General features: G+C 32.1%; 3 protein-coding genes and 1 long non-coding RNA gene across 6 annotated transcripts; 3 read left to right on the top strand and 1 right to left on the bottom strand.

The window, feature by feature from the left end:
• The first annotated feature begins 37,133 nt into the window (after positions 1–37,133).
• Positions 37,134–39,986, top strand: LOC148279108 (uncharacterized). Its single transcript, XR_015822982.1, has 2 exons — positions 37,134–38,413; positions 38,859–39,986. It is a non-coding gene; the product is annotated as an uncharacterized LOC148279108 (long non-coding RNA).
• A 21,672-nt stretch (positions 39,987–61,658) lies between these two features.
• Fkbp14 (peptidyl-prolyl cis-trans isomerase Fkb14) lies at positions 61,659–66,864 on the top strand. Its single transcript, XM_088230439.1, has 3 exons — positions 61,659–61,773; positions 64,286–64,473; positions 65,146–66,864. Exons 1-3 carry the CDS (start codon positions 61,659–61,661, stop codon positions 65,329–65,331), a joined length of 489 nt encoding a protein of 162 aa, XP_088086565.1. The 3' UTR covers positions 65,332–66,864.
• Positions 66,865–69,980: 3,116 nt separating this feature from the next.
• LOC148279106 (ribose-phosphate pyrophosphokinase 2-like) lies at positions 69,981–113,271 on the bottom strand. Of its 3 annotated transcripts, none has more exons than XM_088230436.1 (6): positions 112,966–113,271; positions 96,977–97,160; positions 95,569–95,649; positions 80,584–81,006; positions 75,697–75,831; positions 69,981–70,461 (listed from the first exon to the last, which is right to left on the bottom strand). In XM_088230436.1, exons 1-6 carry the CDS (start codon positions 113,172–113,174, stop codon positions 70,369–70,371), a joined length of 1,125 nt encoding a protein of 374 aa, XP_088086562.1. In that variant the 5' UTR covers positions 113,175–113,271; the 3' UTR covers positions 69,981–70,368. The 3 variants fall into 3 exon arrangements, with proteins under 3 accessions (XP_088086562.1, XP_088086563.1, XP_088086564.1); XM_088230437.1 differs by having other exon boundaries at positions 95,569–95,637; positions 112,966–113,269; XM_088230438.1 differs by lacking the exon at positions 95,569–95,649.
• Positions 113,272–123,263: 9,992 nt separating this feature from the next.
• On the top strand, positions 123,264–141,865 carry LOC148279105 (metallophosphoesterase domain-containing protein 1). The gene is made up of 5 exons (XM_088230440.1): positions 123,264–123,689; positions 125,410–125,656; positions 128,180–128,406; positions 138,941–139,085; positions 141,012–141,865. Exons 1-4 carry the CDS (start codon positions 123,422–123,424, stop codon positions 139,066–139,068), a joined length of 870 nt encoding a protein of 289 aa, XP_088086566.1. The 5' UTR covers positions 123,264–123,421; the 3' UTR covers positions 139,069–139,085; positions 141,012–141,865.
• Positions 141,866–144,179: the final 2,314 nt, after the last annotated feature.

Raw genomic sequence — 144,179 nt, 5'->3', positions numbered from 1 at the left:
TATTTGCCCTCCTAACTTTTTTCCACTAAATAAATTCATGATTTTAAGAGCTATAAATGTATTTATAGCAAAGCTCTGCATTTTGCTGAAAACTGCACGTAAATCGGTCCAGTAATTATTCAATCTATCGAGGACACACATACAAACATTGCCTTAATATACAACATATACGATGTTCATCTAATTTGAAATTAATAAGGAAAATCACTTTTTACCTTCTGCTCAACATCTCTCAGTCCTTTGAAATATGAGATTATTTTAAGATGCGTATAAAATAATAAAAGGCTAAATTAAATATTAGAATTTTGGTTAATTATACAGGTAGATAGGCATATAAATCGAATTGTAAATTTTTATCTTATGTTAACATTTTATATTTTATAATACATAATTATTATCTACCATTTTTTAAATACAGTTGATACGAATTTGTGACCTTGTGTTATTTTTGTATGTAGATTTGCCTCATTTTTGCGATTATTTGCGTTATTTTACTATCGATGCGTTTTTGTTTATGTTGCGTTTCAGGTTCTTGCGTCATAGTATTATTTTTAAATTATTGTTATTCATTTTTTAAACCCTTAGCATATGTTTACTTGAGTCTACCGGTTTCTGGACAACTAACATAATTCATTCAATTGTACAATATTAATAAAATTTGTTGCAACAGAGAGGGAAAGCATTTGTGAGAAGGGAATATGGGAGTCTAGGCATTTACAGGGCTTATGTCCTGCCATTGGCTGGTTTAAGAGGCCACTTTACACACTGTGTAACATTCACCATTCTGCCTATGTTTGAACATCCTGACGATGGAAGAGTTGAGGAGATGTGGATATTCAAACATAGGCAGAATGGTGAATGTTACACAGTGTGTAAAGTGGCCACTAAAACCAGCCAATGACGGGTCATAAGCGCTGTAAATGCCTAGACTTCCATATTCCTTCTGAAAAAAATATTTTTCCTCTCTGTTGCAACAAATTTAAATATGAACAACTCCCTAAGGAGAAAACCCAGCCAGTCTGCAAGCATTTGGACATATTCAAAACATTGTTGTAAAATATTATACCCGTTACCACAAAAAAAAAACAAAAGGGGAAACTGTTCAACTCGGCACCCCCGAATTTACCCGAATGAACATTTCACCACAAAGCGTGACGGTTCAGACTCGTTTATTGTCCAGCAAAAAAAAATTACGCGGTGCTGCGATAGAAGATTTTACTATATTAAGATTTTGGTCCATAGTAGTAATGACTTAAATACAAAAAAAAACGTGTTTCACAATCATAACATAAAAAATAAAACAGAATATTATTCGATCTTGCGTAGTTACGGATCGCAAATTCATCGATGTAATATCTGAAAAAAGATTGCTAAAAATAAACTAATGTGATATTATTATCTCTAATTTGAGAAGCAAACTTGCACTTTAAGAAATATAAATGATTGTTTTCAATTAAAGATAACAATGCTTGGGAAAATTTAACGACTAACGTCATTACATTTCTTTTCTTTAATTAAGTTAGATCTCTCTATTTTAATTACGTGTGCGAATTGCTTGTAATTTATTTAAGTACATACATTGTTTGTTATCTAGATTTATATTATTACCTCTTAAATTGCTTTATGAGAGTTTATTTTTATTATCTCTTGATTTCAGAAATTTTAGGATCTCATAGTTTCTCCGTTGACCGCATTGAGGCAAGTGTAGACGATTTGTTTCTTTTATTTTTTCTTTATGAGTTAATCATAACTATAATAAATTTATTAAATACGTGTGATGAGTAAAATATTTTTTTAATAACGCTGTTATTATTATTTACTTTTAAAGAAATATTCACGTTCCTATAAATTACCGATATAACTAAAAAAACAATGTTAATAATAATAATGTTTGGATAATTTATATAGCGCCATTTTTGTGAAAATCACCTCAAGTGTTGTTACGTAGTAGATAGTAAATCGATTAAAATCTGATAACTGAATCTGTAGTCTATGACACTACCACGGAATTTAAACCCGATTCAATGGTAAAACGTATCGATAGTAACAGCTAAAATATATCAACTAACACTTTTGGATACACCTTTGAAAATATATCGATAGCTACAAAATTGAAAAAAAAGGATAACGTCATGAAATGAATATTTTTAAAAACGATTTATTATTATTATTAAAATAAAAAAGACATGTGTTTTTTTGTCTGCTGTAAAATTTCCTAAATGTTGGTTAGTATAAGTAAGTTGCTAACTCTTTTAAAACTCGAGTAAACACTTTGATACCTTTATTTTTTTTTGTATAATTATATATACTTTTACGGTCATGCGTGTAGGCTCTTAGGGTAGGTAAACTTAAAATTGTATTGGCAAAAACATTCTTGTGATGAGAAAGTGTTTCCTTTTCCTGTTTATATTCATAATATAAAATATTTACAATTAGACAAAGTTGTATCAACCCGTCAATATTAATATATTACATTTAATAAGTATTAGCCTACATGTTGCCAGGTAATCACCATTAACAAATTTCTAAACATATCTTTTTAAAGTATAAAAGTATCCTGGACGTTTTAAGAGGTACACAAAAAAAAAACATATTTTATATAATCCAAATATTTTGTGTTACACCTCAATAAGCCAGAAGAATGTTTCACCTTTAAATTGAGCGTCGCAAGCGTATGTTACAAACTTTAAAATTATATTAATATTGAAAGTAAAAATAATATTTTTTTAAGTCTGTGGATTGTTGCGAGCGAGCGACCTTTAGATACGAGTTGCAAAACTAGTATCGGTCAGCGAAAAACCACTTGTGTTTGAAATGCGTTTATGTCGACTTTTATACCGGTCGATTGGCTTTTTTAGTTTCTGGTCCTAAGCGCATATACTGATAGTGGTTTTTCAAATGGTTTTCCTTAGATGGACGCTCGCAGCAAGCACAGATTGGCCGGAGATAGTTATGGCAAGAAAGTGCATAAGGCAAGCGCGAGATTGAGCCGGGCCTGACAATTCGAGGATAAGAGGTAAATAGAATTCACTATAACGCGTTTTCACTACGTAATGCGTTGTTATTTATCCACATAAATACGTTATTATGTACTGGCATAAAGACGTCTGTCAATTGCAGCGCGCATGAGAAGATGGTGAGCCGGTGGATACAACGTGGACCTTTTAATATCCAGTGAATTGTTTCTTTGACATGACGTTTTGCCTGAGTTAATTAAATTTATATCTCGTTAATTTTGAATAATTTTTTGTTTTTATTTTTATCCTTATTAGTATTCGTTTTGATTGTTCAAGCATCATGCGATGAATAAACACACGTAACAAAAATGGTCCTGCCTGAACGCCCTGAACACAGGAAATTCCTGGTTATTCGGGACTCGGGACGGGAAACAAAGCACCTTCAAAACAATTGAATAAATAAGTATAAATAAGATAAATATCCCAAAATATACTTAAAAAACGTTTGAGATAAGAATAAAATGTAACTCCAGGGATTTTGACCAGTATTTGGCTGATTCAAGTGATGGCTTCTCAACTGTATAATATTCAGCACATTGACTATTTTAGAACTTCCTTAGCTATTCCAATCCAATCGGAAATCTACCGGAATTCACAATAGTCATCTGTTGGTTTTGTGAAGTAGTAGAGCCTTTATGAGTGTATATCCATATATCTTATTTATGTTCTGACAGAACCACATGTTATGTTGAATGCTTGCATCGCTCTTTGACTTCGGCAGAATCTAGTCGTGACCTTTCTGATCGTAATTGATCCGTAAACCACAAGCATTTCACTCTCACCCCGCTTTACGTTATGTACACATATAAAGAGAAAGCATTCTCTAGCCAAAATTTCTACAAACTTCTTAGAAATGCATATATTTATTTTAAATTATTCTCTTAGCAATTCTATCGATTCGATATCATCAATCTGAATATTTAAAGGAAATCTTGTAATATAGAAACATAATTAGTACAGTTATGTATTAATTCGTTTGATTTGTACCTAGTAATAAGTTTTTCAAAAGAAAACTGGACGTTCCTAAAGATTTATCAAAACTTGTTAATATTTTTAGGCATTACCAGTTGTAAACAACCATGCTCGAAAATGTAAATCATGATGCAGAAGAGCCAATTTCCAACCTGAATCTTTTATTTGTTATCAGCGGCACTTCCACGGAACCATAAACGAAGTTAACAATAATTAAAAGACAATAGGAAATGTATACAAATAGTTTTTTTACGCGGCTTTGCATAGTATACGAGTAGATGCCAAATTCCAATATACAATTATACGTCAAATTCAAATTCGTGGCTATTAAGTGAAAATTTAAGTTATAAATTTAGTATCACCATAAAATATATTTTAGAGCTCATTTTTATAATTTTACATTTAAAGACAGGCGCCGTAACGCTGTGAGTTAGACGGACAACTGTAAAACTGGCGTCGTGAGTTCGATTCTAAATATCAAAAAAAGTTTTTTTCTCGATTAGTCAGGGTGTTGTACTTGATGACTAGCCTCTAAAATAGAGGCTCAGTGGGTTACTCCTTTTTTAAAAATGTGTCAATTAAAAATATGTTTATTCATATTGATGAATAGAAACTTTTAAAAAACATAATTTTCATAGAAATAAAAAAACGAGTAATACTCAAATCCACTTTTATTTATTTCTAAAATAAATTATAGTGAACTTCCACCAATTATTTTCACTAATAAACACAATGTATTGTGACTTTACAATTTAAAATTGTTTTTGCGCTATGTGTAGTAAATACGACAAATTGTTCGTATAAAATATTTATGATTTAGAACTTGAGTTCACCCGACAGCATATTACAAACAGCTTTGATCGGTACCTAACTCGGTGAAAGTTGCACGAGAGAAATATTGACATATAATACTCGAATACATAACACATTTGAATTCTAAGAGTTGTTCATGAACAAACATGTAAATGAAATATGTAATTGTACTTAAATAATAGTTATAAAATATTTTATACGAATTAAAAGTACATATAAGCATAGACTATGTACAATATAATGACTTTCAAAACTTTCCTTCTTTTAAAACACACGCACTATCCTGTATTCAAACTAAATATATTAACTCTTTTTTTCTATTATATATTTTGTTGCCCTTTAATAATAAGGAATATTTTTATGTTTTATTATATATTTTATTTCCTTTTTTAATTACTATAAAATAAAAAAGTACCCGATAATCATTTACAGAATATTTTCTTTTCTCTTTCTTATATTACACAAAAATATCATACTTGTCTTTTTATTATAGGAGCAAAAATTCATAAATATTTTTTGTATACCCACGAACAGGCCATGCCTTTGTGGGATTTTCTTGTTTACTATTTTTACTGTTAATATGTATTTCATTGCTACGTAATTATTCATTATTTTTTAATACCCTGTTTTACCTCTTATGTACCTACATAGTAAAAAAAATATTAAAAAAATAAAAAAATGTCTATAATATGATTAATTTAAAAAAAACATTTATGAAGAAAAAATATATTAGCATTCAAACTGAGGGTTAAAAAATATGTATTAAACTATTTATAAATTAATTATATGTACATTGTTATTATTAGAGCACACATAAGAATATGTTTCAAGATTCAAAATAAAATATAAAACATAAATATAAAAATCTTAATACTTATTTTCAATCAAACTTATTGGTTCAGTTTTATTTATTGGTTTACAGATCAATGAACGCTTTCGCCTAAATAGGCATCATTAAGACTTCGCGCAGAACATGACACCGGGACAATACAAAAATTCGGCCGTAGCAAGCACGTGAACGCCGCGCCGTGAAAATGAATACGCGACAACGGGCATTACGAGCCAGTTTGCGAAAAATATTGTTTCTTTTATACTAAGATGTATTAATAATAATAATAAATCTTTAGTAACCAAAATATACAATGTCATACAGACAAAAATAATAATAAAGGTATACATAGTTGAATGGCGGACTTATTGCCTCTAGCAATTTCTAACACTCTAACAAAAACTAAATAAAAAATACAACAATAAAAAAAAAGCGAATTTTAAATTTTAAAAACAAACAATAATCAAAACATTATACAAGATATTCATTTTATTTTACATATTTTAATCTCTCTAATAAACATTTATTAATTAACATATTACATTGAGATGAAGAACATTTAAGAGAAGGTAATATTTTACATTTTACACATTACATTTTTTTTACATTTTTTTTGCACCACAACAGCCCAGGAGGCCTAATTACAGTGGTGAATTACATTACAGAGCACCCAGGCTTGAGAAAAATCACATTTTAATGTTTGTGTTCTCACCGGGAATCGAACCCGGAACCTTCCGTGCGTGAATCAAGCGTCTTAACCACTACACCACGGAGGTCGCCGTAATATAGAAGTCCAGGCATCTACAGGGCTTATGACCTGTCAATGGCTGGTTTAAGTGGCCACTTTACACACTGTGTAACATTCACTCTATATTAGGCGGCCTCCGTGGTGTAGTGGTCAAGACGCTTGACTCACGCACGGAAGGTTCCGGGTTCGATTCCCGGTGAGAACACAAAAATTAAAAATGTGATTTTTCTCAAGCCTGGGTGCTCTGTGATGTAATTCACCACTGTAATTAGGCCTCCTGGCCTGTTGTGGTGCAAAAAAAAAATTTAAAAAAATGTAAAAAAAAAAAAAAAAAAATTACCTTCTCTTAAATGTTCTTCATCTCTGTTGTAATATGTTCATACAAACAGCTCCCCAGGGAGTTGAATCCAGTCATTGTCTACAAAAATTTGGACAAACTCAAAATATTGTTGATTTATTAATTAGAAACACTTTTAACACCCCTGCAATTATTTTAATACAGTTTATTTCCTTATTTTTTCGGGAAGCGCACTATGCATTTTTACTGCCATGCATACGTGCCCTCTTTGTATAAATGATGGTTTCGTCAATGGAGTTTTTAATTTACTTTATTTCTGGTGTTATGAAAGTGGCCTTTTTCCGGTGTACTAAAATATTGGCATTGTTAAAGGGTGAACTAAATAATAAAAATTGCCGGTAGCAACAGCACGGGCTGATCAAGTGAATATAGTATTACTGTCCTGTCCGTGCGCGTCTACAAGAGGACAATACGGGCTCGTGCGGATGTCTGGGTAATTCATTGTCCTGCGGAGATGTCTAGGTACATTAACCTTACTTTCAAATTGTTGTTCACAGATGGACAATAGGTCTGATGCTGGAGCAGGACAATATTGTATACTCCTCGAGTGAAGGTTACATAACGGTCGAGAAGCTTGAGTAAACGTCGCTATCAACTCTTTAATTATTATTTTTTGCTTGCGTATTCATGTTTAAGAATAATTCAAGATAAAATATTGTAATTAACCGCGATAGTTATAGTAAATCATTAAATTATGTTTTAATGAATAAATAATTACAAGATTACTCGCGTACATATTTTATTATTCATTACAAAGCAAATTCAAATAACAACGGTTAGAATTAATAGAAAAATTATTATGTGAATGTTACGCAGTGTGTAAAGTGACCACTTAAACTAGCCAATGACAGGCCATAAGCCCTGTAAATTGCCTAATATTCTAAATTTCCTTCTTTAAAATGTTCTCCATTTTTATATTAATTTGTTCAATAATTATTTATTCTATGGAAATTTAACGTCGGGGGTTTATCGACTACAAAGTAAGGGGTATTCATTTGATCATGTTTTTAAATGAAAATAAACGGAAAAAGGATTCGTTTAGATTTCATTTTTCCCTTCTCCAACAATTATCAACACTATATGTCTCATGGAGGATTTCAAATTTCCGCCGAAGATATATTCAGGAAAATTAAACACATAAGCATGATTTATTGATTGATTGTTCTATGAGTTTACATCATTGGTGTTTTTTTAATTTATTATTGATATAGAAAATGGAAGCATAAATATATTTGGGGCTTATGACAAACCATTACGATTTACAGGTATTTAAGTTTGAATTCATAATACAATATGTCCCCGGGGCAAGTGATCGGCCATTGTCATAAGAAAATATGTTTAAAAAATATCGACAAAAAACTTTAGTAGTGTTGTCTATCTTTTATAAATAAAAGTTTTTAATAAAAATAAAAAATAAATAATTTAATACACAGTCTTTATACTTTAGAGAATCGTGTTAATGAAAAAAATCACGTTAAATTGTAATTGCATTGATCTCAATAAAAAAACATAACAATCAAAAATAACACAGGATTTTGGAAAAAAAATGGAATAGAAAATTTAACGAATTTTTTTTAATGAATATTACGTAAATACACATTTATTTGGAAAAACGTCCGTTTAAATACATGTAAATTGTATTGATAATGATGATTGATTGATGCTAGAGACATTCTACAATACACTAGAATAATGTTTTTACTTGTTTTTCATAGATTCCAAGAAATTGGACCCAAAACATGAGTCGGTGTATTTGTTAATAAATTAAGTAAAATTATTGCTTCCATTCTTTTTTTCAAAACCCACGTTATTTTTTATTGTTTATGCTTATTAAAACAATGAAAAATAAATAAACTTATTTTTCTAAATAACCACGATTTTCTAAAATCTAAAAAATTCACTCAAATGTCAAAAGTCACTAAAATGATTTATTTTTATTAAGAAATTTTTACTTAAAAGATATAGGCCTCCACTTTTTAAGATATTTCGATGATTTTTTGTATATTTCCATATGACAACGGCCGGTTACTGGCCCCCTGGACATTGTATTGAAACGGGTGGCTAAAAAGACGTCCAATCTATATATATACATATATAAATAATTAGTTTCCGTTTGTTTGTCCTTTTTATTCGGAAGTTCTAACGGAAACGGAAAATCTATGCGTTTTAAATTGACTTATAATTTGTCAAGTTAACAAAAGTTACAATTTTATTTTCTTACATTCTACAGCATAGTCCCAGCAACGCAAATTAAGATGTCAAATAAAGCAATGTGTTTTCTCGGTAAATATATAGTTGCTAGACTATTCTTATTTACTCACCTAATAATATATATCAGACAAAGCCACAGCGAAGCGTGGCCGGGTTTAGCTAGTAAAAATAAAACATGTTGATCGTTTCATCTTTCATGATTTACAGGTATGTAAAATAGTGCTCTACTTTGGCCATCCCTGCTCGCTTTTGAATGGGGTCATTAATCCTAACGTTCCCGAACATTGAACGTATACCCTATAATAGGATAATAATTATTGTTGTCATGATAGCGTAAAGATATTCACACTAATACAGAACACACAAATACTAAACCTTTTATTGCATTTTAATGTTTTATAGTTAAATTTTAAGACTGTTATCGCGATAGAGACGAAGAAATTTTCATCGATAGATATTTCAACCGAGATGAAGGAATTTTTAGGGATGTGAAAATTTAGGCACATACAGGATATCGTTATTTTAGATAAAATCCCAATATTGAATTCCAGTACTAATCTACAGAATATGATGTTTATAAATAAAAATAAATAAAAAATCAGAGGCGTTTGATTAGTCATATGCTGCACACGAAATACGAACATACCTTCATACACATACACACGCAATCGTTAATAATACTTTTCTCATGGTAATTTTTTGTCTGTGTCCAGGTGGATGAAAAATACATTTCTGTTTGTGAAATGAAACTAGAATCTTGGACAGTATTTTTGAGTCAAGGCTACTCTTAAGTAAAATTCCTGAAAAAGGTAATTAAGTGAAGAACAGTCCGCCTCGTAGTGTAGTGGTTAGCGTGTTTGCCTACCATGGTCCTGTGTACTATTTCTGGAAGGGTCAAGATGCAATATTAGTTTATAAGGTGGTTTTACACTGCTATATTTTACAGTCCCTGGGTCGGCACCTGAAGCGTAAGATTGATCACCTTACCTTCCTGTAACACGCGATTGAGATAAACTGCATGTATTTTTCTAATGTAGTGCCCTATCCAACACAAGGCTTGGATTAGAATTTGATGATAATGATGAATAGTGAATACAATTTTAATTGGGTTTTTGTTATGCCATTTATAATATTTGTACCTTAAAATGATAATCCACGGGAGTCACATAGAACGAAATGTTCATAAAACAATCTTTTATAATTGTGCAATTTCCAAAACACGATAAATTTTGAACAAAATGGTTTTAATTTCAATCTATAAAGAACTTAAAAATAGGAAAACTCTTAAGTACTCTTCTACTACTACTCTAGCTACTCTTAGGTAAAATAAGGTTTAATTTAGATAAAATTATTAATAAAACTTCTTGGTTAAGCTAAATTTTAATTAAATTTAATCAACGAGCACTTTCGCCTAAGAAGGCATCTTAAGGACTGATAATGCCTTCTTAGGCGAAAACGCTCGTTGGTCACATTAAATAAAAGTGAAACTAAACCATGAGGTTTTATTGATAATTTTATTTATAATTTTATCTAAATCATTAAGAATGGAGTTTGATCAAGAAATATCCATAAAAAAGTCAATATAAGTAATTTTTTTTTTTTTAAATAATAAAAGTACATATTAAAATAGCGTATCTGAGATTGCTGATGTTTTTTACACTAAAGTAAAATTAAGTTAATTTTTAATTCCAACTTAAAAAAACACTTTTCAAAGTGGACTTTGGTGTTTTAGTTAGATACAAAATAATTATAATAATAAAAACATGTATTTAGTTCTTTTCCACTTTTATTTATAATTTTTAACAGTTTCGTCGCGACCGACATCGTCCGACTGGTGGGAGACTAAACAAATTTCTCGGTGGAACTTGTGTATAACATAGACAATGGTAAAAATTATAAATAAAAGTGGAATAAACTTTTGTATATTTTAATTATTATAATTAAAATGCAGTTCTACCAAGAAATGTAAGTAGAAAAACTCAATATCCAAAATAGTTTATTGCAACAATTTTTAACTTCAAAATGGGGAAGACAAGAACTCTCTTGTTTTATCCTCTAAGGCGCAAATATTTATGTATATTGATTATAATATGCTGACTGTTTCTCTAATAAATTAAATAAATAATGTTCACGGTCGAATGTGATTTGTGAAATCGGCGCGATTGTCGCGTTGCGCCGCGTCGGTGTCGGAGGAAAAGAAGACATAAAATTATCACAAGCACGTCGCTATGTGGAGCACTTTAAAACGAACGCAGTATGCAGGCTGTGGTATTAAGCAGAAGTGGAGAAAGTTGAGGGGTCGAAGTTTTGGTGAGTTGAGTCACGAACGGAACGTCACCCGATAAGCTTTCATTTCTCTACTTTCCAAATATGTACGCAATCTTTGCGCTCCATTACCGAGAAACATAGCAGTGCAGCGTAAGTGATTTTGGCATTAGTCGCTTGTCTACGAGGATAGATATACGTATGTGTAGTATAGGTGTCTTCTATCTACTAGGCTCGCGGGTACAATGCGATGATAAGGGATTTACCGTTGTTTGTCGGTATAATCGACTAGAATTTTCCATCTAAAATTTCCAATATTATTGACAAATTTAGTTGTCTTATTCATTTAAAAAAGGCGTATACATTTTTAAACATAACATTACCTTAACATATTACAACAGAGATTTTGAATTATTTCACCTACATACCTACTAGGCAACGCCTAAAATTTTTATTTTTTTCAATTTCTTAACTTCTTAATGGATCAGGAGGATCTATCAACAATATTTTGTGTTATCAGGCGTTGCCTAGTATGTAGGTGAAATAATTCAATTAGATGAATCTCTCCGGCAAAAATAAAGGTTTCAGCTCCTTAACTTCGCAAACATCAACAAATGAAAGAATTGAAGGAATATGGATGTTCAAATATGGGCTGAATGGTGAATGTTACACAGTGTGTAAAGTGGCCTCTTAAACCAGCCAATGTCAGGTCACGAGCCCTGTGGATACCTGGACTTTTATATTACCTTCTCTAAAATGTTCTTCATCTCTTTTGTAAGATGTTAATAATAACAGCTCCCCAGGGAGTTGAATCCAGTCTTTGTCTACAAAAATTTGGACAAACTCAAAATATTGTTGATAATATTACCTTTTTGATAAATTGAAAAGTACATTTATAAATTATGTTTTTTTTTAAATATTAAAATATTTTCCGTCCTCAGTTATACTCGTACAATACCGATCGTGTAAGCGACAAGATTTCACGCCTAAATGAGGAAGTTCAGAGTTAAGAGAAATTAAATGTAAATAATGTTTTCTTACACGTGGTATAAATTAGAGCATTTAATTTAAAAGTGAACTTTCTCTAAAATGTATGAAAAAAAAATAAAAAATTAGCTACTTTAAATGACGTCACAGGTTCTTCGAAATAATCCAATAAGTAATGTGATAGATTTGATCATTGTCATTTTTGTGTCGAAAATACGAGTGACATTATCGACAAACATTGTTTAATTGTTTTTATGTTGTAATTTCACAAAAAGTAAAATCAAATTATCTGTACAGAAAAGTGGGTGCCTTTTTAATTTGTGTGTAATGTATGTATCTTTGTCGGTAACCTGTAAATAAACATGTATAAAAAATATGATAGGTCAACAATTTATCAGTCTTACGCTTAAGAGATCAAGAAAGATTACCTTTTTTAATTCTTGTTTTATGAAAAGATTAGCGGGAATTGAACTAGATATGTTATACATACATAGTACGTTATTTAAAAAAAAAATGTATCTTTATCTAAATAAGCTTTAATAAAAATTATCTTTAGAGTCCCAATTAGAACTAGCTCCCTCGGTATATTTGAAAATCTCAATGTCAAATCTATAAAACAACTTTATGTAAAAACTCTGTTACTATACGCACGTAAACATTATTCTCTACCTTCCGTAACAAATACAAGAGTTACAAGATACTCCACCTTGATGCTGCAAAAAAATAAATACAACCTTCGGTCAAAGAGGATTGACCTACTACTCGGTTAAAGTGTACAATCTACTTCCATTATACATAAGGACAACTAGTAAGTTCTCAAAATACAAAATTGCTATTAAGAAATGGATAGTGGAGGGGGGTTGCGCACGGATTGATGAGTGGATCAAGCCAAATATGTAAAATGTATGCACTGTTTATGATTTTTTTTCAATTAGTCCATCTAAATTGGTTATGTTTTTATGAATATTTTTGTTTTTTATTGCTTATTATTTTAATTATAATTAGGTTAATTGGTTTAATAACGTTTTTTTTATTGTTATCATTTTGTTAATTTTGTTAAATAGCTAATCTTAGGCATGTTTCACATTTTGTAAAATGTTTTCCTCGGCACGGGACACCCCCAGTGAGGGAACATTATTCTGCATAAAAAAAGAATACAAACAATGTAAAAGTATAAATAAATAAATATAATTAAAAAAAAGAATAAAAAAATAGTAGGCAAACGCGTTATCTACTAGACCACAATGTAAACAATGAAATATTTTTTTACTAATATTTTGATTTTAAGATTAAATATTAGATGTGATTTTATCTAACAACGTCGGTAAATATATCTTATCATCTCATTATAATAAAATTAAGGGCCAGGATGGATACGAATATGTGTATTGGTCGTTATCTCATGTCTGCTATCTAACAGGATAGATATATACGTTATATATTATGTCTAGATAGGGAAGGGTGTTTGACAAGGTAATGTAAAATGTAGATGTCGATATATTTTAAGTCCATTTAAGGGCTTGCGGCGTATTGTTGACTGGTTTGAGAAATTTTTTTTTGTTCACAAGGTATTATATTTGTATTTGTATTAAATAAAAAATATGCGGCATAAAATTTCAAAGCCATCGTACTATTCATTTAATGTTTGTTTACATTACTAAATTACATATTTACTATTATGTAAAACACTGTTTTCACAAGATACGCAACCGACACTGTATCTTCAAGTTTTGAGGAAGTACATCGATATGTAACGAAGGCCCAAGAACTCCGCGGTACGCATTCAAAATTCTACATCACAAAAATATGGTTCCATCTAGCACTTTTTGCTTTAATTCCTTTTTTATTTTAATATTAAATCGGTTTACAGTGGCTACTTTTTATCTTAGGAGCCTTTTCAAAATACGAAAAAAGAATGCTTTCATATAATTTAGCATTGAATGCGGAGTAAAGTTTTAACGCCATCTATTCGTTGGATTTGAAAACTCGACGAAGTAACGACGCATGTGTCCGATCAAATGGCATTTGAGATGATGTGGCAATGGCAACATTTTGGAAGAAATATTGCCATTGTGAAAAATAAACATTTTTTCATCGATAGTCTCTTCTTGAAAACACGGATCGACATGTCGGTAGATCAAAGTTCGTCATACCGAGATAGATGGAGATAGTACAGGTTAAGTATACCGTCTCGATATGTACCGATGAAGATAGCATTGATTTGTAATCGCGGCCCAGATGAGAAAACAATTCAGCAATGATTCGTATGCGTGTAAGCTTAATATGTTCTAATGTAACTTTACCATTTTTTCTTCTCTTGTTAGATTTTGTTGTGGATTAATTTGAGTTCAATATCCTTGTATTGAAAGCGGGTACTGGGTCGTTCATGATTTCCGTAACATTCTATGAACTTGAGTAACGTTATTTTCGCGTCTAAACTTTATTTTCAACATACACATACATGGCGGATTAGGAACAGTAGTAGTTGTACATATATATTATTTATGTGGTTGTAGGTACACATGTTGTAGGTAGCGTAGTTTAGTGTAGTCGGACACCGCAATAGAAACCATCCCATGAATATAAAAACAGAATACTTGAAGTGGTTGGGGAAACGAAGGGGTGCACTTCACCGTTTTCGCAAGAAATGGCGTCTATTTCCCCCCCGATGACTTCTTTTACTACCCCTTTATAATTTTTTAATTCGCTTTACAGCCGTAGGGGGTTGCACTTGCGATTAACCCCTCAATAAGCAGCAAAGTTTTAAAAACTTAGTCATCTTCCACATAACGCACTTAAAACATTCGGGCCCTTGATTACAAAGAAAACGTAAAAGATTTACACAAGTTGATGTGATTTGTTGATGTGATGTGTTGATGGAGCTTGATTTTTTTATAGAATCAAATATGAAAGTTCTTATGTTTTTGCTTTACTATAGCAAAATAAGAAAAACGTTTAAATTTATGTGTTATAGAATCAAACATAACCAATTAAAAAATATTTATTACTATGAAATGCCACGGTTAAATTAGGGTGGATGTATTCCATTCCTAATTATATAATTAAAATTTATTTAGCGGTACTCACATATAAACATCATGCATAAGGTAATTGAGTGAAGATTAGTTGGCCTCGTGGTGTACTGGTTATTGCGTTTTCCTGGCATTAAGTTGATAAATATAATAACAACAAAAAAACCGCAAAAATCAATTAATCCAATGTTATATTGACGAGCCATGCGGCTTTTTGGGCATGAAATGGGCCTATGGGTGGTAAAGGTGCAACGGAATGAAATAAGCCAACTACCGACATACCTGTATTTTAATTACTGTGATATTCGTTCCGAAAATAGCTATTTCGTTTTTATTGTTGTAAGAGTCCACAGTTCGATTTAAGGTAGTATTTTTGGAGTAGATTGTTTTACATTTAAGTGCATAAATAAGCTAAAAAGAACGCGTTCGTCTCTGAGGTACCCTTAAATGAATGCGGGTAACCAGTTCAGGGGAGTCTATTTTGTTTAAAAGAATATCGGCAAACAACGTCACGACTTACGACTGGCATGGTTTATCTATCTACAATAATTTGTAAATTATAAAAAGTATTCATAAAAATTAAGAGGTAGTCTAAGATTAAAAAAAAAAGATTTTGATTCAATTTTATTATAATTAATTAAATAAAGAACATTCTAGTAGTAGTTTAAACATATTAACGAGTATGTTATAAAAAGGCTTATAGTTATGGTATGAATCTTGCTATTGTGAATGATGTTTTATAAATGAATATGCGGTAAAGTATAATAACGAGAAAATGTTTGAAAAGACCATAAAAAATTGTTGGTGGGGCTAGGTAGAAGTAAAATGGATTGTCTCATTCGCCCAAACCAATATCGAATCAACTGCTCCACAAGTGTATAGCTTATGTTAGGTTTTTGTTATTTTCATTGTGCGTTTTGTAATATAAATAATATAGATGTTAAATACCTAGTTTTTAAAACGGTGAATATTTTGTTAATTATTTTTGTTATTAAGTTAGTCTTCTTTGTTTATTCTCAAATGTAAAAACATTTCAAAAAAGTATATTGTTAAGTGTCCTCGGCACGGGTAACCCCAGTGAGGTCACATTATTTTTATTATTGTTTATAGTTTGTAAGAGTAAAACATGAGTAAATAAATACATAAATAAATAAATAAATACATTACAAACAGCATGTATATACTATAACTCTAATCTTTTTCTTCTGCCTCCTGGCTGCATGTCCCATTTACTTTGGGTCAGCCCTCCTAGTCCTCAGTCTGCAGTCTACACGTCGGGCTAGGACATTTGTTATTTGCTTTGTTTTTTACGGCCGGTCGCCACCTGTCATGTGTCCTGACGCCAAGACAGTATACCCTTTTGCTAACTGGGACATAGGATTCCACCGTTGACTATTGTTCCTCCGTGGCCATCCTCAACACAACATCCTGCTTTATAATATCTCTATTGTTTTTTAAAATAAACACACCATTTTAATTTTTATTATTTTCCTTTTATATATTTAATACTAATTAACTTTTCTGCTTACTGATTTCTTTATATGATTAATAAAAAAAGATAAAACTTCTGTGCCCTATACAGCCTTGTTATTAATAATTATTTCAAGTTTCTTTTTAAAAAAAAAATAACTTTTAAACTTTTCTTTAAAATTATTTTTTCTTTCTCTTTTTCATAACTGCTGTTTCGTTTAATTTACCTATTTTTGATATAGGTATATTTTTATTTTTCATACATGCTATTTGTTTTTTATTAATACTGTTTACTAATGTATATTTTTATGGTAGTTTAAACAAAAAATATGTTGTTAAAAAAGTTTATAGATTCCTTAATAAATAAAAAAAAATATTGAACGGCATATACTGGCTTTAACAAAAATATTGAAGGCAAAAAATGCTTTTAAAAAATGAATTAAATTCAGTTACTATAACAATAATAAACAAGAAATACACATAAGGAATAAAAATATTTAAGAAATACATACATATACGAGTAAAATAATATATACAATAAAAAAGCAAAACAAACATAGTGTAACGAGTAAACAAATTAAGTAACCTAAAGAAAGATGCCCAGTCAGCAAAAAATATTTCTTTCGTTCCGTTATTGTAGTACATTCGCGCATACACATGTATTTAAATATAATCATAATTGTATCTTATATAATCAGATTAATTCCTATAACGCGAAACTGCATTTCGTCCCCGGTTTTCAAATAATATCCTTGAAAGTTAGTTTAACAACGGCAACGCATGCATTATCAAACCTCGAATACGATCTCTTGTCTCAAGATTAGGCATTAAACTATGATTTAGTTTGTGCAACGTGAAAGCTTAGTGCTGGTTTCCAAAATTAGTTTTTTTTTCTTAGACATAGTAACTGTGGAATTATAAAATTTAAACATAGATAAAATTTAAAAGCTTGGAAGATTCATTGTCTTGGCTTTTTTTTCGACAAATATTCAATTACAGTGGTGAATTACAGTACAGAACACAAAGGCTTCAGAAAAATCACATATTTTTTAAGTGTTCTCGCGGGAATCGAAACCGGAACTTTCCGTTTGTGAGTCTAGCGACTTGACCACTACACCACGGAGGCCGCCACATATATATATATATATATATTATAGATATATCCAAATGTTAGTAGACAAGTTCTGGATATTAAGTACTTACGAGGGAGTTTATCAATCTTTGATGGTGAAAATTGTTGATATAAAAAAAAATTATAGACATTGAAAGGGATTATCACTAGTCATTTATTCACTTAAAAGTAGTTGACCATACATTTTTGAAGACATAAGTCCCAACTCCATGGGACTAAAAGTTCTGTGTTGAAATGGGACGAGCAATTAGTTGACACAGAAATACCACGTGGATGGCGTAAGTATTTTATTTACACCCAGTATAACATACACGATTCTTTCTAAGTTTAAAATTTATATCTTTGATTCTTGTATTGTGAAATCAAATGAGATGAGGTACCGATCAAGATATGATAAATGTTAAATGTCATTCTTCAAACAACACCAAGTGGACAACAAATTGAGTGGACATATTTATGCCAGTATTTAGAGACAGAACTCCAGGATAGTACATTCTATTATCATATTCAGATAACTTGAAGGTGAGGAAAATATAATGTTCTTTCCTCACATTGAGTTTTGTGTTTGAATACGGGTATTAAAACATGATATGCCATAAAACAGGTAAAATGTTAGAAAAAGCTAGTGGGCCAAATCAGTTATGCCCTTACCGGTACCGATACGAAGAAAATAAAAACGTAAATAAAATATTTTTAAAAATTAAATATTACAGCCAAAATTATCTTCTTAAAAAAAGAAGGAGAATACAACTCTATAAAAAAAGGTTTCAACTAAAATATTTCAAAAACTACTTTTTTAAAGTATTACCGAAGGCATAATTTTACCTGGAAATAAAGGAAAAGGTTACAACATTTATGTGATTTAAAATTGTGGTTTTCTTTTTAAAAACAAAAAAAATTAAGATTTTGCTTCGGCTACTTTAATGTTTAATTTATTATCTTCAACTCGTAAGAAAAAAAAAATTGTTTGATAATTAGTCTTTATATGAGAATCGACATATCAAAGTTTAGTCTGATATTGAAATGGCGTAACCTGCCGGTCGAAAAGTAATTATATTTTAAATATATTAAATTTAAAAGTATATTTTTTATTAAAAATACCTTTAAAAAATATTGATTTTATCTAACTTATGTCTTTTTTTTCATTGTGGGTTTTTAAAAAAACGTTCGTTTTAAAATGGCAAAATCGTTCGATTTTCTTATTTTTCATGCATTTTACCCGACTACAGCCTTAATATAACACATGCAATAAAAGTCATTATATATTTCATATTATATCTAGTGATTTATCATGGAGTAATTGCTACAACTAGGTAACTCCAATATCAGCATTTTTGAATGACCCACCAAAAACATATTCATAAATGCTTCAAATAGGAAAGTCGAGATTTAAGAAAATCATATTACGATGATTTGGATGGATGACTTGCCTTTTTGTATCATTCTGAAGAAGAATAAAAAATACGTTTTAAGTGGGTAACTCACATATGCTTATTTTGAAGTTACCTGGGCCCCGATTTCAATAAGAAGTAAACATTTATCTTGAATTTTATCGGCAATGTAAAATTAAGTTTTTTGTATGAAAAGCAGAATACGCATACAATTTTTTCTTATAAACATGTATAATTATAGGTAACCGACGAAGATACTTTAAATGCTCATGCAAATATCTTCATTTTCGTGTACAAATATCGGTTTTTCTTTATAGACAGTCGAAGATAACTCTGTTAACTTCCGATTGTAATCGGGGCCCTGGTTGTAGTAATTACCCCACGATTTATCGAGATATGTACAGTGATTTATATCGTGATATAAGTGAAGAGTAAAAACGGAAATTTCAAAATATTGCAGTGTTATAAATGTATATTATTGCGTGATTTTTTAAAAACATTCGTTTTAAAATGGCAAAACCGTATGATTTCATCATTTTTCGTGCGTTTTACTCGACTACAGCCTTAATATTATATATGCAATCAAAGTCATGATATATTTCATGTTACATATCGTGATTTATCATAGAGTAATTACTACAACTGGGTAACATTTTTGAATTACCCACCAAAAGCAAAAAAAAAAAAAAAAAATGAACATGAAAAAATATAAATTATTTTTTTAACGTTTATAACAATTGTTTGATTTGGTGTTTATTTTATAGAACTCCATATTTAAACTTATAATTAGAAATCAAACACTGATTTGAGTCTACTGAACACTTTATTTTATTTTTACAATTATAAAGTGTTCAGTAGACTCAAATCAGTGTTTGATTTCTAATTATAAGTTTATAACAATCACCACATGCTGTTTTTGCAGATTCGTGATTTTGTCATTTCCCTGACGATATATGCAACTATCGGAGTTCTAATCGAAGAACTCAGGTGGGATAATTTGTCAAATTGATTTAATTCCGTATTTAGTGAAGTTGAGACACGTATTCGCTACACTGGCCGTCTCACACGGGGCCTTGCAATCAGTGCTAATACGAGTACTAGATGACTAATTTCATTTAGTGCTTATTTAAATATTTTTAATCTGTGCAATTAGGTGTTTATTGCCGGCAATCTTACAACGGCTTAATTAATTTTATTTATTATTAATTAAAAAAAAAAAACAGTTTTTAGCTTCTAGAATTCCATTCGTCCGTGTATTTTGTTGTTGCAAGACGTTTGGTAATATTAGCTTTTATGTAATGTTAATTCAATTTACTCATAATCATATCCCTGTCCGCACTCGATGGTGCATAGAGTACCGCATTTGTATTCTTAATGCAGCGTATGCAAGGGCCATAACATGTGTTAAATATGAAGTAACGTTCTACAAGAAATTTCAAACCATTTCATATCAAGCAAACAGCAATAAAAAAATATTTTAGTACGATAAAATATTTTATGTTTATATAGAATAACACAGTATCTAGAGATTCATAAACAAAAACGCTGTAGATATGACACACACTGGTTTTATACTTAGAAATAATTGACATAATTGGTTTTAATTTATGATTACTTACAGTTTCCTAAAGTTTTGTAAATACTAAAAAGCGCTTTATCTCAAAACACGACTTTTTAAATAGCTGCCGTTATGCTTATGACGGCAGTATATTGATTGTTTGTTATATGAAGGTAAAGTGATCAACCTTGCGCTTTTGGTGCCAGTTCAAGAACATGAAATATTACAGTAAAGAACCACATTTTTAATCGATATTTCATGTCCACCATTCCAGGAATCGAACCTGGAATCTCAATCATGATGAACATACCAACCACGAGGCGGTTTTGTCTTCACTAGATTTATTTTTTCGGGATTTTTACTCGACATCCATCGAGTCGAAAGCACTCCAGCATAGTTCTATTTCATAAACAGAATTGTATTATTCATCTGCCCGGACACGCATTAAAAGAAGGGAAATCATTTGTAGGATTTAAAAAAAAATAGTCTGTGTATTGGCTGGCGTGTTATGCTACTATATAAGAAAACTCCAGGTTAATATTCGTTATTTATTTATTTATTATATATACGGCCTAAGCCAATTACAACAATTACATGAAGAAACATAAATGCAAGAAACTGAACAAAAAGAACATAAAACTATTTAGCAAAAACAAACAAGGGCAAAACAATAATTTTATACAATATATTCAAAAAAACGAAAGACCTAAAACTTTGAGCTAAACCATACCAATCCAACTTCATTCCACACTGTTTAGTCGCGAAGAGATCTACGAAAAGCCGGAAGATCTATCCCAAAAAATTCCAAGTCGTGTGATGAATTGACTAATCTACACATTCTGGACATTGAGGCATAAAAACCAAAGTTGCTCTTAGAAGATTTTATAAATAGCAGATTTTGACTTCTGGTGACACGGTTGGGAACATGAAAAGAAATTTATTGCAACAGAGATAGGATATCATATCAAATCACCCTTTTTATGCAATGCGGTGATCTCCCCGTTACCCAGTCTTTTGGGCACCTCTCTTGTTCCCACACTTTGATCATTAGTTGGTGTAAAGGGCCAATAACGCCTGTGATGCTGATTTTGAGAAATTCTGGGTCACGGCCATTTTTATTTCAGCCAGTGTCGGCCACACTCAGGATCTCGACGTCCTGGACGACTACTGCTGACTGTTCGTCGGCAGTTTATGTCAGAACTTCAAGACGAGAACCTGACTCGGGAGGACACAGAGGAGTTGGCAGCCGATAGAGATGCATGGAGGCTCTTTGTAAATACCATATGCTCCAAGTAGGGAGCGGACATGAAATGATGATGATGTATTATATAATGAATTAAAAGAAATTAAAAGGAGATTTAAAGCCCAACTGGAAAAATTAGAATCTTTTCTAATGTCCAAAATATATAAAATTATTATTTTGCAAAGAGGATTATAAAATAAATTAAAATATTATTAATAGTATAATATACTCGTAGGTATTCAACACACGGGCATTTTACTCCATCGGAGAGTTACTAATTTTTAAGCGATTCATTATATTATTTTTTATTTTACGTGTACAATCTTTAAAGTGTGTAATTTTTTCAAAACTAAATACATAAAACATGTACAATACTATTTTTTGAGTAATACTGTTGTGAATGTATAGGCTATGCAAGCGGGAAAGAAAGGAACACAGTTGAAACATGGGAAAACTTTTCAGGTTTGCACATAAAAATTCGTTTCAGTAAAAACCATCCTCTCGCGTTGTATGACAACCCAACGTTTCCTTTAGGACCATTTGAAGAGTAAATACTTGCTTAAAATTTACAGTGTTTGCCGTTTGAAAGTTTTTATGAGAAAGTTTCCCGTAGATCTTAACGCTTCGCATTTGAGTGCGTGTAAATTTAGTCTCGATGGAATAAACAGTTCTGTTTGTCAGAAGATTATTCAATTTAAAATTTATCCTGCCAAACGAATCAACGTCGGAGAATATTGCGAGTATTTTCCAAGTATAAATGTGCAATTTCAACCCGGAGAAAAGTTTAACAAGGTATTAAGAATCAACACATATTTTTAATTAGATTAAGAATTATCTTTTCTTATTATAACAAATACGAGCGATAGTTAAATCCTCAAATTTGGAACAACCAGAGTTCAGTTTCATTGCTTTCATGACATCTTCGAGACTGGTATCTTTATTGTAAAATTCAATGTATTTTGTTATTTTGGTTGAGTTGAATTATTTTTGCCTAAAGGACCTTTTGGCAAAGTGTTACTGAGTAAATACAAGCGTTACCTATTTCGAAGATATTGCGAAACCGGTCCTTGGTTGTCCCAAATTTGTGAATTTGTGGGGTTCATAGTCCATGATCGATGACACACACGTGCTAAGTAATTTCATCTGAAATATAGAGTCATGACTCCAAGAAACTTAGCGTTTTCTATCGAATTTGATTCATTGCATTCTGTGAAACACGAGATCAACGTCCCGCAGTACATTAACATCGTCTCTAGCATAGAGATATGAAGAACTAAGAAACGTGGCCTATAGAGAGACCACAGGGCGCAGGCAACGCCCAGTCCAGTAAATTTCAGCCAGTTCAGACAGTCAGCATCAGTCACTCAGTTCCAACATGGAGTTCAAGTGCAGTCTCTTCAACTCCTCATCGCCATAATACTCGTGCAACACAATTCACTATTTATTCAGTTTCTATTACGTAAGTGGTTAGTAGATAAAACGTTCCTTTATTGATTTATTATTTATGTAATACATTTCTTATATCTTTTATTTATTATTATTTTTTTACATTTATATATTGTTTTTGAAATTTTTTTATTTTTTTATCCCTCATTGAATACATTTTTGTTATTTTCTTGGGTAAACCTTTTCTTTTCTTTTATTACTTTCTTACTTTCATATTTCATTTACATTTTTTAGATCTTAATTTTAATATGTACTTTTAATTTTCTTACTATTTTTTTTTTTTTTTTTTCTGTAGATGTGAATTGAAATTCTCGATTTACTTTACTTTGTTTAATTTATTTTTTTATCTTGTTTTGATTACATTTATGAGCACACACTATTTATATATGTGTCTATTATTATTTTTTTCTTATATTTAAAATATATTTAAGTAAATTACTATTCTTTAATTTTAATTGTATTATTTTACTCTATTTTCTTACTTAAAAAAAAAAAAAATGTCTTTAAACTATTTTTATGTTTATTATTTTATACGTATACAGTATTATGTCTGTACTCTTCTTATTTGATTATTAATTAAAACTAATGTCTGAGCACCCGATGACAAACTATTATTGAATAGTTTATCGGGACAAAATATATCTTAATACTTTGTTTTCTTTATAATGTATTAATATTGTAATAATATGTATATTTTATTGAATAAAGACTCTATATATATATATATATATATTCGCCTTGTAATAAATACGCATCAAACGGCACCCTGGTGTCTTCTGTTAATGTCTAACTGGGGTATGAGCTCCAACCCTTGACCGCATAATCCTACAAATTTAAGTATCACGTGTCTTTTATTTTTGATAAACCAATGAAACGAATTACTACGAAACCTCACCAATAATTTTTCAAAAACTTTAACATTTTTAATAATAATAAAAAATACGCGTCTTAGATTTTCGTGAATAATATCATCCAGGGACAGTTCAGTTACATACCATTTGAAGGCTTATTTTAGTTCATCTTTGTTTCATTACAGGTACACACCATTTAATGCAATTAAAGAACATTTTCTCATAAACAGATGATTACGTCATGATGTTAGTTGCTAGGAAGTTCATTCGAGATTCACTAGCCGTGAAACTAATAGTGACGCATATTTTACGTATTTAAAATAATTGAAAAAAATGTTTCAACGTGCTCTTTAGTACATTATTTTCAAAGCATAATACAAATTAATTACATTCCCAGAAGTAACTATAACTCAATTCGGGATAACGTTATCATTTTTTTAAAATCATATATTCAGAATAACAAAAAAACAAAGCTAGTTCAACATATTTTAACCTAAATGTATCACAATAATATATAAACCAAAAAACTTTTTTTAGACAAAATAAATAAATAAACGCGCTTTCGAGAATTGAGGAAGTGGTAAATCAAGGACTAATATTATTATTTCGTATTTCCTTGACAATTGAGAATACTTGGAGGCATTGTACCATAATATAACACTAATGTCGTACTCAAATTTTCTACCGTTTTTCATTTTATTATGAAAATTGAGAAAAACCAAAAAATGCGCGTTTCATTATTTGCAGAATGCCATAAAAACACTTAGTATTTTTTTTATTTGAAAGAAGTTGAGTTATAAAATGTTAAAGAACTGTTAAAACGTTTACATCAGTTATAGGTTTTAGTGTAAAGGTGAAATCAAGTTAGTACTAGTGCATTAGTATATACAAATTCAACGATAATAAAAAATATCTCTTGCTCAACTAATAAATGCGTATTTTTACCAGATTTTTTTCTTAATAATATATATTTTTTTCATATTAAATATAAATAATTAACCCAGGACAAATACATATGCTTTCGCTGTAGTGATCGCCAACTTCGGGGGGACCCGGCAAGGCACTAGAAGAAGAAGAAGGATTTGTTTCTGCATTTGTCTACCTGCCTGTCATTAATTTCTTAGACTACATTTGTCTTTGCTCGATTGAGATGAATAAATTTTGAGTTTATATCTTTATAGAGAAATAATACGAAAAACAAGAAAAAACGTTTAAAAGACAAGCTTGAACTGCTGTTACGGTTTTTGTTTTTTTTATTGACTAATGAGAAGTTAAACCACAGTCTAGATTTATTTATAGCGTCTTTACTTTTAGTTTGTCGACCCCGGGTTAATCTAAAAATTCATTTTGAGTATGGTTCCTGTCCGCCTTACGTCACTTCGACGCAGTTTCTGAACGGTGTTATAAAATCCAACTGCAATTGACCCGTTTTGTCTATAAATAGGGAAGCCAATTAATGGAATATTTAAAAATTAATTATCAGGTTTTAAGTAAACCATCATTTTGTCTGTATACACATCTGTCATCATCATCCTCTTTCCGCACCTAATGGTGCATAGGGCACTGCAGCGTATCTTGATTATTTATGTTACGGTGCCAGTCCAGGGACTATGAAATATTTCAATGTAAAAACACATTTTTAATTAAATATTTCACGTCAACTATGTCAGGAATTGAACCTTAAACCGCTTGCATGCTAGACTAACACACTGACCACTGTCAACGAGGTGGAATAAAACTAAACTTAAGTCTTTCAGCTAACTAAAAATTCACAGAAAAAATGATATTAATACCCACAATTCGCAGGTTACAGATTCACAGATCTTATTAATAAAGGGAAATAACCATTGCACCTTGAACGCAAATGTACATAAATATGGGTTTGTTTTATCATCCATATAATTTTTTTTTGTGAAATAACGCAATATTTTTTTTTTCAAAAAACGAGTAAGTCACAACAAGTATTAAGCATAATTATTAGGCGCAATAAAATAATAATAAAAAAGCATTTTCGAATATTAATGTGTTTTCACTTAGCATAAATATATCTACTAAATAAACTATAATACTTTTTTGTTTTTTTATTTTTATATTGAATACCGTATTAATTCCACAAAAAACGTTTATAAATACATATTATTTCAAAACATTGACATATAATTTAATTAACAATATTTTAAGTATGCCCGTATGTTTATAGACATTAGCACTGCATTCCATCCCTAAGGGAATCTTTGAAAATTATAAATTGATATTCTGATATAAACCTATAATTTTAGTACTATTTTGAGCGTTGTTATTTTTATTGTACAATAAGTTCAAAAACGAATGAATAAACCTTATCTTTAAAAATTCAACAGAACAAACTTAATCATCTCACTTTGTTTATCTATAATATATAGATAAAAAAAACATTTACGGTTTCCGACTAGACATTTTTTTATTATTTACAAATGAAACACTCAGATACGCATTGATAGCTAGTTTGTTATCTAGTAGCATTTTTATTTAAACAAACAATAAAATTATGCTGTGTTTTATGGAACCGTTGAAAATATTAAATATTCATAATTTTAAGGATGCAAAATGCAGTAATGTAAATAAAATATGTATTGGTATCTACAATTGTACACCGGAAAATAGTTTTCTAACTGGACTTATGCCAATGAAGAAAAAAAAATCTTATATTGCCTATTGAGACTGGGTAGTTGCTTCATATTTTAATTAGAATTATTAAATCTGGCGAACATTTCATCTTGCAAATAATTATTGCCTTACCATCAAGGTATATTAATGTACATTACAGAATGAATTAGTCTAGAAATAATTGGTGTTAGGTTTATTCCAATTTAATTGCTGTTCTCTATAATTTGGCAGGTTATGCTTATTGATTGACCCGTTTGTATTGTTAAATAATACACGGTTAGTCTACATATATATTACTCAGATTAGAAGCACAAACATAATTTATTCAGCCGTAAAAAGTAATAAGCAAACAATTTATTTCACTCGATTGACAATACTTAAAATAAAACAAATTTTAAAAAAAGTAAATCGATCTGTACAAGTTAAATAGAATCAAACCTTGCAAATCAAAACCAAAATATATGATATTGGACAATACCCACTGGACCGCAATAATAAATAGTATTACATTAGAAAGATATAAATACACACGTTTTATTATATATTATAAAGTAGTAAAATGTTTTATGAATAATATTCAAATCAGACCTTATTTCTTGTGCTGTAAAAACTTTACTTTGTTAAAAAACTGATATCGATAAATTTCATAACAAAAAAACAGCAATAAACGAGATGTATGTTCAAATAATAATAGAGTTTCTAGTGAAATATTTACCGCAGAAAATCAAAATGTTTGCTATCAAACAATTTATTCAACACGCTCATTCTTTATATATGCTTATACCTACATATTATGTTTGTTGGACAAAGGTAAATAAAATAAATCGTTTATATTCCCAGATGGATACTGTTTAACTTTTGTACCCACTACACCTCCATAGTACGAGTAATGTATATTAAATCATGATTAAAAATATTGACACGCAAATTATCAATAAGATTATTTATCAATAATTTGCGTGGGCGTCGATTATACGTATGTTCTATAATTTATTTAGAAAACATTGAATATTCAGTTAGATGGAACGCAACTTTTGTCTTTAAAAGATTTATAAACATGAAATAACTATTGTTAAAATGTACATGGAAATTCAAGATTGAGATTATTTTATGAGTTTTCCACCTCTGTTCATCTCTGTAAGACTGTACAGAAACAATTAAACACGAAGTCATAAACTATCCTCTGTCTATTTCCTTATAAGTTACTGGAGAAACAATCTTTTTCTGATTCTGTTAGGGGCCCAATGTAAAAAGAATCTAAATGTACCAAATTACCATTAAATTACAACTTACTTAAAATATATTTTTTGCATTATCGTTATCACAAAAACCCTTACGGATTATAATAAATAATTTGCCAGTGAGTGTTCTTCCATGTCCAGCGTCTTACTCGTGGCTATTTCGTGCTTGAATTATTTTTGTTATTCTCATATCCTTTTACAAACCGCGATATAAATGTAATTCGAAACTAAGACTTTTAAAATTGTTCTAGTCACTTTGAGCAATTTTTCATTCATGTGTAGACTATCCAAATATAGCTAAATAATTGTTTCTCACATCACACAAACCGTTTTTATAACTTTTTTAATGTTAATACCGACAACCATTCATTTCAGTAGTGAAAAATTCATTCGCTGCATCTATAAATGAAAAAACAAATATTTTGCCTAGAATTAAACGCATGATCAGATCTTATCTAAAAAAACAAGTATTACATATTTCTTAGGTAATCTAGTCTGCTATTTAAAACTAAATCTCTAATCTACATGGTCAAGAATACATGAGCTATTCTTAGCTCTGCGAGTTAAATTCTGTATTTCAATGTACTGACTTTTAATAATTAGTATTTCTACATGGTCTGTAAAACAAGTCACATGTTTTGGTATGATAATATAATTTGTTTTAAGAACCCTGGCGTTTCTAGTCTTTTTTAAAAATATGCATGTCGAATAATAATATATGTATGATAAGTGTGTCTCTTTTCTACCGCTTTCACATACCGCGCTTAGGAAATGAAGCAGTGAAAGCAGTTAAGATAATGGTGTCTCCCGCGGGTTGTGTATAGATGGATAAAGGGGGAAAAGTTCTGGCGCGATATACCGCGAATATAATAATTATAATCTCTCTTCCAATGGCCTTGCTGGAAGGTAGCCGAGAAGTCGACAGGAGTCGAGAGTTGACTCCTAGCAGTAATGGGAAATATGGCCACACCGTGCAGATTGTTAAACCGACTAACTCGCTAATGTTTCAACACTTTTAACTGCTGTTGTTTCAAACTCCGAAACGTTTCATTAGAGCATACTTTTAAAAATTACTCCCGTCTTGTGAACTGTAGAACTTTCAGCTTTAGTACATTAATAATGAAGTCAAGTGGTTTCATACCCCGATCTGTGTTTAAAATCCGGAGTGCATCCGACTTCCAATCTTACAGTAAATGCAGTGTGTTCTAAAAGCTTTGAATTGCAATTTTTATAAAAAAAACCGTCTATTAAGAAAGCTAATGAAAAAAAAAACCAACAATTTACTATTTTTTAGTCTACCTTGTAGTGCTAGACTAGTAAGCCCATATGACTAACATGCACGAGGTCTTGGATTTGTTTCTCAATAAGGTCATCAATAAGTCAAAATTAAGTAATGTTAAGAGCTACACTAAAAAACGCGAAAAAGTAGGATCATCTAGGATGGCATACAAGTAGACTGCCGCATACATCGAGCAAAATTAAAGATATTCGAGTCAAACAACATAGACCTAAAGTTCCGCAAGTAACTTGCTAAGACATGTATGGAGCATATTGATGATCGGCTGTGAGACATGGTTCCTTACCGAAATAGATAAAAAAAACTAGAGGCCTTTGAGATGCGGTGCTACAGGAGAATATTAGAAATATCCCAGAGAGACCACATCACTAATGATGAGGTTCTCAGTAGAACAGAAGAAGGGAGGCACCTAATCAAAACCATCTTACAGAGGCAAGCCTGATGGATTGGCCACATGGGCAATGAGGGTCTCCTGCGTGACATAATAGAGGTAATGCCCGAGGGCACAAATCGTAGAAATCGCTCCTGACACGAGTATTTAGAACAAGAGAACAAGGAATTGAACTGCGCCTCATATGCTGAGCTGAAGGTGGCTGCAGAGAATACAGCGCAGTGGAGGACGTGATACGCGACTTTGCTGCAAACCAATCCCCAGGATTGAGACTGCCAAGAAGATAAAGAACCTTGCCGCCATGTGTTGTAATGCAACAGTTTATCTTTTTACAAATTCTTATTACTGGAACATCCCGCCGAAATACGTTTTAACGTCTTAATTATCCTAGGAAATGTTCTCGTTCTTTTAGAAAAAAGAAGAGTTTAAAACTAGTAATCCTAGCGTGGTAAAGATCCACCTCTCTCGGTGGGCTGTTGAACAGTCCGATCATCCTTCGCGCAAGTATCGTTAACAGTGAATTGGTCCTGCAAACAGTTTGTGTTGCTAGTTGATTAATGCTTGAAATATTTATATTTTATTTCAAATAAACTTTTATTATGATTCGTTACGAAAAAAGCAAAAAAAAATTAAAAAATACGCATTTACATTGTGAAAAATCACTAAATAAATCTGCCCACCGGTTTCAGAACATAACTGTTCTTTTGTCAAGGCATAAAATTAGACACACAAACAAACAATCACGCCGTTTCCCCGTAAGCCGAACGCCACATCGCTCTATCTTTGCATACAGACTTCTTCTACATTCATACATCTTCTACACGCTCGCCGATTATTCCGACTTCCGTCTAAATTTAGGATTATAATTTCGCATAAACGAAATAAAGATCCAACGGGAGGTATTAATAATAGGCACTGCATTTTTTTTGTGTTTTTTGATTCTCGTCAAATCGCGTGAACAATAATTATTGTTAAAAAAATTACACCTAGAACTTAGCCTGAAGGTAATCTAATTTATAAGTTATAGATAGTTTATTTTAATTAAACGATTAGACTTCGATATTTTTTTAAGCCGGTTTTTAGCCAGTTTTGGTGACTTTTTAGAAGTTATTGATACAACTCGGTAGTAGATTTAAATTTATTAAAAACAACCTATCGCCATATCGGTCAAATAATGTGTTTAAAAAAACTATCCTTTATTATTAAAATGTATTTTTTAATGATTTTACACAATCATCACAATTTATAATAATTAACTTGGTAATTCACAAAGTTAGTGCTTTCAATATTTTTTTTTCTTATCAATAAATACAATTTTATTTTTTGCTTTAAAGTAAAGATGGTTAAAATAGTTTGGAATTCTCTGAAATTCTCGCTTTAATAGTGTTATTAGCTGTATGGTATCCTTGTTAGCAGATTGAGAAAAACGGGTAGCATTTATCTATCCCAACATGCACAAACTTTACACAATCTTCTCGAAGGAAATTTATTCAGATTAATTTTCCAACATCCGTCGCTAGAAACTTTCGTACTGTTGTTATAATTACAAAGTAATTGAACACGAGGTTCTTGTTTTATTATTCATTTTAATTTATAAAGTAAACTACAGTCTTATGGAAGTTTTGTTACGAAGAAATCGTTCAATTTTACAGGAAATAAATAAAAGCCACATAACCGTGAAAGCGCAAAAGTCCCAGTGAATCATAAATATATATTTGAATGAATTAGATACGAGTAGACGACGCAGCCTCAACAGAGAATAAGGAAAACGTAGGGAACGTTGAAGTCTAGGCATTTACAGAACTTCTAGTCATTGTCTGGTATGAGTGATCACATAACTAACTGAACATTAAAACCTAATAATATATAAGTAAGTATTTGTATGTGTCCGAGCGGATGAATAATGCAGTTCTGTGTGAAATAGAACCAGAATCCCGGACGACTGTTTTCGACTCGATGGCTGCTCTTAAGAAAAATCCTTAAAACGTAAATCGAGTGGAGAAACGTCCGCCTCGAAGTATGTTCGCTTACCACGCTTGAGATCCCTGGTTCGATTCTCGGAAGGTTGAGATTCTAAAGTTGGTTTTTCACTGAAGTATTTTATCGGGCCTAGATTGGAAGCTGAAGCGTAAGACTAATCACCTTATCTTCCTGCAACGTATGCGAGATGCGGTGTATTTGATTTTAAAATGCAGTGCCCTATACACCATGGGTTGCACCTAACGATTTGATGATAATGATATTTTTATGAAATTATTTTTTCCCTAACAATATCTTCGGCTTCGTTTCAACTATCTAAATTATATAACATTCATATATTACAAAAGAGATGAAGAACATTTTATAGAAGAGAATATATAAGTCTCTTGACCTGTTATTGGTTGATTTGAATATATTAATATTGATACCTTCCAAGGGGGTTGAATCCAGTTCTTGTCAACAAAAATTTAGACAAACTCAAAACATTGTAGAAAAATTATTTGTAACCGAGAAAGTTTAAAATTCAGTTTTTTTATTGAAATATTTGAACTTACTTATAATATTGTATTGAGTTTGACAGGATAATGTAAAAACGCCTTCATTCATCTGTTTTGTTATGAATTCATCAAACTTGTCACTATTGAATATTCCTATAAAATTATTTCTGTATACTAGAGGTAGACTACGGTTACTCCAAATATGATGAAATTAAGTTGTTGTTATCATTTCTAAATAAAAATTATCGTCCTCTATTACATGGTAAATAGCATTAACTTATAATTTTTTTAATAACAAAGATATTTTTTTAGGTTGAGGTTAAGGACAGTAAGAAAACATACAGTACTCGAGATTTTTGAAATGTTAATTTTTGGAATTTTTATCGATATGTCTTGGAAAACAAAGTTTTAAACATGTCATTGAAAAATACAAAATGTTTAAAGTATGAAAAATCACTAATTTGTCTTTTTTTAAAAGTTGGGTTTTTGGAGATAGAGTAATTTACCTACCTCTCGCATACAGATTTTAACTATGTGGTTATCAAAAATACTAATTATTATTATTATTTTGTTTCAGGTAAGATACACTTATTTAGAATAAAGGTGGTCTTCTAGAGATATATGTAAGTCATCCATTCTTACTGTGTTTTTCAATAGTCAGAAATATATTTTTTTTAAATGTATCTATACTATCAACTATATTTTGTAAAATATTTTCGTAAATGTAGAAATAAAAGCATGTGCTGCTCCAGTAACCATGGCCGATTTAACACTGGTCGTACAATACCACACGACAAGGTAAAATTAGAGTGGATTGATTTATATTTCAAAAATAATATTTAGTGGCTAATCTCAGGTAAAAATCCTGCAAAAGGAATTCTATTTGACATGAGTTGGCTTCATGGAGTACTTTACTGGCGTTTACCTGACATTTTATAAATAAAAATACAAAAAAAATAGAGAAAGAAGAGAAGTAGAGAGAAAAGAAGAAGAGAAGTCTAGGCATTTACAAGGCTCACGACCTGTTTATTGGCTAGTTTGAGCGGCCACTTCAATCAAATGCAGCGTATCTCGATCATCTGTTACATGAAGGTAAGGTGATCAGTCGTACGCTTTAGTTGCCAGTCTAGGAATAATGAATATTTATTCGCCATGTAATAAATACGCATCAAACATCAACCTCGTGTCTTCTGTCAATCTCCAACTGGGGCGGGGCTCCAACCCTCAACCAGCAAAATCCTACACACATAACTATTTTCCCCATTCACCTGGACACAGATAAATAATTAAACAAACAAACCATCACGCCGTTTCCCCGTAGGGGTAGGCAGAGAGGATAGAACACCATAACACTCTATCTTGGCATACAGACCTCGCTTCCTCTACATTCATACATCTTCTCATGCACGCACGCCGATTATTCCTACTTTTGACATGTCCATCTTCAAGTATTTGATGGACTTGATCGTGCCATGTCTTTCTCGGTCTTCCCCGTTTTCTGCATCCATCAACACTTGCATCGTAGATCCTTTTAGCCGTTATTTCGCTGTCCGTTCGCTCTACCTGTCCAAACCAACGCAGCACCCCTTTCTTGATTCTGTCGATAATGCATGTCTCAGCCTTACACACTTCACGGATCTCGACATTTGTGCACCTATCACACATCGTTTTACCACACATTCGCCTGAGGGATCGCATTTCGACAGCATTCAACCTACTTTCATAATCATTTTTCCAATTCCATACTTCGCTCCCATACATTAGAGTTGGCACTAGAACTCCTTTGTGAACTGCTAGTTTAGCCTCCTGGGATAAACATTTGTTAGCCAAAGTAGATTTTAGTGCACCGTGCACCCTGTTCCCGGCACTCACCCTCCTTTCAATATCTTTCTCAGCTTTTCCGTCCCTAGTAAACATACTTCCCAGGTACACAAATTCTTCTACCTGATTCAGAATACCGTTCACGCTGATCTCACATTTAGTTATATTTTCAAACCATCACTTTCGATTTATCAACATTCATAAGCAAATCGCTTTTCTTGCATACATCGTAGACTTTTGTTACCAAGAATTGAAGGTCTTCTTTGCTGCTTTATACTAATGAATATCAGACTCCCATTTATAATTTTATCGTTTTGACGATCGGACTGTACCAAACGGGTCCAAGTGTGTAAAACACGTCGTTAAAATGTAATGTAAAATATTTTGTTAAATATCACGTCCTTCCCGGGTTTTGTAAAGACGACCGCGAACGTTGAATCATCCCTATGTGTATGTTTGTTTGAATGTAACTTGATCAAATGTTACTGTTCTACTTAGAGCAAGCGCCATGGAACGACGAAATATTACACTCTACCTAACTAGAAATGAGATCCAAATAATTCGTTTTAGAAGTAAATCCCGAAAAGAAAGTCATATTTATTTCTCTCTTACTAATTCATTGGCTTTTTAAAAAAACACGTAAATTACGTTTTGAATTAAAATCAAAGTAGGTAATACTTTTTTTTATATCTGCGAAAGTTATTTGTGCAAAATCACTAAAATGATCAACAATATTTGGAGTCTATCCAATTTTATGGTTCTTCAACCAGAATATTTCATAGTCCCTGGACTTATCTTACCATGACACAAAAAATATCAAGATACGCTGCTATTGGTGTACCCATGCAGTGCACCATTAGGTGTGGAAAGGGAATGATGATGATGGTGATCCAAGTTTTTGTAGATAATAGCTGGATTTAACCCCTTTGGGAGTTGTTTATATTAATATTTTGAATTAAACAGAGTTATAAAACATTTTAAAGAAAATAATATATAAGTCCTGGATTTACAGGCGTTATGACCTGTTATTGGTTGCCTTAAGTGGCCACTTAATACATTGTGTAACATTCACCATACTGCCTATATTCCAACATTTATATTCATTCAATTCTTAATTAAATTAATATTTATAACTCCCAAGGGGGTTGCTGAAACACGTTATTGTCTAATAAAATTAGGATAGACTCAAAATATTGACCTTAAATTAAATGACCTGTTATTAGTTGGTTTAAGTAGCCACTTAACACATTGTGTAACATTCACCATTCTGCCTATATTCCAACATTTATATTCCTCCAATTCTTAATTAAATTAATATTTATAACTCCCAAGGGGGTTGCTGAAACACGTTATTGTCTAATAAAATTAGAATAGACTCAAAATATTGACCTTAAATTAAATGACCTGTTATTAGTTGCTTTAAGTAGCCACTTAACACATTGTGTAACATTCACCATTCTTCCTATATTCCAACATTTATATTGCTCCAATTCTTAATTAAATTAATATTTATAACTCCCAAGGGGGTTGCTGAAACACGTTATTGTCTAATAAAATTAGGATAGACTCAAAATATTGACCTTAAATTAAATGACCTGTTATTAGTTGCTTTAAGTAGCCACTTAACACATTGTGTAACATTCACCATTCTGCCTATATTCCAACATTTATATTCCTCCAATTCTTAATTAAATTAATATTTATAACTCCCAAGGGGGTTGCTGAAACACGTTATTGTCTAATAAAATTAGGATAGACTCAAAATATTGTTGATGAAACCAGCAAATCCAAGAAGAAGTATAAAAAATGACAAATATTTTCAGGCGTTCCGTATTTATGTAGGTGAAATAATTCGTTTTAAATGTCACCCGCATCAATAAAGGTTTCAATTCTTTAACTTCACAATGATCAAGAGGAAGAGTTAAAGAACTGTGGATATTTAATAGGCAGAATGGTGAATGTAACACAGTGTGTAAAGAGCTCTGGCTAGTTTAAGTTGCAACTTTACATACCGTGTAACATTCACCATTCTGTTTATGTTTAAACATCCACATTTCCTTAAGTCTTCCATCTGTTGATTTTTGAGAAGTAAAAGAGCTGAAACCTTTATCATGTGGGTGAGATTCATCCGGCAGAACCAATTCACCTACGAGGCAACGCCAATTTTCTATTTTTTACACTTCTTTTTTTTACTAGTAAGTTAATTCAACAACGCTTTGAGTATGTCCAAGTGTTTCTTGACTAGCTGGATTTCCTCACTAAGGAGTTATATAGATCTAAATTTGTGGAGGAAATTCAGCCAGTTTGCAAACAATTGGACATACTCAAAACATTGTTGAATGTACGAATAGTCGGCCTCGTGGCGTAATGGTCAGTGCGTTTGCCTACCATGCGAGAGGTCTCGGGTTCGATTCCCGACATGGTTGATATGAAATATTTACTTAAAAGGGTTTTTTTACACTACAATATTTCATAGTCCCTAGACTGGTACCTGAAGCATGAGACTGATCATCTTACATCATGTAACAAAAAAATGATCAAGTTGCGCTGCGATTGGTGTACCATGATGGGTGAATGATGATGATGGTGATGATGTATACTATCATAATTTATCTTAAAACGAAAATCAACCACAAATTACACTAATGTGGATTAACAATAAAAATAACTAAAATATTTATGTTATTTAATAAATAGGAAGAAAATACACGTACGTTTTTGTGTAGAAAAGTCAGACCGCCTTTCCTCTTAAGGTTTGTTGAAATGTCTATTGAGTTTTTATTTAACTTTATATATATATTGTATTTCTGTACGTGTGATGTCACTAAACTCCTACTAAAAGGCTTAACCGATTTACGTGCGGTTTTCAGAGAAATATAGATCTTTGGGCTGTTCGTGTTCGTAGAAATTAAAATCGTCAATCTTATATGTAAAAAAGAAGTAAGGAACATAAATGTTTTATTCATCGATCTACCAAGGTTGCATTTGTGGAGAATGCATTTACAAAAAAATGGAAAGATGTTGTTTTTGTTTACAAACTTCATTTGTTTTTTGTGGATCACAATTACATTATTTTCTTAAATTCTTTATAATTCATACCTATTTATTTCACTTTACTAGATTTTAGGTAATACCAAAGTAATATTAAATTCAATAATTAAAAAAAAATCGTATTCCTACATAAGTACACTCCTCTATTGGTGAGAGGACCGGAGTTTGACGTTTGCAAAAATATGCCATATTTGAAACAATATTTATTTTGTGTATCTATTGAATTCAATATTTGAATATTAACAATTTTTAGTTTTGGAATATAATCACAATCAAGTACCTAGGTGCTTATCGATAAAAGGTATTTTTCCAAGGAAAACCAACGTTCGGGCAGGACAACGTCTGTCGGGTCAGCTAGTTTTTTATATTTTCAGAGACAGAACAAAGAGAATCTTATTTATCGGTTGAATGCTGCTAACTCTATCGAACATATTTGTTTGCTTTTTGAATTTTCATCCAACGGCTATTTCAAATTCAAATTCTCCGCTGCATAAAATTTCCGAGCATTATTAACCAATACGAAGTTTCCTAAAATATGAATTTACCGCGCGTTAGCCTTAGTATGGAAGTTCGGTTTGTCCTTATGTTATATCTTTCATACCGTTATTTCTCAAACTATACTTAATCATCATCTAAAAATATCGACGCATGCTTTCAATAATAAAAAAAAACAGTTTTCCAGAATTTTTCTATACAATGACTGAGTTTCACCCCATAGGCCTTTATTCTCAAAATTAAATATTTAGCTGTTTTTGGGCCCCTGTGGGTCACGATTCGCATAAGTATTGGAAAATAGGTGCTATGCATGCATTTCATAAATAGGCGTTATTAAGTTTTTACTCAGAAACTATAAATATGTAGTTATTTTTATTGCTATACATATAATTCATTTATTCAAATGTGCAATACAGCACTACTACCAATTACAATGTACATATGTAGGTTAATTAATTAAGCATCTACAAAAACCAACTAAGATTGACATCTTACAACATGCATGGATAACATTTTAAATAAGGGAATATGGAAGTCAAGGCATTTACAGGGCTGTGACATGGCATATGGTGGTTTTATTTGCCGCTTTTCACTCTATGTATGATTAACTATTTTTTGTACGTTTAAACGTCCATATTCCATTAATTCTTCCATCTGTTAATATTCGATAAGTTTCAGAGCTGAAACCTTTATTGATGCGGGTGAGAATTATCTTATTGAATTATTTAATCTTCATCATCATTCCTTTCCGCACCTCATGGTGCATAGAGCACTGCATTTGTATCCCAATTATTTTGTAACATAAAGGTTTTACGCTTTAGGCGCCAGTCTAGGGACTATGGAATATTCTATTGAAAAAACACCCTTTGAAATAAATATTTCATATCAACCATGTCGGGAATCAAACCCATGACCTCTTGCATAGTAGGCAAACGCGCTGACCTGTACATCACGATGCCGACTAATTTTTTGTTTCTTCTACTAGGAAACAAACTTAAAAATCGTTGATTAAACCAACTAGTCTAAGGAGTATAAAAATTGAAAACAGTTTTCTGGCGTTGTCTATCATGTTTGTAAAATAAGTCAGCCAGATGAATCTCACTCGCGTTGATAAAGGTTTCAGCTTTTTAACTTCACAAAAATCAAGAGTTTGAAGAATTGAAAAAATATTGACGTTCAACATAGGGAGAATAGGGTGTAAAGTGGCCACTTAAACCTGTCAATAACAGGTCATTAGGCCTGCAAATACACATGCATAAATATTCCCTTCTCCAAAATGTTTTCCATCTCTGTTGTAATAATCAGATTTTCAAGAAAAAATCTATCTAGTAGTTGGAAAGAGCCATGCATCTTAAAAAAAATGCTAGTAAAAAGCTTGTGCTTGACTATTTTTATTTACACAAACATTCTTGCGTTACAATAATAAAAAAAATATAGTAGAACGTTACTTCGGTCCAACATCCTTTTATTTATTCATTTAATAGATTTACAAAATAGGTCTATATCCCCCAGGAACTATTAAAACAATAAAAAAACGAGGTGAGACTGAAAAGCTGGTAATAAAAGAAACAGATAAGGGTAAACGACTAACCGGGTCTGTACAAGATGCACCGACCAAATAAAGGAATTAAGAGGGCATGCGGTGTCAGAGCATTTTGATGAATAGGTATTTGAGCATAGTTTGTCTGTCACTCTCGCAGACGCCTCCTCGATACTGTGCGAAAAAGATAACTGAACGTCGGATTGATTATGCCTAACTAAAATCAACAAAATGTAGGCCTCGTATTCCAGATTTCCGCACCCGAAAACTGAACCGCCTTCCTTTTTTTTTTAAGAAAAAAAAATTTTTGTTTTTTTTTTGCGTTATTCAAAAATATTCATCATATTTGTATACCGTACGTCTGAAGGCGGCAGTTAAAACCGGTCATTTTTAGGGGTTTTGAGTAGTCCTAGCTCCCATAAAAATCAATTTATCATAAAAACTATGAGGACATGCTAATGGTACTCGTATTTAAATATTTATTGTGTGCAAAAAAACATTGCTCTTGTGCCATAATCATGGGTAGAAATACGGTATACGTTTGTATGAAAAAAAGGCAGACCGCGTTTCCTCTTAACGGGTCCTCAATGAAAAAAAAATACTGCTTTCAGCTTAACTTAGGACCGGGAGGAATGGAGGTGAGTCGAAAACACAGTCGTAATAGTGGCGTCACACTAATTCCTCATCTACCGAAAAATTAAAAACCACAAATTCGGGCAAAAAAATTATGGCCTCAGTGTTTTGGGACCGAAAGAACATCATTGTGGTCATATTTCTGCCTCAAGGACACACCATCAATGCACAACAATATTGTGAGAATCTAAAAAAAAAAAAAGGGCATTCAAAACAAAAGGAGGGGAAGCTGATGACAGAAGTGAGCTTGTTGCACGACAACGGCCGTCCTCACACAGCCTTAGCCACCAAAACGCACTTGGACTCATTTGGTTAGGATGTTTTGATAACCCCCGCATTCCCTTGTCTTGGCACCTTCAGATTATCATATTTTCATCTTCGTCAAGGAATTAAATTTTTAGGCAACGGTCAGGTGCAGAAAGCGGTTCTAAAGGTGGGGAAGGAGCTGGTGGGAGACCTTCGAGGAGGGCATAATAAAGCTTGTGCCATGACTCACCACATTTATAAACGAGATGGCGATAATGTGGAAAAATATTGAAAAAACACAGGATAAGTGTATCAACAATATCCTGTGTTTATTTTCACAAACATTTTTTCTAAAAAAAAATATAAAAATTTATTGCATAGTACTTTCTCTCTGAACATGTCTCGTATGTTTAAATGAACACTAACATTGCGGTTTTATTTTTCCCATAACAAATCAAATAATAAACTTAGGTTTTTGTTTTCTAATTGCTGGTAATCTCCTTTATGGCGTCTATTTTTTTCCGCTGGACTGCAATCCGTAATCCTGCTTGAAACAGCATTCGCCTTTTGACAGTTCGACTCTCAAATGAATCTCGAAGGTCAAATGCCAACTGGCTTGTGACGTAATACTATTACATTTGTGTATGTTATCATTAATATTGCTATTTTTTATTTAATACAATGCATTTTAAAACGTTTTTGCATCTGGTATTTATTTCCCATACTAATAAAATGAAAAGTCTTTGAAACCTAACGTATGTATGTTTAAAATATACATAGCAATGACTTCTAAACTATGAGAAGTAAAAAAAATAAACTTCAATTTTTAAATAATTGTCTTATTTTAAATAGTTTTTACAACTTTCAAATGTAATTCAGATTTTAGATTGTTAAGCTATATTGATTAATACATGGCTAAAGAATCTAGGTAGAAAGTACTAAAAATATTAAGGAAACTTGCAAGCGCTCAAGATTGGTATAAATAAAAATAGGACACAAATGCCGAACACTGTCAAAATGTAACGGAACGTCTGTTGATGTCTGTCAGTAGTCCGACTTCTCCCGAGTTAGTTTTCTGTGGTTTTCTTTTCAATAAGCTAATGCGGAGAAGCTCCTTAACGAGGCCACATCCGACTATTCCGCCAGATCCTCACACAATAGTTAGATCAGTTATAAAGAACAAACCTATTGCAGTAAATATAAGCCTCATCCCTTTTTTTAAAAAAAGTCTAGAACTATGTTTGAATAAAAAACATGTTTTTAAAAGAAACGGTAAAGAAAAGCATTCTATTATTTCTGTTCTGTTATCCCTTCGAAGAAACGAGGTGTAGTTAGTTAGTAATTTAGTCAAATATATGGACAGTTTGCTTGCATTCTGACGCACCATAGTTTAAGGGCCTTTTCAAAGGACTAAATACGGACAGTGTGCTATGTGTGCTACGGTAGCCATGTTTTTATATTACGGTACATAGTACATAGCACATTATTTTTATCCGTTTGTGGGATATTCGGAGGAAATAAGATTTAGCACATAGGTAAACTGAATTGACCTTCTTGTGAACTTCGTATGTTAAAACAAATTGTTCATCAATTTCGTTTTTGACGAAAATACTTAGGCGTATTTAAAACGTAAAAAAATAGTAGACCACGTTCAATAAACAAAGTAAGAATACGAGGATATCTTAATAGAGACGGACATTTTTTTGAGAATAAATTATAGAAAGCTACTGAAGCGTAAGGTTAGTTACACTTCTTTCATGTAACAAAAAGTGTTTGAGATCCCCTGTGATTAGAGCATCAATGCGCGATGCTTTGCACTATTTACACCTATGCATTTAGTGTGGATAAGGGTAAATAATAAAAAGAGCTAAAAGCTTTATTAAAATATTTTAATTCTGTTTTTTTGTATTATTATTTAATTCATGTTTTTTCATTGTTAAATCAGTCGAATGTGTGGTAAAAATATGTACGATAGATGCACAAATGTCGACATCCGTACATTATGCAATGCTGAGATAAGAATTATCGACTAAATCAAGAAAGGAGCTCTGCGTTGGTTTGGACATGTAGAGCGAATGGACAGCGAAAGAACGGCTAAAAATATTTGCGATGCGAATGTTGATGGGCGCAGAAATAGAAGAAGACCGAAAAAGACATGGCATGATCAAATCCTACAAATACTTGAAAAGGGACATGTTAAAAGTCAGAATAATCGGCGCGCGTGCATGAGAAGATGTGTGAATGTAGAGGAAGCGAGATCTGTATGCGTTCTATCCTCTATTCAGTACCTGTCAAAAAAAATCAAACAAGTGCAAAATATTGAATTAAAAGTATTTATGATTAATTATATTTTTATCGCGTATGAATACTTAAAATTCGGGCCGATTCGCGCGGAGGAGAATTTGAATGTGGACATTTGCAGTATAAAATATTCTTTGCGGAGTCCCGTATTCTGTTGTCTGTCGTCCTGTGAACGAGAGGGTTATTAAATATTTGTTAGGTCTCCTCCAGAAATCCTTACAAACACATCCCTACTTTCCTCTTCGTTCCACGCGCACTCACACGCGGCTGTTCTCTGTTCACCGCTCACTAAATACAATTTAAAAGTAGGTGGGTATATCGATGTTTAAATTTTAAACTGCAGTTTGAAGAAGTTAATTTAAACTTTTATTTTTAAAGATGTTTCGGGATAAAGGCCAACGGCTTACGGGAATTTTTAATTAATTTCATGTAATTTTTATTACAGGCCTGAATGAAAGGCAGCGGCGAGAAGATTACAAATTCATAAATAAGTAAATTTTGTTATTGATTGGTATTTTTTAACACTTTCATAGTAAAATATTTCATAGTCCCTGGACTGACGCCTGAAACGTAATACTGCTCATCTTAATTATAATAATATTTATGATTTATATAGCGCCATTTTGTGAAAAACTGCCTCAGGGGTTAACTAAGATAACATTGCATATTTATTTTCTGATTTTAAATCCAGAATTGAGGGTATAATAAACTTGAGATTATAGTTGAGATCTGAAGTGATTAGACTGTCGATGATTCGCTACTGTGGAGGGGATGAGGAAGTTCAGTGATTTTATTTGATAAAAGACTATTAAACTAAGTAAAAAAAAAAATTATGTATCGTATAACCTGCGCTATGATTTTTTAAAGTTTTGCATTTTTGAAATTACTCCACGCGTGACGTCCGCTTTTTCTCGGTCAGTTCTGCCGATTGGTCCGTTGACGATAAGTAAATCTAGTGACGTCGCTCAAAATAGTTTGTCTTTATAAAAATATGTATATTTTTTTGTACATTTTCAATTTTATTTTTTGCCGTATAATTTAATGCTCTAATTTTTACAGCGCGTTAGAAAATATTTATTGTATTAAATTTCTCGTAGGGCTAAGTTCCTCATTGGTTTCAGGCAGAGAGGCCGGCAATGGCAAAAGCATGATCTCCGAACGTAGTGTTTGGGCAGCGTCGGATTTCGACTTTTCGTCTGGCTGATACAAAAAATGATAAAATGTTTTTATTTTTCATTTTTTCCTTACGAGATATGTAAAATGTATATTTTAAAAATGTATCTTTTTACAAAATATTTTCAATAAATAAAAAAAATAAATTAACAAAACGTAATGTTATAAAAATATATCGTAACAAGACGGGGGGTGATTTGTTTCAATTATAATTTATTTCGGATAATTAAGTATACGGGAACATCAACATTTTTTCCAAGTAATTAGTTGCTATTGATTACAAATACAATTGGACATTTTTTTGGTTTTATTTTCTGAAGAATATATATATTTTTTTAGTTGAGTACGAAAAAAAAAATTTTTTAGTTACGTACGAAAAAAATATTTCGTCAGGTTCGTGCGAATGTTAGGATTTTGCAAAAGCTCGTAAATTACTTGTCACAGATAAAAACAATGATAATCAATTACATTATTTAATTGCTCATCTGCATTTTTATTAAAAATTTTATGTTCTTTTGTGTTTATGTTTCCAAATAATATTTTATAAATGTATAAAATATGTATACAACTTGAACGATTGCGTATGTACAATGTTCCGACTGAACACAGATTTATCTAGCGAGCTGGATCATAAAAATAATTATTAGCTATGTACTTGTGTCATAATGTGTTATTTTAATTAAAATTAGTTGGTGTTTATTAAATTATTAATTGAATTAATAAACAAGTGAATAAATTTTGAGATATTTTCTGCCATGGGTATTTGATTTATAGCTGCATTACCCTTCGTATTTAAATATTTTATACAAGTAATATTCCAAAGAGGTTTTGACAAAAAAATCATTTAGGTATAAGTAAACTATATGTTTGTAGATTTATGTACACATATCTTATTGTTCAGACTTAGAAAGGACAAAAACAAAATACGAGAAAATAATAATGTTTAAAACAACATGACAAATAAAAATACAACAAAAAAACATTATTTTGGTACTCATTTTTGCGACAATTTCAGATTTGTGGCTTTGCATGTGCCTGACGTGATTATGCAATTCTTCTTATTATATAATCACGTCATATTATTTCAAATTATATAACTTGGGATGTTTTGTCAGGAAAACCTTACATCCTTTGAGATTTTACGTAACTAAATATTGGGTAATAATTAACGACCGACCGAAACAAGATTTTCACCCGAAACCGAATTTCAGCTTCAGTTCTAGTTTCGGCCAGAACCGAAACTTACTTAAGTATGTTTTCAGGCGTTGCCTAGTATGTGAAATAATTCGAACATATGAATCTCTTTACAACAATAAAGGTTTCTGTTCTTTAACTTCAATAGAATCAACAGATGGAAGATTTGAAGAAATATGAATGTTCAAATATAGGCAAAATGGTGAATATAAGCGTTCTTATGATTGACCCAAATATTTCAATTCTGGTGGCCATTTTAAACGAATTATAAATAACTCACTATTAGAAAATGGAAATCAAGTTGAAGTCGAGTGGGGTTTAAACCTCGGACCTCTGATCCGTGAGTCCGCAACACTAGTCACGGGACCACAACTCGATACTTAAACCAGTCAATGACCGGTCATAAGCCCTGTAAATGCCGACACTTATATATTCCCTTCTCTAAAACGTTCTCCATTCCTGTTGTATTTTTAATATATTTTTTTAAAAGTTTAGTAAGTTAAAAGTCACATAAAAAAGGCGAAAAAATTAAGCGTTTTTATTGTTAAGCCTTACGAATTCATTTAAATAATTGTTAGTAAATTAAAGGCGTAAATTAATCAGTAAATTTGTTAATTTTTAGCATTTTTTGGTTCGTTATTATATTTTACATTTAACTAATATGTAACAGTTCTTCAATGTAAGCTATAGGAACTTTAACTATTTAACTATAAAGGAATTACAAAAATGTTAATATGGAAGATCTCAGAACTACTAATTGTAGTCGCCAAATCACAAAATCAGTATAGTTTTTATTTTTTATGTTAGACAATGTCAATAACTAATTATTTTACTGAACAACAATTCAATATCTCTAATTGTCCTATTTTTTATATTAATATGGACAGTAATGTAATTTATATTTGGGAGACTTCCATAAAAAATAACGCAATCCGACACATCCCGACTGCAGGTTTCGACTGAGGCGAAACCGAAACCGCGGCCGACACTAGTTTTATTGGACGACACTGGCGGAAACCGAAACTTTGATCGGTCACTAATAAAGACGTTCTACCTATATTGGCTTAGTTTTTTGTTTGAAAAACAAAGAAAATAGATTTGGAAGGAATCGCAAAAATTCAAAATATTCCCTTTAATGTGCTTGCACGTGAAATGTATCTTCAGAGAAATAATTCGCAAGAAAAGCCCTTTCGCTCTACTGCATAGAACAATAGCGTTTCAAATTTTTGGTTCGGCTTTAGGTTTGACAACAAACGTGTAGCGAACGGTTTCGGTTTGCGCTTGCAACACTCGAACTGAGTACCAAAGGTTTTGCTGTCGCTAACTTCGTGATTGATAATCATTGAATATTTTTGGGCGACTCTATAAGCGGGAGCGAATTTTCACATCGAGGTAAGCTGATCAGCCTTTCACGCCAGTCCAGGAGCAAAAAAAATTTGCAGTTAAAAAAACTTTTTTTTTTTAAGCCTCTATTTAGAGGCTTGTCAGCAGGCGGGATAAAGGGCATATGTAAGCAAGTAATGAAAAATACACCGCAACCACGACGCCAGTTTCACAGTTGGCCGTCCTACCAACTGCGCCAAGGCGCCTGTCAATTAAAAAAAATTCATCATTCACGTCCATGCTGCCAGGAATCGGTGTCAGAATCTCTCGAACGCGTCATACACTACACAAAGAGGCGAACTTATCCCCACTCGATTTCCCAATTCCAAATATTTTACCTGAGAGCAGTTATCGTGTAGAAAACACTCGTTCAAGGTTCTTGTTCTATTTCACATACATAACTGTATTTTTCACCCGCATGGACACAGAGACTCCGATTCAGTTGGGATATATTTCTAGGAATTTATGTTCAGAAAAGTAAATCCAACGAGAGTTTACTTTTTTTTGCTGGTAAGCCTTTGATACCTAGGTACACTAGCTCTGATCCTCAGATCTTCAATTATTCAGTTTTAAATTCATGCAAGACAACTTATTTTGATAGGAAGGTTTTACTGACTCAACTCTGAGGTCCATTACGGACGATCGTAAAAATCCACACGGCACGATAAAAATACGTAGGGTGGATTGATTTGAATTTAATATATATATATTTACATTCATTTTAAGGCAGGCAAACGCGCTAATCTGTAAACAATGAGGCCGAATAATCTTCATTTGATTTTATTTTACAGGATTTTTGCCTTTAGGTAGCGAATAAATAAATGACAAAAAAAAGATAAATATAAATCCGCCCTAATTTTACTGTGTAATGTAGATCTGAACGATATGTGTTTAATAGTCTTTATGATAAGAAAATTCGGGACAAAATACCTGATATAATAAATAAAATACATTGCGCCAAAAAAATATTAAAACACGAAATTACAATATGGTTAGTAATTTTTGGGGAAGGAGAGAAAGATAATGTTTTTGAGGAGAAATTATGGACGTCTAGGTATTTACGGGCTTAAGTTTTGTCTTTGACTGGTTTATGTCACTTTACAGACTATGTAACTGCCCTTCGTGAGGCGACCTTTATGGTTTAATTGCTAAGATACTTGACCTACGCACTGAAAGTTCAGAGTTCGATTCCGAATGAGAACATTAACATAAAATGTGATTTTTCATAAGCCTGGGTGTTTTATGCAATAATTCACCGCTGTAATTAGGCCTCCTGGCCTATTGTGGAGCAAAAATAGTGCTAATTTGGTTGAATATTTTGATTCACGTAAAGTTAAAGAGTTAGTGAATAGATCATTTTAAATTAATTTTTTTTATCAGTTACAGAAAATAAAACTTTAATATTTATTTCAGTAAACTTTATTTATTACTTAAAACAATGCACTTTTTACTTTCTAAGAACTTATTTGTAAACACATATGTGGCAGAAATGTAAATTATAATATGGAAGTTTTTCCGAGGAGATTTAAGCGATCACATTACATATAGTAATATTCATAATTCTGCTTATATTATGAGATTATATTATTTTATTTGTATATATATATATATATCTTGTTTATATTATTATGAAACAAACCTTTTTTTCAATTCATCTGTCTTAAGATTTTATAAAGTAAAAAAGCTGAAACCTTTATAAAAGGGGTTGATATTTATCGGAATTATTTTACATACTAGGCAAAACATAAAGATACTTTTGAAATTTTTGAAATAACTGTCTGCTTCTTTCTAATTTAAATGCCGAAATAAATGGCTTTTGTAATTTTTACTAAATTTGTATTTATTCTTTTTTCATTTTTTTATTTATTTATAATGGACAGGTTGTTAAATGACCCCTTTTGGATTGGTGCATAAAAAAATTCTTAAAGATATGCAAAATATTTTCAAAAGAACATTAAACTTAATTTAAACTACAAAATATTTAGACATAATAATTTCTCAGAGCGACAACACATTTCCTTTTCGGTAAGTTTTATCTATTGAAAAGTAAGCTAATTATTTAGTTTTTTTTATGACTGTCTTTACTGTAGAAATACATTAACCGAGGTGTTTTAGGACACTTAAGTGCGTGTGATAATAAAATACTGAAGAAAAATGACGCATTTTCATTTGAACAACTTTTAAAATTGTAAAATAAAAACTCGATGTTTACAATATTTTTTTCACCTTAAAAACTTGTAAAAAATTCATCAGAAAAGCTTTCAAAATAAAACAGTTTTTGGTTGAACATAAATAAAAAAATACTACTTTTATTTTTATTTTTCGTTTTGCATCCATGTGTTTTTTTACATGTTTTATTCTTCGACAAAAACAGAATGAGTTGAAATTTTAGAGCTACGTTTGTAAAAAATACAAAAAAAAATGTAAATCGAATAAATTCTGAAAATGGAAATTAATATATTTGCCAAACTAGAATGGATCTTTAACAAGTTTTTAATTTACATGACCTAAAGTAAATCTCAAATGCTTTCTATTTGTCAAACAAAAAATAGCTTTCAAGTCTTATTACATACCAATTCATAACAAATGGTTAGTATCAAATCTTAAAACTGGTTTTCAATATTTTTGTATTAATAAAAAATTAAAACAGGGATTTGCTTTTTGATTAAAATAGCAAAAAAACTTTATTAAGTAATTATTCAAATGTATTTTTATGGATCGATTTTGGCAGAGTATATTTCATCATTTTGTGGAAAATGAGGCACCTAATAAAAAAATATTAGATTTTGATTTTGAACCAGCAGTTTTATGCTGAGGCGCCATTATAACATAACATATTATAAAATGATTCATTTTATTTGATCTCATTTATGCAAAAATTAATTCGATTGTTGTCTTTTTTTTTCTTTCTTTGCTTACGAGTTGATTATTTATAAACATTTTTGTTTTGTATTTTATTAACATACTACAACAGAAATGGAGAACATTTTAGAGAAGGGATTTACAAGACTTATAACCTGTCATTGGCTGGTTTAAATGGCCATTTTATACATTGTGTAACATTCCCCATTCTGCGTATAAGGGGCCACCTAAACCAGCCAATGACAGGTCATAAGCCCTGTAGATGCCTAGACTTCTATATTACCTTCTCTGAAATGTTCTTAATCTCTGTTGTAATATGTTAATATTAACAGATCCTTGGAGGGTTGAATCAAGTTCTTGTCTACGAAAATTTGAAAATTTTAGTTTTAATTTTTCAGGAAGTTTTTATTTTTTTTAATGTTTATTATATATTTTACATATCATATCAGTTATCTTTACATTATTGTATGGAAATTAAATCTGTTTTTATTTTTATATAGTAGTATTGGCTCTGTACCATTTAGCCATTTTACTGAAATAAAAATAATTGTTATTTGTATCGTTATTATGAAAAAGCAACATATTCATACATAACCGGCGGGGTATCGGTCTTATATTTTGTAAAACATTTTTCAGTTTACAAAAGGACAATTATTCAAAAAAGACTCATTTATCATAACTGTGAGGGATAAAAAGCCCGTCTTCTGTCGGACATACATACGTAAGACGTAAGACCTACTCACCGCAACCCTTCCATTTACTCAGATACATAAACTAGCTACCTACTTCCGAATTCCGCGTATTTATACGTGTTCTTCCTCTCTCCTCTTGCTCCCACTATGTTATCTGACTCGCAGGAGTACGGCAAGAAATAAATACACCCCCAATAAATATTAAATCGGGTATTTGCATTCGGGTAGCATCTGGCGGATCGGGGAAGAATCAAAATCACAAGTTACGTTCGGTACCCGCAGGCTCGCGGTTGCGAATATTTTAATGCACGGGAAAATACCTCTTCCGTCTGCGGCGCGCCGAGCCGCCGACAGCTAAAATCGCCGAGCAGCTGTCGTAAAGCGAACTATAAAATTCGCCGTTGTGCAAAAACGTGGTAGCAAATTTACTCGCTAGATGGCTATAGTGAAGTTGATTGTGAATAAAATATGTGCTATGGCGGTTCGGTTTACAAAACAGTTTTCGATATAATATATCACAAATAGATGGGCGCAGTTTAGGCAAAACGAAAATAAATAAATAAGACATGTATCTCAACAGAGACAAAAAGTATTTTTTAAAGCTAATTCATACGTCTAGATATTCATAGATCTTTCGGTCCGTTCACAGGCTGGTATAAGGCTGTATCAGCTAGTTTGATAAAAGGTAAGGAAATCATTCAATTTTTACATTTTGTAACTCCGTTCTTTCAAAATCGCGCTTTAAAAAATCAACGTTAGGTAAAAACGATTTTTTTCCAAGGCAATATTTCTGATAAAAAATATTATTAATTGTCTCATGTAACCAAAATACTATTTATGTACTTTAATTTACGCTCTTTGGAATTTTTAGTAAATTTTGGTAGGTACAATAGGAATTATGAAAAAAACATGAAGGTATAATTTAACCAAGAACTTACAAAACATACCACAAAATTTTAGTGATTTAAAATGCTTGTTTTTTTAAATTTATTTCAACAGAGAGGGAAAAAGTTTTCGAGAAGAAATTTGGAAGTCTAGGCATTTACAGGGCTTATGACCTGTCATTGGCTGGTTTAAGTGGCCACTTTACACACTGTGTAACGTTCAGTTTCAGCTCTTTCACTTCACAAAAGTCAACAGATGGAAGAGTTGAGGAAATGTGGATGTTCAAACATGGGCAGAATGGTGAATGTTACACAGTGTGTAAAGTGGCCACTTAAACCAGCCAATGACAGGTCATAAGCCCTGTAAATGCCTAGACTTCCAAATTTCTTCTCGAAAACTTTTTCCCTCTCTGTTGAAATAAATTTAAATATGAACAACTCCCTAGGGAGGAAATCCAGCCAGTCTGCAAGCATTTGGACATAATCAAACATTGTTAAAATGCTTGTATTTCTTTTCAAAAACAATAATTTATGATTTTCTTACATCACTTTTTTATTCAATTGTTTTCATTTAATTTCAAATTCAAATTATGATATTTAATAAGCTCAAATATTTATCACAAATTTTAATTAAATACTTCGTCTTTGTGTATCCGCGTGGCCTAAATTTCAAGAGGCATAATCTGGCGGTCGAAAAATAACAATATTTTAGTTATATGAGCACATTTTTTTATCAGAAATACCTTAGAAAACAATTGTTTCTATCTACTTAATGTACATTTACTTAATTTTTAAACGGTTCTTCATTAATCGCAATTTTAAAATGGCAAAATCATATGATTTATTTACTTTTTAATTTTTTTTTAATTATGCTGGACCCCGACATAAAGGCGTCTGTCAGTTGCAATGCATATAAGGAGATAGTGGAGCAGGTGAATAAAATTTAGACCCTTTTATATCCTGAAAATTCTTTCTTCGACTATCGTCTGTTTCTAATATAATTTTAGTTATGATAGTTTTTTCAATTTTTAAAATTTTTTATCGCCATTAGTATTTACATTAATGCAAATGAAAATAGTAATACCAATATGTATGTTTTGTAATTAATATTTATGCTTCAATTTTTATTATTATTAAAAAGTTTTCTGTTTTATTATGTTTTTTTAATATTATTATTGTTTTAAATCGTTTAAGCAATATTTAATAAGGAAAAAAACACATGTAACAAAATAAGGTCCTGCCAAAACAGGAAATTCCTGGCTAGTCGAGACCTGGAACAATGAACCTATGTACATTATAAAACGGATAAATAAATCTTGCTGTCATGTACCTGATACATAATCGATACAAGCTGCAGTAAGTCGGTGTACCAGTGAACCACAGCAGCGCCCTACGCACTGGGTAACGATGATGAAGTACCTGTCCGGTGATCTCTCGCCTCTGCTAGTCCCTAGTGTAAAATGCAATCAGCTCGTATCAGCCAATAAATCGCCGAGATCAGATCGCACTACAGCATCGCGATGAATTCATTTTGGCGCCCGTGCTTCCTTTGTGTGGCCCTCAATGGCAGCCATGAACAACGGGTGCGCCGGCTCTGGACAATGACACTGGGCCCGTGCAATAACAGGGCCGGCCTTGGGCTATTATTTACGGGAGTGGCTGCCTTCATTCCAAAATATGGCGACAGGTAACCCGGGCAACTGCCGACACCATAAAAAGTTTATTTTGGGATACCGTTTTATGCATCAAACAGTAAATGTTTTGTAAAAATAATAGTATCAATGTTTAGGGCTGTGGTCCCGTGGCTAGTGTCGCGGTCTCACGGATCGGAGGTCCGAGGTTCGCACCCCGCTCTACCGCAACTTGGCTCCCATTTTGTAGTAATTAATTACAACTCGTTGAGAATAAATCCCAAAATTGAAATATTTAGGTAAGTAAATCATACGAACGCAAATTTGTCTTTAACCTTTTTTTTAAACACTTTTGCTCATTGTATTCGATTCATAATATGTAACTTTTTATTTAATTTTATTTCAAATCAATTTATAAACCCTTACGTAGTAGGTATTTCAGAGAAATTTAATACCCAATATTTTACAATTAAATAACTTTATTTTTTTAATTTAACAACCAACTAGTTTCGCCAAAATACTATGCCTTCTTAAGACAATTTTTTAGTATTACCTAAGTCCCCAATTAAGCTGTAGTAACTCCTGGGAATATAATTAATTTGTATTAGACTTTGTAATAGACTTTGTATTGTGTGATTAATTAATAAACAAAACATATAAAGAACAAGGATAAATACTTTATTTACATGAATTAACTGAGAACCGGTTTCAATCAATAATATTTAATCATGAAGTTTCCAACTCAAATCTCTTACAATCAAAAAATATTTTCTTTTTGAAATACGCCTACGGTCTTCCGAAATATTATCTAGGTGCAATAAAGTGAATATAATATTTTATTGCTTTAAATGGTTATAAAACTAGGATTATTATTAAACCATGAAATTATCAGAGGTTGGGAATCCAAAGAAAAAAACCTGAAAATATTTAATATTCACAAAGTAAAACATTATTTTAATAAAAGCCGTGTCGAAAATTTTATAATTTGCCAATAAAATCAAACATCATTATTTATAAAAAATAATATTTAAAAATGTTGACAAACTTAAATTGCACATAAAATAAAAAAAGGGTTTTTAATTGTGACCAAAATAACTGAGCGTTTTAGGATTTTTATTAATTTCATATTAAAAATGTAATCACCTTATGACGAGTTTCTTTTTTCAGCCTTTTCCAGGTGGAACTTTGGAACTCAACTGAAGAATGAATTTAAAATGACAAATGACTAATTATATCACACTGTAACACCTTATGTTATATTAATGCATTCAATGGCTTGTTTCTCTTTTCCCCCCGAAAGACAAGAAACTAACGGTGGATAATAAACGTGTACTGGTTGATTCTTTCCTGTTGCTAGCAACATACTAAGTCCGTTTGTACTACAATATTTACCATTGTAATACCCACTAACTACCTTTTACGTTATTCATAATGTGACCATAACATGCCCCGTTTTAAATGGAATCGTTTAGTTTTTAGATATCCTATTGGTAAATTATCATTTTGTCCCCAAAAAGAAATAAAAAAACCTATTTTTCAAATATTTAATGTTTAATCTGAATAACTTATTTTTTCATTTGTCTCTTGGTATTTTTTACAATATGAGAACAAATTAATAGGATGGCACACAAAATGTTTTTGAATAGTTCAAACACTTTTACATTGATGATTAGAAACATATTATGTAAATGGTTTTTTTTCATGTCTGCCCGGCACTAATTCTACTAAAAAAAGGGTAATTTTTTTTACTAATAAGTTGTAAAAAAAACGCAGCTCTTAAAAAAATTACATTTTAAAAAATCCTGCCGAAAATTCTTATCTGAAATTTTTTATCTAGAAAAAAATTAGAACAAACCTAACAAATCTAATAATAAATTATTATTAAATGTCCCGTTTTGAAGTGAGCAATAGTCACGTTAATTATACATCACGTACAATACATACAAATCGTTGTCAACAAATTCGCGTCTGCAAGGAAAACAGTGTTGGTCAAAAAATATAATATTGAAAAAAAAATCTTAAAATTCTGTTAAAATTAAAACCATCGTTTTATTTAGTGAAAATATAAAACGTACTTTGACTAGGAAAAAATGTAAATCCTGCTTTCAGCTTAGTCTGTAGCTTAGGCTGTAGTCTGGTAGAACGAACGCAAAATTAGGAAATCATACGATTTTGCCATTTTAAAACGAATGCTTTTTTTAATCGCGCAATAATAAAAAAAAACATAAATTAGATAAAAACATTTTCTAAAGGTGTTTCTGTTAAAAAATACACTTAAAAGTTTTATGTAACTAAAATATAATTACTTTAAGACCGAAAGATTACGCCATTTCAAATTTAGACTAAACTTAGGTATCTGGAATTTCAATAAAGACTATGTATTGAACTAAAATTTGTTGTAATAATTCAAAGATAATAAATTTAACTTAGTAATGAACAATTTTTTTTTTGTTTTTGCAAAGAAATATATGCATTTTAAGTAACATACATTTTTGTGAAATTTTCATTTATTCCTACTTAAAATTATGCCTTCGGTAATACTTAAAAAAAAAAATATTGAAATACTTTAATTAAAACCTTTTTTTATTGAATTGTATTTCTTTATGAACGAGATAAGAGATTGAGTTAAAGAAATAACATTGAGTTAAAAATAAGAAACTATTTTTTTTAAAGAAAAGAAATTAGAAAATAAGAACATAGAAGAAGTTATAAAAAAAAACTAAAATTATTTACGTACACTAAAATAAAGATAAGACATTTGATTTAAGGAACATAGTTATAATTTTTTTTTATAATCATTTGCTCTATTATGATAAATATCAATACGATTTTTTTTCTATTTTGTTATAGAGTCTTAACGTTCTTGCTAGAGGGTTAAAATGTGCCATTTTGTTTGTAAAAATTGAAAGGTAAAAGGTATCAGGTATTTTAGACGCCTACGGGTTAACGTGCAATGACAAATTTTCAACACAAAACACTGAATCAACATTATTGTGAATTATATATCATACAAGTACATCGTATCTGTAATTCGTCTCCTAGTTTCTAACTTTTCAATTTTACCATACTTCAAGCGCTCTTCATACTATTAAGTATTCTACCTATATTACACTTAAATGACAAACGACGGCATTTTTTCTTTGCCGTTTCAATTATATTTTTATAAATCACATAATGAGGTGACCCAACAATACATCCGAATTCCAAATTGCTACGGACAAGACACAAACAAATTATTGATGCTGCTTTTTAAAATGGTTTGGATATTTGTGCATGAAGCCCAACATTTTTAAAGATTTCTCTTTAACAATATCGAAATGATTGGAAAAAGTTAAACGTGAGTCAAAAATAATTTCAAGGTCTCGGATTGTGCTTACTAAGTTGAAATTAATATTATTAATGCTATAAGTAAAACAGCTTTGAGTTATTTTTCTCGTAAACGTTATTTTATAGCATTTTTGAACATTTAGGTGCATATCATTCAGTTCACACCATTCACGGAATCAAGATATTTTTGAAGCTTTGCATGGTCAACAGTTGATTCAATTTTACGAAATATTTTTAAGTCATCGGTATAGAAAAAAAAATAACACTCTAACAGGGAGCCAAGGGAGTTTATCGGCATTGAAAAGAAAATTACACTCCAACAGGGAGCCAAGATCCAGGAGCCAAGGGAGTTTTACAATATACTAAATTAAGTTTTGCCTAGCACGTGGGTCTGCATATGATTAAGGCTTGATATATCTCTTTCGTTTTTTTGGTAAATTATTAAGACGTACTTTTAGTAATAAAAAAACTATAATATGATTATTTTTATGAATTATGAAAAATTGATTGTTAAACAGCATATCTCTGTTTTTTTAAATAACTGTCTTTTAAAAATGTTATTAAAATGTATTCTCCAACAAACGCCTCTTAATGTTCCTTCACGTAGACTCAGAAATAATGAAATTCTGTTCCTCGGGCATCATTAGACTATGGTTTCCAGGCATCTCTACCTAGAATTATCAAATTTGTTAGCGAGTATCAGGATCTGAATAATTTTGGTTGTAAACCAATAAATTTAAAAAAAATATGTATAATATTCAATAAATCATTTATATCTATAATCAACCTGGGCTAGTATTTTGAACGGTATAGCGCGCAAAGCGATCGCTTCGTTTGCGTGTATTTAGTGCGCAATACGCGTTAAAAATGCGTTCTCTACGCGCCATTTTACGTTCAGAATACCCCTCCTGGATCCCATAATGTGTTTCGAATATACTTATTTGTGTTTGCTTTTTCTTTTTATTGTTGCGTTTCTAGTTTTATGTTACTGTATATTATTGTTTACGTTGTAATACATGTTTAAAATGGACTTTGTCCGTAAAACTATTAATATAAAATTAACATAAAAAATATCTCGTCTTTTCCTTGATGTAACATGACGTTACAGAATCGTTTGCAGAGGGATTTTTTTGGCATAGTATTTGAAGAGTTAAATTTAAAGTTGTCTGCCGTCGAATAATGGCAGTATTCTGGACTTTCGAAGATCAGTTTTTTTTTTTTTTTTTACCGTTCATGTGGATTTTTGTACATTTCTATTATAAATAATAATGAATCAAACAGCTAAAATTTGAAAATAATAATGGGTATTTATTTATATACAGTGAGTCCGCCGGCAGATTTGAAATATTAAATCTTTTTTTCTCTGGTTATAGTAGAGGCAGTGGAGAGATAGGGATATCATTCGACGCGGGAGTGCTGCAGATTTCTTTTTAATTATGAGTCCGTGGACAGGGGCCCATTGGGGCTTTCGCGGTCGAGGCGTATTTCGCGAACAAGAATTCGACCAATGTGGCAAGGCAACGTTTTTATTCTATGTTCGATATCTGAAGATTAATTGATGGCCGTTGAACCAGGTTATATAAACGTGGGTGCAGAAGTTTTAAAGAACAGGATCACTCAAAAATGAACCTCGACCCGGACCTTCAACTTATGTTTTGAGTCTGAAAACGTAAACCGTGTGAGAGACAAAATTTTTCTTAATCTTTGCGAGAGAGCTTTTAAAAAGATTTTCTACGCCGACACGTTTGATCAACAATTTTTTTGGTAAGGAGGCACATTTTTGCATTGCGAAATACGTCAATAAACATAATATCTACCAGAAACCGGAAAGATGTGGCTAATGTGTTTTCGGTTACCAGGCAGACCCCTCGGACATCGGTAGTCGCTTTCATTTTGCAAATAATAATATAATATGTGAAAACAGTGCTTTATACTCGTATATTAAGTTATTTATTGTTTACCTTTTATTATGAACACTTGACTAACTTACTACTCTGCTAACGTTTATTTTTTTATTCGAATCATTGTCATAAACTATCAAATTACTTCAAACTAAAAATTCATAAATAGGGTTTAATAATTCCAACCATCCAGCTCTTATTTGTAAACGATTTGGAAAACATAATCAGAAAAACCAAAATTAAATTTTTAAATCATGTAAAAGGGGGCTAGGTTTTATAACGTCTATGCGTTCTGTAGCTGCAAGACATGATGTAATCTTGCTCCTATCTGTTATCTGTTATTAAATTAAGTTATAATTGGAAACGAGGAATTTAAATCCCAACCGTCAATGCGCTATGTAGCTGCAAGACGTGTTGGGATATTGTACAGCGCCCTTGTGGTGATTTTCTCGAAATAGCGCTACATAAATTATTCACAGTAATAATAATAATAATAATATATACTACTCAAGCTAGAAAAACCCCCAAGAAGTCCATTAAATGTCTCTCAATAGCCCGAAGACCGCTGTTTGGTGCGCTTATGTTATTGGACCACGTTTTTGTAATTGTGAAGCATTGACTTTAGAAGAATATTGCGCAATATCGGATAACTTTTTCATATCGGAGCTATAGCAGCATGATAGTCTCAACGTAACCCATGCTCTGTCATACACCGCTATAGCATTAATGACTAAGATGAGGAGATTTTTTCTGGAAAATTAATAAGTCACTTTGGTGGCAAAAACTGACTCCTATAGTAGGGCCAATTTAATAGGTCACATTTGATAATTCATCAAAATTCAACAATATAACCTTGTAAGGACGGTAATAAAATATTATTTATTTTTTCGAATTAAGAACTGCACAATTGGTTAACTTTTTTCAGTTACGATTATTATTGTAATAATAAGAAGGTAATTTTGCGATTTACTTTCACCGATAAACCATTCTAAACATAATAAACTTTTTCTGTTCCTAACGTTGTTACAATATTGCATCAGTGAATCCTTTTTCTTTTAAAACACTAGGGATGTTACCCAGAAAAATCGAATGTTGATAGTTTTATTAAATTATGTACTTATCTTATTTTGTTCCTTAAATTTACGATAGAAAATAATAATGGGACAGGGATTTGACTTTTGATTTTTAAAATAAAATTACAGTACCTATAAGTACCTTTTCATAGTAACTGAATTCAATTCACATATATTATGTTTGAAGTCCGAATCGATTCATTAACTTTAATCGATGTTTTAAGCAGGTCACCTCACAATGAGGCTAAAACCGACGAATGTCAAATGTGACCTATTAAATTGGCCCTACTATAAGGTCACTTAATTTTACCCCGCGTAGTTTTTTCTTATAAAACTATCTTAAATCTAGCATGTAAAGCAATTTTCTTTTAATAATAAGTACCCTGCAGGAAAATATCTTACAGATTGCCGCTAGCAGAACAGATCTCTGCGAGAGGGATTTCGTTAATATGAGGTCCCGATTGCAAGAGTGTTTGCGACAGCACGGGCAGCATCTGGGTCATGTTATTTTTAAAACATAAATCCGCATTTTTTTTATTACAAAAAAATAAAGTACATTTAACATATAATTATTGGAATTTTTATTAATTTTTTAATGTTGAATCTGCTAGCGGACATCCTGTATCTATATATTTATTCTAAATGTACGAATTTTGACTAGATTTTTCTTTTGACCATACCAGATAATGATGCATACCAGAACGTTAGCTTTAGTTAAGAGAAAATTAATCTAAGCGCTAGCTGTAACTTGCGGTCATGAATGACATTAGACTGGTTAGACAATTTACAATTTAGACAATTAAAATTTATTGTAACAGAGAGGGAAAACATTTTTGAAAAGCGGATACGGAAGTCTAGGCATTTACAGAGCTTATTGTCTATCAATGGCTGGTTTATGTAGCCACTTTTTGCTCTGCAAAACATTCACCATTCCCCTTATGTTTAGGCAAATAAAAGACATTATAAAATAAATTCAACGAAATAATGTAAACACAATATTTTTTCAGTCTATTTTGATTTTCCAGTTGACATTTGTTAAGCAAAATAACAATTTGAGACCCCACGGCAAAGACATGTTAACTACCACTGAAGTGATTTTGAGATACATATTGTTTCAATGTGAAACAGATTGGATTTTGTAGAAGTGTAGTGTATTTATCATAAAGGATTTGACTTGTACTTAACATTTTTAAATTATGAATTTGGATAAATCAGTTAAGAATTCATGAATTCAGTTTCGTCAAAAATCTTATTTAATCTTGCCATGGGGTCTTCAATGAGGAACTTCAGCCCTACGGGAAATTGGATACAAAAAATATTTTCTTGGGCGGTAAAAATTAGAGCATTCAATTGTAATGCAAAGTTTCTTGAAAATGTACGAAAAAAATATTAAAAGTATTTTAATAAAAACGCACTAGTTTAAACGACGTCACTGGTTCATATGAATGAACCAGTAATATGAGAGCGATGAAGGATATTTGGTTTGCTTACTGTAAACTAGCCAATCGGGAGAACTGACAGAGAAGAACCTCTGACGTCACACGCGGAGTTATTTCAGGAACATAAAAAAATATTATTTGCTTTCAAAACCACTGAACTTCCTCATTGCTATTACCGGATTCCAAATACCGAATTTCGGCAGTGGACGAAACCTTCTTACTTTTCACATCCATATAATACTGACGTTAATCTATTCTAATTTTACTTTTGTCCATTCTACGTAGACTATAATATTTAACACAACTTATATCATTTTCCATTATATTCATATTATCAAATTCATCGTTCCCTTTCGGGTATAGGGCACTGCATTGGCATACTTATCGCAGCGTATCTTGATATTTTTTTTCTTAAATGCAGATAAAATTATCAGTTTTACGCTTCAGGTACCAGTCCGGGGACTGTGAAATATTCTGTCGTGAAAATACCCCTTTGAATAAATATTCTATATCAACCATGTCGGGAATCGAACTAGAAATCTCTTGCTTGGCAGGCAAACGCGCTGACCGTTACACCACGAGGCTGACAAAATTAACGAATTAGTTAAATGTAAAATTCGAGTTGATTTGTGGACAAGTATTTTTGGAATCGTCAAATCACCCAATCCTCCAATTCTTTTGCTATCTTCCCATTTGTGTGCTATTGCACAAAATTGATTTATATTTATTGCCAACTTGTGTAAATTTTAAACCTTATCAATAACAAACCTTAATACTTCAATACTCGAGCATATAATATTTATTAACGTTTCTGTGTATTGCTGGGCCAAATGAAATCGTTTAAAGTTATATTCTCGAAACCCGCGGGATTTGATTCTCGCCATAAATTTAGATTCTCGGGGGAGAGAGTATCGGATAAATATCATAAAATAAACAACGTCCAACCATAACAGTTTTTCCCAACTCTGGTTAACTCGCAGTTTCGATTTTACGACCAACTATAAATTGCATTTACACTTTTTTCCTTACAATATCTACGTAATATGTATGTAGACTTGTAAACTTGTCAAAGATTTTTTTTAAAGTGAATATAAAAGAGCTGTGTTTATTCGGGAGACAAGAGTTTTTGACTCGATGGCTATCAGATAAAAATCCTGCCTACCACGTTTGAGGTCCCGAGTTCGATTCCTGGCAGGGTTTCGTGAAATATTTGTTTCTACCTTCCATTTTACAAAATTAATCTAGAAAATATAATGAAATCGCAATGACAATGCAGTGCCTTATAGACCACTGGGTTTGGATAAGGAAATTATGACGGGGAAGATGAATAAAAATGCCCTTATAATTAAAGTTATACAGTGTCTTTATGTAATAAATGTAATGATAAGCTTAAGAAGAAGCTTAAATTTAGAATACAATCAGTATCAAACCAAATTTTTCAGTAAAGCAATATGAATCTAAAACCTAAATCACAAAGTTTTGTAGACTGTTTATTGATTTTACAAATGCTGTTGAATATTCATTTGCAAACGAAATGAAAAGCAGGAGTTCTAGGCGCGAGCCTTGCGGTACGCCGATTTCTCATTATTGAATCCCATATGATTTTACCATCTACATTTATCCTTTTCAAATGAATAATGGTTTATTGCTTTGTTATTTACAGTTACGACCGCGATCAACCTTTCACCTTCCAGCTTGGAGTTGGACAAGTCATCAAGGGATGGGACCTGGGATTATTGGACATGTGTGTTGGTAAGATAAATAATGATTTTATTTTGTTAACTTCATCATATTGGCTTTTTTTAGATAGTAGTAATGCGGCTGATTCGAATGAACTAAATTTGATTACACGAATAATAAACTACCTACGGACCAAAATTGAAAATGAAATGCTCAAATTGAAAGGTGTGGGCTTATTAAAACTTCTAGCTGGACCTTTTCTTGAAAATCTGATAAAAAATAAATTTGAAAATATTTTGGTTTATCAATATATTACAACAGAGATGAAGAAAATTTTAAATAAGGGAATAAAGAAGTCTAAGCATTTACAGGGATTACGATCTGTCAATGACTATTAAAGTGGCCACTTTACACACTGTGTAACATTCACTATTCTGACTAAACCAGTCTGTGACGGGTCATAAGCCCTGTAAATGCCTAGACTAATTTTAGATTTACCTTTTTAGAATTGTACCTTTTTGTTTTTCCATATAAACCTCGCTTCCCCTGCACTCATTCATTTTCTTATTCACTCGGGTTACTTGTTTTAGGGCAAACATTTGCGTTGTTTGCATACACTGTTTTTTCATACAAACCTCACTTTCCCTAAATTATTATATGGTTATGAAGATTAATGACAATGTCTGAACTTTTTTGTGTGTGTGAAACCGATAGGAAGACCCACCGTCTTTAAAACGGTTTTAAGTAATTTCATAATTTTAATAAAGATTTTTTGAAATATTAATTTGAATATATAAACGCCCTCGTATTGATATATTTGTTAATGAATAATTTTACCTTAAAATCAGTTAAACCGGTTCTCAAGTCGGCATAAACCCACCTATTTCAATAATCGTAACAAAATACGTTGTTTATCATTTATTCACCTTCTTTGCGCGCTGCATACTATGTTGATATATACGAGTATATACATATTTGATCTCGTGACTTAGAATCGACCTTCGAATATTCGAATCGATACTTAAGAAACGGAATTGCTCCAGTGTTCCCTTCCTATGTGCGCTTTTTTACTGTGCCGGATAAATACAAAAGTTCAATTTTACCGGCTATGCAATGTCGCATGGATCAGCGTTGCACGCGTGAAACGGCCTACTCGGGTCTCGTGGCCTTTTGCGGTGTTTTAAAAAAAACAATCTTCTTGAGTCCCGAAGTGAGTTTTGTAACTCCCGGAAATGTACATTGTCATTGTTTTTTATTACACACTTGCGGACCCGACAGACGTTGTCCTGCTCGAACGTTGGCTTGCCTGCTATTTATTACCTTGGGAAAAGACATTTCATTGATAGTAGGTATCCAGGTACTTGTTTGTGATTAAATTACAAAACTAAAAATTGTTAATATTCAAATAATATTGAATTTAAGTAGGTACCGAGGTACTTGTTTATGGTTGAATTCCAAAACATAAAATAAATATTTTTTCAAATATGGCATTTTTTTGCAAACGTCAAACTCCGGTCGTCTCACCAACAAAGGGGTGTACTTATGTAGGAATACGATTTTTTTAAATGTATTAAATTTAATATTATTTTAGTGTTACTAAAAATCCAATAAAAAGGAATAAATGGGTAGAAATCATAAGGAATTTAAGGAAGAATCTGATTGAGATCCACAAAAAACGAATGCTGTTTGTAAACATTCAAAAACAAACTTTTTTAAACACAAAAAAACAACATCTTACCATTTTTTGTAAATACATTCTCCTCGAACGCAACCCTGGTAGATCGATGAATAAAACATTTATGCTCCTTACTTCTGTTTTACATATTAGATTGAAGATTTTAATATCTACGAACACGCACAGCGCAAAGATCTATATTTCTCTGAACACCGCACGTAAATCGGTTAAGCCGTCTAGGAGGAGTACGGTGACATCACACGTACAGAGGAATTATATACATAAATATATGATTTACTTATAAATAAATGAAAAGAAATCGCTTGTATAGTACAATTTGAACGCCTCATTTTAAGTCAATGACGCATTTGGCTATCATATAAGAAATACCAGGTTTGACTCTTGGCAAAGTCGAAATTATATGTATTTTTTATAGTTCTTAGATTTACACGACCCTTTTTAAAACTGTCTTTTTTTTATTATTATCATACCATGTGTTGTTTACCCCTCTGGCTGACGCTTCTTAGAGCATTGCAGCGTCCATACTTTAGGTCCACGTCAGCCCAGATGATGGTTGCTGCAATATTTTCCAAAACGTTGACAAACATGACAAAAGACACTTGATGTTAACTAGTAAAGCAGGATTATTATTACTTATATCACGTGAAAAACACATCAATTATCGCTGTAATTATGCTATCCATTATAATATGTTTAGGCGTAAAAAAATGTATTTTATATATGTACGTCAATTCGATAAACTAATCAGTGAAACAAATGGTTTTAAATGAATAAATTTTAAAAAGAGAATTCCCACAATTGAACCCTTGGTTATCTATTCTAAGAGAACAAAAAAACAAATCTTGTCAAGTGGATTGATTTATTTTCTTGAATGTTTGTCATTTTCAGGCGAGAAAAGAAAGCTGGTGATCCCTCCATCCCTTGGCTATGGTGACCGAGGAGCTGGTAACGTCATTCCTGGAGGAGCCACTCTTCATTTCGAGGTAGAACTTATCAACATGGGGGACTCACCACCCACAACTAATGTCTTCAAAGAAATCGATGCAGACAAAGATAACATGCTGTCACGCGAAGAGGTATAGTGTTCTTGTGGACTTTTTAAATAATATAATTATTGACACCTCAACAGAGAAGGAAAACCCCGATGAGAAGGGAATATAGAAGCGTAGATATTTACAGGGACCGCTTCTTAGCTGGTTTAAGTGAATACTTTACACGCCGTGTGATAATCACAACTCTGCCTATGCTTGCCGTTTATATTTCTTCATTATCTTATTTAAATAGACGCCATATCCTCCGATTAAGAAGCGAGCGTGGATTATATGTATTTATAAAATGTCAATTATTTTAATTGGACCCTTCTTAGCCGCCCACTTAATTCCTTTGGGTACAAAAAGAGAAAATGCAACTATGCTGGTCCCATCAAGAGCTTTGAAATAAAACTATCGTTAAATAAAAAGTAACAAAATAAGAACTTGAAACTCGTTAACTTCTTCTCCTCTTCGTAGTGCTATTCTACGGTGGTATGATCTGCAACTTTAATTTTATCCGCAGCCGTCTTAAATAAAAATTTGGGGCTACAGTGGGACCTCAATTTTATTTTGAAAATTCACAATGAGAATTATCTGAGGCATAGGTACATGTACGTAGAAGCTAAATAAGTGAAGCTTACTTAAAGCGAGTAAGCATTTAAATTTATTGCAAAATTGTCACATAGAACCTGATGACGTTTTCCGTTTTTGTTTTAGGTAAGCGAGTATCTGAAGAAACAAATGGTAGCAGCTGATGGCGGAGAGCCCCAGAGCGACGATATCAAGAGCATGCTGGAGGATCATGACAAGTTGGTGGAGGAAATCTTCCAACACGAAGACAAAGACAAGAATGGCTTCATCAGCCACTCAGAGTTCTCTGGCCCTAAACACGACGAATTGTAAAGAAATTGAAACCTTTCGCCTGCTACTCGTATGTGGAAGTCCTTTAACGAGAGCTCCTGATGGAACAAGGAAGTCAAAAATAGAATTACTTATATAAAGGTTCATTTAAGTTACATATATGAAAAGAACAAAGGTTAACGCGTCTTCTTAATTAAGCTCGGAAAAAACAAACGAAAGAAGGGCGATTCGATCGGATCACTGTTTTTATTTCATATTATTATTACTCATCGATATTTCCTCCAAATGAAAATAATAATTTATTTTATTATAATTATTGCCTTACCTGCACATACTGGTTATTGGGGCACTACGTTGGTACTCCAAATGCAGCATATTACGATCATTTGATTCGTGAAGTCAAAATATCTCACGTCCCACGTCCCACGTCCCAGTCCAGTGGCCATCTAATATTAGTGTAAACCACACTTATAATAAACGTTTTATGACAGCTTTGCCAGGAATCGAACTCGGGACCTCAAGCACGGCAGGCAAAATGACCAACCTCTACTCAACAATTTCTTATTTATCCGGACACGAGGAAAACAATATCAGAAAAACATTTTTTTATATTATTAATTAGATATTGTGTGAACGAAAAGGATTTTATTTGTAGAGATCCCATGACGTTTTTGTGAGGTATTGATAGCTCGGCGATTTTACCTTATCTATTATTTCTGCTCATCTTTTTATAACTGTCAAGTTATATTTGGTAACACTGGTAAAATGCACTAGCTACCTACTTTTCACGACAAATTATATTTTTGACTGCATATTGACTGTCTTCTCTAATAACTTTCTTCACCTTTCATACTACGGTTTCAGTTGCAACTGATGCATACTAAGCAAAGAAGGTTTGGTAAAATCACTAAAGCTAAATAGGCGATCAAATACATAAACGATGTAAGTGTAAAATAAGTACTTAAGTCAATTTTCATCAATTATCCTTCATTCATAATAATTCATATATATTTATGTATTTTTACAAGTTAAATTTATTTATAAGAAAACAAGTTTATTTATTATAAAGTTATGCAAATAAAAATCAATTTGAATTACCGATTTCACAAGTTTGCAAAAATGTAATTAAAAAATATCAATTCATTTTAGTGTGTATAAAATAAACATTCCATGATTCCACTTCGTTGTTTTTTAAATAATATATAATGAATTTACTTATTTATGTAAATTTTACAAAAAAACTAATAATACAGCTTAGACTCTGAATCGAAGATTATTAAATAAACGCAGTAAAGCTATAAATAAAACGATTGGAAATATACTTCTTACTCAATGAAGTAAGAATAAACATTTGAGAAGGTACTCTTTAAACAAAATGTGTTTTTTATTTATTGTTAAACTGATTATTGGATGAATTAAATAATCAGTTTATTAATGGAATTTAGGATGCAACACAATTAAAAATAATGTAAAAATTAATCTGTTAGAATTTATTTCTTTGTTATCTGAAGTTTTATTTGTATGTAAATGTTTTTTAATATTATTATTTTTTAAATAAATATTTTTGGTAAATAGTTTTAGTTATTATTTTTTATCCCAATGCGTCCCGATAAAAGCTCCGGATTTTCCATTCATATTTATAAAAAAATAATTTTATTACAATTTTGATAGTAAAATATGAAAGTCTAGGCATTTACAGGTAGTATGACATGTCATTGGCAGGGTTAAAAGAAAATTTAGTGGTCGCGGGTGACGTTTCATTACTTTTTCTTCGTATGTAATGTTTAAAGTTGCTTGGACCTAGCAGCAGCCCTGCCTGTTGGTTAATGTACTATGTTTTATAAATAACGTGGGCATGATCATTTCGTTTGCCATGTTATTATATTCTAGTTTCCTCAGCAACTATGATATTTGATTGCTTAAATATAACATCATTTGCAAAACATCCGGAGCGTTAATTATTTTAACGTTTTCTTTATTCTCCTTTCATCTCTGCTACCCTGAGACAATAATTTGTTAATAATCTTATCTGCTATTCTGATATATATTTTTTTTAAATAAAAATTATAAGTCGAGGTTCGATTTTGTATATGATTTAATCCTAGCCTCCTCTGTTACTCTGCTATTTACATATGTTACCTTCACAATTTTCTGTCGAGCATTCTGGGGCAGCTTGTTAATTGTTTCTACATTTTGATATTCTCCTCTCCTCTCTTCTTTGTTTACCTTGTGCATCCAGTCCCCTCTGTTACCCTTATATAGAAGCCCGTAGGGCCAATTAAATAAGGCCAAGAGGACAGGTTCATTAAGGCCGACTAAATGAGTGCCGAAGGGACGAATTTACCAGCATGCAACAGTCGGCGACAATTGGCTGTTATTATTTAAAATAACAGTCTTCACTTTTATTTTTACCGATATTTTTCCGTAGACATGAAATATTTCTGTAAATTTTGTGTGGTTATTATTTTTAGCATTATTTTGAGTGACAGACTAATCTTTATTACATAAAAATTACTCCAAACAACAAACATAAATTGTGAGGCCCAAAAGGACGATATTTCTAGGTGCCCAAAATTCTAATCATCTGAGGCCCCTAGTGCCGATAAAACTAGGCCTGGAGGGCCTTTTACATGAGGCCCGAAGTGCCTAATTCTTCAGCATGTAACAGTCGGCGATAGTCAACTGTTGACTTCTAGTCTATAATAATATTATTATTTTATTTAATGCAGGCCCTGTTATTATCCACAATGGTGACACGTATTAAAATGGTCCATTTTTTGTGTAAATTCTTCCAGTATTAGCTTTAATGGATTGATTCTGCGACTCATTACTTTCTCCGAAATTTAAAGTTGTGCCACGATTATGAACGCCATCTTCATCTGTACATATCGAGACGGTAGACTTAACTTCTTTACTATCTCTATCTACCTCGGTATGTTCTACCAACTTGTCATCTCGACGTCATATGAACGAATCCAACCAATGAATGACCCGGAAAAAATAATTCCCGTTCCTTAATGCATTAAATTAAAAATAGTTCTCATTTATATTTTAAATAGGCTTCTGTGGTAAAAAGTGCCTACTTCAAAGCGATTATGAACTCCAATAAATCCCAACCCAAGCAAAAAATGCTCGCTTGTACATTATTTTTATATGACTTTTGACAATTACCAAGACGATTAGTTTAACAATCGTCTGTGTTTATCTACCGAGCGTCTCGTTTAATGTCTCGATATGTATACTCAGGAAGGTAAAACATATGGAAAAAATATAATAACTGAATGATTTTTTATAGTGGCAACATTTTGACACCTAGGTGCTCTTGAATGTTAATAGGGCAGAATTTGGACACAAAATACGCACATCTAGGCGTTCGTTTTCAAAACTGACAGTTATTTCGGGATTCAATTCGACTTCGAAAATTTACGCATTTCTCTCTCATATTATCAATAGGCTTTTAAGAAAAAAAGTGCCAAACTCAGAACGATTAAAAATTTAAATAAATCGTAATTATTAGAAAAATTGCTCAGTGGGATATTTTTTTGGTCACTTTTAATGCGTAGATATGCGTATCGAGGCGTACTATACCCGTCGGTATAAACCAATGTACTTACATCAAAACTTCAAGGTAGGGGGTCGGTAGTGTATCTTCGTAAGCGCCCGAGAGAATTTATCTTCAACTGGTAAGTTAAGAGATAGCAATAGACAATAACTCAAAAAGTTTGAAAGCAATTAAAATCTTCTACCATAACTATTAACGATTTTTAGTGATAAGTCATTTTATTATTTTGTGTACCTACCGGTGTTCTCTGTTCAGCGTCTTATGTAATAGAAATATTATCTCTCACCTGATAATATTTATAACTTATTGAAAAAACTTAATTAATTTAGATTAATATTTATACTTTGAATAAGTAATGTAATTTTATTGCATTAATTATTACTTTTATATATCTTTTTTTACATTGCGAAAACGAAAAAAGTATCCTAAATAATGAGTCTTTTATTATTATTATTATGGATAACTTATAAAGCGCCATTTTCAGAATACCTCATGAGTGTTGTACAAAGTGATTCTGTCTACCAAGGAATGCCCAGTTAAATTGGCAAATTGCAACATAACAAAATTTTGTTCGTTACGTAAAATCGCATCTTTAGAGTTGAATATTTTCTTATGTTCTTACATTATAAATGCTACATAATAAATTATTATTTAGGTACATGACTTTAACTTATTTTACTTAAAAGTATTACAACAGTTATGAAGAACATTTAATAGAAGGTAATATAGAAATCTAGGCATCTACAGGGCTTATGACCTGTCAATGGCTGGTTTAAGTGGCCACTTTACACACTAGTATGTAGATGAAATAATTTAATTAGATGAATCTCACCCGCATAAATAAATTTTTCAGCTCTTTAACTTCACAAACATCAACAGATAAAAGAATTAAAGGAATATAGATGTTCATATGGGCAGAGTGGTGAATGTTACACAGAGTGGGATTTGAATCACGGATCTCTGAGCCGTGAGTCCGAGACACTAGCCACGGGACCACAACCCGATTAAAAAGAAAAAAAATATTTGTTTATTTAACGTTTGTTTTTTTTATTTATTTTATGTTTTTATACAGAATGTTATCTGGCAAAGGTCAGTTTTTTCTCTAAAACCCAACAAAAGAAACACAATATTTAAAAAGATGAGTATTTTATTAAGTAGTAAAAAAATATTTAATTCATGTTATCACTATGTTAATCCTAGATTAAGGTTATAATATAATTTGACGCAATTGAAAAGGCAAAAAAGGGCCTAAAGTAAAAAACGCAGTTCATCGACGATATGATAAAAAAATATATACTTAAAAATTATCTTCTCTCTTGAATAATTTACACTTTTTCTTGACAGCATTTTAAATTTTCGCCGACGCAATAACAAAAATAGAAAGTATGTTTTTTTAACTCTCTTTTCTGTCTCTTGCTTGTCTCTTGCAGCTCAACATTCAAAGTTCCGCCGACAGTGTAATTATACGCATTGAGACCATATTTGTTTTTGAAGATAATGTATACTCAGCGGTTACTTTAATATGGCACGTTTTGGAAAAGGTAAGAAACTGACTCTCCGTTGTGTGTTCGGCGAACTGCTTCGGCGAACATCATTGATACATCAATAGTCTGCAATTAAAATAAATAAAATAAATCAGTTCTCAATTCTCTCGGTGAAAAACTTCGATACATATTAAGTAAATACTCAATTAAATAATCCAACTAAAAAAATATTTGCAAGTACGTTGATTTATGAAATGAGAATTTGTAAATTTTTTTGTTCGTGCTGTCGAATGGTCGACTCATGTATTAAATTTAGTAAATTTAAACATACTGAAGAAAGAAGTATTTCCCAGGAATATATTATTATTCTTTAAAAAGACACGATTATTGAAAGACTGACTGACTACTGACTATCCTAAGAACAAAAAAGTCAACGCTTGGGAAATCTTTACTTAATAAATTAATTTCATTTAAAAAAATAAAATATTCGTAATAAAGTGCATGTGTTAATACTCCAAGAATAGTAAATAAAACCACGTTTATTTGTAGGAAATACTCGTTTTCATTTTTGTAGAAAATATATGAAGTTAAAAAAGGAAAACCTTACTATATTAACAAATAAATTTTGCAAAACATCTTTAAGATGACACGTAAAAAGAAAAAAAAAAAAAAAAACAATTAATTAATTTGAAAATGTATTTTTTATGTCTTATTTGACGAATAAAATATGTAATTAAACACCTCGCAAAATTGCTTGATCACTAATAACTGTAGTTAATAAAACAATATTTGTATTTATATTTACAGTAAGAAAAACATTAAAATATGCATCAATTAAAAAATAAGATACTTGAAACGGGCTAAAGAAATCAAGAACCCATGTCATAAATTGACCAATATCTGTTGTGCGACAGGTGGCAAAATAATAAACATTAAAATAAATCCAAACATAAAAACAAAACTACACCTTTATGACTTTTTAAGCTAAATAATTTACTTTTAAAAAACTACAACCGATATCCTAAATCTAATTTAATCTCTAGCGCTACTTATAGGTACGTAAAAAAACTAAAAAAGCACATTAAAAAATAAAAATAATAATTCAAGTTATCCCTTTTTTACTTAATGTATTTACATGTTAAACTGAATTAAAATTTTAAGTAAAAAAAAGGTACGTAAATTATTAAATTTGTAACACAAAACTTTGCGAGATAATTTTATTGCTTATTTATTTATTTTAAAGAAACAAACAGTCGACAATCAAATAAAAACATTTTTAAAAAATACGGTTTAAAGACAGACCAGCGAAGTTTTTAATAAGAATCATACATATTATTAAATTGTGTTACAAAAAAGGGTGTGTTTATGTGTATTTGTATGAGAGTAAGTGTAGATGTGTGTTTATGTGTATTAGTGTGGGAGTAAGTGTTCAGGTGTCTGTAAGTATAAGCATCATTAAATAGTAAGTGAGATCGTATCGTAGCCAGAAATAATAAGTCTTAATTTATTTTTAAATAAATTAAGGGGCATGTAAAATATATCAATAGATGAAAAAAAAGCATTATAGTAAAAGCAAGAACGATAGAAGAAAGAGTGCTGTGCATAGTTAGTGCTACAGACTGGCAGATGGAATAAATACTTATTTCTTGTCACGCAAAAGGGGACATTAAGATTAATTTCGGAGAGTAGGCTAAAAGAGTCTACTTTATTATTAAGTAATTCATATACATAGCATAATTCAGATACAGTGCGTCTATTTTCAAGGAAAAAAAATCCATTTTGTTTGGCGGATTGGCTTTATTGGTACAAAGCGTTTTATTGTTTTTATAATCTAAGTATTTTAAAAATTTTCGTTGAACATTTTCAATCCTTTTTATGTTTGTTATGTATTGTGGGCTCAAATCAACGGATCTAAACTCAAAATTACTGCGTACAAAAGTGTTGTATAAAGTTTTTAATGTATTTGCTTTTTTAAAGGGTTTGGAAATTCTTAAAATGAAGCCCAGCATTTGGTATGATTCAATGATGTTCGAACGTTCAGAAACCCTTTCCAAAAAAATCGGTAACGCGCGAAAATTAATGATGAAAAAAATATTTTCGAGTAGGTAAGTCTATAAGAATCTTGGCAGCATCCCTTTGGCCGAAATTTGGAAGACTTACACTCTTGAGGCAAACATTAATTCTTCATGCGTTCTTTTTTTCAGCCGCAAATATATTTTGAGCCGTTTTCACTGCTCGGGTGCCTCAAAAAATTTATTTGGCTGTCGCCTAAGTGTAGCTGTTGATAGTCTTTGTAAAACAAATGACGACTATTTTTGCATGCTCCGTTCGTTACACCAAACATTGAAAAGTTCTGTTCTAGAAGCTGAAATTTTTTGAAAGAAATTTCAAAAAAATAAACCGCAAGACCTCGTAATTTCATTTAGATTTTTTACAAACCTTATATATTTATCTATAAATTATATAAAACTCGCCGCGGACGTGGGCGAACGAAGTCTATTTAAAATAGACAATTAAAAATAAACAGGGTCGGAGAACACACATATCAGTGACACAGAGAGCCATGGAAAGGAGAATGCTGGGTATTTTGTTGAGAGACAGAAAAACCAATTCATGGATTAGAGCGAGAACAAAGATCACCGATGTGGTCCATAGAGCTGCCAACCAGAAATAGAGCTGGGCTGGTCATATAGCCAAAATCACAGACTCTAAAAGGACCAAAAAAGTTCTGGAATGGCGACCCAGAATGGGTAGAAGAAGTGTCGACAGGCCTCAGACAAGGTGGTCTGATGACATAAGACGAGTTGCAGGAAGTGGTTGGATGCGGTTGGCTCAGGATAGGGAAATATGGAGACTAAAGGGGGAGGCCTATGTTCAACATTGGACAAGTGACGGCTGATGATAATGATGATGATGAGGGTCGGAGAACTCGAGCTTTCGAAAATTAATTAGACATATTACGCACCGCAAGCAAACACCAAATATGAAAAAAGTAAACCTAGGTTTAAAATATTCGCACAAACAAAATAAACACAATGTTAATAACTTAAAAAAAGATACGATGCTTGCAAATACACGAACAGATTACGTGATTAAACGTATGTAAATTCATCATTTCAACTAGAGATGAAAATAATTGACTAAATTTACTAATCAAATGATTAGTAATTGAATGAATGAAATAATCGAATGAATCATTCGAATGAATCATTCATTACCGGTATACCATAGACAATAGACACAGAAATTTATTCAAAGACAAACTCCGTTTTTCGGGAGAAATATCCATGCTTTGGGAATGCTAGGTACTTTTTTTCCTTTATAAGAAAGAGCCTTCTACCAAAATGTGATAACATCGGCCAAAAACAAGTTACATAGATTTAAAAATTTAAATTTAAAAAACACAAATAGAAAGGATTAACAATATAAACACTTGCAAAAAACGATATCTACATTGTATGAAAACTTCAAGTTAGTTGCATTCTAGAATATTTTCAAATATTTTAAATTTTTATTTTACTTTAACTAATAATATTATATGAAAAACAGAAGTCACGTTCTAATACGGATTTTATTTCTGGAAAGCCGGGACGTGAATACGAAAAAAGTCGTGTGTTTATTGTAAGTAACCCTAATAAAACAGTAATACAAAAAAACAATTTTTTAAAACAAATTAATACTGATTTCAAACAAACAAATGGGAAAACGTACACATGGTTAAAAAATTTAAAAATACCACCCGTATTTCGGATTTAAAGAGCAACAATTTATAAACCTACATAGGTAGGTACGTCAGTTCGTTTTTTTTAAACTATGACAATAATAATGTAAACCATGATCCTTACTTTAAGGTATTTAGAAATATTTACATTACTTGACATAACCTAATATTTATCTGCCAAACAAAGGATGAAAATTAAAATATTTTTGTTACAAATTTATTGTTTAGGTCACGCATGTAAAATTACAATCAGCTGTTATTGTGTTGATATTTCAGATCGGATGGATTTGATGTCAATTTTATTATTATTAAGTACACAAATAGACTAGCAGCAGACCCATAAACAAACGTCACTTTATTTTATTGTTATGTTTATTGTTGAATGATGCACTTTATTAAGTAATATTCATTTGTATTTTACCTGTGCTGACAAAACTACAAAAAAACAAAAGCATTTTATATAAACCATCACATAAGTCTGCCAGATCCCAGTGCCCATTACGTCATAACAAATTAGTTGGCGATGAAAGTAGTCGGCATAAAGCTCGCCCATTGGTGTATTTGTAGTCGAATGAATTTTACGCACGCCTATTGGTTTATTTGCATTCGAGTGAATTCATTAGTTTGGAAATTACTCATTCATTCGATAGTCGGCGTAAAGCTCGCCCATTGGTCTATTTGTAGTCGAATGAATTTTACGCACGCCTATTGGTCTATTTGCATTCGAGTGAATTCATTCGACTACATTACTGCATTCGGGCTTTCATTCGACTGCATTTAGTAATTCAATGTAGTCGACTACTTTCATTCGACTACTTTCATTCGACTACTTTCATCGCTAATTTCAACATGCTCATGTTCAACGAGTCTTCAGTAATTATCCTAAACACTTTTACATTATCCATGAATGTTTATTAGCTAAATGATCATTTAGAAACTTATTATATTAGGATTTTTGAAATTTATGATACCTATTTAATAGACTTTTTAGCATCTGACTAAACTTTATCGATTCAAAATTAATCTTGACAGAGAAATATAATATTCATAAGTAAAAATAATGTTAATTAGGAATAATAACCGCCATGTCAGAGGTCATTTATTCAAATTAAACACTACCTCCTTCACGTTCAACCCCAGGAAAAACCTCTTGACGAACCGAATTGTGAAGCAATGGAAAAGCCTTCCCGGGAAAGTGATTGGGCTTTCAAAAGCCGCATAGACGAACACAAATGTTTTCTATTGTATTATTAAATGTTACGTGTATTATTTTTCCATAGATTTATATTTTATGTGTTTATTTAAAACGCGGTGCATTACATATATGTACATATTATACACGCATCCGCTGATTGCTACTAGCGTGTAAAATAATGATAATTAAATTCTTAAATTCTGGACGCCCACTGCTTACAGTTCTTCGTTTACTAAGGAAGGCGCAGTGGAGTAAGAATTTGACTGAAATGCTGTTTTTGGGCAGGAAATGCTTATGCTCCAGCTAAGGAAAGGACATGCGACAATGATGATTATTTTCATTGTAATTTTTTGTTCAGATGACTTTTCGGACATTGCAATGCCCGCCTAACTTATTGGAATAAAATATGTATAAAAATGATTACACATTTTTCTAGATTTTTTACCTGTATTTTGGGACACCCTTTAATATGGTCCTCTTGGGGAATCGTGTTAGCCACTACTACAGCTTCAAACGGAGCAGCATTAATCCGCGCGAGAGCTGGTCCAGAGAAAATACCATGAGTTAGTATTGCGTATACCTGGAAATGTTAATCATAAATAAAACATTTAAAAATAAATCTTAACATTTCATTATCACTAATACATTAAAAATATTGGGGAATACTCAGCATATTGCTATTAAAACTAACTGGTCCGAAACGTATAAAAAAAAAGTATTTTTATGCGTTTCCTAGTTAATAGGTGAGAATCTCGCTCTATATGTGTTATCTCTTTTGCTACACAAAAATCAAATAATCTAACAATTTAAAATAAAAATTCAAACATAGGCAGAATGATGAATGTAAATATCATAAATAATCTAAAACAGATATGGTAAAAAATATAAAACATTTATTTCTCACATCCAATTTCGTAGCAAATATGTATTTAATGTCCTTCAAATCGTTTTATCCGCGATAAAATTGTTAATTTTCTTTTTCTTTTCAATTTGCTTTTCCCCCCGGCTTCACTCGCATGGAATTAAAAAAAGCAATTAATTAGTTTTTTCTTTTATTGATAAGAATTTTTTGTTGAAATGATATATTTTTTCGTTTTGATACGAGTATAAACAAATTAGAATAAATGATAAATTAAAAAAAAGAAAAGATAAAAAAGAAATGATCTTTAATAATTATACCGTGACGTGTGAGACATATTCCCCATAAAAAAAAATTCAACGTCTATTAATTATTGTGCAACATATATTTATAATACATTACTATCAATAACATATTATATACATTGAAAAAATACATTTATTTTTAAAAAAAATATTTACGCAATATTCTTAATATTAAGGTCCTGATAAATTGTAAGCATAAAACTCGTCAGCTGGTTTTTATAGTATATTGCGTCGATTGTTTTATACTTAAGCTACATAATAGTTTTAAAAAACATAAAATTTTACACCATTTTTAATAATTAAGTATATTATCACAAATTAATGTTACTACATGTTGTTTGATAATGAGAAAGTTCAGTGCTATGGGAATTTGGACATGGAAAATATATTCTTACATGGGCATGTGGTGAAAATTAAAGCATTTAATTGTACGGCGAAGCTTCTTGAAGATGTATAAAAATACAAATATAAATGAACTTCTTTGAAACGTCACAGGTTTACGTGAACATATATGAACAATAACCAATCAATTATAGCGTAGTTATGATTTTCGACGCTAAGCGTGTTTTGACGGGTGCAAAATTATACATTTAAATATCAGGTAAACCCACCAACTCGAATTTGTGACTTCGCGGGCGGTGTACTTTCAAAATTACATAACTCAAAAAATCAAAGCGATGATTGAAAGCGAATTGAGGCTGTCAGCGCAAAAGTGGCCTAACCCTCAATTTTTCATATCCTGACTACCTACTACAAATGATTTAAAACGAGCTAAAATTTAATGCAAAAACGGCCTATCCTTATTTATTTTATTTTATTTTATTTACTAAGGATATCAACAGTAATACATGTTAAAACAAATATTACAAATAAAATATACAGAAAATAAAACCAATTACAGATATCCACAGAAATACATTAAATACTCGTACAATACATACATGTGAGAGTTTTTGTGTGAGTGTAAGTGTGTGAGATGGTGGGTGAGTGGGTGTAATAATGGAATGAGGGTGGACATGTGTGTAAATATCATTGCACAAGTGTCAAACATATAAAAATATATAAAATATTAATAATTAGAGATAAAAAGAAGATTAAATTATAGAAAATCAGCATATGAGAAAAAAGTGTGATTTAAAACGCGCATTTTAAATGTTAATACAAAGGGATCGATAAGGGGAAAGTTCAAATTATATTCGCGAACAAAACGTACAAAAGTTAAGAGTTCTGGGCATAGTTCGTTCGAACTGCTGGCACATGAAATAGAGAGCTCGGTGTGTGACGGGTGTGGTAGCCAGGGACATTTAATGATAACTCCGACATAAGAGCCGAACTATCAAGGCGTCCACTAACTATGTCATGAAGGACCCCCATGTCTAATAGAAGACGGCGATTTTCTAAACTAAGCAAGTGGTGCTTTTTGCAGAAAGACATATATTTGAGATCGGTATTCCCGCATCTTCAGTTAAGATGTCTAAGAAATGTCCATTGAATTTTATCGAACCTTTCTTTATGTGAGACATATTGTCGAAACCAAACAGAAGAAGCATACTCGAGCAAACTGCGAACATAAGAAAAGTAGACCATTTTAATACACGTAATATCTTTAAATACCGGACATGTACGAAGTACAAAACCAAGATTTCTATGGGCACGGGTCGGTATGTCATTGAAGTGATTCTCTGAATGTAAGTTTGTTATCAAGAATAACACCCAGATCGCGTACGGTATCAACTCTCTGAACAGGGTGGTTTTCTAATATGTATTGATATTAGATGGGATGTCGACCGAGCGAAAAAGAAATAAGCAAACACTTTGATACATTGACGTAAATACGATTTTTCAAATAATATTCTGTCAAACGGTTTAGATCATCTCGAAGTTCATGACAGTCAAAGGGATTCTTAATTTTGAGGTGTATTTTTTTATCATCTGCGTACATTAAAAACTTTGCGTTCATAAATACAACAGAAATATCATAGAGATACGCGTTGAAAACAATGGTCCCAAGTGCGATCCCTGAGGTACTCCAGAGGAAATATCAGTAAACTCAGATCTAAAACCCCCAAAAACAACAACTTGGCTTCTATTGCTGAGATAAGATGAGATCCATCTGTGAACGTCACCTTTTACACCCAGGTTTAAAATTTTTCTCATAAGAATTATGTGATGCACTCGGTCGAAAGCTATTTCAAAGTATGTGTAGATTACATCAACCTTGCCTACCTCCCCTTCAGTAGTTTCAATTTTATGTATTAAACTACCGTCATCACAATATGGCGGTGCAAGATTTTCTACGGAATATGAAGTGCAAGGTTCGCTGAAGACCGAACTGAAGAAATCATTGAATCCTCGACAAATAGACTGACCACTGTTAAATTTCTAATCTTTACACTCGAAGGATTTAGGGAGAGCAGAGCCACCTCGACGTTCTTTTATATATGATCAGAGTTGTTTGGGGTTGGATTTGATGTTATTTTGTAAAGATACAACATATTTTTGAAAACAATATTCCTGAAGTAATTTTTGTCGATGACGCAACAGAGCAAACTCGTCGTAATGTCCTTGTTAAACAACGATAACTGAAATAAGGATAGGCCGGTTTTGCATTAAATTTTAACACGTTTTAAATAATTTGTTGTAGGTAGTCAGGATATGAAAAATTGAGGATTAGGCCACTTTTGCGCTGAAGACTTCAATTATATTTTTTTTGGTTGAATAAAAAAAAACCTCTTGACCTCTTGGTTTTATTATATACAAATTTGCATATTTTCTAAAGTACTTTTTGAATACGCGTCAATCACATATATAGGTAGAACACACAAGCGTATGTTTGTTTTACTGTTTAATGCAAATTTTATCTTTAACCTTTCCAGATTAGGTTAAGTTAAAGTGAAAATATTATTTCTATCTAGACAGCAAAATATTATCGATTAAACTACATCGAATATTATCTATAGTTTCAAACTGATATTGAATTTTCAACAGAAATATAAAAAAAACGAAATAACACTCTTTTACATTTTAGAGTTGTCATTATTTTACTCTCCCTGGATGAGCACTCAAGGGTCCGTATTTTCATGGGAAGTTAAAATTTAACTTCATTTTTATCTACAAAGTAATATTAAATTTTCTTTGTGAAATATAGGATATGTTTAATTTTGTCATTCTAAAAAAGTTTAATTACAGGTTAGGGACGAAGGTGCATTGAATTTTCGTACAAATATACAAATTTTCGTACATAAGTATCGATGTTAGTTTATACCGTCTCGATATGTACCGATAAAGATAGCATTCATAATCTCGGCAATGGAGCTGGTGCAAGACTGATCATCTTACCTTAATGATAAAATTAATAATGGTTTATTAACAAAAATAGCAGTTAAAATATCTACTACATACACAGTTAGGTAATAAATTTCTCTGGATCATGTCTAGTCTGCCTAACTAGGTACGACCTGTTTTAAGGCAGATATTTTTATGCAAAATAAACAATAATATTACCACCTACTAGTTAATTAACCATACAGTTATACAATATTAATTTATACCATTTATTATGTAAGAGTGTTTTTGAGTAAATTATCCGATTTTTCTTGACCTAAACCCAGTAACCAATTTTTTACAAATTTATTAAATTGAATCCGGGTCATGGTTTTGCAATGTTTGGATAGCATATTTATTATTTTGAGGCCCAGAAATCTAAAATTTCTTGGCCCAAATTCAGAGTTTGTGGTAGACCCCATGACCCATCTTCTAGTTTGACTTCTGGTAGTGTAAGAATGTTCCTTTTGGGATTTGATAGAAAATTTCCATTCACAGACATTTTTATTCTGAAAATGTATAATTTCTAAGATCTCAAATTCCTCAAATGACTTGACGCTGGAGTGCATGAAAAGCTTTTTACAATTATTTTAATTATTGATTTTTGAGCAGATTCGAGAGGTTTTAATAACGATTTATTAGTGCCTCCCCATCCTATAATGCCATAAGTAATGTTAATGTAAATGTTGATGATCAAAAGACTCCGCATTTGGTTTACCATATAGGGAAAAAAAATATGATAAGAAAAAATAAGATAAAGGATAAAAAATGAGCAGAAGAGACGAAATTTAGAATATATGATAAAGCAGTTGAAGATAACAGTGGTAATTATAAGATAAAATACCTTTAAGGCACCAGCTTCCAAGAGTTTATTCGCTGCATGGCAGATAGTACCACACGTGTCAGCCATGTCATCCACCAAAATGGCCACTTTTTTATATACGTCTCCGACCAGGACCATGGAAGCCACCTCGTTGGCCTTCTTCCGTTCCTTGTGAATGAGGGCAAAATCCACGTTCAGCCTGTCAGCGATGGAAGTGACTCTCTTCGCACCTCCAGCATCAGGAGAAACAATGATGCTGTCCTGCCAATTAGGGATATTTTCGCGAATCCATATATTCAGGGCCGGCTCCATCAGCAAATTGTCCACAGGAATATCGAAAAACCCCTGGATTTGAGATGCGTGGAGATCCATTGTGATTACATGGTCGGCTCCAGCAACTGACAGCATGTTCGCAACCAGTTTTGCAGATATTGGTGCTCGGCTCTATCCAAACAAGACACAAGTAATAATGAAATATTTTATCTATTAAATAAGGCAAATCATAATAAAAATATAAAATGTATCTTTGTATACACATAGGTACAAAAGCTTGTACAAGCTAGCTAGTAAGTTGTAACTTGTAAAAGTAACCTGATTTTTTTTAAATGCTGTATTAACAATACCTCCGTGGTGCAGCGGTTAAAACGCTTGACTAACACGCGGTTCCAGGATCGATTCCCGGTGAGAACACAAAATGTGATTTTTCTCAAGCCTGGGTGTTCTTTGCTTTAATTCATTACTGCATTGAGGGGATTCAAAAGCCCACCATATCCACTAGTAACTATTATAGAATCCTTGAGGTGTTAGCTGCGCATTGAGAAAAGTTAGCAAAAATATTCCCTAGGACAAACAAACTGTACGTAGATTAATGAGGGAGGAGGAGAATGTTAGACAGAGGCCATACATCGTCCCCCCTCCTCAAGCAAGATCCCTTAATGTGTCTCTTTTTCTTCACATTTTAAAATTTACAAACAAAAGGTTCAATAAAAATACAACAAAAAAAATCAAGCATTCACAAATAACACTGGGGAACAATTTTAAACAAAATTTCTATTGAGATTGATTTTTTAGCTGCATTAAAGTAAAATAGGCTTGCTAATTTTACTTTATTATAGGGGACAATATATTTTATTATAGCGGACAATTAAATTATTTTCTCCAAAACTGCCGATGTGAGCTAGTGGATTATGCAGCCAACAGTCTTTTAAGATGTACTCGAACCAGAGAAAATCAGTATGTAATAACACTGACTAACCCAGTGTTGAGTCTTCTTCCTTGTCGGCGATCAGCTCACGCGCTAACGGGGAAACTGGTGGTCAGGAAAACTGCATGCACACAGTTGTCTGGAGTCTGGAGGCGGCGTGGCGGATGATGATCAATGGCGATGGATGGTTAAATGTTTGCGGTGTTATACTCGTATTTACTTTTACGGCGAAAAAAGCGAATAATACTTTTTTAACAATTAGAAAAGCGTGCAAACATAACTCGTTGAAAAGGCGAAGAGTGGCGCGGAGGACGAGCAGTGTTGCCAACCAACAAAATGTCCTGTCAGGCGTGGCAACCTCACAAATCAAAATTAGCCAGTATCTACTTAAATGCGATTCTTCTGGCTAAAATACATTGAAACAAATTATCGGCTCAACCAATAAACACATTGCAACAGAGATGAAGAAAATTTAAGAGAAGGTAATATAGAAGTCTAGGCATCTACAGGGCTTATGACCTGTCATTGGCTGGTTTAAGTTGACACTTTACACACTGTGTAACATTCACCATTCTGCCCATATTTAAACATCTATATTCCTTCAATTCTTTATTCTGTTGATATTATATAGTGAAAACGTTAGGATGTAACTAGAAAAACAAAAGTAAAAGATAGTATATAGATACTATACTACCTATAGAGGTAACCATCATCGTTCATAAGAGATTTGATCAGCATAAGTCGAACAATTTGGAACGAGATTTGGGAATATCCAAAAAGCCTTCTGAACTCTCGGCATCAACATTGTACGAGATAAACTTGCTTGAAAAGAAAGCTAAGGTATCCTATTTTCAATTAAGAGAAAGTGCATTTCTGCAATTCTTTCCAAGTGACGTTGGATTTGTATATTAACATAACGTACATTGTACGTGGTTTGAAAGAGGAGTTGAGAATTCCAGCCTATAACATAACTGAAAAAGAATTAACAAACTGCAACAGGGATGGAGAATACCTTAAATAAGGTAATATGGAAGTCTAGGCATTTACAGGGCTTATGACCCGTCATCGGCTGGTTTATATTCCCTAATTTAAGGTATTCTCCATCCCTGTTGAAATTTGTTAATTTTAATGACTCCCGAGGGTCTACAAACATTTGGACAAACTTAAATATTGTAATAAAACCAACTGGTCCAAGAAGAAGTTTAAAAATTGAAAAATTGAAAAATTGTTTTCAGGAGTTGCCTAGTATGTGAAATAATTCAGTCAGATGAATCTCTTTACAACAATTAAGGTTTCAGCTCTTTAACTTCGCTAAAATAAACAGGTGGAAGAATTGAAGAAATATGAATGTTCAAACATAAGCAAAATGGTGAATGTTCCACAGTGTGTAAAGTGGCCACTTAAACCAGCCAATGACGGGTCATAAGCCCTGTAAATGCCTAGACTTCCATATTCCCTTATTTAAGGTATTCTCCATCCCTGTTGTAATTTGTTCATCTTAATGACTCCCGAGGGGGTGAAATCCAGTCTTTTGTCTACGAACATTTGGAAAAACTCAAATATTGTAATGAAAAACAATTGTTTTTCGTTAGCAAAGCGAAGCCATAAACAAACAAAAGTACCTTTAAATGTTTGTTTTGGCCTTGGAATTAGAATTCAACAACTCAACACAATTTGACTTGTAGTCACTATACTCGTAAGCCCTTGTAAAAATAAAATTATTCTCTTTAAACAGTATATTTGTTTTTTTAAAAATCCTTTTATGCATATTTTGCACGGCTTTTGGGACAAAGCGAGGGTATCCTGTAACTAGATAAGTAAGATAATAAATAAGTATTTACATTTGTACATTTGTCAGTGTGTAATAAGTTTATTATGTTCTTATTTTTTTTATCAATATTCCTACAGAGATGGGGTAGAATTTTCTCAAATTCAGGATTATCGATATTCGAGCGTTTACAGGGCTTATGACCTGTCATTGGCTGGGTTGAGTGGCCACTTTACGTTTTTTACAACATTCCCCATTCCGCTTATTAGCGAATATCGACAAAGGTACCATTTTTGATTCTTGTATATATCTTATTAAATGAGAAACCATTCACTAGCGTGTTGGAGCACCATCTATGTATTGATATTGAAGTTAAGTATTTTTAATTAGCATATTACTTTATTTTATGTATTTAAGACTCTTCCGAGTTACTCCCCCTACTCCCCCTCGGGAGAAATCCAGATTTGTGTATGTACAAAAAATACACATACCAAAAAATAATGTTGTGTAATAAGATCTGGTCAAAATATAAGTATAAATAAATTGCAGAATCATCTGCAGGCGATTACTAGTACTTAATTTAACTCGGAAGAGTCTTAAATACATAAAATAAAGTAATATGCTAATTAAAAATACTTAACTTCAATATCAATACATAGATGGTGCTCCAACACGCTAGTGAATGGTTTCTCATTTAATAAGATATATACAAGAATCAAAAATGGTACCTTTGTCGATATTCGCTAATAAGCGGAATGGGGAATGTTGTAAAAAACGTAAAGTGGCCACTCAACCCAGCCAATGACAGGTCATAAGCCCTGTAAACGCTCGAATATCGATAATCCTGAATTTGAAAAAATTCTACCTCATCTCTGTAGGAATATTGATAAAAAAATATATATACCTACTCCCCCTCGGGAGAAATCCAGATTTGTGTATATACAAAAAATACACATACCAAAAAATAATGTTGTATATTATGTTCCTTTAATTATGTTTATTTTATTATAATATAAAAATTTTGGATTGGTCAACTATATTATGAAAATCCCTCTCCTCCACTCCTCCACCCTATTTCCTCATCCCTTAACCTTCTTACTAGCTCTTTTCTTTTTTTTCGCATGTCTTATATAATATATTATTTTTCTCTTTACTGTGTAACATGTTCTCTCATTATATTTGTGAAAAACTTTAACTGGATGTATGTACTATTTTTTATATTTTGTATTCTTATATAACAACTGTTGTTTTTTCTTAACAAATGAAAATAAAAAAAAATATTAAAAAAATAAAGATAGCGTTCATAATCGTAGCCCAGACACCCATCGGCAGTTATAATATTGGAAATGTAACGGTCTGAGCTTTTGCCGGTGTCACCGACCGCGCTGAAAAGAGTCCACCGGTCAGCATTTTCCACCCCTGTGACAAACCTCCTCCAGCTCTCTCTCTTCAAATTGGCGGTTCTCTTAAGATATGTTTACCGAGTTGAGCGGAGAGCAAATAAGAGATAATCTTCCCTATCACTAGTGAGAGCCCCCCCTTACCCCCCCAAACCGTAATTCGTTATTATAATCGGACCTCCTGGCCTGGGGGGTTGCAAACAATCATAATAATAATACAAATACTCCAAACTTTTAGTCCACCTAACAATACAATTATTTTTTTAAATAAAGAAAGCCGTTTTATTCAAAATTTCAGGTAACATCAGATCTGACAGCTGTAAAAGTGATACAATACCTATTAAAAGTGCTTTAAGTTTTCTGTGTTTTTGCATATGTTTTTGTCAAGTTTTTTGTAAAATTTGTGTTTTGGATCATTTTTTATTCTTTTCTACATTTACCTAGTTTATTTTATTCACTAATTTTTATCTTAAATTAAAATAAATATAGTTTGTAGTTTTTATAGTATCGTTTTGCAACAATAATCTAAATTGAACCATGATTAAAATTTATTTTCTTTTGCTTTCAAATTTAATTTACAGATAAATTTTTATGAAATATGGAGAAAGGGGAGAAACTTCCTGATCCTCCAGATGGGTATATAATAAAAAAGGTTTTAGAGAAGAACAGTTACAATTTAGGAAGTCCTATTTTGCAATTCACCAGAATGAGAGGCAAACAGCTTCTTAAGTCGGACTCTTTCGCCTGCAAAAGCAGTGAGTTTGACCCGAAAAAAGTATTCGGAAGAAACTATCATCTACATTTATACTGATAAAGATGCGCGTCCATTTATTGTGCATATACAAAAAGACGTTCAAAATTCTTCCTCATCTATCAACTGTCTTGACGTAGGCAAATACCTACATTCTAACAATGTTCAAAATATTATTCCTCGAGGTGGAATAAAAACCATAGGTCGTAATAGGGTCTCAGTTGAATTCAATTATTTTTCAGCGGCAAATTTATTTACTGAAAATCAACTTAACCTTAATAAAATGAATTATAAGGCATTTATACCTTTCCACATGGTTTCTTGGATGAGTCTGGTGAGGGGCATTCCTACTGAATGGTCTCACTTTAATTTTAAAATCTCGGCGTCTTTCCCGTAAAATCTCATCCCCGGACACACAGAGCCATACACGGGTCCCGACCCAAACTGTGGTTCTAACATTTCAAGGTCAAATACTCCCAAATGAAATCTTCTTCTTTTATTCCGCCATCGAGGTGGAACATTGCACATTGCCAACGATGCAATTTTTCCAATGTTGTAGATTTGGTCACTCTAAACCGATCTCAGCCTCAATGTTTCAAATGTGGATCCAGCCATTTGTATTCATTGTTCCGAAATCACTTTTCTACTAACCGCAGTTGCCCTGAATTAATTCGCCAAAATATAATTTAAAAAAACATGTCGGAGCTTAATATTTCTTATTTCGAAGCCGCAAAACAAACATTTATCAAGGGGAAATCCTATGTAAATAGTTTAAAAACTCCAAATAACCAATTTTTCCCCAAAACACTACAAAATCTTCCTCCTTTAAAAAAACTGTTTATGGGGAATCTTTTCCTCGTAAAACTCCTCTGCCTAATATTTCCAAATCAACGATAAAAGAGTTAAACAATTTATCTTACCCATCTTCATCGAGCTTACCAAATGACTGACCTTTACAAAAAGATTCTACAAAAACAGAGACTTCCCCAAAATATTATCCAACTTGATCTCACTTATTACTTTGATTATCGTAAACCCTTCCTAATTACCACCCAACGCTGCGAAAACTATTACCAATTTATCTCACCAACTTCAACATGACGGACAACAATCCAAGAGTAATTTTGTCTAATAAAACTCTCCACCTCTGACTGCCCCGTAAATCCATCTCACTCTATCATAGCCATCAAAGTATTATCAAAACTAAAAATTCTTCAATGGAATAGCCGTAGTGTTTTTTCCAACAGAATCGACCTTATTTCTCTGTTGAAAAACGACTCCATTGATATTGCTGCAATTTCAGAAACTGGTTCAAATCTGGACTAAAATTCTCAGTTCCAGGTTATAATTGCCTCCGCGATGACCGTGAATAAAAAGAGGCGGTGCCCTTTTTATCAAAAATTACCTTCCATTCTTATATATTAAGCTTTATGGATGAAAATAATCTGTGTTCTGAATGATGGCTCCCCGACTAGAATGTCACCCCCCACTCAATATCCGAGCGCTATAGATCTGTCTGTACGTTCAGCAATCTAGCATCTTCATCTTTCTGGACTGTTTTAGATGATCCTTACTCCAGTGGCCATTTTCCCAGTATCCTAATTTTCTTTGCTATCCCCCAGAAAACTTCTATTAAAACAGAAATTAAGTTTGACCTTAAAAAAGCCGACTGGCACAAATTTTCAGAATTCCTCGAAAATAATATATCTTTGTACACCCATCTCTGACTCTAAAAGTACCTCTGATTGTTTTCCCTCGCTGTTAGACACAATTGTTGCAACTGCGGAGTCTAGTATTCTAAAAACCAATCCTAGCCGTGCAGTCCGTCATGCGCCTTCGTGGGATGAGGACTGTACTCATGTTGTCTCGAGTATCAGGGGAAACGAGCGAGTCGACGAACTGGCAAGAGAGGCAAGCGGTTTACCTCCTTTCTTCTTCCATTCGCAGATTTCAGACTTATCCCTTCTATTCATGAGCCAGGCTAGACATCATTGGAATGTCCAATGGATTGAAAGCAGAAAAACTAAGGGTTTCTACTATAGAAGCTTGCAAAATCCTATCCCTTCTCAACCCTGGTTTAAGTCTGCAAAATTGTCTAAAAGATTAATATCCAACATTTCCAGGCTAAGAATTGGACACTGCTGCGCTAACAGTCACTTGTTTAAAGTTGACGTAGTTCAGAGTCCATGGTGTGAGTGTGGCCAAGACTTGGAAACGCCTGACTACATACTTTTTGGCTGCCCAATAACTGGAGGACATAAGAATTATTTTAAACTATCAAACATAAATTTTCCCATAAATGTCGCTTCTCTCCTATCCTTACTTACCCCCGAAGTGATTCATCACATAGGAAGATTTCTGAGTGAGAATGGTGTGAACTTTTAGGAGGCTTCTATTTTTTTTTTTTTATCCTTTTGTACATAACGTCAAAAGTACATTAAAAACCCGTGTCTACATCAAATCATTTACGTGGATGGCAGAAATCATCCTTCATAAGATGAATTACCAAAAAAAAAACATGTTTATCGATTTAAATATACTCATATATATACCTATATCGATTTATGCGAACGACTTCGGACTATTACAGGAAAACAATGTCTCCTAAATGATCAAAATCATCAAAAAGACGTACATAAATGATTGGAATGAACAAACAAAAACTACTGAACTATAAATGTCGAAAAAGGGCATATAATACAATTTTGAACACAAAATTAAGGACCACATACCAAAAAACAAAAATGCGTGATGCTTTTATGGTCAAAGCAAAATGAGTTACATGATCTCCATCTGGGGAATCGGTAACAAGATAGACATAATAAGGATACAAAGACAACAAAATAAATAAATCAAGCTACTAATTTATTTATCTCTTACAAAATGCTACTCTTATAATACTACTTGACTCTTCGACTGGATTGCACAAAAGAACATGCCAGTTTGACAAAATATTTGACGAAAATTAAGACGATAAAAGTTCTATACAAAATAGAATTGGATACAACATTAACCAAAACCATAACAATGACATAACATTTACCAAAATTTCTGACATACATAAATATAATACAAGACAACAACAACACTACCACATTAAAAAGGCACGGACAAATGCAATTCTATGCAATGGACTTTAAAATTACAATAACTTACCTTATCACTAGAAGAATTACATTGGAGACCAATTTTAAATCAACCTTCAAAAGCACAGGATGACTACTGACCAGACGAGATATGACTTGACCTTATAATACTCGTATGTTGATACATATAACGCTAACTGGTTTATAAATATTATAAATAAATAAAAATGAAAATACAAATACAAAAAAAATCGTGTATAGTAAAAATATAATATACATATTCCTAACCTTGTATAAAGAGTACAACTCTAACAACTTGAAATTAAGTGCAGTTCATTTTAATAAGAGAGATGGCGGGCAACCATACTTATAATACAATAATTCATAAAGTTTTATAGGTACCTTATATACCAAATTACTATTATTATTGTAACAATAAAGTTTTGAAAAATAATAAACGCCGATTTCATCGGCACTGAAATTGAAAACGGTTTCTGAAAATGGAAACATGGGCTTTGACAATTTTTCAATAAGTAATAATAAAGTAATAGTTAAGTTCAAATTATTGTTAGGTTTACTAGTATTTAGTCTTTTAAATTTGAATAAGCTTTATTATTATCTTCTAAACTTCAGGTATTCAAAATATTTCAGTTAATACGAGTAATAATTACTTTTCCAAACAGTCATATATTAACTAATAATATCATAATATCGTATCTAAATATAGGTTGATTTATCTGTGTATATTATGATTTGTATTAATTTATAACATTCCAGTTGATAACCAAAACATTCAAGTGGCACGATTCGTTAAAGTTTAATCAAGCATTTAATTATAATTTATCTGGATAAATAACAAACGGCTGAATGCAGACAATTTTTTTTTCAAAAACATCACGCAGTTTTCCCGGAGGTGTAAGCAGAGAGGAAAGAACGCCACACCACTGTCTTTGCATACAGATCACGCTTTCTTTACATTCACGCATCTTCTCATGCACTTTACAACACGCTAATTTTATCGATTTTTGACATGGCCATCCTTATATTCAATTTGGTCATGCGACATCTTTGATGATTTTTCTCGTTTTCTGCGTCATTAACATTTGATACGGTGCCTTTAAATCATGATTAAACGTCTCTTCTACACTCCATTTTGGTTTGCAGCACCAAATATCTTCCAAAATATTTTTCTTTTGAACACTAATAACATATGCTTATATCTCTTGGTCAAATCTCATAATCTAGCATTCCGCACCATATGCAATGACCGGTCTGAAGAGAGCATTGTTTAATTTTTCGAGAAAGCAATTTGAATTCCTGATGTTTAAACAAGCCACAATAACATAAACATGTTCGCTGCCGATAGCCATGTTCGAATTTTCGTACCATAATAATATTGTTATAATTAGTGATTTCAGTAGGTACATAAACATTAAAAGGAGTGCACACTGCTAATGTGGTGTGGTTCAATGTTAATTGACTGCTGTGCACAATTTTTTATGACTTTCTCGCTAACATATATTTAGTCTTGGATGAATTTATTTGAGACTGATGTCACTTGCGGGTCATCTCTAGGTTTAGAAAATCTTTTAATCCAGAGATAGTTCTACTATAGAGATTAAGTCTAGGTCATCTGCATGGGCTAATTGATATTCGAGAGGTCTTTCTAAAATATTTCCTCTTGTTTCTACTCCTGCATCTCCTGGGGTTTTCTAGAGCAATATTGAACAACAAGCATGCCAGTACATTACCTTGCGTAAATCATCGTATGTCTAGCACATATTTTATTTGCTGTTTTGGACCTTCACCAACCATTGTCATCGTAGTAAGTATTATTAGGTTTTTAGGAATTAGATTCAGCCAATTCAGCCATTGCCTCGTACAACTTTGACCTGATCGTACTATCATGTTATGCTATTTTGATTTCAACGAACATATGGTGGATCTAAACGTTATATTCCAGCATTGTTTCTAGTATGATCCTAAGTGTAAATATTTTGTTAAATTGTTGATCTATCTGGTTTGAACTCACACTGGCATTGTCCTGCTATATTTCAAGATGTGGAAAAAGTCTTACAAACAGGAAATCAGCAATGACTTTATAAGCTGGCACTTCTTGGTATCCATTTTTTACGTAATGGACATATAACACTAAAATTCCAGTCATCTGGCATCGCTTCTGTTTTCCATATTTTATTAATTTAGTCGTGTAGGTTAGTTCAAAAACCACTACCACCATATCTGAGTAATTCTCCTGAGATATTTTTGTGCCCAGGTGATTGACTATTTTTGGAGTGTTTTACTGAGTGACATACAAGTATTTCATCCTTTGTGAGTGGTGGTTGGGTATTATGGTCTTCACCTACGTATATTGTATTACATGTTATGCCAGAGACTTCCTTAAGCAGCTCTTCGGTGTTGAGTCCAGCGCTTTAGAATATTTGTTTTACCGTTGATAATATTACCCTATTTTGGTAAATTGAGTTTTCTTACTGATATTTCTCGGTGGAAATGCATTTTAATTACAGTAATAAAAATATGTGCATATTTTTATTCAACTTTTATTTATAATTTTCAGCAGAGACCGAGTTTTGTCATCGTCACCCTCTTTTGATTTGCATGCTACAACTCTTGGCTTAAATTCCTTTCTTTTTTCATTAGTGTCTCTGTAAAATTTCGTAGTTACAGCATATGATCTCATTTTTTCAAGTTCGCTTATCTGGCCTTGTTCGTATTGTCACTTTTTCACTGTTTGTGTCCTTTTCTCCTCTCTTTTTCTCTGTTCATACTCCTCCTCTAGACATCTAGTTTTCCTTTGTTGCTGGCTAGGTAAGCCTTCTTATTTAATTCAGTCACCTGTTTGCATTCATCATCAAACCAGAGTAAAGAATTTTGTCCAAGGTAAGAGACCGTTGCAGGAGACTGTTGCGAGATATTGCACAAATTTATATAATATTATGCGTGTTGTCCAGATGCCCTTTGAAATAAATGTATGTTTATGTAAAAATATTTCATTTTTATTTTTGCCATTATTTAATTATGTACGTGCTTCCACTTTCCATTATGTTGTATCCCAACTCAACACAGGGCCCTTGGCCTCATAGAGTTTGAGATACGTTATTATTGAATTTTTATTATTTATTTACGTAGTTGTACGAATATTTTTTTTTTTATTAATATTTAAAAGACTTGGTTAACAGTCATATCATAATCATTAATGTGCAAACAGAAACTTTTGTTTATCTATTTATTCAAAGCTTTTTTGGTATTTAAAACGATATTAAAATGTTATTTGTAGCGAAGTAATTATACTATATTTGCGCTCTAAGAAATATTAATACTTAATCCATATAATATTATGCTCCCCATGACTAAACATTTTTGACCCTATAATATATATACATATATTCAGTACTATAATATAATAGTGAATTATATGATAACCTTCTGACCTTTGTAAACATTGATTTCTTTTCGATATAATAGTCATTGAAATACAAACATCTGTGTACTTCAAGGTTAGACGAGGATACTTTTTATTTTTTAGAACTTATTTAATGTTATGTGATATGTAAGCCTTTTCGTTTTTTATAAGCACAAGCAAAGTAGTCATAAATATACATTTTTTAAGAAAGCGATAATACTGACTGGTATCTTTATTATAAAAAAGGATATTAAGTTCATTATTATTATTATTACTCATGGTATATTTATTTTTAAATTATTATGGCTTAGCACGGGCTCAGCCTAAAAAGTCATAATAGGTTAGTACAGGTTTTCTCAAACTATGTTCCGCGTAAAAAAAAACGGAGTCTAAATAGGTGTTTTGCAAAAAAAAATATGTGTACGAGAACAACTCTTTCGTAATATTTTCCAAAAACTAGCAAGGACGATTCTTGGGTTTGGAATCCATTTTCCGTGAAAGATAAAGTAGGCTTAAACGCAAGTGATTAAAAAAATCTGGTAGAATCAAACAGTAAGATTTTAAACAAACATCATCATCATCCCTTTCCGCTCCTAAAGGTGCATAGGGCACTGCATTGGTACACCAATCGCTGCAATCTTGATCATTTTTGTTACACGAAGGTGATATGATCAGTCTAACGGTTCAGTTACCAGCCCATGGACATTAAAATATTCCAGTGCAAAAACACTCTTTTAAATAAATATTTCATCTCAACTATGTCGAGAATTGAACTCGACACCTCTTGTATAGTAGGCAAACGCGCTCACCACTACATCACGAGGCCGACATACGAAACTAAAATACAAAGATTAAATGATATCAGGACGAGTTTGTAAAAAGAGTACGTAGGCCAATGTTTCAAATCAAGCTGTCATTGTTTTCGTTCTCTGCAACTTATTTATGCGATGTGGGAGCTTCTAATTATTTATTTATTTATTTTTGCACCACAACAGGCTAGGAGGCCCAATTACAGTGATGAATTACATCACAGAACACCCAGGCTTGAGAAAAATCATATTTTAATTTTTGTGTTCTCATCGGGAATCGAACCCGGAATCCTTCGTGTGTGAGTCAAGCGTCTTGACCACTACACCACGGAGGCCGCTGTCATTATGCTGCAACAAAGTCAAAGTGCAGAAACAGGCTCGTTGCCACAACAGATTCACTAAGTGCCTGCAAAAAATATTTGCGATTCAAAAACTCAAAATCATCTGAGTCATCGAGAGTTATATTCACTCATAGTTTAATGTAAACTATTTTAATAACTAAATAAATGATAATTTTTTTAAATGTTTTTTTTTGTTTTTATTACGATGATAAATGTTCACTTATCATCATAAAAAAAACTTTGAGAAACCCAGAGTAAACGAATGAGTTATCAAATGTATTTAGAACTTTAATATTTTTATCACTTTTTCTACTTTTTTCTAATCCACTGACCCCGTCAATAAAAAAAATTGTCGAAAGTTTAGAATACTATATTTTTAGTAAAGTTAGCCATATTTTACAAAAAAAATATTTATCTTTATAATCACCGAATTACTGAATCATAGTTCACAACGGAGTTCTAGTTTCAACTCTAATGTACGGGAGCGAAGTATGGAATTGGAAAAATGATGATGAAAGTAGGTTGAATGCTGTCGAAATGCGATCCCTCGGGCGAATGTGTGGTAAAACAATGTATGATAGGTGCACAAATGTCGAGATCCGTGAAGTGTGTAAGGCTGAGACATGCATTATTGACAGAATCAAGAAAGGGGTGCTGCGTTGGTTTGGACATGTAGAGCGAATGGACAGCGAAGAACGGCTAAAAGGATCTACAATGCAAATGTTGATGGATGCAGAAAACGAGGAAGACCGAGAAAGACATGGCACGATCAAGTCCATCAAATACTTGCAGATGGACATGTCAAAAGTAGGAATAATCGACGTGCGTGCATGAGAAGATGTATGAATGTAGAGGAAGCGAGGTCTGTATGCCAAGCTAGAGTGTTATGGCGTTCTATCCTCTCTGCCTACCCCTACGGGGAAACAGCGTGATGGTTTTTTTGTGTTTGTTTATATAAAAATACGCTTGTTTAAAGCAAAAAAAAATATAATAACACCATTAATAATAAAAATATAAAATATTCATCTAATGTAAAAAATAATGATATAAAATAAACAAAACAATAATGTACATGTATCTCTAACGATAATGTTGTAGGTAGATAAATAATGTAGAGTTTAACGATAGTATCTAATGAAATACAAAAAGCTTATAATATAATGCGATAATATATATATTATGATGTATTCGTCAAAAGCATAATCAAATAGTATATTGGATAGTATGTTGTGATATTCTGAAAAGCAAATAATATCATTTTTCCTTTTACTTATCATGTAGATTATGTGATTCTTCCTCATCATCATCATTCCCTTTCCGCGTAGGGCGCTGCATTGGTACACAACCGCAGTGTATCTTGATCCTTTTTGTTACATGAAGGTAAGATGATCAGTCTTACGCGTCAGGGACTTACCAGTCCAGGGACTATGAAATATTCTAGTGAAAAAACACCCTTTTGAATAAATATTTCATTTCAACCGCGTCGGGTATCGAACCTGAAACCTCTCGCATGGTAGGCGAACGGGCTTACAATTACACCATGAAGCCACGATTGAGTGATTATTATTATAAAATGTTGAATTGATACAAAATTAAAGAAAGCGAAAAAACTAAAAAAAAATCATTATGAATTTTTTTAATTAATCAAAAACAAAAATTAACCTTCAAGCTTATGAAGTATTTAAATTATTGATTGAACCAATAACTTTGTGATTTTCCGTTTTTAAAACATGTCTCTTGCTTTGTTAAGGCTTAAAAATAAAATATATACGATTCGAATTCTGATACTTTGAATTTACGGTATTTTTTATGAGATATTACATCGTTACTATTAGTGAATCATCGCGCCATTTCTTTGTTGAGTAGGCAAAGAGGCTGGAACGCCACATGCGCCTATACTGACATTCATTCCCAACTTCTTCCGGATTCATACATCTTATCACACATGCCCTTCGGTTGTGTCTACTTCATACATGATACGACTTTGAAAATGAATTCTATGAATATTTCCATCCTCACTCATTCCTTCTCGCCATATATACTATACTATGATGTACAAATGGCATGAAAGTAATATCCAATGAAGAGAATGAATCATGAATTTGTTGCACTGAAACATCGCAAATGCTATTTATTTATATATTTCATACAAATGCATGACAAATGATTGTGTTTGAATGCCAAAATCTCCATGCTTAGGATTTGAATGCATTGTATAGTTACCCGAAACTTCCATTCGTTAGACTTTTTTGTGATCCTCGTAGCTGACTCTTTTTCATCTTCACCGACAGTCTGTGATATTTTCTATGAATTATTATCTTTATAAAATAAAACAATACAACAAATATAGTCTGAATAACTACCCTCGTGGGTTTCCTTTAGGAAAAAGTTAAAGTTTACAGAAAAAGCTATGATTTATAATTATTACACGAGAATAGAGTTTAAAAAATGTTAACACGCTAGACCCAGTACTCCGTTATTTTACTAAGCGAACTTCAACACGATTTGATTTTTTCGCTCAAATTTTGGATAATCATACATGCTTAGAATATGTAGTTTGGTAGTCAGATAGCAGATGGGACCATCTGTAAATTGTACATACTCTGTTTTTTCGTTGTGAAGATTTTTAATAACTCTTTGAGTAAAGACACGTAGAAAATAAAGTTTTTAAAAAGCATAATTTAACATAAATTTTTTATAGTTTTTGGATTAAAATCTTAAAATTTAGACATATTTCAGCTCTTCTGATCATTTTTGAAAATTACAGATAGTCCCTTCTGCTTTCTGACTACCGAGTTATTTTATAACATATGTAGGTAAATTCTCTTACAAAATGTGGGTAATTTGTATTAATTTAGCAGATTCTGAAAATTCTAAATAAAATTATTTAAAAATTTAAGCAGACAAGTCTACAGATCAATTTTATATAAAGGACCAAAGTTAAATGGCCGTTTAGAGCATTCAATAATTATTTAAATAATAATGAATAGATGTTGTAGTTTTGTAAACCAAAGGATAAAAAATATAACCGTGTATCGTTATTTAATTGATTTATTTTTAAATTGCAAGGGACAAAATCAATCTTCTGGAGAAATATTCAAGTCCGAATTTTCCTTAAGGGGTTAAATTGAATTGGAAGTTACATAAACAATGTTTTGGGTTTATTCAAGGGTTTATTTTTGCCAAGGACTGGATTCAACCCCCTAGAGAGCTGTTAATATTAACAAATTATAACAGAGATAAACAACTTTTCAGAAAAGAGAATATTGAAGTCTAAGCATTCACAAGACTTATGACCTATCATTGGCTGGTTTAAGTGGCCATTTTTTAGTTAAAGAGGTTACATACGTGATGACAATTATTTAAATTGATGTGTGGTTATATAATACGAATGAAATTGACAAAAAAATAAATAAATTACATTCAATGATGTACTTTCAATCTTTTAACGTTGGAACTTTGGATATAGAACTAATAAAAATTCCGTTAAAATCCAAACAAATAAGTTTGTACTTTATTCGATTACGGTGTAGATACAGAAATAAAAAAAATAGTATGAATTGTACCTACATTATCAGTAAAATTATATAACAACTGTTAGATAGAGGAATATTTTTATTTCATAAATTACCTTGTCCTTCTTATCCTGGCGAGCGTACGGGAAACATGGAATGACCGCTGTGACTCTCGAAGCTGAAGCAATCTTGCAGGCGTTGATCAAGATGAAGAGCTCCATAAGGTTATCGTTGATGTCGCCGCATCCACTCTGCACAATGTATACGTCTTCACCTCTGACGGACTCGCCAACTTCAACGCTAGTACAACACAGAAGGTATGTAATAAGAACATCGTAAATCTTCTTAATTCATAAAATCAATGTACTTTGTCTATCTTTCTTTGACCTGAACAAAATCCAAAACTCTGACCAAGAATATAGCTATATCCGATAGAAAATTTTAGATGATTTGACAGGTGCCGTGGCGCAATTGATTGCAAGGAAAAATACAAAAAAGGCTTTTTTCTTAATTGGTATGGGTATTATGGTGCATTACACATAGCTTCCTTCCAAATCATTGCTTCCCTACGCGCTTACAAACCTATAAAATAGAGGCTTAGCTGGTTATTTCCTAACAAATATAAAAAGTTAATGGCCCTAATAAAATATACTGAATGAGTCTAAATGAAAAAATGCAGTCAAAAAACTATTGTTCACTTGCTAGCCCACTTCTACAAATAATACGTTTCCGTAATCTGGTCTCCTTTCTATCACATCTCCGGGCTCTAGGGCCCCGATTGCAATAGGAAGTTAACAGAGTTATCTTCGACTGTCCATAAAAAAATGGATATTTGTGTACGAAAATGAGTACAACATTTGCATTCACATTTAAAGTACCTTCATCGGTAGCCTATAATTGAATATGTTTAAAAGAAAAACACGTATGCATTTTCGCTTTTCACACAGAAAACTTTTTATAGATAAAATTTAAGATAAATGTTAACTTCCTATTGATCTCAGGGCCCTGCTACGTTTATGTACTGTGTGAACGTCCCAGTTTGTCCGACAAAATTGACAACTTCGAACTCCATAAACCCAATAGATTTTTTTTTCAATGAATTTCACAATTCCAAGTTAATATAAAGTTGTCAACATAGTAATGTTTTTTAAAAAAAAATTAGTCTAATTGAAAAAATGTTTAGGTCTCCTGGAATGAGCCCAAAGTTTGATTTATTTCGTCAAAAATGCAGATTTTGTATAAATTTTTACATAAAATTTTTTTTTGGTGTTCAAGTATAAAAATGTAAGGTTCAGAATGTTACATAAAAACGTAAAAAAAAGATTGGATTAGCTGTAAAATTATCAGTTTTTGTTCAAAATTTTGATGTATTTGACGGTTTAATTTACTTCCAATCTATTTATTTTTACAGAAATGTACAGTCAATAATTATTAAATTATATAATAAAGGTTTAAATACAGACCAGACCAGTTTACTTTTTTTTTAAATTTCTTGAAACCATACAAATTAAAAGCATTTCACTACTAAAATATGTTAACTGGACCCAACTTATTTTTGAATTGATTAAATTAACCCTATTTTCAGAGCAAGAAAATTAAAACTGAAATTTAAAAATAATTTTATTTTTTCGAAATATAATAAATAACAATTGTAAAATTATCACTTTAAAAAGTTATTAGAAATTAATAGTGATTATATTGTCTTATGATTTTGATAATTGATTGAGATAATTATGACATTCAAAATTTTATAGTTGTCAGTTCGGAATATACTTATTTCATTATTATGTACGTAAGTGGCATTACAAGTTCAAGCAGTTTTCTCAACCTGCAACCAAAACTTTTCCCTAAACTGGGTTGTAAAGGATAATTATTTAAAGTTACTTATTTAGAATACGCGTATTTAAAAAAATCGAAACGCAAATGTTCTTTTAAGTTTATCATTATTTAAAAAAAATATGTTATATTGTTATAGAAAATAAACCTTTAATTGATATTTATTCCTAGACTGTTGCAGTTGCAGACGTGAAATAACTTTTTGTTTCAAATTTTGAAAGTATTTTCTGTCCAGTAATCTTAACCTTATAAACCCATCTCACTTTTTAAAAAACAAACATGATTTGAATCTTCCGTAGCTCCTTTACTGCTGTTTGTGATTGCAAAAGAATTTAAAACTTTATATGTCGTTCTTTGACTCAAAATCAACGTATGACGGTTTAAAAACTCTATTTATTTTTATATCTGTCGAGCTTTTTGTATCGTTTTGCTTGCATGGACATCTAATTAGTTTTCATAAGACAAACAACATTCCAAAAAGGAACAGTTCTGGTTGTACCATAAAAGCATTTATCTGTAGAAATGATTGAACATCAACTACTTTACGATGTAATAACTTATATTTACATGTAAGATATTAATTAAAAAATATTTTGTGCACTTCCACTAATTTGTTTGACCAATTAGCGCTTTCACCCTATATAGACATCTTCAGACTGGTGGTGATAGTGGAAGTGTACCAAGTATTTTAAAATTAAAAACTTATTTGTAAATATAAGTTATTACATCATTACAATGGAATTCCATCAAGAATTGTCAATAAATAATTTTAAAAAACTACTTTAAGATTATCTCTCAGGTGCTTGATGCATTGTACTATCTAAAAATAGTTTTGTGATGCATAAATAATATTTTTTTAATTGCAGTTTATTGCAAACCACGAGGGACCCTTTATGACAAAGCGGAGTTGGATCAAGTGATCCAATATATAAACGCTAAATTAGTTTTTTTACTGTCAACATCTTGTAAGGGAGATGTTTCCAGTATTTCTGCTTGCCAACTCTTGGCGACATTCACGTGTGAGCATAGCTTGACATATATATTTAGCAGGCACACTACCGATTGTTCTGGGAGTTTAAAACATGAATGACTTAAATGGATATATTAGAGACATTATATATTTGATGCAGTACCATCACAACCAAGAGCTTTAATAGTTTATTTATCAAATTTCAGTGTTGATATTGTTTACGTTTTACCCAGAGCCGCTGTCTGGAGTTACGTGTCCAAAATATGTTGAGTCTGGTTCAATCGATGATATGTGTTCTTCTTGTATGTTTATCTGGAAACATTTGCCACTGAAAATTTATTTATGTATTGTTTCATCTTTCCGACTTTCTAAATAGAGGGCAAGTATTTCTCAGGTGCGAGTTGGAACCATCAACAATAGACCGAAATTTTGTGAAAAATTGATAATTTTACATCTAACCCGGGAGACCCAAATGTTACTTGTCAGATATATAAATTTTAACACAGTTACTCAACATTTTAAACTTTACGTTTTTGTATTTTAAATCAAAAAAGAAAAGAAAAACACATTTATGTTATTGACGAAAAATTCCGGACAAAAAAACAGTAATTATAGTGCTTATAATGATAATAAGCGGAGAAGAATTCTTTACGTAAATACCCACAAACGTATTCATTTTTTTATCGAATAATATCAAACTTGCATTTTATACTTATAGTAGTTTTGGTCAATTATTGCTTGATAATAAATAAATAAATAGTTTAATAAATCATTCAGGTGTTAACCAAATAAAATGCAGTTATTGCCCTTCAGTTAACATTGGAAGAACATCAGGAAATATTGGTATTTGTGTTTAAGAACATATGAGGTGTCTTCACAATAACAATATCTCCGAATTCGCATATCACTTAATCCATTTTAATCATTACGTTAATAAAGATATCAGATTCCAAATCTTACGTGGCAACCAATAATAAAGGGTTAAAAGTAAATAATATTAAAATATTTCACATTAGGAAAGCTTGGAAAAATAATGTTCCTTTGATCATTAATCAAACAACCTTTCAATATAGCACGTTGTACGATGTTTCATGGTAATGGTAACCCTTTGCCTATCTATTAAACTCACGCCGTTCCCTTCATCTCCTCCCTCTTTTTTAAACTATTTCTCCCACAACATAAAATATTTTCATAACATAATCAGTGTACGTAAGGGTTGCTTATTAAAATGCATGTCGTGTTGGTTTTATATTTTTGTGCAACAACTATGGTGAAGATGTATCGTGGGATTTGCATGTTGGTTCAATTGGTGTCCTGACGAAGAACGGGTACGCGTTGAAACCGGTAGACATAGAAAAGTTGGTAAGTCGTAATATACCAACATTTAATAACATTTATTAAAATGTTCGACGACAAAGTTGATGCTTTAAATATCAATGATACGAATTTTTTTTTTTTGTAAACTTGTGACTTTTACAACTTTTTGTCAACTTGAAAGTTTGAGTTTCCAAAAAAAGTTTTTCGTGATGTACCCTAGTGTGCGACTTATACGCGCGCATTGTTTGCAGTGCAATGGATAAATGAATGATAATCATTTTACACTAAGTAAAAATGGGTGTAAACCTCAAGTACAGGTGTCTCCGCGATTTGCCTATTACCCGTTAAATAAATTATTCAAACTACGAACTCTCCCGAGTTCCTGGTGAACCGACCCTCGACCGATGTTTGTGGGTCCCACGCAATTTATCTCCCCGAGGTGCTTTCCCCTGTACTGTTCTTGACGTCCGCCGGTGAACGTGTGTCCTAGGACCTAGGAAGCGGCATTTCATTGGACGTTTCTTTTATTCACCGGAGTGATGAACAGGTGCCTAGGTGTCGCAATGCACTCCATTTGTTAAGTGATGAAAAACCAGCTCAAGCTTACTTCTTCAGTCACATATTTCCTTCGTCCGCCCTCACATCTGGTTGAGTAAAATGGCCTTCAGCTATTTTTTTTCTCGTGTTACGTATGCCATGCATTTTTTTGTAATGTTCAAAAACGTATTAAATATAAATTGAAATTGAAATTCACGTAACAGTTTAATACGTGAAACAGATATTGTTATTACTAACACCTTTAAAAAACCGAAATGCCCTTTTTTAGTGTTAACACTGCCTAAAGCATGTTTTATATGGATCAGAGAACTGAACAAGAAACTGGTCAGATTATGACAGAAAATATTGTTGTGTAATGCAAGTACATAATACTCCGCGTTGTGTACTTTTGTGTAATATGCTTCTTCAGGGCTGGTTTTCCAAACGAAATTATAGCGCGGTATATCGCGTTTTTACGTACTAAATACGCATTATAGCGCGCTATTAACGCGTTCGGAATACCAGCCCAGATAGCTTTTGTCGATCGGAAGCTAACAATATTTCTTTCAGTAATCGTTGGTAGAAATTTGAAATAGGGAAATATCACATACTACGAATACCGATAAAAATATATGAAATGGATTTAGAATAATTAATTGCATTTTCAAAATCAAAATGGATATTGTGAAAACATGTTTTCATGCATAAATGTAAAAAACAAAATCAATTAAAAAACAAGTTCGTAGAAAAACACGACGTGATTGACTTTTGTTGTTGTGACGTAAAGATTCGTGATAATGTTCTAAACTAAATTAAGTGGCCAGGAAAAAATAAACATAAATTGTTACGTATAAGGGCGTGGCCAATAAGAATGACCGTTTTTGCGGAAATTCAAAATATTTTTTATGCTACCAATAATTAGCAAAAAAAAAATTATTTATTGGACAGTATTTCATAGACCCTTTTTTAAAAAAAAAAATAATTTATCAAAGAAATACAAAAATTAACATATAAATGATCAAGTCCTACTGAATTGCATAAATTTTTTTTCAAATGCAAACTTATGTTTTTTCACGGAGTGGGGTGTCCCGTACCGTGGGAAACATTATATTTATGTTATTTTGAAACATGCCCTAAGTACAAATTAAACGTAATTTTACTTTTAAATTTTATCCTTTAAGTGAGTTTATAAATAAAACAATAAAAAAATCGAGTTGTGGTCTATTGGATAGCGTTGTGGGTTTATGGATCAGAGAACCGTTCCTATCTAACTTACTTGATCCCCATTTTCTTCTTCGAAAATGGTTCCAAAATCAAAATACTTAGGTAAATCTTTTTAAGTATATATACTCTAAGGGTAAATCACAAGAACCCAAAAATTCTATAAAAAAACAGTTTTTTGTATATATAATAGTGACCGACCGAAACAAGATTTTCAGCCGAAACCAAAACGAGACGGACCTTGGTTGATGAGGATCCCGGGTACTTTGAAATATCTTCTCATTGGACATCATATTTTTTTTTTGGCTGTTAGGAGCCATCTGTATGTAATAAAAAAGAATCTGTCACTCAGAATAATGCTACCAAAACCACACAAAATTTTGGCGGCCTCCGTGGTTTAGTGGTTAAGATTTATTCATATTTATTCATACATACAAACATATTTATAAACAGGTGACTGAAACTGAACCCGCCATAGCAAATTGCACATAAAGGAGGTCATTTGCCAATTATTGGAACTTACTTTCCCTAGCTAAAGTTTTATAGTTTGGGAGATATGTAAATTCTTATACCTTATTGAGATTTTTCCAAAATTTGACCTTCAAGTATTCAGAACTTAAAGTTTTTAATTTTTTTTTGTATTTTTTTAAACTATTCTTTGGTAGTCATAAACATTTGTGATTGAAATACGGCGGAACATCCTTCAAACTAGGGTTAAAAAATAAGGTATTTCGATTTCGAAAAAAATACTTTAAAAAAACATTATGGTCAAATGCAACCTCAAATATATAAAAAAAAAACTACGGTGGTTTAATAGTTTATTCTACTCCAAGTTAGTTCTCTATTTCGTCACCTTTTTTTTAAAAAAAGCGAAATATTTTATTTTTTAACCCTAGTTTGAGGGATGTTCCGACGTATTTTATTCACAAATATTTATAAACAAATAAAAAAAAAAATAGTGAAATAAAAATAAAGTTAAAAATAAATCGAAAGGTTTTGTGTTTAATTCTCGGTGAGAACACAAAAAATCAATGTGATTTTTCTCAAGCCGAGGGGTTTACTGAGATGTAATTCACCACTGTAATATTGAGCCTGTGTTGTGCAAAAAAAGATTTCTTCTCAAAAACTTCAATTAGTAAGAGATGAACATTGAATAGTGAAGAATCAGTAATTAAAAATAATAACAGACAGCTATCGCCGACTGTTACATGCTAGTAAACTCTAATTTAATCAGCACTGCACTGAATTTGCCCAATAGCCTTATTAAATCGGCCCGGCCCTATGTGCCTCAGTTTATAGACTCTTAGGGCCTCGGTTAATAAGCATCTCAGATGCGCTATATTAGAATTGTCCGCTTCGTAGTGTAACGGACAGCCCGTTTGCCTGCCATGCAAGAGGTTTTGGGTTCGATTTGCGACATGGTTGACATGAAATAATTAAAACTGTGTTTTTACGGGAATATTTAACTATAGTCCCTGGATTGACACCTAAAGTGGAAGACTGATTATGATACCTGGAGATGTAACAAAAAAAATCAAGATACGCTGCGATTGGTGTACAGATGCAGTGCGCTATGGAAAGGAAATGATGAAATTTTAGGTTATATTTCTTCTAGATGTCCTATAAAGAATAAAAAAAGTAAATCTAAATTTTGAGAATTCAGTTGCACAGAAAATAGTTAATTGATTTGAAATGTTAAATAGTTAAATAACCCATTTTCATAAAAAAAACATGCGAAATAAATATTTTTTAGTAAAACATTGCCATGCGTTTTATTCTTGTTTGACAATGCAGTAAGTCAACAGTCAGCAAAGCGAGCTGTCCAATTTAAAACAAAGATATCAGCAGTATTAAAAAAATATTCTTACTGCTTTTTAACCTAGCCGGACCGAAGGGGGGGATTCGAATCCCCCATAGACCGATTTTAATTCGATAACTCAAGTTAACTCATAAAAGCCAACTCATAAAAGATAACTCATGAAAGCTTTTTGCCGTACATTTTTTGTAATCGTGAAATTAATAGAATAAGCATATTCTTGTTTTTGTTTTAAAATTTTGAAATAGTTTTTTTTTTTTTTTTTTAGTACTAAAACAAAAAAGATGTAAATAATACAAGGGTCAATTTCATTTTATGTACATAAGCATTCGGCAAACTAACAAAAATGATTAAAATACACGAATGAGTAAAATATGTTTAAGCGAAAACATTAATAAATTATTGCACGGTCATAAACACTTCAAACGTTTTATTCTCCTGATGCCATATACAAGTAGGCGCTGGGGTCGTTTGGTCCCCCCGTTCGGATCATGAGTGATTTTTAGATGCTTAGTGAGGGAAAGGTTTATCAGTACACGACACGTGTGTATTTACACCATACATAAAATAAGGGTGCATCGATTTTTATCATATTATTTTTAAGTTATCCTGAATAAATTCAAATTCAAAATTATATAAATCAATATGGGATTGCCCTGAACTATTATCTCTCATCAACTTCAGGGTGCCTGGAAGAATGACTAGACAGGTGCCACCGTTTTGTAGCAACAATTCACGGACAGTGTATACTTGTAATGCCGTATTAAACTGACTTCATGAACTTGGCAATAGTTATTTCCACGTATCTGATATATTTAGTGTAGGGTATTTTTCCTATAGAACAAACCTATTGAACTTTTTCAAAGATGGTGAATGGTAATAATATTTATTTATTCATGCATTTCATGATATATACAGTTTTTTGTTCACTTTGACCGGCTGTATGAAAGAGTACTTATGCTTTTCTTGTTGTATTACTGTAGAATGTTTTATTATTTAATTTTGTTTTTTACTTTTATTCTTGAATTATTTAAACTTTCTACTGAATATGCTGTTTAATTTTTAGGTTAATTTCTTAAATAAAAATCTTGTATAATTTTTTGGTTATTTTTTTTTTATAAATCTTGGGTATAAGGAAATTTATGTTTTAAAAAATATATATACTAAGCCAAATATGTTATTAATATAAATTTTTGTAAAAGGCAGATTTGCCGTTTATGTCAATAAAATAAATAAATAAATAAGAGTGGAGATAAGTCCGCCTCGTTGTGTAGTGGTAGTCGCATTCGCCTACCACTCTCGATATTTTGGATTCGATTATTGGCATAGTGAACATCCTATCCTATACATTATTATTCGAAAAATGATTTTCACCCGTTGACCCATGACCCGTTTCACAGGACCCGTTTCACACGTATGGCGCCAATTCACTTAGTCCGATAAAATTAGGGTGGGTGGACACATATTTATTATTTTCTTTTTGGTTTCATTTATTTAGTTTCTGCTAGCGGGTAAAAAAATTGCTAAAAGAAATCTGGTGGAGATTAGTGGGCCTCATGGTGTACTGTTTCGTGTTTTTACCTGCCTATTGATAAATAAAATAACCAAAAAAATAACTATTAATGAATCCACCCTATGTTATTTCGTGGTGCCGTGGGATGTTCAACCATCGAATAAATTGGCGGACAGGAATTCGACCTCTATCTTTATGTGAAATTTTTGTCATTTAAAGTTCATTCCGTATTGCATTGTCTTAGCGCTGTGTATGAGGAAGAAAGCACTCACATGAAAGAAAAAGCAGTCTAAATTTCTCGCTTATAACTTTAAAAAAACTCATTTTAAAATGTCATGTTTTTTTTTGTAATTATTTCTATTTAAGAAGGTAAACATGAACAGAAAAATATAAAAGAATAAATAATGAAACCCACTAAACCGCGAAACCGGCTTCTCAGCAGGTTTCTTATTTTTCCTTTACAAAGAAAAATGTTAGAGAAATGATATAAATTTAAAAAGTAATATAACCATTTTCAAGAACTAAAAGCATACGTATCTTTTACGTAAAGTTTATTTACAAAAACTAAATAGATGACTGCTAACATAAAATAATAATCAATATATAAATTTATGTACAAAACTTTGCTCTAATTTGTAAATAAACACCGTTTATATGTCACATTGTAAAGTTTTAACCTTTCAATTCAATAACAATAAATAATGTTTCTCGATTTACGCTATTTACGAAAAGTAATGTGTGCTAATTTTGAGGTTATCTATTATCTCAACAACAAGGCTATTCGATTATGCGCTCTCAAATACGCAAGTAAGTCCCTTTTTCTGTTTGTAAATTTTGCTTTTATTCGTTTTAAATGAAATAAATTGATAAAGTTATGCACTTTGAGGTTAAAATTTTGAAATATCAGCATAATACGTTAATTTTGTTTTCCTTTTATTTTCTATTCATGGTCATGTCATACCATATTTATATGCTTTAAACTTATTGATTATTAAACAAGGAATAGCCCACGCTCAGACGCTAAAAACTTTGTGGTAATTTTTTCCAAATTATGTTATAGCTTAATTTTAAGATGTTTTTTTAAAGAGTATATTTGTTAATAAAGTTCTATGTAGTTGTAGTAAATATGTATGGAAAAATAAACAAATAAAAATAGAATTTAAAAATATTTACTGAATTACCTAAACGACTATTCTATATATGGGTGTTGAGTAAAGTAAATATTTTAAAAATGTATTTTTATGTATTTGTATATTTTTTACAAAGGTGACATTAGCAGCAAAAATACGTTGCACTAATGACAGATAAAAATCTCTTTTTTTTTTCTGAGGTAAGATAGTTGGATTTTTATTTTCAAAATAAACCTTTAAGCGTAACACTGTTTATATTCTCGTTTATCGTTCATTGTTTATATTCGAGTTTGGGCGTTAAAGAATGACAAATGTTGGCCCGAAGGACCACCCTGGCATATAACAGTCGCCGATAGCCGGCGATAGTCGACTGTTATATATTATAAGCAAGTGTAATATTGCTTTTAAAGGTTGTTAGATCTCCAATATTTTATTGTTCCTGAATTCACCTGAAGCGAAATACCGAACCATTATGTAACAGATGCAAAAACGCTGCATTTAGTTTTATTAATATCATTCCATTTCCGCACCTAATGGTGTATAGGGAACTGCACTGGTAAGTCAATCGCAGTTTATCTTGATATTTTTTGTATCATGAGGGTAAAATGAACAGTCTTTTTCTTCAGGTAGCAGTTTCAGGGACTATGGAATATTATAATTTTAAAACACTTTTTTAATTTATTTTTTTTTGTTGTTTTTTTACAATAAACATAAGTGATAAAACAGAGTATTAAAAAAATAAAGCATAATTACGTAGCAATGAAAAACATATTAATAGTAAAAATAGCAAACAAAAAAATCCGACAAAGGCATGGCCTGTTCGTAGGTATACAAGAAATGTTAATGAATTTTTGCTCCTATAATAAATAATGGACAGTTAAAATATTTTTGTGTAACATAAGAAAGAAAAAAAAAATATTCTGCAAAAGATAATACAATATTTTTTTATATTAATTACAAAAGGAAATAAAAAGTATTTAAAAAAACACAAAAATATTTATTTTTATTAAAGGGCAACAAAACAAATCATAGAAAAAAGAGTTCATATCTTTAGTTTGAATCCAGGATAGTGCATGTTTTTTAAAAGAATGAACATTTTGAAAGTTTCTAATCAATGAGATATTATCAGTAAAAAATAATTAAACAAATTTGGGCCTATAAAGTATGCATGTCTCTGTGCGAGCCTCGTTTTACAATGTGGTTTTTACTAACACACGATTCCTTCTTTGACTTAATCTATTTGAATTACTTGTAAATCAATTTTGGTTCTTAAATATATATTTTAAACATTGAAAACAATTAGATCTAAAAGTTTAGCTTCTTGGAACAATTGGAAAAAAGAAAAAGTGCGATTTTTGAAGAAACATTTCACGTCAACCATGTCGAGAACCGAACCCGAGTCCTCTTGCACGATAAACGCGCTGACCACGACAACACGAAACGTTTCGTTTCATAACTAAGGATATAAATTTAAAATGTTATGTTTATCGTATTATTTAAAAAACATCGTATTCTAAACGTGTTTACCTCAATTCCATGTCCACTAAATAATTGTGTATCGCATCTGTATAGCATAAGCTGACTCGTGCATTGACGTTATACATTTAAGTTTTTACGATTGATCGCTGTGATCTAAAAAATCGGATAGAGGCCACTCTGCTTTATACTAATTTGTACCTGTTTTTTGAGACAAAACATATTTAAGCTTCATTCCATATTTTAACTATTTCTCCTCCTTTTCATTAAATATACTGGAACTGTAAACACTTCCAATGAGGAACTTCAGCCCTACGGGAAATTGGATACAAAAAATGTTTTCTTACGCAGGGTAAAAATTAAACATTAAATTGTATGCCAAAGTTTCTTGAAAATGTACAGAAAAAATAATAAAAAATATTTTGATAAAAACGCACTACTTTAAATAAAGTCACTGGTTCATGTGAATCAACCTATGATCTGAGAGCTATGGAAGATTTCCGGTCTGCTTGTCGCTTCTGGACCAATGGGAAGAACTGAATGAGAATAAGCGGAAATGAACCTCTGGCGTTACACGCGGAGTTATTTCAGAAATACAAAACTTTGAAAAATCGTAGCGCCGATAATACGATATATAATTTTTTTTTTTTTAAAATGACTTAGTTTAACAGTCTATTAACAAATCAAAAATTTAAAAAAACCACTGAACTTCCTCATTCATGTTTTTAAATAATATTATTTAACATTATTTACAATATAAAATAATGACCTAGACAATGGGGTATTTGATTTTGAGTATTTAAAGAATATTTTTATGATTGCGAGCATTTTACTATAAACATCTGAAACTAATGTTTTCATTTATAATTTCCTATTTAAAGTTTAAAAGAAATAAAACGGCCCGTAACTGACCAAAAGGTTGATGACGTCACGCGTGACTTATGGATTCTACGTTCACTCAAATCCTAAACTGAGATCGTCTAACGCGGGCGGCTTGTAGCTTTTTATTTGTTTTTTAAAGTTAAATTTCGTCTTTTCCTTTGTTTTTTTTTTGTTTCCATTTATAAACTTCCATTGCATTATGATTGACATTGGTTTTTTACAAGGAAAATCCGATAACTTGCCCAAAATAGATATAATCATGATGGGTATTTTTTTATCATCCAATACAAACTTTTTAAGTTCCGAGTATAGAAATGTAAAGGAAGCTACGCTAAATAAGGAAATATATCACGTTTGTTCATAGAATGTATTCATTTAAATAATTGTGTTATGTATTTGCATGTACTTTAAATATATTGTTTCGCGTACATTTAATGCAGAAGGGAAGTAACGTGACTTTGACACAACATAACCCATAAAATAAAATTGCTTGTAAACATCTCTGTTGCGCAAGTGCGTGTTGATGCCTTTTTTTTATTAAATGTGATTAGCTTATTAACATATCGACGGGTGATATTTGAATGGTAAAAGGTCGAGTCACCCCAGAACAAAAAGTTAGAACCAAAGCGTACTCGGTGACGTTGATTTGCGATGAAGTCCAGGAAACAATAAATTCCTACCTGTCCAGCGTCTCAAGGTCAGTTGCCATTTAGTGAATGCAATAAATTTCAAAAATAAATAAGGTAGGTTTTCATACAGCGATTTTTTAATAATTTTATTTATTATTTATTTAGAAGTTCTACATATTTAAGAAATATTTCGTAGGCTCAGAACCAATAATAGGTATCCACAAATTAAACTTAGTAACAAAAGTACGTAAGTAGGTTGTCGGCCTCGTGGTGTAATAGCCAACGAGTTGGCCTGCCATGTGAGAGGCCTTGGGTTCGATTCTCGATATGGATGATATAAAATATTTATTTAAAAGGGTGTTTTTACACCTGAATATTCACCAAAAAAGTCCCTGGACTGGTACCTGAAGCGTAGGACTGATCATTTTACCTTCATGTAACAAAAAATGGTCAAGATATGTGGCAATTGGTGTACAATACTAAATTTAATGATGTAGTCTACAGTCAACATCATTAAATTTAATGTTGTGTACTGAACAAGACCTTCGGAAAAAAGTATAGTGGTTTGTTTTTTTTAACATCTCGTTTCATAACGTTCAAGTCCTTTTAACCATTTTTCCTCATTTTTTCATTAGGTACTAGGAATGGCCAAAAAAGCTTTATTTGGAGTCTTCACCGTAGTGCTGTGCACATCGGAACTAAACAGTACTTATATTTTATAACTAAAGACATTTTATGCGCGTTAATTAGTTGAAACAGTGTAAAACAACTGATTACAACAAAAATAACACGCAGGCTATACAAATTTATATGAACTTGTTTGAACGGTCAGTTGGAATCGTATCGCGTGACGTCACAAGCCCATTCGGCATCCGAATGGTCGTTTTGGCGCCAATTCAAAGTATACGCTTTTAAACCGCTCTGAAAAATTAACGCGTGGACATAGAAATAACAAAAAATTGTAAAATTACCATCGTAATTTTATTTTTATTTTTTTTGCAAAATAAAAAAAAGGTAATAATACCCTATTAGTGGGTCTCTTCAATAGTCTTCGTAAATACCTGCACTGCTCTTGAGAAGATATTTTCTAAAGATTTTATAATATTATAAAGCTCTTCTCGAGATATATATAAATATATCATGCGTGGTCCGTTCATAGAACGCATGGAACCATTAGTTCTTCTACATTTAGCCAAATAATGTTCATAAAATAGCACGTTTAATAAATTAATTATCAGTCATAATACCTAACATTTAGATTACTATAAACAAATAATGTAATAATAGTTTTATTAATAACCAGGATACATTGCGGAGGAGTTTTAAAATCACCTTATAATTTATTTTTTTTAATCAACGTAACCCCAAACACATCCATTCGTCAGCGCTGTCATACGCGTACCAATCGGCGCGTACTTGCTACTTGCTATTGGCTGGCTGTATATGAATCTCTAGAAAAGAACGATCGCAATAGAACCATATTCGAAATTCCGTTCCAGCGCCGTACTGAACGCGCAATCCGCGCGCAGTCGCAGATTAAAATTCTCATTAGGCTGTGGAAGCAATCGTAAAATACCGATACATTATTTTTCGTACATTTTTCATGCAGTTTAGACGCGAAGCGGAGGCAACGCCGCGCAGCACGGATGCGATTTTGGTATTTTAGCACAGAACATAGTATTAAAATTATTTTGTGATGGAGTAGGAATACAAAATAAAACGTTTAATTTAATTCAAACATTACATCAATATAATGTTTATTTGGTATAAGAAAAAAAATTATAATCTACTACTGATTTTTTGGGTTCAAATAATGACCCATTATTTTTCGTTAAAAAGCCATGTTTTTTATCAAGATAATATCTATTTTGGTTTCACTGCAATTCAGTCAAATAAAATATAACGCCACAAAATACTTCGCAGTTATTTATCATATTATATAAAGTGAAGTTAGTTGATTTGTTATTACAATTTATCACTACATACGTAAAATTAAAATTATTATTTCTAATTATATCTATATACTATTTAGTTTGTCTTTTATTTCTGAAGGGCAGTGTATATTATTACGTACCAATTACCTATTTATCAATTACTTCCTTAATAAAAAAAAACCCCACCGCACGCCCCTTATACATATATATAAATATAAATATATACATAGTAGAGGTATATAAATATGTAAAATAAAAATTAATAAACCTAGTTAAAACTTATAAACTTTTTTTGTTGACTAAATTATATTTAATAACTAAAGTTTTAAATATGTTAAACCTATACCTAATAATAATATTCTAAAAATTATTTCGTATAGTATAAAAATAAAAATAAATATTTTTAAATATTAAAAAGTTAATAAATATAATACATTTTTACAACTGGTATTTTGAAAATTTTGCTTACATTAATATATAACTAAAATAACAGCATCGCATTTGAAACCCTAAAAAAATTGTGTTCGTAAATATCTAAAATTCTATTCGTATCATAAATATTTTAGTAAAACACACAAATATTAATTTCGGGGGCAAGAAAAAACACTTAAGAGTATCTAATTGATAATAAGCTATTCCAACACTGATTTCACCGTTTTTATTAGAGGTTTTACGCCGCTATATAATATTAGATTTTACACTCAAATCAAACATATTTAAAACACAGTAAAATATAATATATTAAATAATACGCGCGCTGCAGAAAAATCACAACCGGAAATATTGGCAAAGAATCTTTTAAATCTAAAATGCAGTAGTTAAAATGTTTTAGTTAGGTACTCACCATGTCTCCAAGTTACTGAACTTTTTGGTCACGGCTCTTCCTATCTCCAATCCGAGCCTGTCCACTATTTTTTGGGTTAAAGACGGGTGCGAAGAGCCCCCAAATACTTTAATGTTAGGCATGATGTCCAGACGCTTGGGACTTCCTTCACAAACTGAAATGTGATGTGAGGAATCGCTGACGCAGAGGCTGCCGATTTCTTCACACATGTAAGGCGATGCGATAAGGGAAGCGGAGAGCCGAGATTTGGGAACAGACAAAGCAACACACTAAACTATGTGCGAGTGTGTTATACAATTACACCGCTCGATAGAAATAACGAACTTGACCATAGATGACGAGACGAAAATATGACAGAAAATTTAAAAATGGAAATACGGGTTTTAAATTGATTCGTTTTTCTTTATTGCCACAAATAAACAAGCAGTAACTATTTTATTCATTAGAATAGACGAACCATAGAATTTAGAATAGTCCAGAAACCGCATACGCACATCAAACAGAAGGCGACTTAACTACTCATAAATGAGTAGGTTTATGTTTTGACCCATTGGTTTCTTTGTAGACGTCGCTCAATACGCAACTCCTGATTTGAATTCAACTATGCCGTGTTGTGTCCTTATAAAGTTTAGAAATACTGCTAAGAAACAGGATGCAATCACATTTCATCTGTAATTTGCAAATGAATGTGAATATAACAAATGCATTACTTAAAAATTGAATTATTTTTCCAACTGTCAGATTGTCGAAGAAACAAAATGGAAATTTCATTAGTGTTGCCAGGGTAGTAAATTTGTTTACCCTACTTTGCTCATCTAACGAAAGAATTAATGAAAATTAGACCTCAGATTAAACAACGCCGTGGGGGACATTTGAGCGACATTATCTTTAAAACATTAAATATTATTTAACATGATATAAAAATATCCGTTTTATGTCAAATGAAATTTGTTTTATATTTTAAGTTCAAAGTTCATTAATTCAATTACTCTTATTAATTGACCCTTTGCTTATCTACTCTGTTGTGTCAATCAAAGTTTCCGCGTGCACAATAAAATTTTAGTGTAATTAACAGATTACTTTTTTTTTACCGTACATTTTTTATTTTTTATTTATTGGGGATATCAACAGTAATACATGTAACAAAAATATAAGAAATTAAATTTACAGATAATAAAACCAATGACAGATATCCACAGAAATACATTAAATACACGTACAATACATACTAGTGTGTTTGTGTGAGTGTAAGTGATAGTGAGAAGGTGGGTGAGTGGGTGTTATATTGGAATGAGGGTGGACATGTGTGTAAATATTGCACAAGGGTCAAGTGTCGAAAATATGAAATATTAAGAATTAGAGATAAAAATAAAATAAATGAAAATAAGATTTGTTTTGATTTTTTTTCCCCATCAAGCAACATTGCCCGGCGACTTCACGAATGCTAGCGGCGAAAGTAAGGCGGAGTAGGGGAATTATTGGACACAGTCTGATGTAATCAAATATGATTCTACGCTCCTTTTGGACTATTCTTAATTCTATGAGATGAACTTAGAAATCTCCATCGAAGGAGTTAATGAGATATTTTCGAAAAGCTTTGAAATAAGAATTGTGAGATTTCTAATTATGCTTCACCAACTCAATGGAGAATACTAAGTTTGCGGTGTCAAGTCGCATAATTGAAATTTGTTTTTGCAAGATTTAGAGACGGTTTTGAATTACGCTATTATTTAGGTAAGTAGGTTTTTAAACATAGTTTATCTTGGCATCAATAACTAATTTTTCGTTTTTTGTGGAGAATTATAAGTTTTGCCGCTAATACACTCAGATACACGTTAGTTAAATAATTTTAAAAAACCTGCACACAGCGAAACCGGCTTGTCAGCGGGATAAACAAAAACTGTTTCTTCTTCTTTTGGTGCCTTGTCGGGTTCCCCCATGGTGGCGATCACTGCAGCCATTGACATATTAATACACATAGACATGCCCGGAGCCCTCAAAAATGATGACACTTAACTAATGCCCGAACGCTCAGTCATGCCCGATGCTTATTTAGTCGTTCTTCGACCGCCAGCCACATGATGTTAAGAATCGAAACCAAAATGCCTGCTTGTGTAATGAAGGCGTGTAATTTTTTTTGAATAAAGGATTTTGTCACTTTTCATTGGTAAATATTTGTTCAAGAGTGATTAACAAAGCTTAATGCAATTCATATTCATATGTATTTATCATTTTTTGTTAACGTCAAACTACTCCCAGAGGCGCGATCGCGAAGCTCTTTTTAGTTACAGGGATGCACTGATAAGAATATGTTTTTATCATATAATGAATGGAAGTTAATATTATATTTCATTCCCCAAAATCCAGTGAATAGAAATAAAAAGGTTGAAATTATAACGAATTTAAGGAAAGAATATGATTGGCATTATGTTTTTTATTTATATTTTTCTTATAATTTTGTATTACCATACCATTCTAATGTTTTTACGGAATTAATTTAAGAGTTCCTCTCACTAGGGAATTCTGTTTTAAGGATACCATACGGTGTTAAGAGTTTAGTTTTACTTATTTCACAATGCATGTCATTTAAATAAACATGTCTTTTTCTATGTAATTTAGCTCTTAATTTGATATTTGAGTCCAGATAGATATCGTTTGATTTTTACGTGCTGGTTTCAATTCAAATAATTGTTGAATAGTGCTTAGTTGTAGTTTGTAATAAATGAAAAAACTGCAGTCTTCGCAACCATTTTAGTTTTACTCATTGTGTGGTATAAACATATATTTTTTAAAAACATTCTTGTGGGAACATTTTTTAACTTATTTTTTTATGTATCAAAAACATACAAAAATTGAAATAAAAAATATCAAGTCCGACTGAACTGCATAAAATGCAGTTCGTCAGCAGGTGCTTATAGTTAAGTTCATACATATATAATATAATCTTATCTCTTAAATTCTATAACATATAAAAACTCTTATTACTATGTTTTCCCATGTGCATCGAAAATATGTTACACGCAGAAAAATAAAGTATCGTCCAAATAAAAAAGAAAACACAAAAAATCAACATGAAAACCACGTTCTAAAAGCCAAATTTTCAGCATACTTCTTTCTCTTGAGCCTTATAAGTTTTTAGTTTTTTTATATTTAATGGGAGCATATTATATACTTTTGGTATATTGTACTCTAGAGTTCTTTCCCCGTATTTATTATTGATTATACTTCTTGTCATTGGTTATAGTCAATGGTAAGATAGGTGCAAGTATTCGTATGTATTTGTATGGCCAGCATCTGATATATTCATGTTTTTCTATAAAATGAATATTTTTATTTAAACGGAGCTCATTTTTTTTGAGGGTGTATGTTTGTCACTGAGAAAGATCTACGTCTATATTGCCAATATCTTGGTATATTCTGTAATATATATTTTAGGGCATTAGCCTGATCTTTTACGATTTCTGAAACCACAACTTGAATTTCATTCTTAATATACATGCAATACCATAATTTTGGAATGAGTAGTATCTAAAATGTACATCCATTCATTTTCAATTACATTATTTTTTTATTTATCCAGTATTCCGTAAAAAGTATTTGATCTAAGTTTATGTTTAAACTTTGAACAAGAATAGACAATTCATCAACATTTTCGTTAGAACAATGATTATTTTTAGGAGAATATTAAAGTTATTGTTGAATGATTAAATTTCATAATGATCAAAGTGACACTTTGTAATATAATTACAAAATTATGATTATCTATACTTTGTATCAATCTACAAATTATTACTTCATTGAAAAGTTATTACAAAATCGATACCTTACAATCTAGAAGAATCATCAATGATACCGTTTTTCTTTACAAAATATGCAATAACAACTTAGATTGCCCTCAACGGCTTGAGAAAATTAAAATTCGTATCCCTCAACGTACAACTCGGCTGCAACAATTATTTTATGTTGATGTTTTAAGCACGAATAATAATAATAATAAAAATGCATCTTTGCCCAGAATTGTACATAATTATAACACGTTTTTTGCTGAAATAGATATATATTTCCTCACTTTAAACCAATTTTAAAAGGCGCTAGAATCCTAATTAAAAATAATATTTTCAATTTAATCTAACTGTACCTACCTAATATTTTATTTTTTGTATTTAATATTGTAATTATTTTCTCTTGTTTGAAAGAAGAAAGAAGGGAGGACTTATAGCTCCGTATTACTCCGTATGGATCCACAAGCGAAAGGATTTTTAAGTCCGAGTAAACAAAAAACTTTATTTTTTTACTATTTCATTATTATTGTAATATTTTATTTATTTTTTTACGCGTGGAATGATGCGGGGTGGCTATTTCAACGTACGCTTTTTTTCTTCTTTTTTTGACACTATGTATAGATAACCATAATTGGCCTATAATTTTGGTTTATTTGTTAATTTTTATTTTTTTGTTATAATGGCTGTTGTTTTCTTTAAATAAATCAATTTAAAAAAATAATTTATTTATTTTATTTATTTATTTATTGAGCTATATTAAATGGAGACTAACCTTATTGGAGGACACTCCATGTTCATGTTATAAGGCAATACATATGTATTATAATGAAAGCATCCACCCCTTTCCCGAAACTGTTTATAAAAACTTGGTCTTTCTTCAGTTTCGCATATCAATATCAATTTTTTTTAAACTAATTCAGCGAAAATTTAATATTTCTTTACAATCAAACCGCGGAAATAACAAAACAATGAAACTTTAAAAGCTTTCATTGTACCCCTCACTGCAGTATTGTCAATTTGTGATCAATCATTCAATCAATTTGTGTATTTACACATGGTCAGCACAATCACCTTTTTCTAATTTCTCAGTATGACAGTGAAGGAATACAGTGTTAGTTCCAAATTGAGACCGCGGCCGCACGCTCCAGACCCCGCCTCGGAAAGGAAGAAAAACGTAGTAATACAAACAAATCAAACAACGACACAAAACCCAAATACATGTAGGAAACATTCGAATAATTTGCCCTATACAACATACACTTAAGCAACAGAAGAAAAACAATACGTATAAATACCAAATCACAGAGGAAAATCAAATTATCAAGACACTACTGGCAAAATCCTAACACAGATCCTTACATGATCCCTATCGAACTCAGGCGAAATAACTTCTCGTCAGAATACTGAATTGCTCGCAAAAACCATTATCCTAATACCAAAAGTAGAAACAATCCTATCCAAAGACCCTAATCGTCCTAACAATCTCTCAGACTTAAGAGCACACGAAACGGGTCCTAGAACATGGTCGGCGCGTAGACTCGACAGTGGAGGTAGTTAAATTACCAACAATCACGTTGTTCAAATATGTATTATATGTGTCAGGTGTTATGTGTATAATTGTTATGCACATAATTTGTGTCCATTTTTTCCAAATAAAGAGAGAGAACAAGACAGGCGCCGTGGCGCAGTTGGTTAGACGGCCAACTGTGAAACTGGCGTGGCGGGTTTGATTCCCGCCAATTGCAACAGAAAAATCCAAGACAGATTTTTCCTGTATTGGAATGGGTGTTGCGGTGTATTTTTCATTACCTCCCTCCAAATCCCCTATATCCCACTTGCTGACAAGCCTCAAAATAGAGGCTTAGCGTGTTATTCCTTTTCACAAAGTAATAAATAATTAAATAAAAAAAACCTATTTCCGAACCCAGTGGTGCATAGTGAATTGCATTTGTAAATTAAATACAGTGTATTTTGATCATTGATCAGTTATATAAAGGTAAGGTGATCAGTCCTACGCTTCAGGTGCCACTCCAGGAATAATGAAACATTGCAGTTTAAACAACCTTCGAAAACAATATTGTCCATCAACCCTGCCAGGAATCGAACCTATGACCTAAAAAGTGGTAGGCGAACGCACCAACAGACCGCTTAAGAACTTTTCTGGAATCTGGAATCATACCCGGAATCTCAGCATGGTAGGCAAATGGGCTAACCATTACACTACGAGGCGGACTTATCTTTACTCGATTTTCTTTTTCAGGATTTGATTTCATGATTTGAGATGCTATTCAGAACACATAAGATCCTTTAAAAATAAAAAAAAACAGATTCTCAATTTGCCTATCACTTAATTGAAAATAATCATAAAATTCATTTCTCAAATATACCAATTCCATTACATGTTGAAAGCAAAGGGCGTAAACTTAATATACTCGAACAATTGGAAATTAATAAATATCTAAATAATCCTAATTTTAAAATAATAAATGAACAAACCAACCTAATATCTTCACCACTATTAAACATATTTAAATAGACTGTTATTCTTCACTTTGTTCCTTTTTGTACACGCTTGTATGATGCGTAATTAATAGATGAATCGTGTTACAATTGCATTTATATATTTCGATAAAAAATTCTTAAAAATATAAATATTTTAAAATAATACATTTATGTTTATATAAATTTATTCATAATATTTCAATCATGTTTTAAAATTAAAATGAACTGCAACCTATAGTAAAATTATTTAATTTTTTTCGACAGCAATTATCTAAAGTTATAAAACTACAGAGCTTCATTAATTATCTCACAATACAACTTGTATGCCAATAAATACTAACTTTGTTATATTTTTCCCGAAATTCAAATATAAATATCTAAATTACCCATTACGTATTGAATACTTAGCCTCGCCCTTAACCATTGGTTTTTCTCTCAATTATGATTAATGTACATGCTATAGTTCATAAGATTATTTTTATTTTCTACTTAAGTTCCTTGAATTATAAAACTATATCAACGTTACGACGGCCGTCCACCGCATCACCGTTCACTACGGCCGCTAAGATACGGGCGCCGCTGTCCTAGGAAACCCCAAAGCAAGGGTTTCCTAGGACAGCGGTGCCCGTATCTTAACGGCCGTAGTGAACGGTGATGCGGTGGACAGCCGTCGTAACGTCGACTAGAGAGGGGTTTCCTAGAGAAACGGTGTTAAATGGTGTTGATAACACCGTTTTCCTAGGAAACCACTCTCTAGGCACCGTTACGACGGCTGTCCACCGCATCACCGTTCACTACGGCCGTTAAGATGCGGGCATCGCTGTCCTAGGAAACCCTAGCTTAACTTTAGGGGAGCATCTTAGCCGTCACACCACGGTAGCCTCCAAAAAATATAAAATAATCGACGCAAGTGAGTAAGCTAAATTATCGATAAGAGAGTAAAAATCGTGTGTGTTGGTTCTAGTTAATAAGATAATAAAATATTTTAAATAAATATATTAAACATTCATTTATAAAGATGAAATTTGAAATTAGAATCGGGTTATGGTCCCGTGGCTAGTGCAACTCAGAGATCAGAGATCGGAGCTTCGAAACCCACTCTACCCATCTTGATTTCCATTTTCGCTGTGAATGCCCCCAAAATTGAGTTATTTGAGTAAATTATAGGAACACAAATACATTTTTTTGTACCTTACAACGATGCGTAGTGAAAATTACTTTAAAAATTATATCTTCCAACAAAATAAACCTAGGGTGTTGTTCTGAACACAAAAGCGCGCGAAGAAAACGCATTTTTAACACTAATACACGCTAACAGAGCGATATTTTTGCGATTCCGTTCAGAATACCAGCCCTGGTTTCCAATAATTAAAATCAGTAAACTTAAAATATTTTCATGATTATTTATTCCACCGAGTTTATGACTTATTTGGTAATAGTTGACTGCTACATGATAGAAAATTCAGTTAATCTAAGTTGTTCAGTCCCCCGGGTTTCATCAGACAGACCTCTCATAACTTTTTTCATCTCTTAGCGCCCTTGAAGTATTTTCACAAAAATAGCGCTACATAAATTGTTCATTCATGTATTTTTTTCTCTTTTTAGTAAGTTCTGCACATATTCTTACCAATAAAATAATTAATAGCCATTTCTATTGCGCTGTTTTCGCGAGTGACCACTTTAAGGGCGTTCAGCGGTGGTCCCCCTGTAGGTGACAGCCCTCCAATATTTATGTTCGAATTATGATGTCACTGCAGGAAATAAATTTCCAAAGGATTCATTTGTATTTCGGCATCGAAAGTGAGTTCATCCAAGGAAGTGCCAATTACTGTAATCAGTGCGCTTATTAGTCACCGTGTTAACTGTTTTATATTTCTCAGAATTAGTAATTGATGTGTTTTTTTTATGGAAATTCAAGTTGAAGGTATGTTTGATTATTTTTATATACTTGAAAGAGTAAATGAATAGTTGTTTTTTTATAGTGTTCCTGCTACATAAAATTTTCAGAATTAACAAAATAAAATAATAAAAATAAAAATAATGCACACATTTTACAGGGGGAGTCCAGGAGCAGCTACAAGAGATGCCGTTTTCAAATGATCGACACAGGAAGAATTTCGGGGAAAGTAGCAAACGATCAAAACGTAGGTTAGCAACTTTATCAAAGGTGTACGATTCTGACGTAAATACTTTATTTAATTACTCCGATCATTCTAATACATCTTTTTTTACAAGCCAGTACTGACGAAGTAGTATCTTTCATTGTAGAAACAAAGTTAACTGAACATCAGTATTTATTAATAAAACAATTTGGGCATTTACACTGTGAGTACTTACTAATTATCCTTATGGATAATGGAAGTAGATTGTACACTTTAACCGAGTAGTAGGCCAATCCTCTTTGACCAAAGGTTGTATTTTTTTTTTAATTGCAGCATCAGGGTGGAGTATCTAGTAACTTTTGTATTTGTAACGGAAAATAGAAAATAATGTTTATGTGCGTATAGTAACAGAGCTTTTACATAAAGTTGTTTTATAGATTTTTCATTAATATTTTCGAATATACCGATATACATACAGGTTAACTCTAAATTGTAATAAACCGTTTAAAATGTTAAAATTCAATATAAAATTATTTTGCGCTGTAATTAACCCCTTTGTTGAGAACGCTGAGTTAAAACAATTGATGACCCATGTATTAAAAGTTGCGTTTTTATAGGTATATCATTATATTAAAATATGTCTTGAATTTTTTTCAAACTGAACGGTTGGGTAGTTAGGAAAAAATTGCCTTAAGGCAATATGACCGCCCTTATATGTACATTAACTGTATAAATGTATAAAGTGTTAAATAAATAAATATATTACTTACATAGGTATAACTTCGCGGTACCACATCAACTCATTGCGTTTTTTAGATAAAAACCTTTTTCTATTTTAAAATACGTTTCGTCGTTTCCCGCCCGTTATATTGACTTGGTGTGGTAAATCGATGCTTATGCAGATTATATGTCAATAAGGTTTAAATTGCTTTTGCAAAATTCACTAAATGTTTATAGCATACTGATTAGCATGTTGATTACCATACAGTACACGAGATATCAAGTTTAATTCCCAATAATCAGTTCAAAAATACTACAAAAATCACTTTCTTTCCGAAGGCGAAAGACTGATCATTTAAATCTTTGTGATGTAATAATTTTACAAGAAACGCTACAATCAGTGTTTCAATTCAGTGCCCTATGCACAACTAAATGCAGCGAGGATATTACCTACTTTCAATCATTATTGAGGTCATTTACCAAAAGATGTTAATATCGGCCGAAATAAAAGTTACATAATTTGAAAATAAAATTTAATACACCGTGTATAAATAAAAGAAAAAATTTGTAAATCATTCGCTGTAAATGTTTTTTTTAAGTTGTAGGGTTGTAGTTTTTATTAGTATTGAAAGCGTTGGTAAGTAATTTAGTGAGTATAAAATTTAAATACGCAGTTCAGTAGGACTTCGGTAGAAATAATTATTAGTATCAATGTAAATATCATTCTATGGTGAATATATTTATATTTAGATAATATATTCTGCCAAAGTGCTTTAATTCTTATGCTTGAAATTTCACATAAATTATTATAAATAAACGAATAAAAAGACTACGGATATCAAATTTATGAACATTTTATTATAGTTGATATATTATTACCTCTATGTAGTTAGGAATGATTTCATTTTGTTTTTATAATTTTTAAAAATTATTTTACTGGTACCTAGGCAATTACAAATTAGTTTTTTTTTCATAATTAATTTCTAACATGCATATAGTTAAGAAATAAAATAAACAAATGTATACCTACTGCATTTACTAAAAAAACAAGTCAAATTCATATATTCGTATTATATATGATAATATTTTAACACGATGCATTTTTGTGTTGATATAGCAATTATTATAATATTATTATTATGGACACGTTTCGCTGCTATGTTCACTCTACTTGCCGTTCGGGACCATAGACAAATAAAAATACGTACTGCTGGTTACCGCAACTGTCAAATAAATTGTCAATGATTCTCATCTGTCAAGAGGTTCTACGATAAGAATAAGATTCACTTATTTTGTGTATAAACGTAATAATTTTTAGTTCTCATAACTGTAAACAACCTTTAGTTTGCCATGAACGTAGAAGTTCATCCTTCGACTGCGAATCCAACGCAAGCGTGGAAAGAAATATCTCGATCTCAAAAAGTGATTAAAGTTAACGCAAAACCTCCAATTTCCAAAGTTACCGATGACAAAGTTAGAATTGTGTGCATGAGCGACACACATTCTCTTACAAATCATGTTAAGTTCGAAGTCCCCGATGGAGATATTTTCATTCACGCTGGAGACTTTACAAGATGCGGGCAGTTGGAAGAAGTCCAAGAGTTTAATTCTTGGATAGGTATGTCAATTTATTCTGTTATTTCGCTTTAGCTGTGTCAGATTTTTCAGTACATCACTTAATTTTAAATGTCAAATTTGAACATAATATATTTTAAATGATCGTTTTGAGTATTTAGATTTAAGTACGATAGAAATAAAGACTTTGTCATTTAAACTTAATGAATTTCAAAAACTTTTATTAATTTATATGTTTTTTAGTTGCATATTGTCGACATAAGTTTGGACAAGTCACAGTGATATCTGAAGCTCTGTTTACATATACACACTAATGGCTTAACTACTCGAGTGTCATTTATTTAAACATTAAATTAGAATGCTAGGTTCTTCAATTTCTTTTATCTTACCTGTAAAATAATATCCGTTAAGGTTTTTATCACAAGTTCATAAGGAAGTGTCTTGGGACCTGTTCTCTTCCTCCTATATATAAACTCTTTGTGTGATTTGAGTAATGGCGGAAAAACTATAGCGTTTGCTGATGACACAGTTGTTTTGTTTGAGGCTAGTGACTGGAACTCTGTGTTTCAAAAAGCAAATTGTGCTATGCGAAGTGTCAAAAACTGTCTGGATGACAATCTGCTAACGCTGATGTGGATAAAACAAAATATCTTACATTTCGGATAAGAGATGGGTCACCACCTGAAGCCAGTTTAAAGCTACATATAAACTCTAGAAATTCGTGTCAATTATTGAAACCAGTTGATAATATAAAATATCTAGGCATTGTAATTGACAGAAATTTGCGATGGGAGACCCAGGTTCAGTCCCTGGTATCTAGATTAAGAAAACTGTGTCATGTCTTTAGCTCACTCAGAAACATTATGGACGTTAGCACTCTTAAAAATGTCTACTTTGCGCTTTTCCAATCTGTAGCTGCTTATGGCATAATTGGCTGGGGAGGTTGCTCGACAATTGTCATGAACCCCCTAATCAAGACGCAAAAACTTATTCTTAGGGTTATGCTTCGGTGCCCTCCAACCTACCCATCTGAACCATTATTTCAATTGTTAAAAGTTCTTGATATTCCTCAAATCTATATCAAGAATGTATTGACAATTTTCTGGTCAGGCGACTACGGAAGGAGGTCCCAACAGAATGCCCGTACGAGGTTTTCGCGTAACCTAAACTTCTTAATACCGAGAACGCGTACGATGTTTGTTCGGAGACACTTTTCATATATAGCTCCAAGAGTGTTTAACGTCTTGGATCAACATATTAAGTGCTCCAAAACAACGTTTATATTTAAGATGAAGATCCATAATTGGATTGTATCGAGGGGTAGAGACCACTGTATGAGATTGGTTCGGGAGTAAATACATAACATCGCTGCTGTTTTCATTATTATCCATATACGTATATGTGTATATCATCACTGTCATACGTATTATTATATAACGTTTCTACATTCCATTATTCTACATGTTAAAATTTTTATTATTTATATTTTTCTATTATTATTTTGTATATTTTTCTATTACTATTTTGTATATTGTTTTGATTATTTTGCATATTGTTTTGATTATTTTGCATATTGTTTTGATTACCTGTATATTGTTTTAATATGTAAATAAATATTTTTGATTTATATATCGAAGAGTCCCAACTTAACACGGAATTTTCTAACAAGTCGGGACATAAAAAACATATAATTGTGTCTATGTAAATTTGTGTATTTTGTGCATTAAAAAATAAAATACCTCAATATTATTATTCTGTTTTAGGGAGATTACCACACAAACATAAAATTGTCATAGCTGGTAATCATGAACTTAGTTTTGATCGAAATTTCACTCACCCGCTTCAAAAAATGCACTCAGTTCTCGATGGAATACCGACCCTAGGAATGGCCAAAGAAAAACTCACAGATGCCATTAGTAATGTGAACATAAAAAATGAACTCACAAATTGTACATATTTGGAAGATTCAGCAGTTACAATTTATGGTATCAAAATATATGGAACGCCATGGTATGTTGCGTTTGTTTTTATTACAGTGCTTTCTTACTGATCCGCTACCCCTAAAACCGAGCAAGTGTCCAATTAGTTAAAACGGCATTGTAGCTGACTCGCTTCTGCCGAGTTTAGCGGGTCCACCCTGCTGGTTATAAGGTAGCGGAAACCAACAAACTAAGCGCACGCTCGCCCAAGATCTAACAAAAACGGAAATAATCGGAATTAAATCTTAAAGTAGGGCACACATATCATACATATTGTTAAGTGTGTTCTAATAATAACATTGCAAATATATTTATAAATTGTTTATCACATATGTCTAGACCATTATTTTAAATTTTGATATGTTTTTTTCTTCATAAATATTTTTTTCCATTTCGTAATACAAATAATTTATACAAAAATAATACCGTTTGGCCAATAGTGGGTGTGAATAGCCGGCCAATCACGCCACGTGAGAGAGAGAGCGAGCGCTGTTTGCCTGTTCTATCTGTCTCTCTCTCGCCACGTATAAGGGTACCTCCATTCTGATACCCGATCAAATTAAGGTGTGAATCTATCGGCATACAACATATTCAACAAAACAGAAACGATTCGATTGAATGTTTGGTGCAGGTTTTATTTTATTTCTAAAAATAATACTTGATCCTATATTCCTCAGTATGAACACCCCCAAACGTAACAAACATGAATCTTTATTGAAGGGTACAGCACTTTGCTTACATATACCGCAGTTCTTGTTTTAATTAGATACTAAAAGGCCCAGTAAGGGCCGCTAGGCTTCATTGACGTCCGTAACATACAAAAATATTTAATGGTAAAAAAACTCAGCTTTTATTGTAAAAAATTATATACTAACCTAGCGTGAAAAAATTTTTTTTTTGCATAAAACTATCTTTATAAATGATTGAATAGTGAATCACCTTGCTAAAGTCTAAGAATTAGTGACCCGGTGAACTAAGAAATATGACATACAATCATATGCATACAGGCAAATTGAAGAGCTTGATTTAGCCATTTCATCTGGTAAAAATAGTAGCTAAAAGAGCATTGTATCTTTCAAATTATTCAATAAGACCTTGATTATCTATATCAGTGTAAATATGCCACCTTACGAGTAGAAGGGAGAGATAGCGCCAGATTTCTTAAGATCTGGCGCTACCTCTCCCTCCCAAAATGCTAGTTTTTCATCTCTTACTTTTACTTTGCCTTGCTTGTGCCTGCGACCCTCCTAGCAAGACTGCGACCTCCTGAGAAGTTGCGACCCACAGGTTGAAAAACACTCATCTATATTAACAAATTACAATACGGATGGAGAAGATTTTAGAGAAGAGAATATGGAAGTCTAGGAAATTACAGGGCTTATGACCTGTCATTGGCGGGTTTAAGTGGCCACTTTACACATTGTGTAACATTCACCATTTTGCCTATGTCTATATAGTTAGCTGTGTCCGGATCGGGTTGTTTTATTCACTCTGTTACATTTTCATTAAAATAATGGATGTACAGTTTACAGTGAGGTTAAAATGCTTTTCAGTCATCATCATCATCATCATTCCATGTCTGCTCCCTTGTTGGATCATATGGTGTCCACTAAGTTCCTCCAGGCATCTTTGTCGGCTGTCAGCTCCTGTGCATCCTCTCAAGTCAGGTTCGGGTCCCGTAGTTCTGATATGAACTGCCAACGAACCGTCAGCAGGGGACGTCCGGGATGTCGAGAACCTGATGCCTTGTAAAGTAGGTAAGCGTGGTTAAGGTTCTCAGGAGGCATCCGCAGTAAATGGCCAAGCCAGCTGTATCACCTCCGCTTGATGACAGTTGTCACTGGAGTTTACTGCGTCCATTCTCTTATTACTTCATTCCTCACAAAGTCAAACCACCGCGCACCCAAGATTCTTCAGAGACACCTATTCTCAAAACTCAGTATTTTGCTGTTTTGGGCCCCAGTGAGGTGCCACGGTTCGCATCCGTAGAGGATAATAGGTGTTATGCAGGCGTTATGTAGGCGGCAAGTAAGCGAGTAAATATCCGATCTCCAGACAGTCTTCATACTGTTGAATGTGGCGCCTGCTATTCCTAGCCGCACTCCCAGTTATTTTTGAAAGCTGCCATTTTCCTAAACATATACTCCCAGGTATTTGAAACTCTCGACCCTTTCGATGACTTGGTTCGACAGTCAAGGGGTTAAGGGGACCAAGGCGTGAATTGTTATATTGATTTTTAAACCCGTTTGTTTGCATTTCCGTAATCTGTATTTATCGTTTAATAACATAAGCTCGGTGTCTTATTCGATAAATAAACATTCGGTGACTCTCAATCACACGATACATATTCTCATCTGTCCTCTTCCACTCTATTCATACTACAGTCGTTTAATGTTTTTGAGTATTATGTTTGCAAAAACGACTTTAATGGTATGCTGCGATGACAATTTTGGACTGTTCAGCGACCTTAGCTTTCTTATCTCTTTCTGCACAACTTCTTACAACAGTCAACTCACAGCTTCTTAATATGCCTATAATTTTTTTTCGATTGCAGGCAACCAGAATTTTGTAAATGGGCTTTCAACTTACCAAGAGGAAAGCAATGTCTGGAGAAATGGAACCAAATTCCTTTAGATACAGATATTTTAGTTTCACACACTCCTCCTATTGGTCACGGAGACCTCTGCTGCAGTGGAGTTAGAGCGGGCTGTGTAGAATTACTTCAGGTGGTCCAAAAACGTCTCAGAGTAAAATATCACATTTTCGGCCACGTACACGAAGGTAAGTTATTTGTAAACACATAGTTTCCAAATGGCAGGGTGAGAGACTATCAAATTTCAATCCCTTATATTGGTAATACCATATTATCTACTCACGCTGGATTAAATAAAAATAAAGGTGAATCGATATGCGATAATTCTGATTTTTTTAAATATGTTTTTCAAAAAAGTACCTATTTTAGCGCTTTTCATGATTGAACTGTATATCAAATATTATTTGTGTTTTTTTCCTTCTTATTGTTTATTCATGTAAATATTGTTAATTTATATTACTTTACTTTGTCACAATTTTAGAAAAGCCAATGGAGGAATATATTTTTATTAAAAAAAAAAAATAAAATGAGCGTTTTATATCAAATGTAAAAGTTTGTTACTTCTGCATCTTCAATATATTATGTCTTCTTTTATATTATACTAGCTGAATCCGGCAATGCTTTGTTAATGCTAGATTTGAGTAAATTATCATGTACAGATTAAATGAACACAATCTAAAGCTTCATATCAATTACTGTATTCAATTCAAATTAGATACGTAGCATACATATACATTATTATATTCGGATTTCATGAATTGTGAGGATAAGCGGTGAACGGTAATTTTGATAAATAGGTATTTTAACATTGTTCTATCACTGTCTTGCAGATGCCTTCCCGATACTGTGCGAAAAAGAAAACTCCATGTTGGACCTTTTAAGCCTTACTAAAATAGACCAAATCAACATTTCGCTGTCCCGTTTTCCGCACCTCAAAACTAAACCGTTTTTTCATATTTTTAGAGTATCATGAGTATCAGCAGGAAATTTTTATTTTTCATTCCTTTTTTGTGATTCAAGTTCCCATAATAAACTATTTATCAAAAAAACAAAACAATAGGGACATGCTAATGGTAAATATTTATAGTGTGTAAAAAACCCTGCTCTAGTGCCATAATTCAGGGGAAAATACAGAAATACGTTTATATGAAGACAAAACACACCGCTTTTCCTCTTAAAATAAAACGTTATTAAGTATACTTACAAAACTTTGCACAATAATGCTTTTACGTAACTATAGAAACAGGTATGGTTTCCTTAAAAAAATCATTTGCACATAGATGCACCTTGAACCTCTAAAATTATGACACTTAACCCATGCCCAAACAATCAGTTATGCCTAACGCGTATTTGATCATGCTGTAACAGCCAGCTGGTTTTTGACGTGAGCTTGACATTTATTTCAAAACCAAAATGCTTGATTGTGTATTGAAAGCGTGTAAAAACCGTTTGGACAAACGTAAAAGATGATGTAACTTTCAAAAGTACCTTTTTTTTATAGTTTAGTCGGTAAAATATTTTTTTGTGGTAAAAGGTCATGGAGAGATAAAACTTCGCAGATTTGTATTGTAACACATACATCCAAAGTTGTATAGACTTTTTTTTTAATCTCATCAATAAACATAAAAGAGAAGGTAAAAAAAAAAAAAAACAGAATTAAATCATACAAACGAAATATAAAAATACGGCATTTGAAACATTGAATTGTACATAAATAATTAATCAGTACAGTAATTGTATATCGTCCAACTACTTACGTTATAAAAATATTATTTTATTTCTATTAAGACATGTTTTCAATTCATGTGGCAGCATATTAAATATTTAAGAAAATAATATAATCTAGTGTTCGCTGTCCAAATTTATTTCTAATTGGTTTTGTGAATGCACAAAACAAATTAGAATTAATTAGCAAATTATAAACAAATTAGCAGTTCTGCTCAATGGAGCAGAATTTGTGTTGGCAAATAATTTTACTTCTTAAAATACCTTTAAATGGTAAAATATTTTATTCTTTATACCTAAATGGTGTATTGTAATGATTCTTTAGGCTCTTACACTAAGGGTGGACCAGGGGTTATATTGAAAACACTTTTTGTTTAGGACGTTACTTTATTTACTCTAAGATACAATAGATTACTATATTTACTAGAAGTTATTAGTAATGCCTCGTTCATGGCTGGGACCGACTCGCTTTGGCGAGGTGGCGCACGAGTGCGTACTCGTGTACACATGTGCTAGCCTCCTCGCGTGAACTACCAGACTGTCGCAACCCGCGCGACGTTCGTCTCTCTTATCTTCTGTCCCCACATCTACCCTCCCCCAGTGAGTCTTTGACCTTAGACTCGCGTTACTGGAGGTCTTGGTGGTGACGGTGGGGGCTTGGCTGCTTCCGAGTCCGCTGTGACCCTGGCTGCTACTGTCTTCGTCAGGACACAACGGCAGTGGCGGTATATGCTCCACCCCGCCATGATAATTGTAATGGCTATTAACCACCCCAGCATAACTCGCTGGGTGTGGTCGGTCACTGGCGTTGGTTGTTGTGGTATCAGACTCTGCGTCTGCTGGACGCTGTGCACCGTCTCTTCCATTGACTTGATGTTGCTCATGGCTGCTCTACTTTGGAACTTAGGTCGGCCCTTCGATCATACCGATAAACAGCAATTTCACCTACAATCGCTTGTTTTGCACAAAAAAAAAATTGCTTTAGTAAAATTAATGTTATATTGAATTCAAAAGTTAATTTATATTATCATAAACTACATAAAATAATATCTGAGAACTCTCTTTAAATCTTTTCACATGATATTCTATACAACTATTTGCTTATTTGCTAATTCTGATATTATTTAAAACTACGCCTTATCAGTTATGCTTGTCTGGCTATTATATCATATTTATTATGATGGAGTTTTATTACACAAGAGTTTCTTATTACCTTAAGTTATTTTTTAATGTCTAATTTTCAAGCTACGACTTCGACAAATACTTGCAAACTTATTTGAAATTATAATAAGCTATTTTTCAAATCGAAACGTTGTGTATCCCAGTGGCAGTACACTTTTATCCCGTGAGATTTCATGTGGCTGTCCTCAAGGCTCTGTTTTGGGACCACTTTTGTGGAATATATTGTTTGATGATTTTCTCGAACTTCCCCTTCCTTCATCATGTATGATTCAGGCTTTTGCCGATGATGGATGTATTTTGATTGAGGGCAATAGCCGCAGATCTCTGGAGGGTGACGCAGCTAATGCATTAAATAAAGTATCCGATTGGGGTATTCGAAATAAATTAAGTTTTGTTTCTCAAAAAACTCAATTCTCACTTTTAAAAGGTAATTTTGTGTGTCCTCCTTCAATCAAATTTCTGGGAACTTCTATTCGAGCGTCAAATTCGGTTACAAACCTTGGTGTAATCCTTGAAAGAAATTTTTCCTACGCTTCCCATGCTAGGAAAGCCGTGAATTTGGGAAAGATGGCTTTCCACAAAGTTGCACGCTTTGCCACAGCTGGCCAGTTCCACAGTTGGCCAGAGCCAGCTGGGGATTGTCTTTTGAAACTTCAACGGTCTATTATAGATCTATTTTCCTAGGTATCGTATTCTATGCAGCTGGCTGTTGGGCACACCGATGTGAGTTGCAATATTTCAGGCGAATTATTTTAAGCGGACAAAGGCAACCTCTTCTGGCTCTTTCTAGAGCATATAGGACATGCTCAACGGATGCACTCCCGGTTCTAACGGGCTTGTTTTCTTTAGATCTGGAGGTTTAGCGACGATCTGCAAATTTTCACCTAAAAAGAAGGCGTTCCTTTGTTATTGGTGGGGTCCGTCTACTCCCAACTGAAGGAATGTCTCAATCGAATATAAAAAAATGACTCTAAATGCTCTTCTTAATGGTTGGCAATCGTAATGGGAATCTTTCCCTTCAGGGAGGGTTACCTTCCTTTTTTTTCCTTCAATCCGTCAGCGCTTAGAATCTTCTTGGGTTATCCCCGATCACTGGACTACGCAGTTTTTATCAGGTCATGGTAAATTTAATAAAAAAATATTTGTTTTTAATATTGTTGACTCCCCTTCGTGCTGCTGCGGATATCCTAACCAATCTTCTGAACACATTCTGTGGTCTTGTCCCTTTCCCCTTCTATACAGATCTGATATACAGATCTGGTGGCTTCTAAAAAGAATTTCAAGGCTTTTAAAAAGTTTAGTAATCATTTAGGCGAATTGATCATGTCCAATCAATTTAATCCCAGTCAGAGAAGAATTCACTTCCCTCTCTTCTCAATCCAATGAAGTATATATTATGTACTTCTGGATTACTTTCTTTCAGCACAAAGATGCTAAGGCTACCAGATTTCAGAGAGCTCTTTCGGGCAGCTTTTCTCGTTTGACAACGAGCAAATTTTCCATGTATGTGGGCACCGCCAAGGAGACTTATGTCCTCAGATGCGGTGTGCGGTATGTGGTGGGTAAGCTGTCTAATTTTCACTTTATTATTACGGTCATTTGGCATAGAGTCATATTACACTGATAAACTTAAAACATGTTAGGACTTCCTTGAGTCAGATAATTATATTGAATATTATTATAAGCATTATTAGAGTGTTTATTTCTTTATTTTTCTTTTTTCAATGAATCTAATTTCGAACAGGCGTTTTGGGAAATGTACTCTACGTCCTGCACGTATTGTCGTATGGGGTATGGAAGTTTTTTTTTCTACTTCTGGGGGTTTTTGCGTGGCTGGTGTGGGTATAATTTGCATTTCCCCTGGATTTGTCTCTTCTGCTTCTGTTGTGTAAGCAGGTTTCATCTATCTATTGTGACCGCCACCTCTCAATCCTTGATTTTTAATGTATACACGCGCTCGTTGCGGCGTATTACTTCATAAGGACCCATGTATGGCGACTGTAGGGGTTTATGAACCCTATCATCGCGTACAAATACAAACTTGGAATGCGGTAAATCTTTGAAGACAAATAATTTCCTCTCCTTATGACGAATCAGCGATGCTGGGCATATATCCTTGAACTGTTCTCTCACAATCGTAATAAAATTTTCGGCGTTCTCAGTCTCTTGCTGGTTTTCACATAAAAATTAGCCGGGCAAATGTAAAAGTTCGCCATATACTAGCTCTGCGGATGTGGTCTGCAGGTCTTCGCGCCATGCAGATCTGATTCCCATCAGAACCGTGGGCAGGCTTTCTGTCCATCTTTCTGTCTGATGGCAACGGATGGCCGCTTTAAGGTGGCGGTGGAAACGTTCCACCATGCCGTTCGCCTCAGGATGGTAGGCTGTGGTATGTATCAGTGTCGTACCTGCCAAGCAATTTAGCTGCTTGAACAAATTGGACATGAAGTTCATACCCCTGTTTGAGCTCACTCTTCTCGGAGCTCCAAAGCGTGCGATCCATCCTTCGTAAAATGCTCGTGCCACCGTTTGGGCTTCTTGGTCTCGTATTGGCCACGCTTCGGGCCATCGTGTAAATCTATCGACGCACGTCAAGCAGTACCTATATCCTTCTGATATTGGCATCACCATGTCGATATGTACATGCTCGAATCGCGCTGAGGGTGGATTGAATGACCCCAGCGAAGAAGACACGTGACGAGACACTTTATTCGCTTGGCACTGCAGGCATGTTCTTACCCACTATCTGCAGTCTGCCTTTATAGATGGCCACACAAACTTTTGTGTCATCTGTTTGACAGTTGCGCGGGCTCCAGGATGCGACAGTCTATGAACTGTATCAAAGGCAGTTCGTCGGTATTTCTTTGTGATAAAGGGTCTGGCTCTCTCTGTGGAGACATCGCAGAAGATCGTGACTTCAGTGCCTAGGATGAAGATCTGCTTTATTGTTAGATCCAAACCATCATCTAGGCATTCCTTCAATTCTTCATTGTTTAATTGGTCTTTTGCTAAGGCTGCATAGTCTAGAGGTGCTTCTACAGCTTCAACTCTAGACAGTGCGTCGGCGACCACATTATTTTCACCGGCTACAAACCGAATATCGGTAGAAAATTGACTAATAAAGTCAAGGTGCCTAAATTGTCTAGGTGAGCATTTATCAGCCTTCTGTTTAAACTTGAACGTAATTGGCTTATGATCAGTATAAATCGTAAAAGTCCTGGCCTCCAGCATATGCCGGAAGTACTTCACTGCGAGGTAGATGGCCAAGAGTTCAGCGCCGACGGCGTTATCTGAGGCGTCCGTAAACAATGCTAATTCTGCGTCGCACCTTGGATGTGCGAGGAGTGCTGCTTGGGCCATTTCTTCCTTACACCGTTCAAAAACAGAGGTTGTTTCTGTCGTCCATGATACTGGATGTTTCCCTTTCACGTTACCTATGATAAAATCGTTTAAAGGTGCTTGCATCTCGGCAGCCTTGGGGATGAACCTTCTATAAAAGTTAAGAGTCCCAAGGAATCGTCGCAAGTCTTTAGTGGTCTCTGATTTGCTGTACCTTCTTATGGCTTCAACTTTGTCCGGGAGCAGGCGTGTCCCTTTGAAGGACACGAGATACCTGAGGAACTTTACCTCGGATTTGCCAAAGTGGCATTTCCCGGCGTTGACCACAACACCATATTCTTGCAACCGCTTGAAGAGCAAACTCAAGTGTTGCTGATGCTGTTCCTCTGTCTCTGAGGCGATCAAAATATCATCTATGTAGGCATAGCAGAAGTCCAGGCCGAGGAAAACCTCGTCCATGAACTTCTGAAACGTTTGGGCTGCATTTCGAAAGGTGTTGATATCGCTGTTTTTACAATATCTTCTACAGCTACCGGGATCTGGTTATATGCACGCACCAGATCTATGGTAGAGAAGAATTTCTTGTCCTGTAGTGACTGCGCGAAGTCCTGGATGTGGTGCACGGGGTACCGGTCAGGTACCGTTCGGGCGTTTAAAGAGCGGTAATCACCACATAATCTACATTGGTCATCCGCCTTGGGGACCATATGAAGAGGTGATGACCAGCAGCTCTCGGATGGTCGGGCAATGCCTAGCCGGACCATTTCTCCGAATTCTTTCTTCGCCGCTTGCAGTTTTTTTTTTTCAAAAACTATTTATTTCTCAACATAGTCTCCCTTTACTTGGACACACTTAGTAAGACGATATTCCAACTTTTTTATACTATCTGAATAATAAGATTTCGGGAACCTCTCAAAATACGCGTTAGTTTCGGTAATCACTTCTTTGTTTGAGCTGATACTTTTTCCTACGAGCCATTTTTTCAAGTTTGGAAACAGGAAAAAGTCACTAGGAGCTGAATCTGGACTATAAGGTGTATGATTAACCAATTCGAAGTGTATTTCATGTAATTTTAGCATCGTATCTAATGCTGTGTGAACCGGTGCTTTGTCTTGAAGAAAGAGCACTTTTTTCTTCTTTAAATATGGTCGTTTTTCCTTGATTGCATCATTCGATTGATCCAATAATGCCCAATACTGTTCATCATCTTTGTTAATGATATAATGGATGTATTTGATGATGTGGAAATATTGCTGTTTGCCGATGACATGAAAATTTTTAAAGTTATTAATTCCGTAATTGATTGTGTGACTCTGCAACGTAATTTAGATAAAATGTTCCAGTGGTGCTCCACCAATAAACTTCAATTAAATATAAAAAAATGCCACATAATGAGGTTTTTTAGAATAAAAAACCCAATGCAATTAGGCTCAACTTCTGAGGTGCGCGACCCGGGTATCGTTTTTGATCAAAAATTATCCTTTATTAGGCACATAAATAATATTACTAGTAAATCTCTAAAAATGTTAGGCTTCATGTTACGTGTGACTAAGGAATTCAAAAACATAGGCACTTTGAAGTTGATGTCTACTTCATTAGTGAGAAGCCAGTTGGAGTATAACTCTACAATATGGACTCCTTACTACAACTGTCACCAAAATTCTCTTGAAAGAGTCCGAAAAAATTTCTTACGGTATATAAATTTTAAACTTAGAATCAGTCATGAATTTTTAAATTACGATTTTTTACTAAATACATTAAATTTGTTAAAACTTAACGATAGAAGAAAAATTATAGACCTTTTAAATTTATTCAAAATTGTAAATTCAATATGGGATTGCCCTGAACTGTTATCTCTCATCAACTTCAGGGTGCCTGGAAAAATGACTAGACAGGTGCCACCGTTTTGTAGCAACAATTCACGGACAGTGTATACTTGTAATGCAGTATTAAATAGACTTCATGAATTCGGCAATAGTTATTCCCACGTATCTGATATATTAAGTGTAGGGTATTGTTCCTATAGAACAAACCTTTTGAACTTTTTCAAAGATGGTGAATCGTAATTATATTTATTTATTCATGCATTTCATGTACAGTTTTTTGTTCACTTTGCCTAGCTGTGTGAAACAGTACTTATGATTTTCTTGTTGTTTTACTGTAGAATGTTTTAGGTTATTTTTTCAAATATAAATCTTGTATAATTTTTGGTTTGATTTTTTTTTTTTTTATAAATCTTTTTTTTTAAATTCATGTTTTTGAAAAAAAAAGGAAAAAATATTAAGCCAAATATGTTAATATTATAAATGTTTGTAAAAGGCAGATTTGCCGTTTATGTTAATAAAATAAAATAAATAAATACTTTCCTGTGATTGTCGATCCTTTTTCAAGATAATCGATGAGCAATATTCTAAGTGCATCCTAAAATACAGTGGCCATAACCTTGCCAGCCGATTTCACTGCCTTTGCCTTCTTCGGAGCACTTCCACCGGCTTCCACCCATTGTTTTGATTGATTTTTGGTTTCAAGTGTATAGTGGTGCACCTATGTTTCATCAACAGTGATTAATCGACGCCAAAAATCAACAGGATTACGCTTTATCATGTCCAAACATTGCTGCGAAGTGGTCTCTCGAACTCGTTTTTGTTCGACACTGATCGGCACTGATGCGGCACCCATCTTGCCGATGCAAATGTTCATGCAAAATGTTGAACACACATTCATATGAAATGTTTACCATTTCAACAATCTCACGCAACTTCACTCGGCGATCATTCATAACCATATTGAGGATTTTCTTGATATTTTCTTCAGTAACCACCTCTTTTGGCCTTCCTGTTGATGGTATTGTTGCAGTGCTTGTTCGGCCGCGTTTAATCCAATATTTTATCATGTAATCTGACGGAACAGACTTACCGTAATGTTTATCGAGCTTTTCTTTTGCCTCTTTCGCCGTTTTCCCTTTCAAATAATAGTGTTTAATCACTGCACGAAATTAGCTTTTTTCCATTTTTCAAGAAACACAAAAGTTGTTTACTTCAAACGACTACAACAAATTAACTAATCGATGAATTTGGGTGACATTTTAACAGCTGCCGTTTGACAGATTGCAATTTGGAAAAAATAAATCTTTTTTGTGTTTGTGCTGCTATCTAGCTTCATTATCAATCCGCCTTCGTATCACATTAGCAGATTCTATCAAAGTAATGGTTATGAAGCCACTCAAAATTGTGAGATTTTAATCTGTGACGACCTTACATGCATTATTTTTTTGCGTTTATTAAGATTCCTGCATCTTGGCACCAAATTTTTAGAAATAAAAATATAAGTCTTTTTGTAATGTTTTATTGCATTTACTAAGATCGCTATGCGAAACAACTAGAGCAGTATCGTCTGCATTTATATAAAGTGTTAAACATGTGAAAAAATATTATATGTGGAGACATTATCTAATCATAATGGCATCAAATATTATCTAACTGACAAAAATATCCGCTTAAATGGTGAATGATGAATATAACATTTACGCTTTTATCTTTTTTCTGCAAGGTTTAAGAACTATAAAAATACCCAAGACAAAGCTCATCAATATGCAAAAAAACACACGTAAATCGGTCCAATAGTTATTTAGTCTATCGAGGACACACATACGAACATTGTCTTTTATACATATGGATTTATTTTCTCTAGTCTATGTTATACAAGGCTGATTGATTGTTATTCATCATCTAATTGAGACCAATAATTATTACCTTTAAACATCTAAAAAACATAAATTAACTCCCCGCTACCATTATTGAGTACCGAATGTTTTTTTCTAAAATAAAAGAATATTTATCACTAAGGGTAATTATAAAAAAAGTGCATACATACTTCTAAAATCAGAACCAAACATCTTGAAAGTGAAACCGAGTTAAAATCCAACATTCGTTCAGCTTTTAATTTGTGCAAACCCCACGGCAATAACAAACACATCTGTTTATAGTTTCACACATATGCGATCATGTTAAAAAATAGCAAAAATTTCATTCTAATGTGCATAATTTATTATTTATGAATGCGGAAATAATTTTTTGTTTTTTATTTAGCGATAACAAAAGGTTTTTCCAAATTTTTTATGATTTTATATTTAGTAAGCCAATAAATAATTCTAATTTTATATTGTTATCAGCTAAGAGGATGCAATATTTTATATCAAAGCCAAATGTTGCTACAGGCAAGATGTAAGGCCTATCATATCAAAAATTGAAAACGAAAATTTTCTAAATTATGAAAATTCGCCTAGCTGTAAAATACAATGAAAATGTTTTGAAAATGAGCTTTCCATTTTAAGTATGATTGGCTTCATATAATATGTTATATAATTATATGTGTTTTTTTCTTTATCCTGTTTTGATTGCGTTTTACATTTTACTTTGCGAATATTGCTTTTTTGTTAGTTTTTCATTTCAATTTGTACTGTCTTATATGTTTTAGGTTACGGAATTTCATCTGATGGAAAAGTTATATTTATTAATGCCTCTACTTGTGATTTAAACTATCTGCCCAACAATCTTCCTGTAGTATTTGATATCAAAATTCCTCCTGGAATTGTGAAGAAATAAATTCATAAGTATTTAAGGTAAGTTTAGCTTATAATATTAAAAATCAAACACTGATTTGAGTCTACTGAACAATTTATTTTATTTTTACAAATATAAAAATATAAATTTTCATAAACCTTCGTTTGAAAATGCCCTAACAAGGCGAAACAATTGTCACAAAGTTTTTATTTTTATATTTGTAAAAATAAAATAAAGTGTTCAGTAGAGTCAAATCAGTGTTTGATTTCTAATATTATAAGTTTAAATATGGAGTTCTACAAAATAAACACCAAATCAATCAATAAGTTTAACTTTATATTTAATATTTGCTTAGTCTGGATATTAACCGTTGCTCATACAATATGGAATAATTGGTTAAATTGTACAATGAGATACTGTCTAACCTGTTAGACAAACATGCACCACTTACCATGAAAACTATTCAAAAAAAGGAAATCTGATGCATGGTTTGATGAAAATTATTGATGTAAAAAGGAAGAGTTAAGACGTGTAGAACATAATTCCAGAAATACGCTGTCAACTCGATCAAGATCGATTAATATAGTAAAAAATACAAGTACCCTTAAAGGACATTTATAAAAGAAACAAAATAAAGTTTCTAGCGTACAAAAATTACTAAATAGAGAAAGTCTCCAAAACAACTCTGGCGAAGCCCTTAGTCTGTCCATGGTGAATGTAAACAGAGACACCTAATACAGGCGCTACAACTACTGATAATGCCGTCTTTTTAACAAATGGGGTGAAAAAAATCAGAATGGGATCTAGTTCAGCAGAAAAACCAGTAATTTCAGCAGACGCCTCCCAAAGATTATATACATTTGAACCGACATCTGTAAATGAGGTTAAAAGGAGTGTTGCGGCATTACCCACCAAACAATGCATATTATATCCGATTCCAATATGGCCGTTGAAAAAATGCATTAACATATCAGCTCCATTTTAAAGAGATTTATTTAATACATTCATGGAGCGCAATATTGCTCTGAAAGCCACAAAGAAAGCTAATGTCTTCACCCTATTTCTAATCTTTTTACTGTATCAAAAATACTAGAAAAAATAGTTTCTCATAGGCTTGTGAATTATACAAGGTGGCGCAAAAGTTGTCACCCGATCTTCTTTGGCTGTAATTTTTTTTATGAATGAATAATTTTGGTTCTGCTTTTGGTTTGTGTTTATTTGATGTCTTAATTTTTTTTCCATCACGTTGAAAAAATTATATCGGCCAAGTGGCTGCCGCCAAAATTGATAATCATGCGGGCCCGATTTATGTCATTTTTCATCACTCTTTCCAGAACTTCTAGGTGGTAAGGAAATTATATTACAGAGATGATGCTATATATTATGTTATCCACAATAATGATAATAAAGATATATTTCTATATGTACAATTGCAATAATTGTCTCTTATGTTAATATCAATTTATTTTCAATTCCCAATACAGTTTATCAGATATAACAATAATAAGTACATATAGATAACTTAGTATAAATAATAACATATTAATTATTGTTTTGTTAATTTTTTAAAAAAGATTTACCATGTGATAATAATGATGGTAAAATTATAGCTACTTTGCTTAAATAATTTCGTTTTAAATAATTTTAGAAGAATCATGAAAAATATAAATTCATTATTGTATCATTTTATATTTACGTACTGAATTTCATATACTAGATGAAGATTGATTTAATTGATTGATCCTCTTATACTCACTCTAGATTACTTGCAAAAGTATTAGATAGATTTATTTGCTCTCACATAATTTATTATTGGGTATATATATAATATAACTTCAACTCATTCTACCATTTACTTTAGGTGGCTGCAAAAAACAATACTTATTAAGTATATTGCAATCATACAGTCTCCGTTGTGTAATGACTATGACGCTTGTGAATATAACGAAAATATAAATATATTAATTTTTCCTATTTTGTTTCAGAAATTGAGCAGGTTAAGAAGTTTTTATGATGAAACTCATGTTTGCTGTTTAACTCTTTCTCCGCTAAGCTAGGAGTATGTTTGCTGTCACCCGTACGCGGCGACATATTTTCAATCGCCAAATATCACCGCGGAGATTTTAAAAACGTCTAGTTATAAGAGACAAAGTCATTTATCCGTATAATTGATTGTTTAGTTATCTTCAATAGTCAAATAAGTTTTTCTATCTACACTGAGAAATTACATCAATCAATCTGAATGTAAAAATGTTCCAACAGATTTATGAACAAAGCGCTAGCATTATGCTATAAGAACTAACTCGTGTTTATGAATGTGTTGATGGAACACTGTGCGGAGAAGACACTTAGGCACAATTATTAGTGTTTACTTCTTAAATTATATATTCAATGCATTTGTTTATAAGACATAAATTAACAATCAATCTTATTATCATGTTCCAAATTCATTCCATATTATCTTCTAATTTTTTTAACATCGGTTAAAATTTCAAGATGCGCGAGAAATAAAATCATAAAAAAAAAACTTATTTTATCTCATTTTTATTGTTATACTAAAAATACTTATCCTTATCATTTTTTGTTCCTACAAATGTAAAAACAATAGTGAATTTATCGTCGTTTAATATCCTAGTTTTCTGTGGTGTTTATTGAAACAACAAAATATTTTGAACATCGTCTTCTAAATGAAAGTATTCATCGTCTCTTACTTCAAAATTTGAATCAGTATCTGACGTGTCTCCAAAGAGCTTATCACTTCAAATCAGTTTGATACAATTTAATTGAGATATTATGATTTTTGTTTTTGGAAAAATGCATATTTAAAAAAAAAACAAAACATGTACTTTTTAAAGTTAATAGTAGATATTATTAAAAGTCGTTTTATCTCTTTTCAGTTCAAAATTAACACTAGATACCTAATAACGCAATCAACGCACAGTTCCATACACGTAAGGTAATACGACATGCGAGATACGCTGCGAGGTCTCTGTTGAGTGAAAGTTTTAAAACTGTTTCTTTGTTTGAAAATCTTTTATGATTTAAACAAATATAATTCTTCGCATTATCCAGAGATTTTTTTATTATATAAATAAAACACGAGTGATACTTTAATCCACAAATTTGGAATATCCAGTGACCGGTTTCATCGCTTTCGCGACATCTTCGAGACTGGTATATTTATTAAAAAGTTAAATGTATTTATACATAACAGAGGTAAGGATACATAATTCAAAGTTATATGTAAGTAAATTAAATAAAGTTATTTTTATCTTAAGGATCATTATCGACAAATTTTCTATGGGTTAACAAATGAATGGATATAATGTTATTTTAATGAGTTTAAGTATTTTATTTTATTGTTGGTGTCCCATCCTTCGTGAGTGTGGTTTTGTAATGATTTCTGAAAAACAAGGGGTAAAAAGTAATTAGTAAAATTATATTACAATGGGTAAAGTAATGGAGAATGCACATGTGTTATCTGTTCATTAAGTAATTCTACGTCGGGTTTATTTTTTAATCTATTAATTTCGAGAATTTCTAATTTGTCAAGTTTATGGCCTTTGGGTGCAATATGAATTATTTTTACATTATTTTTTAATTCGAAGGAATGTTTGTTTTCTATTAAATGATTGGCAAAATTTGAATTATCTTTATTATTAGACCATGATTGTATGTGCTCTTTTATGCGTGTTTTAAAGGCTCTACCCGTTTGGCCTACGTAGCATGTATTTTTACAATCGTTACAATTAAGAAGGTAAGTTCCTGAGTTGGAAAACTTATCTTAAACTATCTTTAGTATTTACTAACAAATTACTAAAGACAAAAAAGATAAGTTTTCCAACTCAGGAACTTACCTTCTTAATTGTAACGATTGTAAAAATACATGCTACGTAGGCCAAACGGGTAGAGCCTTTAAAACACGCATAAAAGAGCACATACAATCATGGTCTAATAATAAAGATAATTCAAATTTTGCCAATCATTTAATAGAAAACAAACATTCCTTCAAATTAAAAAATAATGTAAAAATAATTCATATTGCACCCAAAGGCCATAAACTTGACTATCTTTAGTATTTACTAACAAATTACTAAAGACAAAAAAGATAAGTTTTCCAACTCAGGAACTTACCTTCTTAATTGTAACGATTGTAAAAATACATGCTACGTAGGCCAAACGGGTAGAGCCTTTAAAACACGCATAAAAGAGCACATACAATCATGGTCTAATAATAAAGATAATTCAAATTTTGCCAATCATTTAATAGAAAACAAACATTCCTTCAAATTAAAAAATAATGTAAAAATAATTCATATTGCACCCAAAGGCCATAAACTTGACAAATTAGAAATTCTCGAAATTAATAGATTTAAAAATAAACCCGACGTAGAATTACTTAATGAACAGATAACACATGTGCATTCTCCATTTCTTTACCCATTGTAATATAATTTTACTAATTACTTTTTACCCCTTGTTTTTCAGAAATCATTACAAAACCACACTCACGAAGGATGGGACACCAACAATAAAATAAAATACTTAAACTCATTAAAATAACATTATATCCATTCATTTGTTAACCCATAGAAAATTTGTCGATAATGATCCTTAAGATAAAAATAACTTTATTTAATTTACTTACATATAACTTTGAATTATGTATCCTTACCTCTGTTATGTATAAATACATTTAACTTTTTAATAAATATACCAGTCTCGAAGATGTCGCGAAAGCGATGAAACCGGTCACTGGATATTCCAAATTTGTGGATTAAAGTATCACTCGTGTTTTATTTATATAATAAATTACAATGAACTTCCATCAAGAATTTTCACTTACAAACTTAAATGTTTTATCCAGAGATGTCACTTGCCATCAAATGTTTAGGGAATGTTTTAATACAAACATTTTGGCCATCTATCCTATACTTAGCAAAGTATCAGCCTGTAAAGTCGAAAACGTCTAAAGACAGTTGCCGCATATGGAGTTCAATTTTTCAGACTTTCTCAAGATAGCTCCAGCTGGCAGTCGGTTAAACACAAATATTTTTTATTGTGCCACTAATTAAGTTAGATATTACTTACATAAAATGGACTAAGTCAAATGGATGAAGACAAATGCTAAATTGCATCTAATATTAAATGTG

Source organism: Micrasema longulum, unplaced genomic scaffold (genome assembly GCF_059751315.1).
Source record: "Micrasema longulum isolate JH-2025_06_02 unplaced genomic scaffold, ASM5975131v1 h1tg000765l, whole genome shotgun sequence".
In the NCBI taxonomy this organism is placed as follows: domain Eukaryota; kingdom Metazoa; phylum Arthropoda; class Insecta; order Trichoptera; family Brachycentridae; genus Micrasema; species Micrasema longulum.
Note: the sequence above shows the minus strand (reverse complement) of the source record. Positions and strands in the feature narration are given on the sequence as shown.

What these genes read in the sequence shown, in the direction of transcription:
- LOC148279106 (XM_088230436.1), bottom strand. Translation starts at nt 113,174, where the DNA reads ATGTGTGAAGAAATCGGCAGCCTCTGCGTCAGCGATTCCTCACATCAC. An exon ending in CTAACGAATGGAAGTTTCGG is followed by an intron (nt 81,007 to 95,568) that starts GTAACTATACAA and finishes TTGTTTGGATAG; the next exon opens with AGCCGAGCACCAATATCTGC. An exon ending in AAGGGTGTCCCAAAATACAG is followed by an intron (nt 70,462 to 75,696) that starts GTAAAAAATCTA and finishes TTTTAATTGCAG; the next exon opens with ACTATTGATGTATCAATGAT.
- LOC148279105 (XM_088230440.1), top strand. Translation starts at nt 123,422, where the DNA reads ATGAACGTAGAAGTTCATCCTTCGACTGCGAATCCAACGCAAGCGTGG. An exon ending in AGAGTTTAATTCTTGGATAG is followed by an intron (nt 123,690 to 125,409) that starts GTATGTCAATTT and finishes ATTCTGTTTTAG; the next exon opens with GGAGATTACCACACAAACAT. An exon ending in AAAATATATGGAACGCCATG is followed by an intron (nt 125,657 to 128,179) that starts GTATGTTGCGTT and finishes TTTCGATTGCAG; the next exon opens with GCAACCAGAATTTTGTAAAT.
- Fkbp14 (XM_088230439.1), top strand. Translation starts at nt 61,659, where the DNA reads ATGGTTTATTGCTTTGTTATTTACAGTTACGACCGCGATCAACCTTTC. An exon ending in ATTATTGGACATGTGTGTTG is followed by an intron (nt 61,774 to 64,285) that starts GTAAGATAAATA and finishes TGTCATTTTCAG; the next exon opens with GCGAGAAAAGAAAGCTGGTG. An exon ending in ACATGCTGTCACGCGAAGAG is followed by an intron (nt 64,474 to 65,145) that starts GTATAGTGTTCT and finishes TTTTTGTTTTAG; the next exon opens with GTAAGCGAGTATCTGAAGAA.